We start from the raw sequence: 129,526 nt of genomic DNA, 5'->3' as shown, positions 1-129,526 counted from the left end.
ACCTAAATTTCCGGACCAAATTTTTTGCCCATGCACATCCCTAAATGAAAGTATTTAAGCACCTTGGGCAATGTTGATCCCATAAAACCGTATGCATTCGTGTTTCTTTTAACTGTAAATTGGCACAAGAACTCCTTTTGTTGATTGTCTTGTTCTTGGAGAAATATTCTACATTTAAAATGTTTATATCCCCAGCCAAGTGTAGCTGTATTTTACAGCAAGAACAAAGAACTAATAGTTCTTTTTAAACTGATAAGATGGGAGTTGCTATGATGCAATGCTCTGTTTTTGTGCATTAGTTTTATATGGTATTTATAGTTCCACAACTTAGTAGTTATGAGTAAAATGATATGAGCGGTTAGATTAAGAGAATCTTTCATAAGTAAACTAAATTTGTGTCCAGTAAGGGTGTGCACAATTTTTTTAAATGCTTTATTCAACAAAAGGGCATAAGGAACAATTGAGTCATACATGCATATTGTGTAGAATATATAAAGAATAACTGACACAATGTCAACAGTTTCCATCTCAATATATGAATATGAGAAAGTAAATAAAATACTTAATTAGTATGTGTCTCTGAGGGTGTATACCGTTTTTGTTTTGTTAGAAAAAGTCACTGGGTGCACCATACTAACCCACCCCCATAACCGTGCATCTCCCCTATTTTACACCATATAAGCCTACACTGCGAATGGTACTGCACAGTGAAAGCCGTGATACAGAAATCTGATGGATGTGCTGCGCATGCGCATATTACTGTCACAGCTGATCGGAGACGGAACCTCCATCAGAATTCTATATCTAGGGGCCTGCTAGTGCTCAGCTGATTTCGCATCACTTCTGGTGACGCAGGTATAGATGGATAGGATATAGAATTCTAACAGAACACCTGTCCTCTTCAGCTCCTGTGCTTCATCTGCCCATGTCAGTGTTGGTGTGTCTCACGCGCGATTGTACAATGTTGAGGTCTATGAAAGATCCTGGGAGACTGCGGGATCCTTCACAGACAATGCCTAGCGTAGGAAATATACTAAGATCAAGTAGTCCCTACTTTGTCTCAGTATATCATATGACTGTATTGGAATTTAAGTAATATTCCAACACAGTCAATGTATCTTTATTTTATTGTACATTACTGAATGTATATTGATAATATCCCCCAAACAGATTATTGTTAATTTCCTCCCCATCTCCATGCCCCTTATTGTAATTTATATATGACAACTGAAGTATCAGTCACCAATTTAAACCTAATTTGGGTGGTCCCTGACAAAAAACGATTATTAATCACTGAGCTAAGGGTACATTGTTATACAACCACAATTTCTCCATGTATAGGTCATGGCTAAAGGTGTCCCCAGGGCTGCCATCAGAAATTTTAGGGCCCCTGACACAGCTCAAGATCTGGGCCCCCGGGGCCAGCCCCGAGTCCGCCCACAAGGATGAAGTGTGTGTGTGTATGTATAGTGGATGCGGTATGTATGTCATGGATGCAGTATGTATAGTGGATGTAGAATGTGTATAGTGGAGGCGGTATGTGTGTCATGGATGCAGTGTATATAGTGGATGCAGTATGTGTGTCATGGATGCAGTGTGTATAGTGGATGCAGATTGTACGTTTTGTGTAATGTATGTAATGTTTGTATGCATGCATTAGATGCAGAGTGTGTGTGTAGTGAATGTAGGTGTGTGTATAGTGCATGCAGAGTGTGTGTTTTGTAGTGGATGTAGTGTGTATAGTGAATGTAGTGTGTTTGTAGTGAATGTAGTGTGTTTGTAGTGAGTGAAACGTGTGTATAGTGAATGTAGTGTGTGTGTGTAGTGCAAAGTGTGTTTAGTGAATGTAGTGTGTGTGTAGTACAAAGTGTGTTTAGTGAATGTAGTGCGTGTGTAGTGCAGAGTGTGTTTAGTGAATGTAGTGTTTGTAGTGAGTGCAGAGAGTGTATAGTGAATGTAGTGCAGAGTGTGTTTAGTGAATGTAGTGTATGTGTATAGTGAATGTAGTGTGTGTGTGTGTGTGTGTGTGTGTGTGTAGAGCACAATGTGTATAGTGAATGTAGTGTGTGTCTGTAGCGCAAAGTGTGTTTAGTGAATGTAATATGTGTGTGTGTAGTGCAGAGTGTGTTTAGTAAATGTAGTGTTTGTAGTGAGTGCAGAGTGTGTTTAGTGAATGTAGTGCAGAGTGTGTTAGTGAATGTAGTGTGTGTGTGTTAGTGAATGTAGTGTGTGTGTGTAGTGCAGAGTGTGTTTAGTGAATGTAGTGTGTGTGTAGTGTAGTGTGTGTGTAGTGCAGTGTGTTTAGTGAATGTAGTGCAGAGTGTGTTAGTGAATGTAGTGTGTGTGTAGTGCAGAGTGTGTTTAGTGAATGTAGTGTGTGTGTGTAGTGCAGAGTGTGCTTGTTAGGATTCAGTGTGTGTGTAAAATAGGGGGGGAAGGGGAGTATTATTTTTTTTATTTATTTGTGTATATTTCAATTTTATTCCCCCCTCCCTGGTTCTTACCGTGCCAGGGAGGAGGGAGATCGCATTTCCTGTTGATCCAGTGGCATGGTGGAGGGAGCCAGCCGCGGTACATTGAAGAGGGGGCCCAGCAGCACACACTGTCTTCCTTTCCAGCTCCTCTCTGACTAAATCTCACGAAACAGGCCTGTGTGCTGTGCGGAGCGTTGCCATAGTAACCCGTGGCAACGCTCTGGCGGCCGCAGGGTGCAAGAAAGTTAGACAGAGAGCAGCTGGAAAGGAGGACAGAGTGTGCTGCTGGGCCCCCTCTTCATCGTACAGGTAGCAGGGGGCCCTCTGTGCACATATATATAGCGAAAATCGCTCTCTCTATATATATATGTGCTTCTCTATGACAAGCGTTCAGCGTCGACATGCAGAGTATGGAGATGTTGAATGTCAGTGCTGCACATTTTGCAACACTGACACAGGAAGCGCCTAGGTGTTCCTAGGCAGCAATGTAAACACTGCATTTTCTCTGAACACCAGAACAACTACATTAAGCTGTATAATATAAATTAAGCTGTAGTTGTTCTGGTAACTATATAGTGTCCCTTTATGTTTGTGTGTGCATAGGGGAAGGGACTGCAGAGGGTGCCGAAAGGAAGGGGCTGTAAAGGGTGTGAGTGGAAGGGGCTGCAGAGGGTACAGGGGGGAATAGAGGCTGTAGTGGGTGCAAAGGGTAATAGGAGCTGCAGTGGGAGCAGTTGGGTAGGGGATTCAGTGGGAGCAGGGAGGTAGGGGCTGCAGGAGGTAGGGGCTGCAGTGGGAGCAGGGGTAGGTGCTGCAGATGGAGCAGGGAGGTAGGGGCTGAATTAGGTAGGGGTTGCAGAGGGAGCAGGGAGATAGAAGCTGTAGGGGGTATGGGCTAGGGGCTGCAGAGGGAGCAGGGGGTAGGGGCTGCAGAGGGAGCAGGGGCTGCAGAGGGAGCAGGGGCTGCAGAGGGAGCATGGGCTGCAGTGGTCGCAGGGGGTAGGGGCTGCAGAGGGAGCAGAGAGGTAGGGGCTGTAGGGGGTATGGGCTGCAGTGGGTAGGAGCTGCAAGGGGTATGGACTGCAGTGGGATCAGGGGCGTAGGGGATGCAGTGGGAGCAGGGGGGTGGGGATGCAGTGGGAGCAGGGGGTGGGGGCTGCAGAGGGAGCAGGGGGGTTTGGGCTGCAGAGGGAGGAGGGGATACAGTGGGAGCGTGGGGTAGGTGCTGCAGAGGGAGCAGAGGGGTAGGGGCTGCAGAGGGAGCAGGGGATGCAGTGGGAGCAGGGGGGTAGGGGATGCAGTGGGGGTAGGGGATGCAGTGGGGGTAGGGGCTGCAGAGGGGCTAGAGGCTGCAAAGGGAGCAGGGGGTAGGGACTGCAGAGGGAGCAGGGGATGCAGTGGGGTAGGGGCTGCAGTGGGAGCAGGGGGGTAGTGGCTGCAGAGGGAGCAGGGGCTGCAGAGAGAGCAGGGGCTGCAGTGGGAGCAGGGGGGGTAGGGGATGCAGGTGGGGTAGGGGATGCAGGGGGGCTAAGGATGCAGTGGGAGCAGGGGGGGTAGGGGATGCAGTGGGAGCAGGGGGGTAGGGGATGCAGTGGGAGCAGGGGGTAGGGGATGCAGTGGGAGCAGGGGGGTAGGGGATGCAGTGGGAGCAGGGGGGTAGGGGATGCAGTGGGAGCAGGGGGGTAGGGGATGCAGTGGGAGCAAGGGGGGTAGGGAAGCAGTGGGAGCAAGGGGGGGTAGGGGATGCAGTGGGAGCAAGGGGGGGTAGGGGATGCAGTGGGAGCAGGGGGGTAGGGGATGCAGTGGGAGCAGGGGGGTAGGGGATGCAGTGGGAGCAGGGGGGTAGGGGATGCAGTGGGAGCAAGGGGGGTAGGGAAGCAGTGGGAGCAAGGGGGGGTAGGGGATGCAGTGGGAGCAAGGGGGGTAGGGGTGCAGTGGGAGCAAGGGGGGTAGGGGATGCAGTGGAAGCAAGGGGGGAGTAGGGGATGCAGTGGGAGCAGGGGGGTAGGGGATGCAGTGGGAGCAAGGGGGGGTAGTGGCTCCCAAAACCCTCCCAAACCTTACCTCTCTGGTGGTCCTCTTGTAAGTCTGCTCAGGGCAGCTCCGCATAGCTCACTGTGACTGGTGATGTCACTTCCTGCAAAACAAGCCTCACGGAGCTGCCCTGAGCAGTGTTACAGGCAGCTCAGTGAGGCTGTGTTTGGAGACAGGCACACTGTGGGGCAGCCTAGTGGGGTCTTTGGGAGGCCCCTTAGCTGCCCCTCAGTATGCCCTGCACGGAGGGAGAACATTTTTAGCAGCAGGGGCCCGTGGACGGCTGTGCGGGCCCCTTGCTGAGTGCAGGCTGGCTGGGGAGATTGTTTAACTCCCCAGCTCAGCCATTACTTACTGTAGCAGTATGTGGGGCTCGGGGCCCCCCAGGACCGCCGGGCCCATGACAACTGTTATGGTTGTCATGCCCTGATGGCGGCCCTGGGTGTCCCTATCCATGGTCTATACTCTATAATAATCTCATTCATTATTGCTGCACTGAATTGTCAAAGTCTCTTAACCCCTTAACGCCGTTACGGCGTGCTATGCCGTCACGGGTTAAGTGGGCTTTAAAGCCGTTATGACGGCATAGCACGCCGTAACGGCTTGCAGCCCCAGGAGGTAAGATGTACTTACCTCCGCCGCGATCCGCTTCGGGAGGACTGCCTCACAGCCCAGGCAGCCCTCCCACGGCAAATCAGGCCCCCGGGGGCCATGTGATCGCTCTCAAAGAGCGATCACATGGCCCTCTATAGCTGGCTGTGGATCTGCCAGCAGGGGGACTGTTTGAAATATCAGACAGTCCCCCTGCTGGTGGGAAGTATAAAAAATAAATAAAAGACAAGTGTAAAAATAAATTAAATATATTTTTATATATATATAATATGTATAAATATTATATATATAATATATATACATATTATATATATGTAACGTCATACAAAGTGTATTTTAATATTAATATAAGTATATATATTAATATTAAAATACACTTAGAATGACGTTACATATATATAATATGTATATATATTATATATATAATAGATGTACATATATATATTATATATAAATACGTATAATTAAAATAATAAATAAATAAAATAATAAAATAAATAAATAAAATATTGAAACAAAATTTAATATAAATTATATATGCATATGTAATTTCATTCTAACTGTATTTTGTTATTAATATATATATATCGGTAACAAAATACACTTAGAATGACATTCTATATATATCTATATATATATAAAATACAAATAACCGCAAAAATATATATATAGATTAATACATATAATTACATAAAAGATTACATTAGTATACACGTAGAATTTAAATACCTATAAAAGCATATATATTAAAATTCTACATGTATATTTAAATAATCTTTTAACGTAATTATGTGATTTGATTAATTAAAATTTGATTGACATGCCTGACAACACAGGGAGAAAGTGCAGAGAATTTAATTCGCAAGCACTATATTTGACCCTGTAACTCTCTAAGACACCATAAAACCTGTACATAGGGGGTACTGTTTTACTCGGGAGACTTCGCTGAACTCAAATATTCATGTTTCAAACTGGTAAATTGTATTACAACAATGATATTTTAAGTAAAAGTGACGTTTTTTGCATTTTTTACAAGCAAACTGCACTTTTATGGTCTATATTATTGTTGTAATATGTTTTACTGTTTTAAAACACTAATATTTGTGTTTAGCGAAGTCTCCTGAGAATAACAGTACCCCCCATGTACAGGTTTTATGGTGTTTTGGAAAGTTAGAGAGTCACATATAAGGCTTGCATTTCATTTTTTTCACATTGAAATTTGCCAGATTGGTTATGTTGCCTTTGAGAGAGTATGGTAGCCCAGGAATGAGAATTACCCCCATGATGGCATACCATTTGCAAAAGTAGACAACCCGAGGTATTGCAAGTGGGGTATGTCCAGTCTTTCTTAGTAGCCACTTAGTCACAAACACTGGCCAAATATTCGTTTTTTGCTTTTTTCACACAAAAACAAATATTAACGCTAACTTTGGCCAGTGTTTGTGACTAAGTGGCTACTAAAAAAGACTAAACATACTCCACTTTCAATACCTTGGCTTGTCTACTTTTTCAAATGGTATGCCATTATGGGAGTAATTCTCATTCCTGGGCTACCACACCGTCTCAAAGGTAACATTACCAATCGGGCAAATTTCAATTTGAAAATGTAATGTTCTATATTTGACCCTGTAACTTTCCAAAACAACATAAAACCTGTTAATGGGGGGTACTGTTGTACTCGTGAGACATCGCTGATTACAAATATGTGCATTTTTTTTGCAGTAAAACCTAACAGTATTATGACATTCACAGTTAAAATGTCAGACGGAAATGCAAATTTAAAAAAAAATCTTATTTTCTCAATTTTTTTTTACTTTTATTCATAATAAATGATGTTCCATATATGAATAGTTAATGATAGATTAAAGCCCTGTTTCTCCTGAACAAAATGATATATAATAAGTGTGGGTGCACATAATTTGAAAGAGGGGAACTACGGGTGAACAGACATATAGCGCAAATTCCAGTTTTTGTTTACGTTTTGTTTTGATCAGAACGTGCACTATTGACTCCGTCCTGAAGGGGTTAAGTATATGAAAAATCAGTGACCATCTTGTCAGGGGTATGACCATCGTACAACTCCTACCTGACAGAGACTCCCTCCTAGCTTCTATGATTACAGAACCTGCAAGCATAGCTAACCGAGCGCAGCTTTAAGGATTCCCCTCTCCCTTTTAAAATACAAGAAATACAAAATACAAGAAAATACCCACGTTTGTATTTCCAGTGCTAGCTGTAAATCTCTAGTTTTTGCAGAGATACTAAAATAGATTGTTTCTACTTTTCGAAAAGTACAGACAACAAAACGAAGTATGCTATGTACTATAAAGAGGTCTGTTTCCTTCCGGTTTTCTGAGAGTAAGAAAGAGAGAGAGTGTGTGTGTGTGTGTGTGTGTGTGTGGTCACACAGCATGTTATGTAGAGTGTGCTCTCTCTGTCACTCTACAGAGGGGACAGTCTCTCTCCCTGTCACTTTGTAAGAGGGGACAGTCTATCTCTGTCACTGTGTAAGAGGTGGCAGTCTCTCTCTCTCTGTCACTGTGTAAGAGGGGACAGACAGTCTCTGTCACTGTGTAAAAGGTGGCAGTCTCTCTCTCCCTGTCACTTTGTAAGAGGGGACCGTCTCTGTCACTGTGTAAGAGGGGACAGACAGTCTCTGTCACTGTGTAAAAGGTGGCAGTCTCTCTCTCCCTGTCACTTTGTAAGAGGGGACCGTCTCTGTCACTGTGTAAGAGGGGACAGACAGTCTCTGTCACTGTGTAAAAGGTGGCAGTCTCTCTCTCCCTGTCACTTTGTAAGAGGGGACCGTCTCTGTCACTGTGTAAGAGGGGACAGACAGTCTCTGTCACTGTGTAAAAGGTGGCAGTCTCTCTCTCCCTGTCACTTTGTAAGAGGGGACCGTCTCTGTCACTGTGTAAGAGGGAACAGTCTCTGTCACCGTGTAAGAGGGGCAGTCTCTCTCTGTCACTGTGTACAGAGAGGACAGTCTCTCTTTGTCACCGTGCAAGAGGGGCAGTCTCTCTGTGTCACTGTGTACAGAGAGGACAGTCTCTCTCTTTGTCACTGTGTAAGAGGGGACAGTCTCTCTCTCTCTCTGTCACTGTGTACAGAGGGGACAGTGTCTTTGTCTGGTCCCCGGGCCGGCTGCCAGCTAGCAGGGAGTGTCACACTTTACCCGCCTCCAGAACAAAGGATTTGCCGCCATGAGCGGAGTGCGGGCTCCATGGCGGGAGTGAGTGACAGTGAGAGAGGCCGGGAGGGCATGGAGGACAATACAGGGCAATAGGGGAGCAGTCAAAGCAGGAAACTGGAAAAAAAAAAAAACGCTTCTACTGTAAACCCGTCACATGGAGAGAGCATTGTGTAACACGGGGCTGGGTGACTAAATCTCCTGTCACCCTCGGCCAGCCACAGGATGACATGGAGGAATAATGACAGAATGAGAGCAGATACAATCATATCAGAGCTACCACTGCCGCCATAGCCTGGATGATAGGGGTTGTAGTCCAAATAAAAGGCACACAAGCAGCTGCTGGCAAAGCATTGTGGGAGTTCAGCTGTCCTCCAACTTCTGGCTAGCCTGGGAATAATGGCTGGCAGTGATGGCTATATAGTAATGTCTGGGAGTGATCATCAGGTAGTGCTGAGCCCCAATGTCCCAGTGTAAGCTGAGATAGGGAAATTGGAGACACACACACACTGTGTTTAATGCAGACCACACAAAACCATAATTAACTGCATTAGTATATAAAGTATGGACTATCATCATTATAATGTAACAGTAACATGTCTGAAGTGAGCAGGTTATTATGGTTCTGGATGGGATTTAGTTGCAACTTGGACAGTGTGTCCAAAACAGGCAACAACATTTAAAAAAAAAAAAAAAATATATAAAATATACTTTATTTGTAGAAAAAGTTCTAAGGTAAAGAAAACACATCAAACAAGTATAAACGAAAAAGCAAAATAGTGTATAGCAAAAAATATGGTGCCGTAATCGTGTAGAGTTTTTGTTGTTGTTGTTTTTTTTGGGGGGTGGGGGGGGGATTTAAATCACTGTTTCCACTGAGAAATCATTGTGTCATTCAAAGTACTGTACCAGTTTTACAGGCCACAACCACAATTTAAATGTAGTATGTGGAGATGTAGAATAAACTCTCCTGCATGCTGTTTTCTGAACACAAAACCAAAATCTTCACAGCGCCCCCCCCCACCACCCTCCCTCATCCATGTATCAATGTGTGTGTTGATATAAGAGTGTAGTGATTGTATAGGGGATTTATTACATTAATTATTTAAAAACAAATATTCATTCCTCCTTTCCTGTTGTTACCTAGTTGGGAGATGGGCATGCTGATCTGAATCTGGTCTGCCCCTCCACTGGGTGCAGAACATGCGTAACTGTCTCGCAAGCTCAGGGACTTGCAGTGTCCTCTGGTAATCTGCGGCAGCTCTCTGATTATCCCGAGCTAGAAAAAAAGGCTACTTATGGTCTGCAGCTAACAGAAGTACAGTCAAGAAAGGGCCAGACTGCCTCCCCTACACTACAGAGGAGCAGACTATGTCACATAATACTGTGAGTGGTTTTGCTTTGGAGCTCTGGATTATACTTATTAACCTTGACCTCTTTGGAATAAACATTTGTAGTAATGTGCTACTTCTCCATTTATCACAACAATAAAACTCCCAGTAATGTGGAGCTCTGTGACAAGATCATACACTACACAACAATACAAATCTAAGTAATGTGTCTATTAGTGTATCACCGAGCTCCCTAACTATAAAATACAGAGTAATGTGCATTTTATGTACCAGAGCTCCTCTGTAAAACATCTCACTATAATATGATGTGATGTTTGTGTTGTCTGTGTATGTGATAGGTGTGATGACTGTGTGTTATATGTATGCTATGTGTTGGCTGTGTGTGATATTTGTAATAGGTGTATTAACTGTGTTTGATATGCGTGTATTGGTTTTATGTGATATTTGTGCTGGGTTTATTGGCTGTGTGTGATGGGTATTTAATTCAGATAAAAATATGCATTTAGGCCTATGTGTGAATGCAGGTGTATATTTTTGCAGAGTTATGTGCACACAGTCCCACAGTCAGATGCACACAGTTATACATATACACTGTCAAATCCATCACATGCAGGCAGATAGTCACATACAGTTATACATATACACAGGCAGAAACACACATGTACAGGCAGTAAAACACATACACAGTTACAGGCAGATAAAGACACTCACACACAATTACAGGCAGACAGCCACACACACACACACACACACACACACACACACACAGGCAGACAGCCCCACTGCCAGGTTCCTATGATGACAAGCAAGACGTTTCTGTTTATTACCGTCCCTTTAAATACAGTTCCTGGTTTTCACCTCTAGTGGTGTGGGAGACAAGGGGGCACTTGTGGATATAGACGTGGGGACAGTGACACATTTGGGGACACTGGGAGAAATGGGAAACACACTAGAGACACCGAGACATGGGGACACAGACACTGGGAAACATGGGGAGACTGAGACATTTGGGGACACTAGAGACACTGAGAGACATGGGAACACAGACACTGGGAGACATGGGGACACCGACACTAGGGGCACTGGCTGGGAGGCATGGGGGCACTGAGACATTTGGGGTCACTGGGAGCAGTGACCCCAAATGTCTCAGTGCCCCCTGTGTACATGGGAGTACTGGTGGACATAGACATAGGGACACTAGGAGACATGTGAACACAGACATTTGGGGACACTAGGGACACTGAGAGACATAGGGACACAGACACTGGTAGTCATGGGGACAGTGAGACAATAGGGACACTGGCTGGGAGATATGTGGACACTGAGAGACATGGGGACACAGACATTTGGGGACACTTTGATACATGGGCACACAGACACCAGGGGCCCAGAGACATGGGGACACTGGGAGCCATGGGGACACTGTGTCCGTAGTGTCTCCGTGTCCCAATGTGTATACCAATGTCCCTATGTCTTACAGCGTCCCCATGTGTCTCAGCGTCCCCATGTCTCACAGTGTCCCCTAGTGTCTGTGTCCCCATGTTTCCTAGTGTCCCCTAGTGTCTCAGTGTCCCCAGGTCTCCCAGTGTCCCCTAGTGTCTGTGTCCCCATGTGTCCCTTAGGGTCTCAGTGTCCCCATGTCTCTCTGCTGCCTTTCCCCTCATCCCTCACTTCCCTGAGCTGAAGTCTGTCTCTGAAGGCTGGGAGCTGCTGTCTGAACTCTCTGTGTTGTGTAGCTGCTCCCTCATGGATTAGTGAGTAGAGAGAGGCAGGGAGGGATATGCTGTAACTTTCTATCCCTGCCTCTCTCCACACACAGTGATTACTACTGGCTGGTGCTGGTATTGCAGAGTAATCTCTGTTTATACTGAGAAAAATATCTGCATTTGTATTGCCGGTAGTACTGCAATACTGCAATACCAGCACGGCCAGGTAGCCTCAAATACCAGTAAAATACCAGTCAGGTGGCAAACCTAAGAGTAGTGTGTATACAAAAAAAAACGCAAAAAACTTGCAGCTCCATTAGCCCCTATGTTAATCCGGCCCTGTGTCCACCAGACCACCAGGCAATAAATTAAAAGGTATTTCTATGTGTGGAGACTGGTTATTAAAACAGAGGCCTCCCACACACTGCCCCCCAACACTGTAACCCCCACACACACATACTCACCCTCCCCTCCTCTCTACACTGTCACCCTCCCACATAATGTCCCCTTATGCGCACACACACACTGCCCCCAACACTGTACCCACCCTACAAACATAGTCACCCTCTCCCACACTGTCACCCTTCCATACATTGACCCCCATACACACATACATTGCCCTCCCCCACACACTGCACTCCTCTCGCACACTGCACCCCTCTCACACACTGCAACCAACAGGCTGAGACAGCCATCTAGACCAAAAGGTAAGATACAGGAGTTTTTTTTTTAAATATATACCTTTTGACTGAATGTGTGTCTGTATGTGTATGTGTTTGTGTATTTGCATGTGTGTCATTATGTGACTTTGTATCTGTGCATCTATCTGTGTGTGTGTCTGTATGTGTGCATATGTGTATGTCTGTATGTATTTGTGCATGTGTGCATATGTGTGTCTGTGTGCACTAGCGTACATTTAGGGGTCGCATGGGTCACAGCTGCGACCGGGCTTGTCACTCTAGGGGGCCCTGCCACCCTGCGGACCCCTGTGACCCTGTACCAGCCGCCATGTTTTGCGTCAAACCGCCGTTCAAGGGGTCCATCGGGTGGCCCATGCGGTTAGGGCCACCCGATGGAGAGGGATTTTCAGGGTGCCCGGTCAGATTCAGACACTCACACATACATACAGATTCAGACACTCACACATATATACAGATATTTTATATTTGTTTTTTTCAAGGGCTTCTTTCTAAATATTTTTACACATAACACTCTAAACACAATTACAGAGACACATAATATAACTACAGTATGTGTGGGAATCTGATCTGGCTAAAAAGTCTATATAAAACATTTTACTTTGTTAATGGACAGTTGACTGCTAACGTTTACTTGATGTGTTAAGAACCAGTCTAGAATTTTTTGGAATACATCCACCAGTGTTTTTGCACAGTAATAATTAGCAATTATATGCAGTTTGCACATTGGTATTATTCCCTTTTTGCTATACGATTACTGTTTAGGGTAACTTGTACCTAAGATACATTAAATACGTTGAATATACAGTTTGCTCAAATGTTTGTATACCCTTGGAGATTTGGTAATAAATGTACCATTTCTAAAGAAAACATGAGTGAGCAGGCAAAACGCATTTGTTTTATTTCTTATGGGATTCATATTCAATTGTAGGTTATAACAGAATGGCACAATCATAAAACAAAACATGGCAATAAAGAAAAACATGAAATTACCCCTGATCCAAAGTCTGCATACCGTTAGTTCTTAATACTATATATTGCCCCCTTTAGCATCAATGACAGCATCATGAGGTCCCTAATTCTTGCAGGTGGTATAGCTGCCCATTCGTCTTGGCAACATGACTCCAGGTCATGCAAAGTCTTTGGTTGTCTTGCATGAACCGCACGTTTGAGATCTCCCCAGAGTGGCTCGATGATATTAAAGTCAGGTGACTGTGATAACCACTCCAGAACTTTCACCTTTTTCTGCTGTAACCACTAAAGGGTCAACTTGGTCTTGTGCTAAGGGTCATTGTCATGCTGGAAAGTCTAAGAGCGTCCCATGTGCAGCCTTCGTGCAGAAGAATGCAAATTGTCTGCCAGTATTTTTTGATAACATGCTGCATTCACCCCCAAAACATCAGTGTGCCACCACCAGGGGCGGACTGACAACTCATCGGGCCCCTGGGCAATAGGAGATCATGGGGCCCCCGTCTACCCACCAACTTGCAAGAGACACAAATATACATCACGCACACATGCATATGTTACAGAAAGAGTTGTAATGTGGGGGGGAGGGGGGGGGAGGGAGGCTTCAGTAGGGGACAGGAGTTGTAGTGTGTGGGACTGGGGCTGTAGTGGGAAGATAAGGGCTCTAATGGGCAACATGGGCTCTAATGGGTAAAAGGGTGCTGTAGAGGGGGTATAGGGGTTCTAATTTCAGATAGAGACTGTAGTGTTGGGTGTTTGTGGGGGACAGGGGCTGTAGTGGGTAGTTTTTAGGTCACCAGCCCCCCTTTCCTCCCATAAAAAAGTTATTTTATTCACGTTTTTGACCTAAATTAGAGTGGGTGCTGGTGCAAGATTTTTTTTCGGTCCACCTATCATAAGGATGGAAAAAAAGGTAGATCCCCATCTTTCGTACAACTACCATAATACTTTGCCAGATGGGTATCTACCATTTCCCCATCCTTGCAAGGTTGAACTTGCCTTGAGCAGTGTATGTATGTTTGACTGTAAGCATGTTTTGAATGGAGTATGTGTGTGTGAATGTAGGGGTGTATTTGTGTGTACTGTTTGCCTTAGAATATAGGGGTGTGTCTGTATGTATTGTTGATATTTAAATGCAGGGGTGTATTTGCTTGAACAGATACACAGGTGCAGACTCACAGATACATACATACACCAACACACATACAGATATACAGATACACAGACACACTAACATGCATAAAGATACACACACACAACCACACACATACAGATACACAAACACACTGATACGGATACACACACACTAACACACATACATACATACGGATACAGACACACACTAACACATACATACAGATACAGACACACACTAACACACATACAGATATACACACACTAACATACATGCAGATACACAGACACACTAACACATATAGATATACACACACTAACATACATGCAGATACACAGACACACACTAACACATACAGATATACACACACTAACATACATACATACAGATACAGATACAGACACACACTAACACATACAGATATACACACACTAACATACATACATACAGATACAGATACAGACACACACTAACACACATACAGATATACACACACTAACATACATACATACAGATACAGACACACACTAACACACATACAGATATACACACACTAACATACATACATACAGATACAGATACAAACACACACTAACACACATACAGATATACACACACTAACATACATACATACATACAGATACAGACACACACTAACACACATACAGATATACACACACTAACATACATACATACAGATACAGACACACACTAACATACATACATACAAATACAGATACAGACACACACTAACACACATACAGTTATACACACACTAACATACATACATACAGATACAGACACACACTAACACACATACAGATATACACACACTAACATACATACATACAGATACAGATACAGACACACACTAACACACATACAGTTATACACACACTAACATACATACATACAGATACAGACACACACTAACACACATACAGTTATACACACACTAACATATATACAGATAACATGCACACACAGATCACATTACATATTTAACCACCCCCCTGCTTACATACCTTTTTGGTTCAGGAGGGTGGTTGAGTGTGATGGGAGTCTGGCTCCCTCCTCTCTTGGCTTGTTGGTAAGCAGGGAGAGGGAAACTCCCTGCACCGCAGAATTACACAGGGCTCCTGATCATTACGGATGGCCCGTGCAGGCGGCGCATGTCGATGGGCGTGTGTGACGTCGACATTGTGCGCCCACGCACACAGGGATGACATACTCCTCTGCTCCCATGACCCTAGCTCCACCTCTGGTAAGTACTGCTGGGCCCGAGGGAGGTGTTTGACTTAAGTGGTTGGCACAAATTGTGTTGTGTGTCAAAGACACACACAAAGTGGCTGGGTGGCGGGCCCCCTACCTCGGCCGGGCCCTCGGACCATGTCTGAAGTGCCCGACCGGTCAGTCCACCCCTGGCCACCACCATGCTTCACAATGGGAATGGTATTCTTTTCACTATAGGCCTCATTGACTCCTCTCCAATCATAGAGCTTGTGGTTGTGAACACTAAGCTCTATTTTGGTCTCCTCACTCCAAATTACAGAAGCTGTAAGGCATGTCAAGGTGTTGTCGGCATATTGTAAACAGGCTTTTTTGTGGCATTGGTAAAGTCTTCTTTCTGGCAACTCGACCATGCAGCTAATTTTTATTCAAGTATCGTCGTATTGTGCTCCTTGAAACAACTACACCATCTTTTTTCAGAGCAGCCTGATTTCTCCTGAGGTTACCTGTGGGTTTTTCTTCGTATCCTGAATAATTCTTCTGGGAGTTGTGGCTGAAATCTATCTTGGTCTACCTGACTTTAGCTTGGTATCAAGAGATCCCTGAATTTTCCACTTCTTAATAAATTATTAAACAGTACTGACTGGCATTTCCAAGGCTTGGATATCTTTTTATATAATTTTCCATCTTTATGAAATTCCATTACCCTGTTACGCAGGTCTTTTGACAGTTCTTTTCTGCTCCCCCTGGCTCAGTATCTAGCTGTCAAGATCAATCTCCCTAACACGCAAACTTAGTAGCTCAATGGATACACAAAGCCAGACGTATTACCGGGCCTTAGAATGGCCGGACTTAACGTATGATAAGTACAGTGAAAAGTATAGAATAGTCAGACAAGCCAAGGTCAAGATTGGAGACGGAATAATAAACGTAGAACAAAGCCAAGGGTCAAGGATACCAGAAGAATGGATAAATGGGAAACAAGCCGAATTCAGATACCAGAAGAGACACACTAAAGAAATGCACTCTCGAGCTACAAAAGACCACAGCAGCAGGGCCTGTGCAAGGATTTCTGCCGCCCTAGGCAAAAGAAAAATTTGCCGCCTGCCCCCCATGTGACATCACAATGCCCCACCCATATGATCTGTCATATGAACCAACACAAGTGCTGCACACAGTGTGTGTTTACATTAAAAGGCCTGAAGGGACCGGCTATAGACACCAGAACCTCTTCATTAAGCTGCAGTGGTTCTGGGGACTATAGTGTCCCTTTAATGTGGGGTAAATTAGAGATTAGTGCCACAAATAATATACTAGATTGCCTACTTACAACTAGATGAGGATGATTATGGGAGGAATCCCAACTCCTAACACCTCCAGCCATGGAAGTCCCCCTCCTGCTCCAAAAAGGTAGGACCTGGAGAGTGGCTAAAATCTTAGCCTGTATGTGTATGTATGAGTGTCTGAATCTGTATGTATGTGTATGAATCTGTATGTATGTGTCTGTGTATGAATCTGTATGTATGTATGTATGTGTCTGTGTCTGAATCTGTATGTTTGTGTATGTGCCTGAATCTGTATGTCTGTGTGAGTGTCTGAATCTGTATGTATGTGTCTGAATCTGTATATCTGTGTGAGTGTCTGAATCTGTATGTATGTGTGTGTGTGAGTGTCTGAATCTGTGTGTATGTGTGTCGGAATCTGTGTGAGTGTCTGAATCTGTATGTATGTCTGTGTGAGTGTCTGAATCTGTGTGGGTGTCTGAACCTGTATGTATGTGTGAGTGTCTGAATCTGTGTGTATGTGTGTCGGAATCTGTGTGAGTGTCTGAATCTGTATGTATGTTTGTGTGAGTGTCTGAATCTGTGTGGGTGTCTGAATCTGTATGTATGTCTGTATGTATGCGTCTGAATCTGTGTGAGTGTCTGGATCTGTATGTATGTGTGAGTGTCTCGATCTGTGTGGGTGACTGAATATGTATGTAATAATGTCTGAATCTGTATGTTATTGTGAGTGTCTGAATCTGTAAGTCTGTGTATCTACATGTCTGTGTATCTGTATATGTGTGTCAGTGGGTGTATCTGTATCTGTGTATGTGTCAATGTGTGTATCTGTATCTCTGTGTATGTATGTGTCTGTGTGTGTCTGTGTGTATCTGTATGTCTATGCAGGTGTATGTGTGTCAGTGTGTGTATCTGTATGTCTGAGCATCTGTATTTGTGTCAGTGTGTGTGTATCTGTAAGTCTGTGTATCAGTGCGTATCTGTATTTGTGTGTGTATCTGTTTGTCTGTACATCTGTATGTGTGAGTATGTGTATCTGTGTGCCTGTATCTGCATGTTTTGTTTATGTATGGCAGTGTTTGATACACATACTGAACCACATGCAGATGCACAGACACACATACAGTTGCACAGAAACACTGATACACACACTGACACACATGCAGATGTACAAACATCAGGAGGGAGAGCCTGGGGCAGAGCAGGGACTGTCTATGGCAGAGGGGGAGAGCAGGGAGAGCCTGGGGCAGAGGGGGGGGGGAGCAGGGACAGCCTGGGGCAGAGTAGAGAGAGCCTGGGGCAGAGGGGGAGAGTGGGGAGAGCCTGGGGCAGAGCGGGGAGAGCCTGGGGCAGAGGGGGAAGAACATGGAGAGCCTGGGGCAGAGGGGGGAGCAGGGAGAGCTTGGGGCAGTGGGGAAGAGCTTGGGGAAAAGCAGGGAGAGCCTGGAGCAGAGGGGGAAGAGCATGGGGTAGTGGGGGAGAGCAGGGAGAGCCTGGGACAGTGGGAGAGAGCAGGGAGAGCTTGGGGCAGATGGGGAGGGCCTGATGCAGAGGGGGAGAGCAGGGAGAGCTTGGGGGAGAGCAGGGAGAGCTTGGGGCAGTGGGGGAGAGCCTGGGGCAGAGGATAAAGCAGGGGCAGAGAGAGCAAGGGGAGCCTATGGCAGAGAAAAACAAATATATTTGAAATAACAGCAACTATGTTCCCTACAAACATTTTGCTAATACGAGGGGTACAATTTATGGAAATGGGCTGCCAAGGGGTACTCGAGTGAAAAAAAGTTGGGAACCACTGTTGTAGAGGATCTTAAGTGTGTGCTTATTTAATTGTGTGTGTGTGTGTGTGTGTGTGTAGTGGATGCAGTGTGTTTTTGTGTAAGGGATAGAAAGCAGTGTGTTTGTGTGTAAGGGATGTATAGTGTTTTTCTGGTTGTGTGTGAGGGATGCATTGTGTGAATTTGTGTTTGTATGTGCAAGGGATGCAAGGTGTGTTTCTGTGTATTTAAGGAATGCAGTGTGTGTGTGTCTGTAAAGGGTGCATTGAGTGTGTGTAAGGGGTGCATTGAGTTGTAAGAGATGCATTCTGTTTCTGTGTGTGTAAGGTAAGCAGTGTGTGTGTGTGTGTGTGTGTGTGTGTGTGTGTGTGTGTGTAAGGGATGCATTGTGTGTTTCTGTGTATGTGTGCAAGAGATGCACTGTGTTTGTGTGTAAGGGTTGCATTGTGTGTGTGTGTGTGTAATGGATGCATTGTGTGTTTCTCTGTGTGTAAGGGAAGCATGGTGTTTTTCTGTGTGTACTGATGCATTGTGTGTTTCTGTTTATGTATAGGGAAGCATTGTGTGTGTAGTGTGAAAGAGAGAGTTTGTGGGGTAAGATTAGGACTCTGTTTCCCCTCTTCCTCAGCCTCTCTCCCCTCCTGTCCCTTAGTGCTCTCCCCTCCTGTCCCTTATAGCTCTCCCCTCCAGTCCTTTAGGGCTTTCCCCTGCCCCACTGTCCACTAGTGATCTCCCTGCCCCCTTTCCCGTAGTGCGCTCCCCTTCTGTCTCTTAGAGCTCTCCCCTCCTGTCCCTTAGAGCTCTCCCCTGTCCTTTAGAGCTCTCCCCTGCCCCTTAGTGGTCTCTCCTCTCCTCCTCTGTCCCTAAGTGGTCTCTCCTCTCCCCCCCCTCAGATTAGTGGTCTCTACTCCCCCGCCTCCCTTAGTGGTCTCTCCTCTCCCCCCTTTCCATTAGTGATCTCTCCCCTCCTCACCCCTTTCTATTAGTGGTCTCTCCTCTCTCCCCTTGTTGTCTCTCCTCTCCCCCCTCCCAGTTAGTGGTCTCTCCTCTGCCCCCCCTCCCATAATGGCCACTCCTCTCCCCGACCCTTAGTGGTCTCTTCTCAACTCCCCCCCCAGTGGTCTCTCCTCCTCTACCCCCTCTCTGCTCCATCCCTTAGTGGTCTCTCTTCCTCCACCCCCTCCCTCCCTTAGAGGTCTCTCCTCTCCCTCCACTCCCCCTCCCTCAGTGGTCTCTCCTCCCCCCCACCTCCCCCATTGGTCTCTCCTCCACCCCCTCCCTTAGTGGTCTCTCCTTAACCCTCACCCTTAGTGGTCTCTCTACACCCCCACCCTACGATATTGGTCTCTCCTACACACCCCCTCCCCCTTAGTGGACTCTCTCCCTCCCCTACCTCTATAGTAGCGTGGCCAAGCTCCGGTTCGGGGTACAGGAGCTTCTGTTTCCTGTAGCCGGCCGGACTGACAGAAAGTGCTCACTGAGTGAGCACTTCCTGTCAGTCCGGCCGGGTACAGGAAACGGATGCTCCTGTACCGCGGACCAGAGCAGAGCTCAGCTACGCTACACAGAGGGACTGGCAGGAGGGAGTGCTGTGCGCTTCCCCCCTGCTGATCCTTCATATCTTGCGCCCCCAGGCCAGTGCACTCTAATGGACGCGCCGGCCTGGGCAGTGCTGCAGCCACCAGATGCTCTCTATAGAGCGCACAGGCAGCTGCAGCATTTGATGAGCCAACGCTCCTGGCGGCGCACCTTTCTAAGGGGTGCTCTAGGTGACTGCCTAAGTCGCCTATAGGATGCGCCGGCCCTGTTGGCAACTTACCATGCCTTCTTCATATATTTCCCCAATGGGTGCGGAATGCCTGCTGAACGAGTGACTATGCCTCTTTGTGAGTTTTTTTTTAGGGGTGTAGATTATTGCGTTTTGCCCTCGTCATCCATTCATAGCTTGCCGACTTCATTCTATCCAGGCTACTGTCCTGCGTGCAGCTGCATTGTGTGCGTTCTATCTCCCCCCCTGTCCTCGCGGTACCTAGGGCCATGTGGTATGGCAGGCAGTGATTGGTGGAATGCGGCTGCTGAATGATCCTAATAAGAGCGTTGTCCCAGCCGGAGACTGCAGGTCAGAATACACATGTGTTTTATTGTTAAACCAATATACCCTGTACTGCCACTATGTACATACTGGGAAAGATCTCTAGGTATTTGATTCTAGGTGGTTTAAAAAAAAAAAAATGTGTCTGTCAGTGTGTATGTGTGTGTCAAATCAATGAGAGTGTGTCTGTCAGTCTTTGTCACATCAGTAAGAGTCAGTGCTTGTCAGTGAGTATATGTCAATGGGTGTCAAATTAATGAGAGTGTGTCTGTCAGTGAGTGTGTGTGAATCTGTCAGTATATGTCAAATCAATGAGAGTGTGTCTGTCAGTGAGTGTATTTGTCTGACAGTGCGTATGTGTGTGTGTGTTATCAGTAAGAACTTAAAGGGGGACCTTCGATGATACCTGCACCGGGGCCCTGTGATTTCTAGTTATGCCCCTGGTTGTATTATTTGTGTTTTATATCCATACACTTTGCCTCTGGGGATTGCATGTATACTGATATATATATATTTTTAAATCTTTATTTTTCATGTGCTCAGATTAACAACAGGCGTGCAGAGCCACGATAGCTTCTGCGCACATTTTCATAACATTTTACAGTGTAGAAAAGGCAGTTTTATATAGGAAGACAGCATGCAGTGTAAATGGTTAATACGCATATTATTGTATTATAAAGATAATTCCAAATTACAGTTTTAGACACAGAGTGCCAATTAATCCATATTTCTTACTCGTCTGGGTTTCATATATTTCTATAATGAGAACGGTGACCATAACAGTATCAGGCTACCACTACATGTCATTTCATCAGATTCTTCCTGTTAAAATACTTTCTGAATAACTCAAAGGGTACCCTAAGCATCATAAAATTGTTTGCTATTTGCAGAGGATATATAGCAATTATATCCCCTGTTCTGTTTCTATAACTACAGAAATGTTCATATCTTGCTACAGTTGTAAGGTTTGTGCGCCTTGGTGAGTACCTGTTCTTCAAGACCTATCTAGATTAAAATGGCTTTTTCTCTGCTTCATGGGAAGCAACCTGAGCCAGGACTGAATGCTAAACTGTCAATAAGCTGATAATAGCCACAGTGCCGGTGCTTTCAGCTTAGGCAGCAGTTCCATTTATCTTGTTTGATGAATGGAATTGCTGCCAAGTATTGAACTACATGTTCCATAATACCTGCCTTCTCCAACCAGAATGCTAACATTCCAGCTCAAATTCAGCATTCTTCAAGGGAATTGTTTTTAATATCTATTCAAACTGCACATCTTGACACTCTTTTAAATCACATATATGCTTGCATAAGCACATGAATACACAAATCTTGAATTGAAGCCATGCTGCCATCTGCTGTTTTTACCATTGCTGTGCTTCAATGTGTTATTCTAGCCTCTGCTGTCTCACACAGAGGATTACAAATGTACATTTTCAAGGCAAATAAGAACTAATTGGCCTGATGTAGTTGCTTATTCCCTATTTAGAAAGCAAAAGCCAGCCACCTGTCAGTCCCACACAGGATCTTTGATGTCCCCCACTATATTTGTCCTTGTGTCTCTCCTTGAAGCCCACTTAATGCATGAAAAACCATCTTGGATGGGAAGGAGGCTGTAAATCACTATCTATTTTTCACTTTTGAGGTTTTAGAAACTTCAGATGGGATTTCCCCAGTACGGGTTACATTAAGCAACATTACATAAATTCCCCACAAATGCACTCAAGAGATGGTCCAGGAAAAGATATTTTATTGAGACAGATTAATAGGAGAAATCACTGCAGAGACAAGTGAATGATGACATCTCATGAGTTAGGTTCAGTACATAGAGCCAGAGTCCGTATACAGCACACTGTCTTCCTGATGAGTATATATATTGCACTTCTAATAAAATAACAGCTCTGATACAGATAGACTACAATGTCCAGGCCCATCTCTGGTACACCTGTTGTGAAAAAGGCATACGTACTGCTTTATGATGTACACTTATACAAACTTATGCATCTAGCTGAATTGAAATCTCTGGGCTAACGTCCTCGGAGAAGCCCTTTCATAAATCTGTTGTATGCACTATTATGCAGTAAGCCCTGGACACAATGTGCTTGTAAAGTATATATAGAACTCTATTCATACAGCGCTATAAAAAATAATGTGTGTCCAACACTCACACATTGGCGATTTGCGTTAGCCCTGTATTTCAGCTCAGTTAAAACAGTGTGGATGTTGCGTCCCAGAGTGTGACAATATTACATAAAGAGTGACATATCAGTAGGGGAAGTGTTGATAAATGAAGAGAGAATTGTGTATATGCAGATCTCTCTGCAATGTATTGATGGTACTGGTACAACAGTACATATAATTACAGCTGTGCTGCGTAGATCTATACAGGATTTCCACAGACGTCATAAGAGTAATGCACATATCAGAACTCTGCACAGAAGTGATATACAGAAACCTCTTAAATCTGGTAATACACACTTGAACTCAGGGAATTAATTAGAACAGGAGTGTAGGAGAATTGTCCTCTTCTGATCCTTAACAGAGCCTACACAGCAGTGATGTCCGGCTTGGCACAAAACTGATACACTGTGAAGAATAGCAACATACATGTGACTATACAGAGCAGGGATGTATGTAGGACTCTGCAGAGTAATGTTACGCACATACTGTAGGGTTACCAGATATTTCCTTTTAAATAAAACAATTACAAAACTATAACTGAATGATTAACAATCTTCCCATGGTGTAAGCATCATTGGTGTTAATGTAATCTTGTCATTCCAGTTAAGTATTGATTTCCCATATAGTTTATTTTTTGGAAGATACATCTGATTATGATGTATATTGTGATTCTCTGCATAGTTGTGGTGTGCAGAGGTCTTTGCAGGACCATACTTAGAGTAGATCCCACAGAAAGGTGATATGAACAGTAGACTAGCTAAATTAGGAAGAATCTTTGCAGAGAGAATATATTTAGAGATTAGAGAATCGAACTTTGCATGGTACCACACACCAGATTCTGTGCAGTTATATGCGCAACATTATGCAGAGTACCAATATGTTCAGGAATCTGCAGAAAGAACACCTGCAGAATTCTCTGCACGGAAATGCTTTCCTGCACAGCAGTATTGTGCACAGGACCCCGCACATAAACGGCATACACAGAGCTCTGCAGAGCAGGTCAATTTCTTCCAGCAGAGCATATTCTAGAGATGCAGGGAGGCAGGAATGAGGTACCCACTCAGACAGACAGACACAGACCCCTCTTCAACACAGTGGCAGTGCAGGGGAAATCTCATACTGTGCCTCACTGAAGCAGAGCTCGGATCTGCTTGGATGTGGTATCATCGTGCAGGTGACGAGTTGTATATCTGATAGATAAAACAAAATGAAAAGTATTACTGAATAAAACAATACCTACAATGCAGACTGGTAGGTTATTTCCCTATGAATTACAACCTAAAAAATTCCCCACACGCACCTATCAGATTTTCAGGTACCCAAAAATAATGTTTCTTTTTTCAACACGCTTTTTTTTTTTTTTAATCATTGTTAGTACAGCACAGATAATAACAAAGTTTCTCCTCTTGAGTGATTTAAACAGATGATAATGATCACAATTGTTATTTATCTATTAACCCTCCAGGTCAATTTTCTGAGCTGTGTAAAAAATCATGTAGACAATAAAATGAGTAATGCATGGAAGTCAGAACAAACCCCACAACTTTGTGCTATTTAATTGCATGGCTCATTGCCGGACTTTGGAATGTAACTTAAAGGACCACTCCACACTTGCAAAATAACCCCCCAAACACCACTGTTTAGGTGAAATACCCCCAATGCAGTCTTTTTAAGCCCTCCCTTTTTTCCCAAAAGAGACTTTAAAGGACCACTATATAGCCAGGAAAACAAACTCGTTTTTCTGGCACTATGTAGTCCTTAGGTCCCCCCACCTTCATGGCCCCCCTCCAACTGGGCTGAAAGGGTTAAAACCCCTTCAGCCACCTACCTTTCTCCAGTGCCGGCTCCGTCGGCGCCGGGGAACTCTCCTCCTCCTGCCGCACGCGCATTCAAACCGCCCATAGGAAAGCATTACTCAATGTTTTCCTATTGACATCAGCGTCTTCTCACTGTTTAATTCTTTATTTTTTCAGTGCAACAAAAATCATAACAGCAGGCGTGTGGTGCCCCAATAGCATTCCTCACGCTGATTATCGACATTTTTACAATGGGGTTCTCACTGTGATTTTCACAGTGAGAATCGTGGTAGTGGTCTCTAGTGGCTGTCAGGGAGACAGCCACTAGAGGCTGGATTAAGCCTCAATGTGTAAACATAGCAGTTTCTCTGTAACTGCTATGTTTACAGCTGCAGGGTTAAAACTAGAGGGACCTGGCACCCAGACCACTTCATTGAGCTGAAGTGGTCTGGGTGCCTATAGTGGTCCTTTAAGTCCACTATAGCTGGTCTTAAGTCTGCAACTGAATGGGCGGCAGGCACACTTAAGTAGAGAATGTTTGCCACTTCTCTTAGCTCAAGGGAGCTAACAAAAGTAGAAAGGAATCCTCCCTGGCTGTTTGACTGACAGCCAGGGGGTAGTTCTCATAGAAATCAGCACTTTTATAAACTGGAGTTAGACTAGGATACACCCTCACCTATAAAGCACTTCAGCCAGCTGAAGTACTTTTGGGGTGTGAAATGGTCCTTTAACAACTGCAGTGTTGCTTCACCTGGTGTATGGTCTGGGTTAGCTTGAAGCCAGAGAAGAACACATGATTGAAGTGGTAAATTAAAGCCACATACTGTGAAATATTGTAATTGTTTCCTATTTTGGCGTTAACTACTTATGTTTTATATTCCTCTGCCTTTTTTTTATTTATTTATTTATTTAAATGTATTACGGTTGCATATTTTTGTTATGTTTGCTTTCATTTCTTTATTATAACCAGTTAATTGTTGCTAAAGAGAAGAAAGGTTTATCAAGACTTTGGCAGGTAAGCAGTAACTGGGTATTCCCATGTCCTATATTCACTAAGGGTGGGGGATCATTATTCTAGATATCATTGGGCTGGGGGATCTTGTATCCTAGTCATTAAGTTATAATGAACAGGGGTCTTTATATATGTTCTCAATGGCCTAGGGGTGAAAGAAGAATGGCCCCTGCAATGTTTATAATGTCTGTCCACCACACTGCATACAGGGATAGAGGGCTTTTTACAGATCCCTACCCAGTTTATTATTCCATGCACCATCTGGAATTTGAGCTTGAAGAAAGGAGTAATCCCTCATCAACAGTTAAGTTAGGGTCAAGATGATTTTTCTTTTACACAATGTTCTACCTTTACCATACTTTTTCATTTATTGATTCAAAAAACATTATTTTTTTTTCATACAGCAAAACGTTTAGAAAAATACTTTTTATCACTATAGTAATACTTTTTTTCTATATAAAAAGTATTTATTATGCAAGAACAGTGAGAGAGAGCGGAAATATATTCATATGAATCCTCACACACTAACTAGCACGCAATAAATTACTGTATTGTATGTACCTTAGAGCATTGAGAAGTCCTTCTGTGCTAGTGGATGGCTGGTCCTTCAGCACTTTTATACAACCTTTCATCTGGGAAGAAAAGGTTCAACTGTCATACACAAAGTGAATGTCTGTTTATACATACAGACAAAAAGGGCACTTTAAATGAGTGTACATTGTATTTCCATGATGATTAGCAATCTGTATAAATTATTGTACTTTCCATGAATCTGCAAAGCCAAGGAAAACCATCACATGTATATTTAGGTCATTTTTCTGCTACAGGTTCAGTGGGGAATTTTATACCATTTCCAGTACTCACATCAATTTTAGAGGTTTTGGCAAACGCTCCAACTGGATGAACGTGATCATACAGAATAATAACTCCAACCATTACCCGCATGCAGAACAGCAGTGTCTCAGTGCTGGTGAAACGGCTGCGGTATCCACTGATGATAAAAAAAAAATTATTACTTTTAGACAATTTCTTGTGGGGTATTTTAGCCCAATGCCTGCACGTGTGTGGTTACGGTACCTACGATTGAAACATACCTGCTGTAATGATTGATAATTGACCGCACAGGAGTTTATACCTCTATTTGATAAACTTTTGATTACTCATATTTAGGGCTTGTTTCCAATGTTGTCGGCAATATTATACAACCAGCCAGTACTCGCTAAAGTAGCTGTCTCCAAATACCGTTAGCTAGTTAGCGACTGGATTCCAACCTTAGATTAGATTTAACCAGCTGCCATACCTCAAATTGGATCTGTCACCAAAAATAAAATCTGCTTCTATATATCCTTCCCTGTGTCTGAATCGCTTTTTATTTTTTTTCTGAGAGCTTAATAAAATTCATAATGAAAAGTAGGGATTGCTTTACCTTGTGTATAGCAGCCAAGGTGAAAGAAGTTGCCAATGGGTAGAGCTTAAATCAGGTTTTAATTTCAGCTGTCAATAAAATTTACTCATAAACAATCAGAGAATTTAATTCCACAGAAGGACAGGCAGCAGACATAAGCAGAAGAGAACAAAATGGATGCTCCGAGATATTGAGGATGGCTATGGGTTTGGGGAGAGTAATGGCACATTTATGGGTCCAGAAACGTGGACATCTTCTGGACCCCAACATTGGAGCCATATGACGTCTCAGGAGACTGGATATCACTTAGCCCAATGACCATTACCGTTCACCCTGCTGCTCATGGGATGAAGGATAGGGTAGTTGAGTCTTTACTGAATAATGTTTTTTAATTTTAAGTTTTTGATGTTCATTTCAGTGCTGCACTACTCTCTAATGCGGTTGGAAAGGCTTAATTATATCTTTTTCCTTAATTATAATTTGTAGTTGTTATTCTATTTGGTTGATACATACACTTTTTTCAATTTTCACAATATTGTTGATCAGATGTTAAACACAGAGTGTAATGTTGGAAACTGGTAGGTAGTTTGAAGCCGCTAATATCTACCAGCAGATATTTACCAACAAAACTGTCCACGTGCCCCCAAACACATTTGAAAATCTAAAAAAAATCTCAATGCTTTTAACATTTTAGAAATTAACAAATAAACACTCCTATTTATGTCTGTGATACTCACGGTGTCTCTAACATGACTCTACATACGCATGCCATGGTGCTCAGGCAGTCTGTGGTGTCTTCAATAGGCAAAGATTTGTTCTACAAAGAAACATAAAAGAACGTGCCACCAAATTATTTCAGATTCATGTTTACATTCAAAGAAAACAACTGAAAACGTAGGTAGTGAATCTTTTTTAATAATGTTGTTTCCTTGGAATTAATTCATGAGGTAGGATGTTAACGTTATTAAAGGGACATTCTTAAGCAATATAACCACTACTGCTGATTGTAGTAGTTAAGGTGTAAAGCTTGTCATACTGCATTTTCCCCCCAAAAGTATTTGAGTGGTTTGAAAAACAAACAGGTGGGCTTACAGTGCATTGCAAAAGTATTCACCCCTTGACCTTTTGCCTATTTTGTTACATTACAGCCTTAAATTTTATTAATCTTGTGTGATGGTTCAGAACACAATAGTCTAAGTTGGTGAAGTGAAATGAGAAAAATATATACATAAGACTATTTTTTAGAAATAGAAAACAGAAAATTGGCATGTGCGTATGTATTCACCCTCTTTGTTATGAAGCCCATAAAAAGCTCTGGTGCAACTAATTACCTTCAGAAGTCACATAATTAGTGAAATGATGTCCACCTGTGTGCAATCTAAGTGTCACATGATCTGTCATTACATATACACACCTTTTCTGAAAGGCCCCAGAGGCTGCAACACCTAAGCAAGAGGCACCACTAACCAAACACTGCCATGAAGAACAAGGAACTCTCCAAACAAGTAAGGGACAATGTTGTTGAGAAGTACAAGTCAGGGTTAGGTTATAAAAAAATATCCAAATCTTTGATGATCCCCAGGAGCACCATCAAATCTATCATAACCAAATGGAAAGAACATGGCACAACCGCAAACCTGCCAAGAGACGGCCGCCCACCAAAACTCACAGACTGGGCAATGAGGGTATTAATCAGAGAGGGAGTACAGAGACCTAAGGTAACCCTGGAGGAGCTGCAGAGTTCCACAGCAGAGACTGGAGTATCTGTACATAGGACAACAATAAGCCGTACGCTCCATAGAGTAGGGCTTTATGGCAGAGTGGCCAGAAGAAAGCCATTACTTTCAGCAAAAATCAAAATGGCACGTTTTGAGTTTGCAAAAAGGCATGTGGGAGACTCCCAAAATGTATGGAGGAAGGTGCTCTGTTCTGATAAGACTAAAATTTAACTTTTTCGGCCATCAAAGAAAACACTATGTCTGGTGCAAACCCAACACATAACATCACCCAAAGAACACCATCCCCACAGTGGAAAATGGTGGTGGCAGCATCATGCTGTGGGGATGTTTTTCAGCAGCCGGGACTGGGAAACTGGTCAGAGTTGAGGGAAAGATGGATGGTGCTAAATAAAAGGATATTCCTGAGCAAAACCTGTACCACTCTGTGCGTGATTTGAGGCTAGGACGGAGGTTCACCTTCCAGCAGGACAATGACCCCAAACACACTGCTAAAGCAACACTTGAGTGGTTTAAGGGGAAACATTTAAATGTGTTGGAATGGCCCAGTCACAGCCCAGACCTCAATCCAATAGAAAATCTGTGGTCAGACTTAAAGATTGCTGTTCACAAGCGCAAACCATCCAACTAGAAGGAGCTGGAGCAGTTTTGCAAGGAGGAATGGGCAAAAATCCCAGGGGTAAGATGTGGCAAGCTCATAGAGACTTATCCAAAGCGACTTGGAGCTGTGATTGCCGCAAAAGGTGGGTTTACAAAGTATTGACTTTAGGGGGGTGAATGCACATTGACGTTTTCTGTTATTTTGTCCTATTTGATGTTTGCTTCACAATAAATAAATAAATAAATAAATCTACAAAGTTGTGGGCATATTCTGTAAAAATACTTTTGCAAGGCACTGTATATATAACAACATTTACACTACCGGGTTATTAGTATGAATTCTCCAATTTGAATGACAATCAAAGCCTGAGTGTGCTGGGAGGCAGGCTATACCAGCACTCTTATTCTGTCACTAACATCCACTTTGGATAGATTTCATGCTTGTAATACAGAAGTGTAAATTCTGCATTATCAATGTGGCCGCCAAGAAGGTGGGTATGTGTTCCAGAGGTAGACCTGGCTTTGTTATGCACAAGTATCTGTCAAGAAAACAAAACTGTGGATGGTGCCTATAAGTTATTTGCACCATAATCACTACAATGAGTTACAGTGGTTATGGTGCCTAGCGTGCATCTTTTAAAGTATTTGACGCAAGTCAAAAATTAAACTCTGATTCTGAGTAGACATATTAAATATGTCTAAAAATCTTCACATAGGGATGCATTTACTCTTGTGTAAGTTACAAGTGGTTATTTAGATTTCGAAAACTCGTCAAAAAAGATCAATTCCAAGCACTTATTGTTGTCACCTACTTAGCATTGTGTATACATTTATTAGAATTTTAAAAAATATATATTTTTTAGGGATTCTATCCATTGTAAAGTCTTATTCATCTCACCTCGGACACAAACTTGGTTGTTGCACTGCTGAGGGTTTTCAGCATGGGAGTTGCATCAGCATAGAACAAAGACATGCGATTGGCCATCTCATTATTTACATCACATTCTGGGTCCACCTGTTAGGCAGAGACACGATCTTAAAGTCTGATGTTCCAGAGTGACAACATGCCCACAAAGTCCTGCTGTTTTTTTGTTTTTTTTACCTGAAAGTTGTTAAGTCGGTTACGACTGACAGTCCGCCTATAATAACTGAAATCATTTTGTATCGCAGGGTTTGTCATCTGAGGAAACACAGAGCGTGACAGATAAGAAAATCAGTATACTTTATGTGCTTTAGATCAAGTCTGATAAAAGTGACTTGAACTTTATAATACCCTCCCCCTCCATCATTAAAGCGGCACTGTCATGGCCGAATCCCATTTTTTTTAACCCCCTCCCGACTCCACTACATCTAATTGACCCCCTAGTCACCCTCAAATGCCCCTAAGCCCCCCATATTACCTATTTCTTTATCTTTATTTTCTGCCTGGACCAAAGTCCTGGGCGCCACCATCTTTGTGTGGGTAGGTGAAGTCCCTGTGGGACACGTCATCTGCCCACACTAGATAGCGCTGTGAAATTCCTGCCCATGCCCAGTTAAACACTTGGGCATGCATACGGGAATTTAATCTATTCATTCATTCGTCAGAAAGACAAATGAATTAATAGAAATGTCAGACGAACAAACAAACACTGAATATCAGTGTTCGTTTGTTTGTTCAGTTTAATACAAGGAGGGAGATACCGGCGCGCAGCTCCCTCCTTGTAACATTTAAAAATAGAAGCGTCAGGGAGCAGTGCTCCCCGCCACTTCCTAAGCCCCCCATGTCCTCCCTCACTCTATGGGGGTCAATTTGACCACCATAATAGCATAAGGGAGATTGAAATCTCCTGAATGTCCCTACTTGCTATGCCGCGAGTAGGGGCAAGTGTACTAAACAGTGAGCGTGGCTGCTCACTGTTAAAAACAAAAAAACCCTAGTACCCCCCCCCCCCCTGAGCAGGCGGGGGCCCTAAATAACAATAAGTGGGAGGGACCTATTGTCCTCTCCCTGGCCCCCACCCCTGAGCGGTGGGTGGGGGCCCTAAAGGATAATGAGGGGGTGGGACCTATTGTCATCCCCCCCAGCCCCCACCCCTGAGCGGTGGGTGGGGGCCATAAATAACAATGGGGGGGAGGACATATTGTCCTCCCCCCCCCCGAGCGGCGGGTGGGGGCCCTAAATAACAATAAGGGGGGCCCTAAATGAAAATGCCTCCCCCTAAGGTGACTAGGGGTCCCCAATGCCCCTAGTCACCACCCCCCCACACCCAAATAAAAAATGAATAATCCCCTACCTACCCCCCTCACCCTAAAAATAGTGAGGGCGTAATAAAAGAACTACCTGTAAAAAAATTATAAAAAAAAATAAAAAATAAAACACAACTTACCATTTGATGTCTTAATTTTTCAGTTACAAAAAAGGCCAAATAAAAAACATAATACCCGTCGAACTTGTAAAAAATAAAATAAAAAAAACAGAGCACAAAAAAAAGAAAAAACAGACGAAAAAGAAAAAACCCTGAAAAAACAGTGAGCAGTTAATAGACATGCCCCTACTCGCAGCATAGCGCGTAGGGGCAGAATTTACTAATACTAAGTAATCTTTACTTAGTATTAGTAAATTTGTCTTAAAGACCAATTTAGGTCTTTCAGCCTTTTGGTAGATAGCTCCCTAATACTGTGGGAATTAGGGAGTTATCTACCAAGCGGCTGCAAGATGCAGCCGCAGCACGAATGGGATTGGAATTTCATTCATTCTAATGAAATTCCGATACGAACCAAGTCCCGAAAGGCATCCTAACATGAATGAACAAACTGTTCTCATTCTGTTAGGACGCAATTAGTCTGTTTCGCCGGCGTTCTGTCTAAGTGACAGGACGTTCGGGAAAAGTGATAGTAAGCATCGCGGGAACAAGGAGGAAAGCTTAGAATTGTGGGAAAATTTCTCTGCCCACCGGAAATGAAGCACACTTTGCTCCTCCGCTGGTCAGAGATGGTCAGGCGTAGGAAACCTCCATAAGACAAATAGTCCCTACTTTGTCTTATGTTTTAAAGAAAACTAGAGCAGACAGGAAGAAACGAAGAACAGATCCTGACAGAGGGAGAGAAGAGGAATCGATTGGAGAAAGGTAAGTTCGGCATGACAGTGCCGCTTTAAGTTGAATGAACACATGAAAAACCCAAGGTATCTCTTTGGTAAATTATTCTGTGCAACCCCTTTTTTTTTTTTTTTTTTTTTAATTCTTTCTTTTTTGCAGTGCGCATATAAACATACAAGTACGTCACGCCACAACAGCGATTGACCATTAGTTGGTTACTCGAGTGGTAGAACATTGTGGGCAAGAATAAACAGGCACTATTTTATTCTATAATGATAACATCATGGTAAACTGGCATATCCAGAGAGACATTTCTTAATGGTTTCTCACGCTAAGTATACTGTTTAAGCACTTAAGTTGAGTGAAGGAAAACAAAGGATCAGGTTAAACATGCACATTAAAGCTATCGGTCCGAGTATACGTTTGAGGACCATGAGAACCCTCCAGATAATCATGATAATGATTAATACTAGTTAAAGAAACAAGTGATGAAAGGTTCACCGATCCGATATTGGCACAACATCTGGGCTATAGATACTCAGAGACCCACAAGGAAACTCGTGTATATATCAGGCTTAGCAGCGACTCTGCCGGGCCCAGTGAGTAATATGTCAGAAAAGTCGCTGGAAAGGGTGCTGAGACTAAGTATGCAGAATTAAAAGCATACCCTTGGTGACTAATCTAGGTCTCTTATTTTCTATTTCAATTTGTCCATTTCCTGCTAGATTCTAAGCTTGAAAGACCAGGACCCTCTATACTTCTGTACGAGTATGTTTCTGTGTGTATGTTAAATGTTATATCTGTTAAATTTCAACTTGTCTGTAAGAGTTATATTTTATAGTTTTGCAGAACCTGCTTTCACTGTTTTAGTTCCTATGAAGTATTTACCGTTAACAGGAAATGTCTGCAAAAGACCACTTAAAGGGACACTCCAGGCACCCAGACCACTTCTGCCCATTGGAGTAGTCTGGGTGCCAACTCCCACCACCCTTAACCCTGCAGCTGTAAATATTGCAGTTTTCATAAACTGCAATAATTACATTGCAGGGTTAACTCCTCCTCTAGTGGCTGTCTGCTAGACAGCCACTAGAGGGCACTTCCTGGTTTCTAGCACAGGACCTCACGCTGTGTGAGGACCTCCAGCATCGCTCAATTCCCCATAGGAAAGCATTTTCAATGCTTTCCTACGGGGAGGTCTAGTACGTGCACGCGGCATTGCCGCACATGCACATTAAGTCTCCACCGCCGGCAGCCGCGCATGCGCGATGGTTCTCCCCCGCTGGATGACATTGGCGGGGGAGGAGCGTGGTTGGACCCGAAACCACCGCTGAGGGACGTCGGCAGGGGGTCTCAGGTAAGTGACTGAAGGGGTTTTCACCCCCTCAGCAACATGGGATGGGTGGTTGGAGGGAGAGGGGATTTGCAGTGCCAGGAAAACGGTTTGTTTTCCTGGCACTGGAGTGTCCCTTTAAGTCACCCTCAATGAAGTGGCCCAGTCCAGTCAATTTAACCATTCAAGGTAAAACAGACCCGTTTTGCAGAAATGGAAACATTTATATTGAAGGGTTAAAAACACCTCCAGTTGCTGTTAGGCTGACAATCACTGGAGGAGCGTTAATTCAAAGCTTTGAAAGCTATGAGGAGCATTGGATTGGACTATGCCAGAGGAGTTCACAATGTTGCGGGAGGAGGAGAGGTAAGAAGTGGTGAGGGAGCCTTGGTGCTGAAAAAAGATGACTCAAATATTTTATTATTTTTATGGGACACAAAGCGGTACAGAGAAACGAAAGCATTAGGAATACAGGTTTGTATTCCTAACGCATTAGTGTTCCTTTAAGTGTTGAATTGTCTTAGTAGAATACCTTGTTTTGTCTACTTTTAAAAATATATTCTTTAGTGGGAGTATTTTAAATTAGTGGTTCTAAACAGGGCCGGACTGGGAATGAAAAGCAGCCCTGGAAAAAAATTCCATACCAGCCCTGTAATGCATCGCGCCAGCATAGTGCGTGGAGAGAGTGCCGTTTGTGCGTGGAGAGAGTGCCGTTTGTGCGTGGAGGGGTGCTGTGTGCGTGGGGGGGTTCTGTGTGCGTGAAGGGGTTCTGTGTGCGTGAAGGGGTTCTGTGTGCGTGGAGGGGATCTGTGTGCGTGAAGTGGTTCTGTGAGCGTGGGGGGGTTCTGTGAGCGTGGGGGGGTTCTGTGAGCGTGGGGGGGTTCTGTGTGCGTGGAGGGGTGCTGTTTGCGTGGAGGGGTGCTGTTTGCGTGGAGGGGTTCTGTTTATGTGTGGAGGGGTTCTGTTTATGTGTGGAGGGGTTCTGTTTATGTGTGGAGGGGTTCTGTGTGCGTGGGGGGGTTCTCTGTGTGTGAAGGGGTTCTGTGTGTGTGGGGGGGTTCTGTGTGCGTGAAGGGGTTGTGTGCGTGGAGGAATTCTGTGTGCGTGGAGGAATTCTGTGTGCGTGGGGGGGTTCTGTGTGTGTGGGGGTTCTGTGTGTGGAGGGATTCTGTGTGTGGGGGGGTTCTGTGTGTGTGTGGGGGGGTTCTGTGTGTGTGGGGGGGGGTAGGGGGGTTCTCTGTGTGTGTGGGGTTCTGTGTGTGTGTGGGGGGGGGGGTTCTGTGTATGTGGGGGTGGTTCTCTGTGTGTGGAGGGGGTTCTGTGTGTGTGGAGGGGGTTCTGTGTGTGGGGGGGTTCTGTGTGTGGGGGGGTTCTGTGTGTGGGGGGGTTCTTTGTGTGTGGAGGGGGTTCTGTGTGTGTGTGGGGGGTTCTGTGTGTGGGGGGGTTCTGTGTGTGTGGAGGGGTGCTGTTGGTGAGGAGGAGGAGTGTAGTGTGTGTATGGGGTGGGGGGGGGGTGGGGGTTAAAGCATTGATATATTTATATTAAAAAAAAACAAAAACTTTTTATTACTCCCCTCCCCCCTTACCTTTGGTCAAGGCTCAGGGGAGAGGGGGAACAGCTTCAATCCTTGGTGGTCCAGTGGTGGCACGTGCTGTTCAGCCTGCAGCTCCTGTGGCTGCAGGCTGACTTCGCTCTCCTCCCGCGAGAACAGCAGGCAGGTCGGAGCGTTGCCATGGTAACGCACAGCAACGCTCCAACCTGCCTGCTCGCGGGAGGAGCATTCTCGGCTCGCTTACTGCTTCCTGTTACACCGGATAGGGGAACAGAAGCTCCCCTACCCGGTCTTCCTGCTCGGCCACGCTACATTCTGTGACCGGCAGGAGGGGAGCGCATCCCCTCCTGCTGGTCACCCTGTAATTGCGGCCGGGGCTGGTGCACACTAGTGTGCCGGCCCACCGGGAAATTTCCGGGTGTCCCGGTGGGCCAGTCCGGCCCTTCTAAACTGTCTCAAAAGAAACATAGGCCCAAGTCTGATAAATGTGTAAATTGGTATGACTTCACCAAAATGCTAGAAACCTTTGATTACAGTGCATTCCAATACTAAAAGGCTGAATGCAAACTATAGTTCTTTAGCCTTATATGCCTTATATGTGAACATATCACCACAGAAGGAACTTGCTATTTTATATTTCTGCCATGTGATCTGGAATATAAACAATAATGGTATAAAACAATCTTATCTGTGTTAAAAAAAAAAAAAAAAAACAACCAATATCAAGTAGGCAGTCATTTGTGTGGATGTGTTCAATAATGAGTAAGCACAATTTTATGAGTAAAGAAAAAAAAAAAAGAAAAAGAAAAAAGATGGTGAAATGCCAAATGTGGTCTACCATGTACAGAAGGTCCTATCCTGAAGCAGTTTATACAACAAAATCCTCCAGCTTTTGCTTCACTACAATCCCAGAGTTTTGTAGAGGATGGATAACCCTATGGTAAAGTTGTTTTTGCAGTATAATGAATCATAAACATGCAACTGTAACCTCAATTCTGAAAAAGCCCAGCCTTTACCCCAACTCCCCATCCAACAACCGCCCTATCTCGCTATTGCCATTTGCCTCCAAGATTCTCAAGAGAGTTTTGTACACCAGACTGACTGACTTTCTCGAATCCAACTCTCTGCTTGACCCCCTTCAGTCTGGATTCCGCGTTGGTCATTCTGTCAAAATGGCTGTGACCAAAGTATCCAACAATTTAATTGCTGCTAAATCTCGCAGCCATTACTCTATCCTAATTCTCCTTGATCTTTCTGCTGCCTTCGACACTGTTGATCATCAACAGCTTCTTCGCATTCTCCCCAATTTTGGTCTATGGGATACTGCTCTGTCCTGGTGCTCCTCCTACCTCACCCAGCGCTCTTTTAGTGTTTCTTTCTCTGACTCTGCCTCTTCCCCCCAACCACTCTGTCGGCGTCCCCCAAGGTTCTGTCGTTGGTCCCCTACTGTTCTCTATCTACACTGCCTCCCTTGGTAAGCTCATCAGCTCCTTTGGCTTCCGTTATCATTTCTATGCTGATGACATGCAAATCTACCTGTCCTCTCCTGATCTCTCTCCGCCCATCTTGACTCGTGTCTCTGACTGACTCTCTGCAATTTCCAACTGGATGGCTGCTCACTTCCTTAAACTCAATCTGTCCAAAACAGAACTTTTGGTCTTTCCACCCTCAAGTGTTACTACTCCTGTGTCTGCCTCCCTCCAAGTCAACGGCGCTACCATCACCTCGCAGGCTCACTGCCTTGGTGTTCTTTTCGACTCCAACCTCTCCTTCACCCCTCATGTCCAATCAATCGCCAAATCCTGTCACTTCCATCTGAAAAACATAGTACGCATCCGCCCCTATTTAACCCCGGATGCGGCTAAGGTGCTGGTCCATGCTGTTGTTCTCTCTCGCCTTGACTACTGCAATACCCTTCTCAATGGTCTTACTTGTTCCCAGATTGCACCGCTGCAATCTATAATGAATGTGGCGATGAGGCTCATTTTCCTGTCCGCTCACACCTCCCACGTCTCTCCGCTCTGTCAGTCCCTGCATTGGCTTCCAGTTAGATTATAGGGCTCAATTTTAAATTCTGGTGCTTGCTTACAAGTCCCTACATAATGCTGCTCCAACCTACCTATCCTCCCTAATACACAAGTATGTCCCGTCAAGGCCCCTACGCTCTGCCAAATAACTACATATATCCTCTGTCCATACTCCCACCTCTAATGCTCGCCTCCAAGATTTCTCCAGGGCTGCACCTCTTCTGTGGAACTCCCTTCCCTTCTCCGTAAGACTTTCACCCAGTTTCCAATCATTCAAAAAATCATTGAAAACTCACTTAAAAAGCATATCAATTAAACTGTTAGCAGGTTTTTATCCTCCACCCCCCATGACTCCTCTCCTGCAACTGTCAAAAATTACCTTAAGCCCTCAGTGAAAACTTTTCTAACAACCTACTTTGTACCCCTACTTTAAGCCTTTGTGTCACTATACCCCACTCCCTCTAGAATGTCATTAAGCAGGGCCCTCCACCTCTCTGTTCCTGTACGTCCAGTTTTCTGGTTACAATTACATGTCTGTTAGTCCACCCATTGTACAGCGCTACGGAATCTGATGGCGCTATATAAATAATCATAATATAATAATATCATAGTAACTGCACAGATTAAATTAAAGGGGCAAAGGAAACAAAAAACGACTTAAACCTTACCCTAACCTCTTAAAACCTAACCCTGGTTTAGAATTGGTCAAATGATCATTCAGCAAATAAATGAATTTGTAAAATTAATTTGTGGTCTACATTTCATAAACACTTGCATAGATCTTACAGTAGTTATAGAGAATAAATCTTTTTTTTTTTTTTTTTATTCTTTTGATCAATGTATTTTTTTTTTTTAAGCTTTTATAACTGTGCAATTCTTTCTGCATCGAGTATATACACATTTCATTCTGTTTATTCCTACAGTAAACACATTTTATAAGTCCCTTAAAGGAACACCCCGATCATGCTGCAGTAGTTATGGTGCCAGGAGATCCCTGGCTCTTTCCCAGGGTAGGTAGTCACACGTTCTGTTCCAATGATTGCATCATACCTTGAGTTCATCAAAGCTAAGAGTGAAGTGCAGAATCTCTGCAAATTGTTTTGCCAAAGCCTGCTCTCGTTCCAGGTGTTGAGTTGGTGCATATGGAGGAGATGTGAGAGCTTCCAGGAGGCTGTGCAGGGCATTCTCTGTGGATAACATTACACTGGGAGTTAGTAGGAACATTGGTACAGAAAGTGATGGTGCAGATATTCCGTTAATATTAGAGAAACCACATGGCGAAGCAAAGTAGGAGATTGCATTAAAGTAGGGATGGTCCACCTAATTGAGACAGATTACACACCAATATTCTCTGTTGTTTTATGCACCAATAGAAAGCCTTATGGACCATTACTTATGTGTTTTAAAATGGAACATTCTATTTAAATATTTACATCCTTATCAAGTATCATAGAGATGATAAACCTCTTGTTGTGAAAGAAATATCACTGAGTCTGAGTGCATCACCTCTAGGAGCCTTTTGCTCTTTTTGACTTAATAATTGCTCCAAGATAGATGCAAATACACCTTGCACATAAAAGTTGTCTACATGTGACATGCAAGATCAATTTGCTAGGCAGATTTGGATGATGACACATGTACAAAAGACGTAAATGTAGCAAGTGGAAATGTGGATGAGGATTCCAGCTGTGACTGTGTGTTGGGGAAGTGTAAAGAATGGCAGGTGTCAGTGAACATGTGACTACTAAAAATGTAATAGGTAAAACTAATCACCGAGTCGAAGGGAGAACTCATAGAAGCGCTTGAGTTTGGCTACCAGAGGACACACAGAGCGCCAAGCCTCCTCCTGCAGATGCAAGTCCAAAGGATTTTGTATTGCCTAAGAATAAGAAAACATGGAAGACAGAGACATTTATATAAAGTATCTGGCCATCATCTGCATTAGTAAGCATACAGCCAACATGTAACGGAGTTTAAATATTACAAATAATGGCTCTATAAATAAATATATAAATATATAGAGAGCAGAGCAGTATCTGAGTTAGGATGTTAAAATATACTTAGCACCATACTGAATATGTGTGTCTATAAGTGAAATTATACCATCCATAGCTTACGGTATAGAAGAGGGGAAGGGGGGGAGAGTAAGAAGAGGGGAGGGGGGGAGAGTAAGAAGAGGGGAGGGGGGAGAGTAAGAAGAGGGGAGGGGGGAGAGTAAGAAGAGGGGAGGGGGGAGAGTAAAAAGAGGGGAGGGGGGAGAGTAAGAAGAGGGGAGGGGGGAGAGTAAGAAGAGGGGAGAGTAAAAAGAGGGGTGGGGGAGAGTAAGAAGAGGGGAGAGTAAAAAGAGGGGAGGGGGAGAGTAAGAAGAGGGGAGAGGGGGAGTAAGAGGGGAGGGGGAGTAAGAAGAGGGAAGAGAGGGAGTAAGAAGAGGGAAGAGAGGGAGTAAGAAGAGGGGAGGGGGGATAATAAGAGGGGGGAGTAAGAAGAAGGGGTAAGTAAGAAGAAGAGGGGGGAGTAAGAAGAAGAGGGGGGAGTAAGAAGAAGAAGGGGGTAAGAAGAAGGGGGGTAAGAAGAAGAATGGGGTAAGAAGAAGAAGGAAGGGGTAAGAAGAAGAAGGAGGGGGTAAGAAGAAGAAGAGGGGGTAAGAAGAAGTAGGAGGGTTAAGAAGAAGAAGGGGGTAAGAAGAAGGGGGGAGTGATATGAAGAAGGGGGTAAGAAGAACAAGGGGGGGAGTAAGAAGAACACAGGGGGGGGGTGAGAACACACAGTTGGAGGAGTGAGAAGAACACAGGGAGGGTGGGGGGGGGGGGTGAGAAGAGCACAGGGAGGGTGGGTGAGTGTGAGAAGAGACCGCTAGGGGAGGGTGGGGGAGAGGAGAGACCACTAAGGGGCAGGGGAGAGCTCTATAGGACAGGGGGCAAGACAGGGAGCTATTTAACACTACGCGCGCACACACACACACACACACACACACACAATGCATCCCTATACATACACAGAAACACACAATGCACCCCTATACATACACAGAAACACACAATGCATCCCTATACATACACAGAAACAGAACATGCTTCCCTTACACACAGAGAAACACACAATGCATCCATTACACACACACAATGCAACCCTTACACACAAAGACAATGCATCATTTGCACACATACACAGAAACATACAATGCAAACCCTTACACACACATGCAAACACACACACTGTTTTTCTTACATACACACAGAAACACAATGCATCTCTTACACTCAATGCACACACATACAGACACACACCTTGCATCCCCTATGCATACAAACACAGATTCACACAATGCATCCCCCACACACAACCAGAAACACATAATACATCCCTTATACACAAATACACACTGCTTCCACTACACACAAACACACTGCATCACCTGCACAAACTGGTATCCCTATACACTACATACCATAAGCACACATATTAGATAACACATAACACATCCCCTACACACTCCACTCCCTGTGAGCGAGCTCATGGGTGGGTGGAACAAATAAGTGGACTTATGAGTGGGCCTTATGGGCATACTCACCGTCAGGCACTGGGGCCCAGACCTTGAGCTGTGTAAGAGGCCCCCCAAAAATGGAACTGCTTCCAATTCTCCCAGAACGTTGAATTTTGTGACCACAGTTGCAAACAGCCTCCAGAGGTCCTGTTCTACACCAGACCAGTGGAGCCAAACTGCAGCCCATCATCATCCTCATCTAATTGTAAGTAGGCAATCTAGTATATTATTAGTGACACTAATCTATAATTTACCTCATATTAAAGGGACACTATAGCTTAATTAAGTGGTTCTGGTGTCTATAGCTGGTCCCTGCAGGCTTTTTAATGTAAACACACACTGTGTGCAGCACTGGCGTTAGTTCATATGGCAGATCATATGGGTGGGGCATTGTGATGTCACATGGGGGGGGCGGCAAATTTATATTTTGTCTAGGGTGGCAAAAATCCTTGCACCGGCTCTTATCCTGGGCAGGTGCACCAGTCTACTGGTGACCCACAGGAAGGGAGTGCACTGATTGCACTGCACTCTCCTCCTGCCCAGACCCGTCTTGACTGCAGTGCAAGTGCCCTCTGCCCCTGATTTACAGTGGCTCACACTCACAACAAGCAGTGCCTGGAGCCCTTTGCAGAGACGGAAACAAAGAGGTTCTGCGGCAGCTGGCCGTCCTGCAAGCATTACATTAAACAGCTGTTCCCCATGCAGCCACAGGTGGCGTTGTGCTGGGAGACTGTGATTACTCTTCACTTCCTCCCAGCCTACAGAGCAGCGCATGGGGGAGAGAGGAGGAGGCATGATTTAATCTTGAATAAATCCTCTAAGCAAACCTTTATAAATTTGGGGGGGCCAGCTCTGTTTCCACATTTTATTGGTGTTTACTCTCATCTCTGTATTAATATTGAGGGATGTCTAAGTAGTAACATCAGTGTGTGTCAGCAGGGCCAGCCGTTGGGGTGGGCAAGCTGTGCGGTCACGCAGGGTGCCATGACAACAGAGGCGCCCGGCGGCCAACACAGCTCACAAGTTGGGTACACAAGCATATTTAATTTAAACGATTTGCTGGTGGTCCACTGGTGCGCACCAGCAGTAGGTGCAGTCAGATCATATCCTCTCCCTCGTGTTTCCGGCGCTCAGTTAGTGAGTCAGAGCACAGGCTCAGAGATTCTCAGCCTGTGCTCTGACAACATTGAAAGTCAGAGCCGTGAAGGAGCGGGTATGGCAAAGAGCTACTGATTAGCATAACATCAATATCCGTTATAAAACCAGGAAAAGGTGGGCATGGATGGTGAACTGATTTGGTGGCGCAATGGGCCACTTGACAGGTTTTGCCCCCCAGGCCTAAGGCTGCCAGCCCTCCCCTGGAATGTTCCTTACCCTGTCTGCAATCATTATGTTAAGAGAGCACTCACCTGTCTTATCTCCTGTCCAGCTCCCCTGTATGACTGTAGTTCAGCCAGGACACCCTGTGCCTCTTCCAGAACAGAGTTCACTTGATTCCACACTGCTGTTTCTGCCTCTGTGGGCTGAGCATCTGCAAGCCCCAAGCATAGTAACACAGTAAGAATAAATATGACTAGAAATCTCAAATAGAAAGTGTGTTAGTGCCATTGTTCACAGTAAAAGCCAAAGCTGTTAGCAAGAGCCTAGCTGGTCATTTTGTCAAAATTAGTCAAACTGTCAGTATGTATTACATGTGACAGGAAGTCCATGGTAAAATAGGTCACATGGGTAATGTTTGAGTGTGTGACGGACTAACAGTTTCACTACAAGTATGCAATGAGTGTGCAGTAAAATTAAGGTTAATTGCATGGTAGTTGTTTGAATTTAGTTTCGTTTTTAAGTAGAGATAGATAGCAGTTATAAAGAGGGTGGACCAGTGCGTGCTCTGATTTGTCATACTTTTGCATGTCTTACAGAGATGCAAGCAATCCTGATAAACACAAGATGGTTAAATTCCAATAAATGGAAATCAGATGGGGTACAGTGTCGAGTGTGTTGTATGTAACGACACACTGTAGAACAGCATAACTGAGATTTAGGTGTACAAGAAAAGTAGACTGAAATATAGGCCGCCAGTTTTATTTGAACCACAATACCCATAATGCATTATCAGTCACTTGAAACCATATGTATGTGAAAATAGTAGATCTGTAATATTTAAAATTCCAAATGAAAATACCCCTAATAAAAGGAGTTAGCATATCTAATGTGCCAGTGGTAAGTAATTCATAAATGGGTCAATTAAAATGGATATTAAGAACAAATTGTAGAATAGACCTTAAAATAGCCTATTCGGTGTTATCGATACTCCATCAAAAAGGGCCTAACTTTCCTGCATATGAAGCAAGAATTTGTCATGTCACAATATTTGTTTAGGAAAACATGATAAGCCAACCTGGTTCACTAGGTTCCCTCATTACAATGAACCCGTGTGATGTCAACTGTAAAAATAATTTCCCAGAATCCCCAAGTTGTTCATGCCGTTATTTAATAAAAGTGAGAATTGTCAGGAATTCAAAGTGAATTCTACACGAATTTCAAATTTAAGGCTGAATCAGCCAAGCTGGAATCATAGTTGACTGAGAACATTTTTCCAAATTGGCTAGTATGAATTTAAATTTGAAATCCTTTGAATTCCTGAAAAAAATCTCACATTAGCGAAAAACCTTGAGAGGTACCCTATATTTTAATAAGGCTAAACACTGTTCTATTAGAGTAACCCCTTAAGTGTGTAGTATGTCTGTGTAAGTATGCAATTAGACAATACATTTAGGCAGTGTGTTGATCAACATGTAAGTATTAAGTAAAAAAATGTACATGTGTCCAACGGCTTGATTGAAAAGTCTTCTACGGAAAAAGCAAGCAGGCAGACCAGACAGAATCCATTTATATGTACAAAAAAATTGCTTGCCTGTTGAGGTGTAACCTGTTGAACACCCTGTTCTATCATCTCAAAAATAGTTACAATGTATCAAATGATTTAATGAATATTGTCTTTATTATTGGGTAGAATAGGGAACTGCTTAATTCTAATTTGTGCTCTGTCAAGCCCAGTTGTGTGGTGCCCATGTTGGACCATAACATATAGCAATGGGCCCTGTAACTCATTGGTCTGCAGAGGAATTCAACACAATCAAGCAAGTCATGTTTTATGAAGAAATTAAACAAAATGAAATAAAAGCAAAATGAAAAAACAAAACCATGGAAAAATTAAAATGATCTCACGTTCAAAGTCAAGGAAAAAAGTGGGACACTGTTCTAGGTCGTTATAAGACAAGACTTTTAGAAGATTCCCCATCTGATACCTAGAAAACAAAAAACAGAAAGGAGGGAGTGATGGGAACCAAAGTGGCAAGGATGGGAGAGTGATACCCAATTCCAACCCATAACAGACACACACCCTGTCATACCAATTATAGTTAATCCACACGAAGACCTAAGGAGGTAGAACCATTTCATATTCCATAATACAATGAATGAAAAGGAGGTTTGGATATTAATGTCACAGGCTGCCCTGAATGTTACCTGGTGAGGTGGATTGGATCTTCAAAAAGAAAGCATAGAATTACTTATTTTTTGAGTTATGACATAAATATACATATAATAATGTGCTTTCTGGCTGCAACAGATCTCTTATTTATCAGCTCCATTTCCTACTGAACTTCTTCTGTATCCTTTGCACTGCATTATGTCATCTTTTTCAGTATGAAGGTTGCGATACAGGAAATCTATCTTTTAAAAAAAAGTAATTTTATAATCACCTATATTTCTTTAACGTGTATAAATTTGCAGTCCAAATCTGCTTCTAGGTAGCTGCCATACTGTTCCCTATGAATTAAGAGTATGATGAATTGCATTGTGGTGCAACAGTGAGGACTTATTGATGACAGCTCAATATTATTATTAAGACATTAGTAATTTCACTAAGTGATTTTCAACTCAGCCTATGTTAGTCATCAGACACAGCTCTATATTGGAACAGACTAAATATTTTCACATAAACCATGAACTTTCTTAAAGGGACACTACAGTCACCAAAACAACTTTAGAATAATGAAGCAGTTTTGGTGTCTAGATCATGCCCCGGCATCTCACTGCTCAATTCTCTGCCATTTAACCCCTTAAAGACCAAGTCTTTTTTGAGATGTGATGCGTTAGTGACCAAGGTTTTTTTTGCACTTTTGATAAGCGTTCATTCTGCCACAATTTCCCATTTTCATTATAAATGCACCCACACACATGATATATCATCTTTTAAAGGAGAAATAGGGCTTTCTTTAATATCCTACATCAAGCACGTCAAACTTAAAGGCTAGCACAGACCAAATAAACAAGTTTTCAGTTTATGTGGGATGCAAAAAAAATTTTTTCATAGAAACGTAGCTTTGTTTTGGAAAGTACAGTAAAAAAAAAAAAAAAAAAAATAAAGAGCATCCCCCTCTAATAAACCCCAGCCCCCCTCTAATAAATCCCAGTCCTCCCCATCTGTACTAAATCCCAGTTAACCCCCTGTACTTAATCCCAGTCCCCCCCCCCCTGTACTAAATCCCAGTCCCCCCGTACTAAATCCCAGCCCCCCCCCTGTACTAAATCCCAGTCTCCCCACCACTAAGACTCCACTCACACTGCCTCTGCCAGTATGCGACTCTGGAGTCCAGCCTCTGGTATATCCCCAATGTGCCAAAGCGGACCCTCCCGCTGCTCCTTGAAAACCTGTGAAGGTGGAGAGCACGTTGACGTCATGGCGGAATGTGACGTGGCGTTGCGTGCCTCTGTGCACCTCCAGGTCCTCCACTGTCCAGCTGCAGCCATCTCAACACTGACCAACACACACACACACACACACTCACTAACAGACACACTCACTGACAGACACACACTCGCTCTCTGACACACACACTTCCACATTCTTGCACAAACTCACATAATTTTCTTTATTGCTCCCTACCTTTGGGAGCTGGTGTGGAGCCTCTCCCTGGGGTCCAGTTGGGATCTTCTCTCGAAAGCTCAGTCTTCATGCTTCTCACTGCTCCCTCACGCACGCAGTTTAGTGATGCCATGTGCCGGAATTATGTCATATTCCGGCACCCAGCATCTCTATAGAGGGCGCGCGCAAGGGAGCAGTGAGGAGCAGGAAGACTGAGCTCCCTCGCTCCTGCCAGGGACCTCTCCTCCCCGGCCAAGTACATTTTAGCAGGGTAGGCACCTGCAGTGTGCATACTCTGCCTTAGTAAGGCAAACTCGCAGCTCGCAGGGCCGCAAAGATATTCATTGTATATGACACGAGTTTGACATGCTTGCCCTACATGTATACATAGTGCAATACTAAATACAATACAATATTTGTAAAATAAATTACAAAATAAATAAAACAAAACAATTTTGTTTGTTTCACATTTAATATTTTTTGCACACCAAGTGCAACAAAAGAAAACTAACTCAATATAGATTCACTAATTACCGTATATACTCGAATATAAGTCGAGTTTTTCAGCACATTTTTTGTGCTGAAAAACCCCAACTCGACTTATACTCGAGTCAATGTCCAGTATAATACAGACAATGGGGCTGTGTAGGAGGGGGGCTGGCAGGAAGCGTTTACCTACCTCTCCTGCTGCTCCTGTCAGCTCCCTTCTCCTCTGCGCCGGTCCGGTCAGCTTCCCTGTCAGCTCAGAGTGTAAGTCTCGCGAGAGCCGCGGGGTCATAGCGCGGCCGCAAGACTTACACTGGGACTTGCAGAGGGAGCTGATCGGACCGGACCGGAGGAGGAGGGAGCTGACAGGAGCTGCAGGAGAGGTAGGTTCTTCCTCCCAGCCCCCCTTCACTGAACTGCCAATGCCACTGGACCACCAGGGAGTGAGAGCACCCCACCCTGCCATGTATCAAGCAGGGAGGGGGGACTAAAAAAATAATAATAATAAAATAAAATAAAATAATAGTAAAAATAATAAAAAAAAAAACTGCACTCATATACACACACTGCACTCATACACACACACACTGCATTCATACACACACACTGCATTCATACACACTGTAAATAAATATTCAATTAATATAATTTTTTAAGGATCTAATTTTATTTAGAAATTTACCAGTAGCTGCTGCATTTCCCACCCTAGTCTTATACTCGAGTCAATACGTTTTCCCAGTTTTGGGGGGTAAAATTAGGGGCCTCGGCTTATATTCGGGTCGGCTTATACTCGAGTATATACGGTAGTCCTGAATGTTATAATGCAAAATATATCTAGGATTAAAATATATATTTTTAGAAGTTATAAAACAAATGCTGCAAGGAGTGAATTATAGTTTTAAATTTGGCATGCTAAAACTACAACTCCTACAAGGTATAGATTTGAAGAAAGTACGTACATCCCCAAGCTATGTAACTAAGAGCATTTTGACACTTTTCATTTAACCATTTTATCACAAACTCAGGTCAAATTAGTTAATTTGTTCTGTTTTTTTTGTCCAACTAATGCACGCACCCCATATTTGTATTCTGCTATTGATACTTTCGCGTAATCCTGCCCCTAAAGTATATCTTACCTTTAATCCTGCCCCTAATCCAACCTATAATGCTACCCATTATCTAACACCTAATCCTACCCATGATTTAACCCATAATCAAAGCCCTAATCCTACCTATAATCCCAGTACTAATTCCACCCTCTAATTCCACACCTAATACCTTTCCAGGGATTCCCTGTGCTGATGCCAGTACTGACATCAAATGGAAAAATATAGCAGTTCGCCCCTTAGTCTATATATAGACAATGGTGGTTAGTCAGCTAGAATAGTACCAGTGCTATCCTGGGCATGTACACTGATTAACTATATACAAACAAATAAAGCAAAGTATCCACAAAAAGATTTCCAATCTGGTAATGGATAGGACCATAGAATAAAGTTAAAAAGTTAAAGTGTTTGTAATTCCAAAAGAAACAAAATGAGACCTATAAATTGTGGATACAATGTAAAAAGCAGCTGTACTGTCATTAGCAGGGGAATTTCCTAGCTCACACAGGAGGTCTCTGTGAGCATTCTGTACTGGGTGATGCAGCCTGAGAGGGAGAACTCACTCTCATGCTGCATCTCCAGCACACAGAGATCAGTGCTGGGCAGCTTGTGCACAGCTCATCTGTCAGTCTGGCACCACTAACTTTTGCCCCAGCTTACAGAAGGGACCCTCAGGTATCTAAAGATACCTGGGGTTCCTATGTACTAGCAGGGATTTAACCCCTGCTGGTACTCTTATGTCATGTGGTCCTCAAAGGGTTAAGCATTAAATCCCTTTGTTTCTGTTTATGCAGCCCTAGCCACACCTGCCCTTGCTGCAACTCACACAGCCAGCATGCTAAAATATGATTTAATTTTAAATCAGATGTCAACTTACTTTAGAAGTTTTATTTCCAGTTCTGTGAATTTAACTTTACTCACACACAGGAGGCTCAGGCTCAAGAAATTCTAGATAAAGAATTGTGCAATAAAGAAAGTGTAAACATTAGATCTCACTCTACATGAAGTGGTTATGAAGGCTGTGCACGTTACATGCAAGGAGGTGTGACTAGGGCTGTATAAACAACATGATTGAAGTCCTAAATAACAGAGAATTGAGCAGTGATACTGCAGGAGCGTAATCTATATACCAAAACTCATTTATTAAGCTAAAAATGTTTTGGTGAATATAGTGTCAATTTAAGAGTACAGTGAGCTTGAAAAGTAAATGTAAAAATACACAAATAGTGCACGTGGTTCCAAAATGTCAGTTAAAATGACATATAAATATATATATGCACAATCTCAAAACCAGGTATGCATGCAATCTCGAGTTCCACATAAAATATCCTTAGCACAAGTGTTTCACTTCCTCATGTATTTTAGTTTACTATTTTTGGTATTATTCAAACCTACTGGAAATCGTTTAGCTCAAAACCACAGTTGCAAAACATTTTTTTGCAGGCAAGGGATTCATTCTTGTATCCTGTAACCTTTATATCTCTTTAAATATAAATTTGGATTTAATATACAAATTGACATTTCAAAACTCAACAATTTTCAGAAATCTACACAGCAGATGATTTGTAATTTATAAAGGACATCAATAAGACCTTCACAAGGTAACCATAAACAGGTAAGTAAGAATAACAGTATCAAACTATCACAGACAACTAAATAGGTACAATAACGGTGTTCTTTCTTTATGTTATCTTTCATTTACTATGTTTAGTAGATGAGGTTATACACAATGAAAGGTTGCAACTATGCTATTAAGATATTCTGATTTACATGATTAATAGTGATTAAGCAAATTATATTTTAGGAAAAAGCTGGAGTTGATCTATTCTTATCAATACATGTTAGAAGTAAAACATTGAAATTTGCTAAACTAAATACAAATGTAAAAAAATAAGTGCCTTTGAAATTTCTGCATATGTGCGAATTCCAGCAACACACCAACTAGGAGATTGCTGAAAACATTTCAGTCAATCCAGCATCATAAGTATGCTAATTTGAAGAGCAGGAAATATATTTACTATGGGAGAAAGAGCTCAATACTGTGTGACAGGACAAATAGTCTGTCACGAGGGACAAGTAAATTAGGCAACCACTTCAGTCCATTGGGCAAGTAGGTTTTGTTAAAGATTTCCCCACCTGCAAAGTGAAATTTTATTTAAAGGGGCACGACAGTCACCATAACCACTACAGTTTAATGTATTGGTTCTGGTGTCTAAAGCATGTCCCTGCAGGCTGAGCAATGTAAATGCTGCCTTTTCATAGAAAAGGCAGTAATTTTCTACGGCTGCCTAGTAACACCTTCACCGGCAGTCACTCAGCCGGCCACTAGAGGTGCTTCCTACCTCAGTGCTGCATAGTGTGAAGCACCTACAATCATCGTCTCCACTGACTCAATGCATCTCTATAATGAGATACTGACTGACACATAACAGCATTTTGCAGCGCATACGCAATAGCCTCCCAATGCTTTCCTATTTGAAGGATTGGATTCACTGTGCACAGAATTCAACTGGCAGATAGTGGTTATTTGCGCACAGAGGTCCCTAAGTCTTCTATTAGAAAAACTGGATTGTTCCAAGATTATGCACCACAATGATTATAGAAGAGGCAGAATCTGTCATGGCACTGAAATGCACAACATTTTGCCTTTTTACATTTTATTTAGGGGGGAGGGATAAATCTAAATAACCAAAAGAACACACTTTGGTTATATCAATATATTCAAATAACATTGACAAACTAAGCTGTACACCAGGGGTGCCCAAAAGGTAGATCCCCAGATGTTTTAAAACTACAACTTCCATGATCCTTTGCAATTCCAAGACATGCAAAGCATCATGAGAGTTGCAGTTCTACAACATCTGTGGATTTATTTTTTTGGGGCACCTCTGCTGTACACAGTCCATAGAGATAGATGGATATTAAATAACAAACTAGTGCTCCAAATAAGAACCTTTTAAGGACTGCTTCTCTCCTCTGTAATATATTTTTTTAAAATAATTTTCACTACTGAAAGGTATCCATTGTGTGAAAAACAACCTGACACTATCATTTGAACTGAAGATAAACCTACACTGCTGCAGTGTATAATCCTTAAAGGGTTACTGCAAGCACCATAACCACTTCCGAAGTGGTCATGGTGTCTGGGTCTGTGTGCGCAGCGTTTCAGTATGAAAATGCACACATGGCGTTTAACTCCTTTGCTGCCAGAGGTGTAGCATCATTGGGGCGTGATTAGCCAGCCTGGAACAACAGTTCAGGGCTGTCTAATGTGAATTCTGTGCATATTGTCATGTACAGTGTTCCATTCAGTGACTACTATTCAGTGACTACAAGCGCTCAGCTGACTCTATCAGGCAATCAATGGTAGCTGGATCGGCTTCCAGCTTCTTCAGTGCTGCATCACCAGCACTGAAAGATGCCCTGGAGACCCCCTGTCTCGCCTTTCCTCCAAGCTATACATTTTAAGTTCCTTTAACCTTTCCTTGTAAGTTTTATCCTGTAATCCATGAACCAGTTTAGTAGCCCTTCTCTGAACTCTCTCTAAAGTATCAATATCCTGCTGGAGATACGGTCTCCAGTACTGCGTACAATACTCCAAGTGAGGTCTCACCAGTGTTCTGTACAATGGCATGAGCGCTTCCCTCTTTCTACTGCTAATACCTCTCCCTATACAACCAAGCATTCTGCCAGCATTTCCTGCTGCTCTATTACATTGGCTGCCTACCTTTAAGTCATCAGAAATAATCACCCCAAATCCCTTTCTTCAGATGTTGAGGTTAGGACTCTATCAAATATCCTGTACTCTGCCCTTGGGTTTTTACATCCAAGATGCATTATCTTGCACTTATCCACATTAAATGCCAGCTGCCACAATTTCTAGTTTACCTAAATCATTTGCCATTTGGCTTATCCCTCCTGGAACATCAACCCTGTTACATATCTTAGTATCATCAGCAAAAAGACATACCTTACCATCAAGACCTTCTGCAATATCACTAATAAAAATTTGAAAGAGAATGGGTCCAAATACAGATCCCTGAGGTACTTCACTGGTGACAAGACCAAGCTTCGAATATACTCCATTGACTACAACCCTCTGTTGCCTGTCACTCAGCCACTGCCTTACCCATTCAACAATATTGGAATCCAAACTTAAATATTGTAGTTTATTGATAAGCCTTCTATGTGCAACAGTGTCAAAAGCCTTACTGAAATCTAGGTAAGCAATGTCTACTGCACCACCCTGATCTATTATTTTAGTTACCCAATCAAAAAAATCAAGAAGATTAGTTTGGCATGATCTCCCTAAAGTAAACCCATGTTGTCTCTGATCTTGAAATCCATGTAATTTTAAATGTTCAACAATCCTATCCTTTAACATGGTTTGCATTACTTTTCCCCCTATTGAAGTAAGGCTTACTGGCCTATAGTTGCCTGACTCCTCCCTACTACCTTTCTTGTGAATGGGCACAACATCTGGTAACTTCCAATCTTCTGGGACTACTCCTGTTAATAATGATTGGTTAAACAAATATGTTAATGGTTTTGCTAGTACACCACTAAGCTCTTTTAATAACTTTGGGTGTATTCCATCAGGTCCCATTGACTTATTTGTCTTTACTTTTGACAGTTGAAATAGAGCCTCTTCCTCTGTAAACTCACATGTGACAAATTACTCATTTGTCCTTTTTCCTGAGGCCCCTTTCCTTCATTTTCATCTGTAAATACTGAACAAAAATATTCATTGAGGCAGTCAGCTAGACATTTATCCTCTTCTACATACCTTCCTTCTTTTGTTTTTAATCTAACTAATCCTTGTTTTACTTTCCTTTACTCATTTATGTATCTAAAAAATGTTTGTCCCCTTTTTTACTGGCTATTTTCTCTTCTGTGTGTGATTTGGAAGCTCTTATAACTTGCTTAGCCTATTTCTGCCTAATATTATAGATCATTCTATCTTCCTAACTTTTTATTATAATTCCAAAATGCTAACTTTTTGTTTTTTACTCTTTTGGCCACATCTGCGGAGTACCACAGTGGTTTCTTAATTTTTTTGCTTTTACTGACAAGCCTCATGCAATTTTCTGTTGTCTCCAGCAGTGCAACTTTTAATTAATCCCATTTCTCTTGGACTCCATTTAAATTTCTCCAGTCTGATAATGACTCCTTTATACATATTCTAGTTTTAGAAAAGTCTGTTTTTCTAAAGTCTAAGACTTTTGTTTTTGTGTGGTGTGACTAAATTTCCACCTACTGTAATATCTGATACCAAATCTCCATTTGTTAACACTAAATCTAGTATGGCCTCTTTACGAGTTGGTTCCTCAATGACTTGTTTTAGAGACAATTCCAGTAGGGAGTTTAGAATATGTGTGCTCCTGGCACAAGCAGCTATTTCGGTTTTCCAGTTCACATCAGGAAGATTTAAGTCACCCATGATGATAACTACCCCCTTCATTGTCATTTTAGCTATTTCCTCAACTTGTATATTATGTAACTCTTCTATTTGTTCTGGGGGCCTTTAAGTCACACTTACACGAGTTACTGTGTGATTACCAAATTCTAACGTAACCCAAACAGACTCTTTGTTCGCCTCATTAACTTTTATTAGGCTAGATTTTATGCTATCCTTCACATACAGGACCACCCCTCCCCCTTTCTCGCCTTTCCTGTCTTTTTGATATAAAAAGTACCCTGGCATTGCCATGTCCCAGTCATTTTTCTCATTATACCATGTCTCAGTACCAGCGACTAAATCTACAAGTGCCACAAGTTCTTGGATCTTATTCCCTAAACTGTGAGCATTTGTAGACATGATTCTAAGCTCATCATTTTTTAACACACTTGCTACAGGCACCTTCTTGTCCTTGCTTTTTTTTTTTGGGGGGGGGGGGGGGGGGCAATTGGATTGATGTTTTATCACCCTTTTGCCCCCCCCTCCTAGTTTAAATACATCCTAGCAAACCCTCTGAACTGCTCACTGAGAATATTTGTTTCCTTTTGATAAAGATGCAAACCATCTTTTTTGTACAGTTGATCCATTCCAAACAGAGCTACCATGAGAAATAAAGCCAAATCCTTGCTCCCGACACCATTCACCAAGCCACAAGTCCCTAATACCCATCAGCCTGTCGTTCTGAGTGTTATGACATGCAGAACTTCAGAGAATGACAGTGTGGAAGCAACCTGCCATATATCATTGGAAAAAAACACTAAAAACTTATTTTACCTTTGAAACCTCATTGCAAGTCAAGTCAGTTGTCCCTAGATGGACAAGTACATCCAATTCCCCTTCCTGATTTGCTCGCTTAGCAATATTACAAATACGTCTCCTTTCTCTGTGAGCAGTAGCTCCGGGAAGACATCTCACAAGACCACCATTGTCCAGCTCCACACTTCTTACGATAGAATCCCCCAACAACTGCTTTCTATTAGGCCTCACCATAGTCTCCAAGCCTGTCTCCATAATACCACTACACTTGAGAATGTCTCCACAACACCGCTACACTCAGTGCCTAAGCCTGTCCCCACAACACCACTACCCTCAGTACCTGAGCTTGTCTAAACAACACCACTACACTTGGTACCTGAGCCTGTCTACACAACACCACTACACTTGGTACCTGAGCCTGTCTACACAACACCACTACACTCGGTGCCTGAGCCTGTCTACACAACACCACAACACTCAGTGCCTGAGCCTGTCTCAGCAACACCACTACACTCGGTGCCTGAGCTTGTCTTCATAACACCACTATACTCCGTGCCTGAGGCCTGTCTCCATAACATCATTACACTCTGAAAGTGCTAAAAATGAATTATGTAGAACAACAGACTGTGCAATATGCCTTTTATCCACAACTCTAAGTCTACCAGATCCTACAGTAATCCATCTGCCATTCCTAGTATGTCTCTGTGGCAGTGGCTTTGCAGCAGTTCCAGCCTGAGTGTGTTTACCAGATAATTTACAAATCTCCAACTTTAAAAATACAATCTCCTGCCGCAATATAGAGAACTGTCTACAGATTAGACAGCATCCAAATCTCCAAAAAGTGGAACATGAAACAAATGCATAACAAATATCACACTGAACTAAGTCTGCCATTTAATGAGGTGAATTATTTAAATCAAACAAATCTTTCCTTTTATTTTTTTAGTCCTCCTGTATACCTCAGATTACCTCCAGTTTATCACCAATCACTCACTTTGGAGCAGCAGTTAGATATAGCAGCCAAGCTATGGGCGGTGCATTTATATAACTCCTAAAAGCACCGTCCACTAGGAATATTTAACACCTGGGTAGGCCTATGCTTATTTGCAAACAATAGCTAATTAACCAACAATCAATAGCAAACACCTAGCTAATCAAATAAAAAGCCTTACCAAATATCAAAAGGAAATCAAACCTTGTGCAATCAGTAACCGTTTCCTATAGATGGATCTTACCTGTAACAGTAAAAAAGAAAACTCTTAACAAAATTTTAGACAGTTGAAGAACCTGTAAAACTCTCCAGAATATCTCCAATCACACACTTTGAAGCAGCACATAGAAGTAGCAGTAACCAAGCAATATTAGCCAAGCTAATTTGTAATGCTACTTTGTGTTTTAGTGTGCTAAAGAGAACCTCAGTGATATACCTTTACATTGTCTCAACATAATATCAAAAGTATTTAACCAAGAAAGGCACATTTAGCACTTCAGTAGCTTGTAAATAAATCCTGGGATTTAGGTGTTATTATTACCCAACTTCATGCTACTCTTTTGATTGACCTTAACATGATGAAAGCATGAACTGTTTATGACAGGAATTCAACCAGCAAATGTGAGATACTGTAAATGGGGTGCTATGTTCTAAGCTATCTCATCAGCTTATTTGTGTATGTTCAGTATAGTATGCATAGAAATGGATATATGTTAAAAAGTGCAATAGAATTTATTCTAACTATTCACTTATTACTATTGAAACAAAATAAATAAATACATACAGGACAAGAAAAACTATATTTTATGGAGTAAACCTCAGAGGAATTCTATTTCGTCATGCTACTGCCATTAAAATTAATTTCAGAAACACACATGCACAGCTGTCTCTGTTTTCACAAATCCTTGACCGGTGTATAGTCGCCATATGGGCTGTCGGAACCTTGAACAAAAAAACCCCACATACCTAACCCAATAACACACTGACACTATAGTATATGGGAAAATTTGTCCACAGCTTTATTAAACAAATATATAATATATAACGATAATATTGCTTTAATAATAATGATAGCAATAAATTAACATATAAATGAACATATAAACCTGGGTCATTGCCCCCACCTTCCGCCCCTCGCATCCGTATCCTTCTTTTTTGATAAAGGGCAATGACCCCCAACATAACCAATACAAATATATTTTGACAGTTTCCAACCTCTCCAACTTGAACCGAACAAGTGCCAACCATAAGTAACCACGGCAGGGGTATGCCCGGATACCCCTGCCCCACCAGGTTCTGAGCCACCTCCAGGACTCGAAACCACCATTGACCATAATTCTCCATGTTCCTCACGTTCCTCATAGGGAGCCTATGTCCTCTCTCTCAGCTCCCTATCCCGCCGCTGTGAAAAAACGGGATAACCCCTTATCTAAGCATAAATATAGGGAGGGTGGGCGGGACAAACTAAACCGGATAGGAAATTAAAAGTGAACATTACAAAATGGCTCCTCATTTAAATAGTCAAATCCCCATATCCCACAACCCACCTGTCCTGTCTGTTCCTCCTAGGCCCGCCTCCTAACCCCTGTCAAGGCCCTGTTCCGCTTAAGCTGCGCTTTTGGCTACATGGGGCTACATGACCGGTGTATAGTCGCCATATGGGCTGTCGGAACCTTGGACAAAAAAACCCCACATACCTAACCCAATAACACACTGACACTATAGTATATGGGAAAATTTGTCCACAGCTTTATTAAACAAATATATAATATATAACGATAATATTGCTTTAATAATAATGATAGCAATAAATTAACATATAAATTAACATATAAATGAACATATAAACCTGGGTCATTGCCCCCACCTTCCGCCCCTCGCATCCGTATCCTTCTTTTTTGATAAAGGGCAATGACCCCCAACATAACCAATACAAATATATTTTGACAGTTTCCAACCTCTCCAACTTGAACCGAACAAGTGCCAACCATAAGTAACCACGGCAGGGGTATACCCGGATACCCCTGCCCCACCAGGTTCTAAGCCATCTCCAGGACTCGAAACCACCATTGACCATAATTCTCCATGTTCCTCACGTTCCTCATTGGGAGCCTATGTCCTCTCTCTCAGCTCCCTATCCCGCCACAAGCTCAGACCTTGACCCCTTAAGCTGTCTGAGCTCCGCCACGCCGGAGAAAGAACGCCCTCTGCATCCCCTCCTGCAGACCCAAGTTCAGCAGGTCGAATCCCACCGCCGAAAGGTGTACACCGTCCGAGCGGTAATACCCAGCCAACCCCTCTTCCAATTCCTTATGTCTTACTACCACTCCCCCCAGTTTCCTGACAAAACTTGCCATTAGGCTGTTCACCTTACCCCTGCATCTGTCAATGGCTACCGGGTCCCGTGCGTGCCGCCACCGCCGCCTCGGAACGAACTCTGACCATACCAGCATCACCCCGGGAAGCAGATCAACCAACCTATTAAGATCCTGCTTTATCCATTTTACCAACCTCCGCTGCGGGGTGAGGCCCAGGTCATTACCGCCCGCATGTAAGACTAGCATGTCCGGCCGTGCCCCGCCTGCGACCATTCGGAATATCGCCCCGCAGACGTCCCCCCAGCAGAAACCCCGATACCCCCACCAGCGCACCACAAGCTGGTCCTCCGGAAAGCCCAGCTCTTGGCCTTGAGCTCGAGCTGCAGCCCTCCTTCCAGCCCAGAAAACGAAGGAATGACCCACGATCCATGCGACCCGGCCTGGGGAAGAAAGAAAAAACAGGATAAAACACACCCGCACCCCCAAGGCTGCCCCAAGGCCCCTTAGTGATCCAACAGATTCCCATCTCCCAATCCGCTTGACTACCTCGTCCCCCAAACCCAGGTGCGTGGCCTCGGTGGCCGCCCCAATACGAAAGGAATGGGTACCGTAGGTGCCGGCATCCAGTCCCATCCGACCCAGACCCAAACTGAAAACCTTCTGAAATTGGAAGCGAGAAAGCGACGAGCCATCCGCGTGCACCAACAAAGACCCGCCAACCGCGGGTCTCCGATCCAAATATTCCGATACCGCAGCTACTGGGCACAGTGCCGAACCCGGCAAGGCACCCAGCGCAACGTCCCGGCCCTTACCTTCCACGTCCGTCTTGGACCTGGCCAAGTGTACCACCAGCTTCCCTCCCAGTATACGCACCCCTGACACCTGCAGGCCCCCCGCGGCCGCTCGGGTGTTGCTCACGCGGAACGCCCCAAAGAAAGCCAAGAGAAACGCCACTCTGAATAGGGATACCTCGAAATCATTGAAACAAATGTCCGGAAGCACCTGGATAAGCCCTTCCAGCACCCTCACCGACACCGGGCGCCTTGCATCGGGAACCTTCCGAGCCCTCCGATACCCCTTGAGCGCTTGCCTGACAATGAACGCCTTGGTAAGGTCCTCCCCCCCATGGAGTTTGAACCAAAACGCCATTGCTGCCATGTTCCTGTCAATTACCGCCGGGGAGGCGCCCCTTGCCAATAATTGAAAGGTGAACCACAAAAAGGCATCCAGAGGCGGTTCCCCTTGCACCCCTCGGCCCAGCCCGCCCCAGGAACGTTCCCATGAACTCCAGACCTTACTGTAGGCGGCCCATGTGGCCGGCGCCAGCGAAGCCTTCACGTGTCCGCCAAGCAGGACGCTCCTAGTTGCCACATCTCGTCCGGGCACAGTTGACCCACGTCCTGAGCCTCCGGAGCCATCATCCGAAACCGGGACCACTGAAAACGAGACAGAGCGTCTCGCACATGGCGCGCGCGAAAGACCACATTCAGGGACATGCACAACAAAACAAAGCAACGCAGCAGTGTCACCACCGGCTTAGACGCTGCTGATTGGTTATTGACCGCATACACCACGGACATGTTGTCCGAGAAGAAAACTACCTTCCGGTCCCTCAACCGGTCCCCCCACAGAGCCAATGCCACCACCAGCGGGAACAACTCTAGAAAAGCCAGGTTACGCATGAGGGGGCTCTGCCCCCATGCCTCCAGCCACTTCTCAGCACACCAGTTCCCGCTGAAGTAGGCCCCGAAGCCCACACTACCCGACGCGTCGGTGTACAGCTCCAGCTCAGCCGTCGACATGCCCCCTTGCCGAAAGAACACTGTCCCATTAAAGTCCCGTAAGAAGGTATCCCACACCCCCAAGCCCGCCCGCATGGACGAAGATACCCGTACGAAATGGTGAGGGGAACGAATCCCCGCGGTAGCCGCCGACAGGCTGCGGCTAAACACCCTACCCATGGGTATCACCCTACAAGCGAAATTGAGCATGCCAATCAGCAACTGCAGGCGGCGCAGGGTTACTTTCCGCGCCTGCCGCACCTCGGCCACCACGCAGCGCAACCCTTCCAGTTTTGCCAGTGGCAGCCGACATTCCCCCCGCACTGAATCGATCTCCAGACCCAAGAAACTGAGGCACTCGGTCGGGCCCTCCGTTTTGTCCGCCGCCAGCGGCACCCCAAATTGGCCCGCCACCCATTGAATGGTCCTCAACAGGTGCTGGCATGCGGGAGAGCCGGCAGGCCCCACACACAGAAAATCATCCAGGTAGTGCACCACCGCTCTATTTCCCGCCTCAACCCGTACCACCCATTCGAGAAATGAACTAAACTTCTCAAAGTAAGAGCACGAAATGGAACACCCCATGGGGAGGCACAAATCCACGAAGTAGCCCCCTTCAAAGAAGCATCCCAACAGGTGGTGACATGCCGGGTGTACCAGGAGCAACCGAAAAGCGGCTTCGACATCTACCTTGGCCATCAAGGCATCACGCCCGGCCCTCTTCACCAGCTCGACCGCCTGGTCAAATGATGCATAAGAGACCGAGCACAAGTCCCTATCGATGTCGTCGTTCACCGACTCCCCTTTGGGATAGGAAAGATGGTGAATGAGCCGAAACTTCCCTGCCTCCTTCTTGGGGACCACCCCGAGAGGGGAAACCCTGAGGCCCTCCAGCGGCGGGGCCGAGAACGGTCCCGCCATCCTACCTAACCGCACCTCCTTGCCCAGCTTCTCCCGAACCACCCCCGGAAACTCTGCCACGGACTTGAGATTACGAAAGCACGCCGTACCGCCCCTCTCCCGAAAAGGAATAATGAACCCTTGCCCAAACCCCGCCCGAAGCAGCTCCGCGTCCGCCCTGTTACCGTAACGGCTTAGCCAGGGCTCCATCGCGTCTAGCTTCACCGGAGTTAGCCCCCGGGGTAGCGGGGGACCCCCGCCGCCAACCGCGGCAGAGGCTCCTGCCCCCCCAGATTTTCCCTTCTTGAAACACTGTTGGAGCCCGTGTGCCCCTCCACAGCCCGAGCACTCATGCTTAAAGCGGCAGGCTGTGCCCCACTTGCACTGACCCTCATTAAAGAGCCAGCATAAGCCCTTCTGCGAGGCGGCCGACGAGGAGGACTGACCCTTAGCGCCAGCCGCGTGCTGAAAGGGCTGCGCCTTCTGCGCCATCATGAGCTTCATCCAGAGAGGCAGGTCCATTTGGTCCCACCTCATACCCGGATTAGCCGCCAATCGCTGCCGGAACTGCTCATCATACCGCCACCATGCCAATCCGCCATAGGTGCGGTATGCCTCCCATATGCCGTCCAAGTAGCAAAACAGGGACGAGCAGGAGCCCGGCGATTTCTCCCCGATCACGCTGGCCAGGATACAGAATGCCCTCAGCCAGTTACCAAAAGACTTCGGTATCTTGCGATACCGCCGCCGTTTTTCCTCCTCCTCCTTTTTTTCGTCCTTCTTGTCCTCGTCCTTGAGGTCAAGAAAGTCCTCCAAGGGAAGAAGGGAGAAAATCTCGCAAAATTCCCCTTTCCAGATTTTGTCTTTCACCTCCTGCTTGAGGTGCACCCCCAGCGGGCCCACGAATGACACATACGCATGCTGCCTCGCCGCGTCCGGCACCCCACCCATCAACTCCGCCCGTTCGCTCCCCGCCTCCCCCACGCTGGACGCCACCATGGCATCTCCGCCCGCAACCGCGGCTGGGGTCCCTAGACTGGACCCCGCTTCCACCGGCCCTTGTGCCCACACCTGCCCTACGCTACCTTGTGTACCACCCCCCGCTCCCAGTGAGTGGAGTAGTGATTGCAGTGTTTGCACCAATGCACTGGACTGTAGCGATTCAGTAGACTCACCGGCCAAGCCCCTTGAGCCGGGGATACCCGGGGCTGCGCTGTCCATCACTGCCCGTCCAGGATGAGCGACATCCGCCGACGTCCCGCCAACCAGGGAGCCCACCTGGTGCCTGGAAAACACTGACGAAGAACGGCTCCGGGACCTGGAAAGAGGAGAAGAAGTCCTGGGCAAGGCGTACTGTTCCCCCATCACCTTCCCGTCCCGAACCGGGGAGCGCCTGCCAACCGCCAAAGCCTCCCGCCGGGTGTCACCCCGCTGTCGCGCCCCAAAGGCCCGGAGAGCCCTGCCCTGCGGACTATGGCTCCTACCGTCACCCCTAGATGCCATCCCCCGTCGATGCAGCCTAGGGGACCCTGACCCCGCTGAACTGCCTGAAGTTGAGCGCCTGCGCCGGGACCTTCTATGGATTCTGCGTGCCCTCTGGACCCTAACTGGCGAGGGGCTAACACTACCAGACTCCGAACTGGGCCCACCCCCCCTCCCGTGCGCCCCGCGCCCCTCCCCTACATAAACCCGACCTACCCCCGCCCCCACGCCACCCAGACTAGGGACGCGGCCCCCGGGACCCCCTACAGACCCGGACTGTGGGACACCGCTCCCAGAGGCAGCTACCCCCGACCGACCGGACCTCGGGGCCTTCCCCTTACCACCCAACGCCCCCCCGGCACCTACCAGACCAGAGGGCCCCCCCCCAGCACCCTTTGGGAATTACCAGGCAACCCCAGACCCTCTCCCCCTGAAGCCTGACCCCTCTGCACCCCAAGAGACCCTTGCGCAGCATCCTGTACCCCTCCAGGGACCCCTACACCCGACCCCTGCTCCCCATGGGCAGCTCGCCTACCCTCCCCCTTCTCCACCCGCTCCCTCGACCTGGACCGCGCTCCCCCTCTGACCCCCACGCCAAGGGGACCCCCAGAAGGGCCCCCTGCACTTGCCTGCTGTGTCCTGGGCCTGTCCTGGACCGTCCTGGTCCGTGCGCCGCCGTCCACCGCCATGACCGATGGGGGCGCCCTCCTGGGCCGTGACCCCGCCCCGCCGGGCTCCGCACCGGGCCGTCCCGCCGCCATCTTGGGTCCAGCTCCGCGCACGGCCCCATCCAATGGCAGGAGGGGAGCAGCACAGCGCTTCCCCTCCTGCCGGTAACCCAGAAAGTCCTAGTCGGTGCTGCAGTGCACCGGCCGTCAAGGTATGCCGGCCTACGATCGCGTGGGTCGCAGCGGTTGCCGTGCCCGTCACTGTGACCCCTGCAATAGTAGTAGTTACACCACTGCAGGCAGCAAAGTCGACTCATAAACCAGTTTTATGTTGGTTTTAATTCACTCTTCTGTATCAAATCACAGACATCAAGAATGAACAAGCACCTTGCTTGTGTATATCCGGACAAAGAATAAAATCAAGGTTATTCAATAAAGTGAGAATCCAAAGTAAATTGCAAATTCAAGTCCAAAGTAGCCGAACCGGAAGCATAGCTGACAAAGAATATTTCCAGGTTGCCAATTTTTACCTTGAATTTAAAATTCACTTTGAATTCTCACTTTAGTGAATAACCGTAAATGAGTGCCAGAATACTGCTACCTCCATGATGCACTTATGCCACATCAAGTGGTTGCAAGTTAAAGAAATTGTGAGAAATAGTGAGCATTTTAAACCTAACAAAAGGAAACTCCGGCAGAGCAGACTTTTATGTAGAAACACAGTTTATTCACGCAGGCACCGAGTCCCTTAACCTGTTAGCAGCTGTGATGATCGTGTGGTATGTGCTTTACTTCTTTGTTTTGTGGGTTTGGGAACTTTCAAAGACACGTAAGTAGCCAAACCAATGAAATGCTATTTAAGGAGGAAGTGATACATTTACAAAAAGGATGTGACATTTTTCACTTAACCAATTGCATGAAGTTCCTGTCAAACATAATTTTCATGTTCAGATCACATTTGTGCCTGCTGATGGCATGTGTGCAGTAAATGGGCAGAAGCTTGAAGTTGGTGTGTATATTGGTAGTTGTGCTTTTAAATTACCTGGTTTAATCCAGAAGGTCAGTATTCACTTTAAAAAGTAATCTAAAAGAAAATATGTGCCTTTTTTTTTTATAATTCTTTATTTTATTTGTGCATAAAGATAACAGACATGTTTGCACTGCCACGACAGCTGGTGCAAGCAGATACGTAGACATTTTATATCACAGGTATGGCATGAGAAAACTTTGCACTTTTTGTTATGAAAATCAAGATATGAACAAGTTGAGCATTAAACGATGTGTGTAACCAAGCTGATCTAAGTTCCGCTTATAGGCGTTAAACCTAACATGTAAAGGGTTAAGGGTAAGTCGAGTGTAGTGTACTACGCTTGCATGTTAGACTCACATTTATTGTACATTTATCTTGTCTATAGGTCTTCTCTTGGAGTTAATCAAGGCATGGATATTGGCATATTATTACAGTTGCTTATGCATGTTATAGTTGTTTACGGTATCTCACTGCTAATAGTGTTAAGGTAAGTGTTAAGGTAGCCTATGTGCACTTGTCGGGATAGAGTATGCAGAGGCGTGACTGAGGGTACAGACAAGACACATGCAATCCCATTTCTAGCAAAGCTATGCAATTAGGTTCTTGCTGAGAGGAAACATGCCTATGTAACAGGCGTCCAAAACAGATTTCTAAAACAGGCTTATATAAAGAAATATCTAATGATATACGAAACGCTATGTTTGACGTTGGTGCCTTATCATAAAACATGCTGGGTTATAAAGGTATAAAACATTGCTTTGTGAAGAAGGAGATCGTTCACTGTTAGCCCGGCCCGGCTGGCAGACTATACTGTGTAAGTAAGCGTAGTTCAGGCAACAATATTATTGTAAAATAGGCATTATGAAATCCAAAGAGAAAACAAATGTGTGCCTTTTTCTTCTAAGTGGATGCACAAAAATTACAGCATGCATGCAGGTAATACAACAAAAATAGCAGTAATCCCCCGATATCTGTTTAAAACCTATAACTGAAGAACAAGTGATCTCACAACAAGGCACAAATCACACAAACTGCCTCCTGCAGCAGCCTCAGAGATTTAGGGATATTGGGACTTTCCTTCAATGGCGACCACATTCACAGATGGGGGCCACGGAACATCTTGAGGCCTGTGACACGACACCATCTCTTGCTCCACCGTAGCCACAAATCGCACCGGAGTCCCGCAGTCCCTTCTGTGGGTCCTGAGGACTCAGCCCCAGCTACTGCACACACAATGCACCCCTTTCACACACACACACTGCGCCCCTCAGACGCACACACTGCACACACACACATACACACACAATGCACCCCCCCACCCAGATACACTGCACCCTTCCCAACGCACACTCTGGAGCATCTATGCACACACGCTGCATACTCTATACACACAATATGCCCCCCTATACAGACACTCTCTACAGCCCCTAGCCACACAAAAAAAAAAAAAATGAAAAACTGAAACACAAAAACACCACACCACAATGAGCTGACTCTACAAACACGCAATCCCACAAGCAGCCTCCAACCACATGTACAGTACTCTTTCCTGATATTTATTTCCGCTGGAATCTCACTTATGGAGACACCAGAGACAAGTCACAAGCAAACAATGCAAGCGTGTCATTAAATTTGCTTGCACTGTGCAGGACAAATGCAGGGCCTTTATCTCATCTAAGAGGTCTTCAGCAGGGCTCTGCACATGGCCTGCCCTGAGAGAGCATTGAACCTGTTTACCCCCCTCTGGTCCTGCCCTCTTGCCACTGTGCCACTGTGATTAAAAAATGCCAGTGCCAAATTTTTCCCCAAGTTCGCCTTTGTTTCACCTCTTAAGTAAGAAAGACACCCAGGGATTCCAGGTCCCATAACAATCTAATTGAGTTGAAGTTGTTATGGGGTCGAGTGCCACTATAACCTTAACTAGATCTTTCTGTTAAAACGCTAATAGCATTTCTTTAATAAATCACACAAACTTGATGTAAAACAACAATTTTGGCTTTTGGGCATAGGTTGTCATTCACTGATTATTGAAATATTGTGAGGATAAAAAGCATCTTGAAATATGTCATATAGAGTCTGAAATATATGCACGGCCGGATTTAGATGAAAAGAGGCTATTCTACTTATGAGGCCCTTTCACCCCCCATTTTTAAGTTTGTAAATTACATGAGAGACAATAAAATACATAATTACTGTGATATATATCAATATGTTAAATGAAACATGTTGTGATTGGTACTAACCTTTATAAAAAATGTGGCACGGATAATAAATTTAAAAAAAGTTGAGATGAGGAGAGGGGGGTGATTGTGAGAGGGAGGGGGGTGATGAGGAGAGGGGGGGTGATTGTGAGAGGGAGGGGGGTGATGAGGAGGGGGGGGGGTGACTAAAAAAATTACCCTAAATCCCTGGTAGTCCATTGGGGGCTGCCTGGTGGTCCGGTGGCCCTCATTTCCGGTCTGCAGCTCCGCAGATCTGCAGACCATGGATCTCGCGAGACCCAATCAGAGCGCTGCCGTGGTAACCCGCAGCAACGCTCTGATTGGGCAGTGCACGCGAGATCCATGGTCTGCAGCTCTGCACATTGCGGAGCTGCAGACCGCCGGTCTCGGCGATCGCGGCAGGAGGGGCATTGCAGTCTGCCCCGGGCACCTCCCTAGTAAGTGGCACCCAGGGCGGACCGCCCCCGCCCGCCCCCCTTTAGTACGCCACTGGTCATATCATATGCGTAGAATTTCTCCTTATTTTAGGTTCAGTGTTTTAGTGTTCACTGTTTTTAGAATAGTGTAATTTTAATTTTGCTAACAATTTGAATGTAGGCCCCTCTTGATCTTGAGGCCCTAGGCTAAAGCCTAGTTAGCCTATAGGAAAATCCGGCCCTGAATATATGCATAGAAGCAAAATAGATGGTCAAATTCTCTTATTATGGAACCTGGTGGCATTTCTAAAAATGGCACCATAATATATAGATATCTGTAAATTTAATAACTCGAGCATTTTTAGAATGCAATGCATTGTAGGCTGCTTTTGGAACCCAAGAAGAATCTCTGCAGTGTGCTCAGAATGCTTAAGGCCTTTACTTCATACTACCCTTTCCTAGCTGCAAATATTGAGATTTCAATATAGAGTTACAGAATTTGCTGTAAAGTGTGGTATAAGGGAAGGGCTGAGATTTACAGAATGGAGCCGTAGCAGAGAAGTGTGTTTCTTAGCAGTGTGAAATACAGCACTGGAACAAAGAAAAAGGTAATTTGGGCTTTGTTGGTTAAATTTGCAAAACAAAAGTGACTGTGCAAAACAAAAGTGAATGCAAGTATACACGCTGCTGATGCGGTTAAAACCCTATTACCTTCTTATATACCATCACAAATACTACAAGTTCTTCTCAAGACATAATGAGTAAGATATTTCTTTTTTGAATAAGCTTTAAAAGGATACTACAGGCACCAAAACAACTTTTGCTTAATGAAATTGTTTTGGTCTCAATCACAGCTCAATTCGCTGCAATTCAGAAGTTAAATTCCTTTCTTTATACAGCCCTAGTCACACACCCCTGCATGTGATCTACACAGTCTTGTTATACATTTATTGTAATCAGAGATCTAAATGTTTAACCTTCCTTTATTGCACAGTCTGTTTAATTTAGAATTTCCTCTCTCCTGCTCTATTAATGGCCCTCTAGAGCCATTTACACAGCAGGTGATAATACATTCTAGATTAAACACACTTTGCAATAAAGGTTAAAAAATAGATCACTTTACAGAAAGTGTACTGGGAGACTGTGTAAGTCACATGCAGGGGAGGTGTGGATAGAGATGTATAAACAAAGTGATTTAACTTTTTTCTCCTACTGAAGTCAAAATGTTACAAAGGACACTTTTACATATTTTTCCAGCACAGGAGAGACGCATATCTAATTTATCTCTGGAATTTCCAGTTGTAGATGGACTTCCTCTTGCTGCAAAACCAGAAGGCAAAAAGCTGGCTATACAAGGCACTGATGTCACAACAGTCACCTTTAATATTAACATATTAAAAATACCCAGTATGTGAGAACATATTCATAGAACAAAGTAGATTTATAAATAGACAGTGAATATCTAAATATACTGCTACAGAATTTTAAAGTAGAATTTTGTCTGCTGACATGTTGAGGATTACATACATAGAAAAATAATGGGGTCATGATAATCCTATCTTCAATAATTACATATATAATATATATGGTTTAACATTTACAAGCACATTTTTAACGTAAATACTATTTTCACATTTATCAACTCTTATTTCTAAATAAACACAATTGCAACCTTTTATTGCATACCCCACAATACAGCAAGATACATTGATGTAGATATAGTAATTATATAAAAATATCTTAGACAAACAAGTACATTTCAACCATAATTCCCAGGTTAGTGAACAACTCTGCTACTCTCGGTCTCTCTTCTCTTGCTTACTCTCACTGTTCTTACTCTCCCTCTCTGTCAAAACATTTTCTATCTTTAACTCTTTGTGGAGCTATCTCCTATTAACCACCCTCTATTCTGTGGCTTATTGCACATTATGAAGGTACTTTAATGCATTTGTCCTTGTAAAGAGCTGCAGATACACACAAACACATAACTAACCTTCTACATATTCTCAGTTTTGTCCTTCTGTCATTAATCACAACTATTAGCTCATTCGGTATCCCTCTATTACCACCTGCCTCCCCCCCCCCTCTCTGCCCCCCAGGTAACCAACTCATTCATACACCCTGGAGTGGATATCCCTCTATACTCACTCTACCCAGCTCATACAATCTATCTCACATGGACAAACTATTTTTATTTTTTATTCTCACACCCTCTAGAAAATTAATGATGGCAAATCTTATTGATCAAACATCATGGAAAATGCACTTCACAAATATCTTGGGTGCCATCACTTCCCTATCTTCGTTTCAGCAATACATCATAGATCTTAGCCCTCTCTCACTAAAGCTTCATCTAATGTCTTACATACTGTCCATTCTTAAAGCTCTCTATATTATTTTAATAACACAGAGCTCCCTACACTGAACACCCACTCATTCTAGCATCTTCTATTTTTCCCCTCTTATTCATGTACATCGCTCTCATCCTATGTCTTACACATTCATTTCCTCCAACTCACTCTCTTATTCATGCACCATACTGCTCACTCACGCTCATTTTCACGAACGCATGAATGCAATTTAAGAGTAAAAACAATTTCAACTTACTTTCAAAATCCAGGAAAAAATGAGGACAATTTTCTAAATCTTTGCCCAAAACCTTAATAAGGTTTCCCATGACCCGCAGACCTAAGAGAGACCAAATAAAGGCATGTTACAATGAGCCTGATTATATTATAACATCCCTTGCTGTTCATGAAAGCTGTGCATCCCTACACCTGTCCTTAAATCAACAAGTAAATCCCATAACATTAACAGCAAATCTGCCCTTATATCTTACATTGTGCTTTATATGTAGTTTTCGCTGTTTCTCTCACTGCGGAAATGCAGCTTTTTGTGATACCACTTCTGTTTTTGCTTATTTTTGAGAAGCAGGAGGAAACGGAGAGTCTCTGTATTCTTTGTACTTCCTGTGTGACAGCCACACTCTGATCGACACACAATACCCTTTGCTGATACAAAGCCACCTTATCAGGAGGACGGTCATGGAAAAGATTTTGGTCTAAATTTATGATGCTGTTCAAAATACAAATAAGCCTTACAGACAGACTGCTCTGCATGTGTGTGTATATATATAATTCCACTGAGATGAGTTATTTTAGGGTCTAAAAAAGTCTCTACTTATAACTAGCTCCCAGGTGAATTCTGTTTTAAATAAAGTTATAATTTTTACATTGTAGCATTTTTAAGTTACTTGTTTACCTCCACTAGCTTGGACTTGTTTGGACAGTCATGCTGACAGGGGATATACAAAATCTGGTTGTGAAGATGTTAAATATCTAATGTGGCAGAGGACAGATGTTTAGTCTGGGACGATTATTCAGAGTGTTTCACATTGCTGGCATTTCCACAATTTACATATAAATATAAATATTTATGAACAAACACACACATATACACCTACATTTATATAAAGGTTGTTGAAAATTGCACAATAGAAGTTGCGGTCTACGCATCATAACTACTATAACCTATTGTAGGATGTAAGCTCATTTGAGCAGGGCACACAAAACCCTCTGTTGTGTCCAACTTGTCTTGTTACAAATACTGATTGTACAGCGCTGCAGAATTTGTTGGTGCTTTTTAAATAATAATAAATAGTGGTTATGGTGATGTAAGTCTGTAGCTGCTGTACTACTTTTTGTTTTGTCAAAACGACTTTGGGGAGGTATGACAAAAACATGGCTTACACCAGTACCCATACTCATCTGCATTTTCAAGAGGGACTCTTCCAACCTGGGTGACAAGTATAGGCTTGCATAATGTTGAGATCTACATGATTATAATGAAACAAGTAGGCTATGTTTAAGAATAGGCTAACAGGATAATAGCAAGTTGTACAGGACTACAAGGAAACATGTAGGCTATGATTAATATAAAGAAATAAAACTATGTCAAAACAAAAAACTAAAACATAACATAACTGAAAAATGAAATCAAGTATACACAAAGTACATAGTAGAAATAAAAATCTTTTCCATAACTATGTTCCCCGGACAGGTTGAATCATACAAAGGAGCCTACAGGGTCCTGTGGTCTTAGTTGTATCTTCTGCAGCAAAGTCAGCTGGTGTTTTTTCTCTCAAATGAAGGGAAATAAAGGAGTCCTCAGCAGCTGCACTAAAGATATTCTATCAAATCTCATAATCGTGGAGGTTTCTGTAGAGCCCACTTGTCTTCCAACTAGATGCATTGGCTGATGTGTGTTTACCTCTCTATAATGTGGATTTGTAAAGAGAGGGTAGTATAATATTTACCCTACAGTCCCTCAATCTCTAGTTTTGCCAACTGTCACATAAAGAGTAACCCCAAATACAGATATTAATGAGTGAAGGTACATTTTAATGGTGAACTCAAAAACACAAGGTGACCTGTCTCAGCCTGTGCAATTACAGATATAAATGTGACAGAACGTGTGTGCTTTTTCAGCAGAACAGGCCTGTGCATATCCCACGGCCATATGCAGGTCCTGCTGGACCACACTGATCTATGTCATCTAATCAGCAGACATTATCCAAGTACTGTATACCGTTTCCAAGTTTTCAAATACTCTGGGTTTGCTATGCCAGGACATATGACAGACACAGAATTAAAGTCACGCAGTAGTTTCAGCTTGTGGCATTTTAATCACATAGGTGCAGTCTGACAGGAGAAGGAAGGATTTAATTAAAATTTTACATTGACAAAACACATTATTCTTGTTAGTAGGTATCTATTAATGAATAACTATGAAATAGCTGAAATTAAAATTGGTTTCATGAGAAGTGTTCGGTTAGGCAGGAAGACAGTTTTCTCCAATGTAGTAAATAATTTGAGAATCATACCGGCTTTCCAGGGTGGTGGGACTCATCTGAGTCCCACCACCCTGGAAAGCCGGTATGATTCTCAAATTATTTACTACATTGGAGAAAACTGCTTAAAATGCAGAACATGCTTCTAAGTCTGTGCAGCATATGAAAGTTCATGCTTAAACGCTGCAGACTGTAAAACCTCCAGTTAATTTGAAATATGCCTTTTCATAATAAACACAGATATAAATACTTCTAGTAATAGCTAGTGTGTACAGTTATTACAATGCTTTGGTTTGTCTTGCTCACCCACACTTTAGTGTGGGTTTAGTTACACATTCAAACACTGACACATATATAGATACAGACACGTATACAAAGGGACGTACAGTGACATGAGGATACACCGACACATACGCACAGATACACACAGACAAACACTGACACACATGTAGATACACAGACACGTACAATGACACACTTGCAGATACAAACACAGATACACATACAGATGCAGACACACAGATACACATACACATGCAGATACTCAGACACACAGATATACATACAGACACACACGCAGGCCCTCAGCACAGGACAGGAGCCTCCAAAGAGTAGACCAGGATCACCCCCACAGGTCTAAAGGGACCTGCCTACACAAGCTGCCCAGCTATTCCCAGCCAGCACCAGGCATTTGCACTGTCCAGTACAGCAGCTGAGTTGCCAGGGTTTTAATGATTAAGGTGACTTAGCCACGATTAAGGTGATGTGTCTGCTTGAGATGGCGGTCAAGCCACGTCCTTCACGTTTTCATTTAGATCAGGTGAATACCCGGGTGCGTGTGCATTATCGACCCGGGGAAGAGATGGCAGCAGAATGCTTTATGGGTAGAAGACATGCCAGCGGAGGCAGTGTGACACTCTGGGTAATGTTCTGCTGGGTCATTGCATTCATGTGGACATCCATTCATGGCATTGGTGTTCCCTGATGGCAGTGGCTTCTTTTAGCAGGATAATGTACCCTGCCACACTGCAAAATATATTCAGGAATGGCTTGAGTAACATGACAAACAGTTCAAGGTGCTGCTTTGGCCTCCACATTTCCCAGAGCTAAATCCGTGTGTTGTTACAAGAAAATCTGATCCATGGAGGCTCCACTTTGCAACTTGGAGAACTTAAAGGACCTGCTGATAATGTCTTGGTGCCAGACAATACGGGATACATTCAGAGGTCTTGTGGAGTTGTTTTGTTTTTTTCAGAGCTGTTTTTGCAGCACGAGAGGACATACAGGACATTGGGCAATTGGTTTTAATGTTGCAGGGGGGTTCTCACTTGGATAAAATAATGCTAATGTCTGTTACAAATGTTTTTTTTAATTAAAAACAATCCATAATATTACGTCAAAATGCTCAAGGGGAAAGGGTCGCTCATGATGCCACGAGGAACAGGTATCGTGACAGATATCCAGTGTGAAAGCCTGATCTGTTTGCATGTTCAATTTTTTTTAATGTATAATCTTTATTTAAGAATTTAAAAAAATGTTTTCATCAAAAACAAACAGAGCAGTGGGGTACAAAGATTGCAGATAGTAACATTGACTTGCTAACAAACGGGCATCTTACTAACACATAAGTAGCAGAAACAATTGTGACTCATTTGTGAATTCTGTGAGATAAATCTACCCTGTAGTAAAAAAGGGTAGGGCTTGGAGGGGGGAGGAGGCCTCCTGGCCTTTGAGGCCTAACGAGTGTAGTGTGCATCTTGGTTGCATCTCACTTTCTTGAATTTCGTTAACAGGTAAAGGTTTCTATGTGCCTTTTCTTCATAATACCATGTTGCTTGTAGAGATTGAATCGCCATATGGATGTGTGGTGAGACACTCGATTTCCATTGTTGAGCAATAGCAGTTTTGGCCGCTGTAAGGATATAGAGGATCAAGGATTGATGTGGTCTCAGGATCGTTTGGGGAAGCATATCCAAAAAGGAAACATTGGGGTTCTTGAGGAAGAAGAACATTTGTAATCATGTGCATCAGACTTCAAATCTCTGTCCAGAAAGGCTTCAGGGACACACATTCCCAGAAGATTTGAATAAATGCGACCTTACCAGCTTTGCACTTCCAGCAGGAGTATAGAGCTTCAGGGTAGATGTGGGCAAGCTTAGCGGGTGTCAGGTACCATATGAGCCACACTTTGCGCATCAACTCCCAGTGGGATTTCGATACATCTTTCATGGCTTTGAACGCCTTCTCCTAAACCTCCATGGGGAAGGAACGGTGTAGGTCAGATTCCCATGTTTTTGATATAGGAGAGCATGAAAGAGGAAAAGGTTTGGAGGAGAGTGCGGTAGCAGATGATTAGTGGCTTGTCCATAAATGGACTTTGGAAAGCCATAATTAATATACCAACTTTGTTGTAGGCAAGGTTTCAGTCAATGGTGGGCTCAAGTGTGCAGGATTCCAGATCAGCTGAAGAAGTCTATGTGGATAGACCTGGGCCTGCTCTAGTGCCAGCCAAGGTGAGGATTCATATCACAAGGTCATCTGTGTGAGTCTGCTGTGCTCAGTTGTCTCTTGTGTTACCTTCCACCCCTTCGAGATGCCTGTAAGATTCTGGAGTCTTCAGAGCATGGTTATTTCAGCAGTAAACATAAAAAACAGATTTCCTACATAGGCTACCACAAGTCTTCTTCAGCAAAGTTTGCAGTGCTGTCTTTGGTAATGCTTATATCATGGAAAGCACCTGCTGGGGTTTGTCACACCCAGAGAGCACCCCTCTCCTGTGGTACAGTTTGTTTCCCTTGTAGCTGCCATAATAGCATTGAATAAAGAGGTGCTGGTTGTAATCGCCTGCAGCGTTTGCTCGCCACTCCTCCCGAGAAGTGATTTTATAATATTAAAGAAAATATAATACAAATTATATATTATTCAAAAATTGGCCTTGTTTAAGATGATTTCTCTTTGAAAATATGGCATGATGTGATACTAAGACACTAAATGAATTTCACATTCCAGTAAAAAAAAAAAAAGCCAGGATATTGCAAAAGACAACTAAAAATATATAGCAATGACATCTTGTTATATTCAATATAGTGAAATGTATATCTGCATGGCCTGTATAGCCAGATGAATACTCGGTGGCATGGTGCTTAGAAATAAAGTATATGCCTGTTCCTTACCTCGCAGATTATGATAAAGCACAGTAAAAATTTTAAGTTAACAAAAAAATAGAGAAAATGTTCCCAACAACAGCTTTGATGTATCTTTACAAGCTCTTGAAATGCAATGATTAATATAAGATGATATTTCTTTCTTTTTTTTTTTTAATTCTTTTTTTTTTCATTCAATAGCACGTACAGGTGCACATCAGTTTATGGGCTTAAGCAGAAGCCAACTTTATCGACATTGTGGCAAAATACAGCGTGACAATCTCAGTATTATGAGCCTCAGCTTTCCTGTCAAAACCGATGGCGCCTGCCGGCCATTGAGGTATTTCGTAAATTTTAACTTCACAGTACCCCTTGCTAGTATTTACATAATTTTACATTTGGCTCTACAATTAAACAATCTCTGTTAGGCTAAGGAAGAGGCCAAGTAAATTACAACCCCTCACTCTGAGACCTTAGTCCTCTGTAACAGTGTAAACGTGGGTCAGAACCCAGACTTGGCGCTCGCCGTTTGTTGGGGAATTTTATGTTAGGGAATACACAGGCTAGTGGGCTAAAAGTAAGTAGCTATCATATGCAGGGCCGGATTAAGAGCACACTGGGCCTGGTGCTGACAATTATGATAGGCCTAATTACGGAATCTTATTGACCAAAAACACTAAAACAGTCATACCTCCCAAGCGTCATGTATCTGATGGAGATGGTGCTGAAGGGAAACTCATAGGATGCATCTATAAGAAAATACATACTCTATGCTAATCTCTCTCCAATTTATGCTTTCATCTTTCAAGTAAATCCATAACCCCTAAAAGCAGTGTCCAGTGAAGCAGGAAGTCAATGGGTGGGGTAAAAGGGTGGGCCATTGGTGCAAATCACGTGACCAGACCTGCTAAAAGGGGAGAACATGCCCAAAAAGGGGGCATGTCTGTCCAAAGAATTTGAAGGACAGCCTGGCATGAATGCATGTCAGGCTGCCCGCCAATCCTGCAGGCTGTCCAACTAAGGGCATACTATGCAGGCAGCACCCTGAGCTTGGCATAAATGTGTCTAATGATGCGTTCACTCCATGCTTTCTAAGGACTGTCCCCTAGCACTCACATGTCCACTTGTCTCCTTACTTTCTTACTAGCAGGCAGAAGTTCCTGGTATATAGTCTGGGACAGAGAAAAGGTGTATGTAGTGAGTGTAGAAGAAAGGGGACATGCCACAGTGTTAAAAGAGACAAGCGTCTGCATTACCTAAACTAATTTTATTGTCAGCCAGTCCACACAAGTTTTGTTCCCATACATCCCTCTTAAGCTTCCAAACTTAAAGGGACACTATAGTCACCATAACAACTACAGCTTATTGTATTTGTTCTGGTAAGTAGAACCATTCCATTCAGGCCTTTTGCAGTAAACACTGTCTTTTCAGAGAAAATAACTCCACTGGCCACTCCTTAGATGGCTGCTAGAGGTGCTTCCTGGGGCAGTACTGCCTAGTGAGCAGCACTGCCATTCAGTGTCTCCACCCTCTGCATGCAGACACTGAACTTTCCTCATAGAGATGCATTGATTCAATTTATCTTTATGAGGAGATGCTGATTGGCCAGGGCTATGTTGGACTTGTGCTGGCTCTGCCCCTGATCTGCCTAGTTGACAGTCTCAGCCAATCCTATGGGGAAGTATTGTAATTTGCTCAGACCACCACTTCTGATGATGTCAGCAGACAGTCAGTTCAGCGGCAGAGCCAGCAGCTGCAGACTTGAATACAAGTTATATTTTACTATACTTAGGGAGGCAAGAAGGGGCCAGGGTGGTGGTTTTAACATAATAGGGTCAGAAATACATGATTGTGTTCCTGACCCTATAGTGCTCCTTTAAGCAAGAGTATGTGAAGAGTAGTTAGGGTTGCCACCTTTCTTGGAAAAAAAATACTAGCCTTAATCATTTGTATAATCACAAGGAGTGACATCAGAGAAAATTCTGTAAAATCACCAACAAACTACTCACTGATTCTGCTGTATAGATGGATTGCTCCCAGTGTCTCAGTCTCGCAAGTCACCCAGTGTCTCAGTGTCCCTATGTATCACAGTGTCAGTGTCCCCATGTCGCCCAGTCCCCTAGTCTCCCAGTGTCTCAGTGTCCCCATTTCTCCCAGTGTCCCAATGTCTCAGTGTGTCCCCATGTCACTAGGATACTGGGGACACAGTGAGACATGGGGACACTGAGAGACATGGGGACACTGAGAGACCCAGGGACACTGAGAAACCGGGGGACACTGAGAAACCGGGGGACACTGAGAAACCGGGGGACACTGAGAAACCGGGGGACACTGGGAGACATGGTGACACTGAAATATTTGGGGAAACTGGGAGAAATGGGGACACTGAGACACTAGGGACACAGACACTGGGAGATATGGGGACACTGAAACATTTGGGGACACTAAGACACTAGGGACACAGAGACATGGGAACACAGACGACACTGGTAGACTAGGGGACACTGGGAGACTAGGGGACACTGGGGGCACTGGCTGGGAGACAGACACTTGGGGACACTGGGAGACATGGGGACAGTTGTGGACATAGACATGGGGACACTGGGACATATAGGGACACTGGGAGACATGGGGACACTAGGCACACTGAGACACTAGGAACACAGACACTGGGAGACATGGGGACACTGAACCATTTGGGGACACTAAGACACTAGGGGCACAGAGACATGGGGACACTGGGAGACTAGGGGACACTGGGAGACTAGGGGACACTGGCTGGGAGACAGACACTTGGGGACACTGGGAGACATGGGGGCAGTTGTGGACATAGACATGGGGACACTGGGACATATAAGGACACTGGGACACATGGGGACACTAGGCACACTGAGAGACATGGGACACAGACACTGGGAGACTTGGGGACACTGAGACACTAGCAACACTGGATGGTGGACATGGGGACACTGGGAGAAATGGGGACATAGTGTCTCTGTGTCCCAATGTCTCATTGTCTCCCAATGTCCCTATGTCTCACAGCATCCCCATGTGTCTCAGCATCCCCATGTGTCTCAGCATCCCCATGTGTCCCAGTGTCCCCTAGTGTCTCAGTGTCCCCATGTTTTCCAGTGTCCCCAAGTGTCTCGGTGTTTCTAGGTCTCCCAGTGTCTGTGTCCCCATGTGTCCTAGTGTCTCAGTGTCCCCTAGTGTCTGTGTCCCCATTTGTCCCCTAGTGTCTGTGTCCCCTAGTGTCTCAGTGTCCCCATATGTCACCTAGTGTCTGTGTCCCCTAGTGTCTCAGTGTCTACATGTGTCCCCTAGTGTCTCAGTGTCCCCATGTGTCCCTGCTGCCTTTCCCCCATCCCTCTCTTACCTGAGCTGTAGAGCTGCTGTCTGGACTCTGTGCTGTGTTGCTGCTCCCCACGGATCAGTAAGTAGTAGAGAGAGGCAGGGATATGCTGTAACTTCCTATCCCTGCCTCTCTCCACACACAGTGACCCCTACTGGCCGGTGCTGGTATTGCAGAGTAATCTCCATTTATTCTGAGAAAAATACCTGCATTTGTATTGCCGGTATTACTGCAATACTGGCACGGCCAGGCAGCCTCAAATACCAGTCAGGTGGAAAACCAGTATAATACCAGTCAGGTGGCAAACCTAAGAGTAGTGTGTAAAAAAAAAAAAAAAAAAATTTTTTTTTTTTTTTTTTTTTTTTAAATGGGCCTATTCCATGGGCCTGGGCCTGGAGCTGCAGCTCCATCAGCCCCTATGTTAATCCGGCCCTGATCATATGTGCCAGTTAATCCCCTAACTGTGCTACCTAGTTCCTCCGTTAGATCTAGCCTGAGGAAACAGTGCGAAGCGTAGAGAAGAAAGAGAATGAAAAGAGAGATGAATAAAGAAAGAACGTAAGAAGTATGTAGTCAGGTCAGGAAGAGAGGAAAAAGGGGACAAAAAGTGGGGGGAGGGGGAGGGGAAGGGCGGCAGGTCCTCAATCTCCCAATATGCAGCGGTGCCTAGTCCAGCGAGACATCGCGTCGGTCCAGAACCATCGAGGTACGACTTCAAGTGCCGCTCGAGCCTATTGCGCTATCGTCCCAAGGCTCCCAGAGTTTCCGAAATGTCACGGTCGTCCCTCTCACCCTTGCCGTAAGATCATCCATAATTCTACATATAACTCCAGTGAACTCTGGACCCTCCGGAGAGAGCCACGCCGTCGCTATCGCTCGGCGTGCACACAGAGTAACCTTGTGTACCAATTTCTGTTCCCGTGTTGTCCATCCTTCCACCGATCTGATTAATAAGTATATCCACGGATCCAATCTCAAAGGTCTACCAAATAACTGCAGCATTAGGTCCTCCACTGCCTTCCAAAATCCGTGTATCTTAGCGCATTCCCACCACATGTGAATATACATACCTTGGGTCCCGCATCCCCTCCAGCAATCGTCGTTCTCTAGTTTGTGCATCCTATGCAATTGGATCGGGGTAGTATACCAACGGAACATAGTTTTCCAGGCCTGCTCTTGTAAAGTGACGCACATTGAGACCTTAGAATTAGCCTCCCATATCTCCCGCCACTCTATCCCCTCCAGTGTCTCCCCGAGGTCTCTCTCCCATTGAGTAGTATACGTCAATCCCCCCCATTCTCTGTTTTCTTCACTGATATGGGCGTACAATAGCGTGATCAACCCCCTGGGGGCAACTCCGTCAGAACATATTCTCTCGTAGAAGGTAAGCGTCTCCAGAGCAGCTTTTTTAATGTGTGGCTTTTGAGCGAAGTCCCTCAATTGGATATACCGGAAGAAATCCGCTGGTGTTAGGTGGGTACCCGACTGTAGATCCGCAAATTGGACAACCACTCCATTACGAAACAGCTGATGTAACCGTTGCAATCCAGTTCTTTCGATGTTGCGGAAGTCCCAGGGAGTCATACCTGGCGGGAATTCCTTGTTGCCATATAGAGGGGACAAGGGGGATGGGGACGATGCCAGCTTATATTTGGTGTTACACAAGTCCCATATCCTAATTGAATTGAGAATCGCTGGGCTTGCGCTCCGTATCATTGGTCTGTGTTCCCTAGGGACCCACATTGTAAACTGGGGGAGGACGCCGTCCACCATCAGGGATTCGATGTCCACCCAACGCCTCTCCTCGGGGGTAGAGTGCCACATGGCCACCTGTGACAGTTGCGCCGCTAAGTAATAGAAGAAGAGGTTTGGTAGGCCCAGGCCCCCCCTATCTTTACATCTGTATAAAATCTGTCTAGAAGTTCTGTGCCTCTTGTTCTGCCAGACAAAATTCCCTATCGACCTTTGCAAGGGGATCAATTGCGTCTTCGTGACTCTGATGGGTAACGTCTGGAAAAGAAACAATAGGCGCGGGAGGATATTCATTTTTACCGAGTGTATCCTCCCGATCCAGGATATGGGAATATCAGTCCATCTATCCAGATCCCTCATCAGTACTCTAAGCATAGGGGCGTAGTTAGCGTCCTATAATCGCTCCGGGTCAGCCGTTATATTAATCCCTAGGTATTTCAGGGAGTCTTGATTCCATTCGAATGTGGTATTCCGCGCGCAACCTGTCCGTGTCATCTTGTGACATGCAGATCGGGAGCGCACTGGACTTTTGAATGTTTGTTTTATATCCCGCTAACCCGCCGTATTGTAAAATAACTTCTTGAAGCGCCGACATCGATGCGAGCGGATTTGTGATGGTTAAAAGTACGTCATCTGCGTAAGCCGACACCTTAAAACTTTTGTCTCCCACTCTGACTCCCGCAATATTCGGATGTTGGCGTATCACGTGTAGCAGAGGTTCCAATGCCAAGACGAACAAAAGGGGCGAGAGCGGGCAGCCTTGCCTCGTTCCATTATACAGCTGGAAAGGGTGCAATGGGGCACCCGATATCCGTATCTGCGCACGCACGTTTTGATACATTGCTTTCGTTGTAGTTATGTATTCCTCAGGGAAGCCCATGCACTTGAGCACTGGAAACAGAAATTGCCACCGGACTCGATCGAAAGCTTTTTCCGCGTCTAAGGATACCACTAATGTTGGGATCTTTGATGTCACCTGTTTCCATATTAAATCCACATTCCTCCTGGTATTTTCGAACAATTGTCTAGTAGGGATAAACCCAACTTGATCTGCATGGATGAGAGAAATCAGCAGTGGGTTGAGTCTGTCGGCCTGTATTTTCGCCAAGATCTTCAGGTCATGGTTGATCAGCGAGATAGGCCTGTAGTTTTCAGGGTAAAGAGGGTCTTTTCCGGGCTTCGGTAAGAGTACTATAGTCGCCAGTGACATGTCGGGTTCCAACTGTCCGCCCTGCCGTAAGCTGTCGAAAAGTCGGACCAGTTGTGGTGTGAGTTCCTCCCTGAAAGCTTTGTAATAAGAGCCGTCAAAACCATCCGGTCCCGGCGCTTTGTTGCCGTGTAGATTTGTAATTGCCCTGTCCACCTCCTCTTCCGAGATGTTGGCCGCCAGGGTGCGTTCTGCCTCTCCACTCAGTTTAGCCAACCCGAGTCCGTCCAGGTATCGTAGAATATAGTCCTCTTCGTGCACTCCGTGCGGACTTCCTTCCGGAGAGTGATTGTATAGCCGCTCGTAGAACTCCTCAAAAATCTTTGCAATCTCTGCTGGTGCCGTCCTCGTCGTGCTGTCAGTATGTTTCAATGCTGTTATGTGGGTCCTTCCTTGCCGTGGCCTAAGAGTCCTCGCTAAGAGGGTGTCCATTTTGTTCGCCTTTTCGAAGAAGGTCCGTTTTGACCAGGTCATGGCTGTAGCCGCATCATCCAACATTAAAGTGCGGATGTCCCTTCTTACTGCCTCCAGTTTTGCAAATACGCTAGCCGATGGCGCCATTTGATGTTTGTGCTCGAGGGTTCTAAGTTGACCCATCAGAGATTCAAGCACCTGGTGTTTCACTTTGTTTTTTCTGGTGGCTAATTTAATTAAGGTCCCTCTAATGACCACTTTATGTGCCGCCCAAACTGTACTTGCGCTTACATTTGGAGTGGTGTTCAATGCAAAGTATTCAACGATTCCTTGTCTGGTCTGTTCCAAGTTCTCCGGGTCCTGAAGCAGGGACGTGTTTAGTTTCCACGTCCACGGTGAAGCAACGCATAGGTTTCCCAACGTGATGGAAACGTCCGCGTGGTCCGACCAGGAGATGTTGCCCACCTGCGATCCGGTTGTTCGGGACATGCCTGCCGCATTAGTCAGGAAAAGGTCTATCCTAGAGTACGTCCCATGGGGGGCCGAGTAAAAGGTGTAGTCCTTGACCCCTGGGTGCTGAGTTCTCCATATGTCCACTAGACCTGTGTCCGCCATGAAACCCTGAAGCAGACGGTCCTGACCGCCCCTACCCTGTGACCTAGGGACACCCGTCCGCGAGCTCCTATCTACAGCCGGGCATGGTGCTGCGTTGAAGTCACCTCCCATAAAAAACATTCCGTGTGGTAGCGCCGATATTTTCTCCTTGATCCCTGTCCAGAACTCTTTATCTGGCTGGTTAGGTGCGTAGATGTTTATCAAGTGTATGTTATGGGAATGCAGGACGCCAGAGACAATAACGAACCGTCCGTCCGTGTCTGCCTCGTAATGCGTTTCGCGGAAGGGGCAACTACTTCTACTAAGTATCGCCACCCCATTGCGTTTGCGAAGGGTCCTAGCTTCATAGGAACCAGCAAATGCGTGGTCTTTCAACCTGAACTTGGCCTGTTTGGGCAAATGAGTTTCCTGTATGAATGCAATGTCCGATTCGGTCCGTCTCAGTTCCTTAAATAGGAGTCTGCACTTCCTTGGGGCATTCAGGCCCTTAACGTTCAAAGAGAGTATCTTAATCCCCATCATGTCGTCTGGTTAGGGCCATATGGAAGCCCCCGATGCCTCCCGTCGTTGCACGTCCCCTGTCGGGGCTCCGTGAGATACCTTGTGGTAGACCCCCGCCCTCGCCGCCCCCCCGGGGAAGAAGACAACTAAAAGGAATGGAAAGAGGGGTAGGAAGAAAGTAAAGTGTAAGAAGAAGAAGAAGAAGACTGCATCTGGACACAGTCCGACGCGAAGAGGTTCTGGTCTTATCAAATGCCAGAACAATATGGGGAACGTCATCCCATTTCCCTGCCACGATCAACGATGGGAGGAACAATGGATTCCCGAGCCCCACCACCTATGCACCACGTACGTGATATTTGGACCTCTATGTCAGCGGTTAATGCAATCGTATTGATCAGACTGTAAGTAATCCCCACTCCCCCTCCACCATCTTTAGCTCTAGTCTGATGCCTCAGCGCCATTCCGTCACCTACTCGGAGCCCAAAAATGGTTCAATAGGTGACTACCCCCGCTGCCCTTCGGTATTAAATTACCGCCCCCCTAGACATACCCCTCTCCCCCCACAGCCTCACGTGGAAAACGTTGGACTAGTCATAACATGTCTCAAACAGGTAATTGCTATATGGCGGTAGGACATTGCCCCCAAAACATTCAGAACGGAACTCTCAGTAAAAGGTAAACGACAGTTTGTCGAAGATTGTTGCATCTGTATGCATTAAACAGTACATTTACAAACGTATGCGTTCTACAATATTATTCGTGTTATTTTAAGCGTATAACCATTAGAAAACTTAGGTGTGGCATGTGAATTCCCGTTCAGCAGCCCTATCCCCGTAGTTGAGCTTTATTGGGATCGGTCTCAGCTTCTTTTTTGTCTGTTTTAGTTTTTCTGGGGGGTGTTTAGTGGTTTGAGGTTTGTTTTTGCGTTTCTTAATCATAATTTTTGGTAATTCCACACACGATGGATTATGGTTACTTATTGTTATTGATATTAACATTAAGAGATTTTTGTTTTGTTTTTCCTTTTTTTTTTTTTACATTTTCACACCGTTAAACATCGAAATACGTTTGTTGCAAATTTCTAAACCTCGAAACATGCAATAATACAGTACAGGTTTGCAATCTACAGCAATCTTCCACGCCGTCTAAGGATATACGGCCCCACCCACGTCCCCAATCCCCCCCACAGTGAAATCCTATCTGAATCTCAGGACGGCCCAACATCCCCAGCAGGGGCAGTCTAACCACACGGGGTACATGGCCTTCTCCGTCCACTACCCGCCATCTTAGGTTCTGCGGGGGGGGGGGGGGGGGGGGGGAGGGGGGAAGGCTGACATGTTTGCGGAAAGAAATTCGCCAAACCCACCCACGCCTTCTGTCGTGGCACCCAGGAGACATAGAAGACTCCATGTAAACCACAAATGTATAAGACTAATCGCGCCACTAACTCACGGCTGTGCCCCCCAAGTGCACCCCATCCCTCCCTCCTCCGTAGAGGCCGCCCACCCGGGCGGGCAGTCACCCCCACCGCCCGGCCCCCGGCAGGGAATACCCCAGACCGGCCGGCGGGGGCAAGTATCCGCACAGGAAGCGACCCCGCGGAAATCGAGCCACCCGGGGCAGGCCCCACCCGCGGCACTCCACTTGGACACGTGGGGAAGTGCACAGGGCTAACAGTGTTCCATGCTAGGTGCTCTCTCTCAGTGGGTTACATTGGCTTAAAATCTGCAAACGGCATGCTTCCCTTCATAAACTAACCACATTGGCGTGGGTTACATAACAGGAGTAGTTTAGCGGCAGTATCTAACGTGGGTTGTACATGACATCCCCACCCAAGGCCCCCGCGTCCCGAGCCCACCAACCCCCCCTATGAAAGCATGAACAAGCTGTCCCGCCACCCACTCATTACCACTGCACCCTACAAGTCTCTCAGTGAAAGTTGTTAATTCAACATTTTACAGTATACGTTGTTTCCATATTTAGTTCTTGTTTGGTTAAACTTTATGTCACACTTTAGATTATATTTAAATACCTATTATGGCGTCACGGGTTTGTCAAAACATGTGCTACAGTACCTTGTATTCCAAAATTGCTAAATAGTTGTTAACATGATTAAATCACGATTTGGGGAGTGTTTTTATTTATATTTGGGGGTGTGTTTTGCTATTTTTATAGTGATTCTATTTTCCTTTTTTCATTTTTCATTTTTATGTTTTTTTTGTTTTTTTTTTGTTTTATTTAAACTATTTTTGTTTATTTTTTTGTCTATTTTTTAATTTGGTGTTTTTTTGTTTTTTTCTTGTTTTGCAACAAAGATTAACCCTTATGGGAGGGGCAAACGGGTGACTTACCCTGGTACCCCCATGAAATAACAAAAAACACTTGGTACATATACTATAACGAAAAGTCAAAAGTCAATGTCCGTGATCATCGGAGGACGTTCCGGGCCACCCACGTTCTGCAGGCCGACCCCCCAAACATACCCCACCTGAGGTAAGCCCCGAATGCTAGAGGCCTAGTTCCGGGTGTAGGAGCCCCGGCTCCTGTAGGTGGAAGCTGCCAACCATCAGGGCAGTTCGGCTGAGGGAGACGAGGGCCTCCAGGGGGCCCTTTCGTGGGCCACCATCTCGTGGCGAAAGCCAGGAAACAGGGGCAAAGGGAACAATCGAATGCGGGGGCACAATTCACAGTGGGGAAGCCCACAAAATGGCTGTTTAGGGAAGGAAGGCCCTGTGATAAACCCAGTGATCCCGGACTACCGCCCAACCAAAACCACTGCTCCTGGAACCCCAAACAAAAAAGGGTCCCATTTCAAACGCTCGGGGGCAGGAGGCCTTCAAAGTGGGTGACAAAAAAAAAAAATGTAGATAAAGATACATTAAAGAAAAATCCCTGGTGTAGCATAACCTTTTGAAAAACCCCTAGACCCGAACCCCCCGCCCAACAAACCGCAGGACCTTCCACCAGCCGTGGAGAGAAGGAAAAAGGCGGAGAGACATGAAGGCATACGATACCACAGGGAATCATCGCTGGCTCCTGGATCCCGCACCACGCCATTCCGCCTGAAGGTGTGGAAGCTCCTCCGGTCCCATTGCCAGGTCTGGGAGGTCTGAGGGTGGTGATATTCCCAGTCCCTGGAACAGGCGCTTCGTGTCACCTCCAGGTGTCAAAATGTGGGTTCTGCCGTTGCGGAAGACCATGAGTTTAAATGGGAAGCCCCAGGCATACTTCAGGCCTGCACCTCGCAGAGCCCCTGTGATGGGCCGCCAGTCCCTCCTCCTCTGGAGCGTCGAGGGCGCCAGGTCCTGATATAGGGAAATCATGGCTCCGTCTTGCCGGATAGGCCCGTCTCTGCCCTTCTTCATCAATGCTTCTTTCGTCCTGAAATATAGGAAGTTTATTATAACATCCCTCGGGGTGTTTGCGTCGGTCCTTTGGGTTTTCATCGCCCTATGAGCCCTCTCGATGTGCCACTGTTCTTCCGGGATATCAGGAAGGAGAGGCTTAAGTATCGAAAGCACGAGCTCTAGCAGGTTTTCGTCCGGGCCTTCAGGTAAGCCCCTCAAACGGAGGTTGTTCCTCCTAGAGCGGTTGGTGATGTCCTCCAGGGCCAGGTCCATGTCGACCACGTGTGTAGTTAGGCGGTTAACTCTGTCAGTGACCCCGTTGTGGGCCTGAGTGGTCGCCTCCATGCGATCTTCTAATTTGGCCGTGCGCTCCCCCAGGGCGCTTATGTCGGCCTGGAGTATGGCTGTGGATCTGGTGATTTCCCCTGCGAGGAAAGTTTTCACCTCCGCCAGCTTGGCCAGGACAGTCTGCTAGTCTGCAGATGAGGGTACCCTGTCAGCACCGGGTGAGGAGTGCGTGGATCCCCCGTCGCCATCTTGGCTGCCAGCTCTGCCATGCCGGGGCGCGGTAAGGAGGTCCAGAACGGAGCCCCCAGATTCCGTAACCCTCTTGGTTTGTTTCTTGGGAGGTCTCCTCTCCATAATTCCGTGTTAGGGGAGAGGTATTCGGCTGAATAAAGGTCGCTTTTGTAGTTTAAGGTGCCGGTGGAGCGGAGCTCTAGCAAAGCACGACCGGTCTCATCGGCTGTCAGGCCACGCCCCCCATAAGATGATATTTCAATGGGACTAAAAGGATTGGTAAGGAAAATCTTGTCAACTAATTGACTTAAAGGAACACTAACGGGTCAGGAATACAAACGTGTACTCCTCACCGTATAGTGTTAGAAACATAGCATAGTTTAGGTGGCTAGCCCCCCTTTAAATAGGTAACAATTTTACCTTTTTTTCCATCGCTGGCTCCGCCGTGATCCACCTCCTTGGTTAAGATCCTCAGAATTTCCCATAGGAAAGCATTGAGAGGCTATCGCACATGCAACGGTTCAATCAGCATCTCTTCATAGAGATGCACTGATTCAATGCATATCTATGGGGAAAGTTCAGTACCGCCATGCACAGCATGGAGATGCTGAACATCAGTGGTTACTGGAGGTGTACCTAAGGAGCAATGTAAACACGTTTTTTTCTGTGAAAAGGGAGATTTTTCTGAATAGGAAATGTTTACATTAAAATGCCTGCAGTGACTGACCTTACACACCAGAACAACTACATTAAGCTGTAGTTGTTAACGTGACTCATGTCCCTTTAACTGGTCTCTAAATAACTCAAAAATAGCTTATAGCTTGCAAACATTCTTGGAGATGTGAAGACATACACACATGGAGGATATGTGAATATTATTTGGGGAAATAATTTGATGAAATATCTACAGTGACAATTCAAATTCAATGAAAACATTGCTGAATATGTTCTCTATGTCAGATACTTTGGCCTTAAATTTGAATACTCTCTTAAATGAGTAACCCTACTAGTGTTTTTAACAATTCAGGATTAAATTCATAAAATCCAAAAAAGAAAAATGTTTTGAGACTCTCTGCAGCTTAACTCCACCCCCTTAGCCATGTATACCTTTTTCATGAAATGTCTTCCTGATTGGCAGTTAAACAGTATAGAAGAGGACAATGATTGGCTATAGAGTGGAGTCATGTTAGCAACTCGGCTTACACTGATCTCTCGCTGGCTGAACTGAGTATGTACTCAGAATATATCTAATAAGGAAATCGTTGTGTGAAATTAGAGGACGTGGCACTGCAGAAAGATGCAAACCATTTTTTTTGCAAAACTCAAGAGATTTGAATGTGGAGAATACAGCATGAGACCAAATGCATTTAAAGGGGTACTCCAAACACCATGCCCCCTTCAATGTTTGAAGTGATCATGGTGAAAGGAGCTCATATTTGCAGCATTTCAGTATGAAACATTAAGCCAAATCTTGTACATTTGGACATTTTACGCAAACATGTACATTTTGCACACCACACATTGGTACTTTTATATATTTCTAGTTTCCAATTGGCAATTAAAGAAAATAACTTATTACATTACTCTTTACTGGCTCCTATTCCTTATGCCCTTTTAACTCCCAACACACCACTGAATTTCCATGTGATTGCTGCGGTAGAAACATACATCTAAGCGGTGTTATATATTAGACATACATCACGCTATCATGTATGATGCAAGTTTGTTATGGACAAATCCAAATATTACAAGTTTTAGAATGAAATGTTGTATTTCTTAAACTGTGTACTCTGTCTTTAAAGCGGCACTGTCATGCCGAATCCCGTTTTTTTTTTTAACCCCCCTCCCGCCTCCACTACATCCAATTGACCCCCTAGTCACCCCCAAATGCCCCTAAGCCCCCCACATTACCTATTTTTTATTCTTTATTTTCTGCCCCGATCTATATTCAGGGCGCCGCCATCTTTGTGTGGGTAGGTGAAGTCCCTGTGGGACACGTCATCTACCCACACTACACAGACTGTGAGATTCCCGCACATGCCCAGTGAAACACCTGGACATGCGAACGGGAATTTCACCTATTCATTCATTCATCAGACAGACAAATGAATGAATAGAAAAAATTAGATGAACAAACTAACACTGAGTATCAGTGTTTGTTTGTTCGTTCAGTTTATTACAAGGAGGGAGCTACCGGCGTGCAGCTCCCTCCTTGTAATATGTAAAGATAGAAGCGGCAGGGAGCAGAGCTCCCCACCACTTCATAAGCCCCCCTGGTCCCCCCCTCACTCTACGGGGGTCAATTAAAATCTCCCCAATGCTCCTACTCGCTATACCGCGAGTAGGGGCATGTCCACTAAACAGTGAGCAGCCTGTGGATGCTGACTGTAAAAAAAAAATGGTAATAAGGGGGGGGGGGAACCTACTGTCCCCCCCCCTGGCCCCCACCCCAGAGCGGTGGGTGGGGGCCCTAATAAAACAATAAGGGGTGGACCTACTGTCCTCCCCCCCTGGCCCCCACCCCTGCACGGTGGGTGGGGGCCCTAATAAAACAATAAGGGGGGGGGAACCTACTGTCCTCCCCCCCTGGCCCCCTCCCCTGCACGGTGGGTGGGGGCCCTAATAAAACAATAAGGGGGGGGGCCTACTGGCCCCCACCCTGGCCCCCACCCCTGTGCGGTGGGTGGGGGCCCTAATAAAATAATAAGGGGGGGACCTACTGTCCTCCCCCCTGGCCCCCACCCCTGAGCGGTTGGTGGGGGCTCTAAATAAAGATGGGGGGGGACCTACTGTCCTCCCCCCTGGCCCCCACCCCTGCGCGGTGGGTGGGGGCCCTAATAAAACAATAAGGGGGGGGAACCTACTGTCCTCCCCCCCTGGCCCCCACCCCTGCACGGTGGGTGGGGGCCCTAATAAAACAATAAGGGGGGGGACCTACTGTCCTCCCCCCTGAGCGGTGGGTGGGGGCCCTAATAAAACAATAATGGGGGGGGACCTACTGTCCTCCCCCCCTGGCCCCCACCCCTGCGCGGTGGGTGGGGGCCCTAATAAAATAATAAGGGGGGCACCTACTGTCCTCCCCCCTGGCCCCCACCCCTGAGCGGTTGGTGGGGGCTCTAAATAAAGATGGGGGGGGACCTACTGTCCTCCCCCTGGCCCCCACCCCTGCGCGGTGGGTGGGGGCCCTAATAAAACAATAAGGGGGGGGACCTACTGTCCTCCCCCCCTGGCCCCTGCGTGGTGGGTGGGGGCCCTAAATTAAGCCCCCCCCATCAAGGTGACTAGGGGTCCCAAGCCCCTAGTCAGCCCCACCCCCACCCAAAACATTCTATCCCCTACCTACCCCCCTCACCCTAAAAATAGTGAGGGGGGAATAAAATAACTAACCTGTAAAAAAAAAAATTTAACTTACGATTTGACGTCTTCTTTTTTTCTAAATTCTTCTTTCTTCAGCCCCCAAAAAGGCCAAATAAAAATCCATCATACCGTCGCACTTTAAAAAAAAAAAAAAAAAAAACGAGCGCAAAAAAAATTTAATCCATGTTCACCCATGGAGGGCACGCCGCGTACTGAGCTCCGCAGGGCGGGTCAAGGCTTATAAAGCCTTGCCCTGCCCTGCAATTAGGCTTAGAACACACTGATTGGTTGGTTTAAGCCAATCAGAGTGCTCTGTGTCATTTTACACAGCGTGGGAAAATTCAAAAGAACTTTCCCACGCTGTGTAAAATGACAGATCACTGTGATTGGATGGTTTTAAAGCAATCCAATCACAGTGCTCTGTGTCATTTTACAAGCGTGGGAAAATTCCAAAGAACTTTCCCACGCTTGTAAAATGACACAGATCACTGTGATTGAATGGATTTCAAGCGGTATAGCGAGTAGGGGCATATTATTTACTAATACTAAGTAATCTTTACTTAGTATTAGTACATTTGGCTGAAAGACCAATTTAGGTCTTTCAGCCTTTTAGTAGATAGCTCCCTAATACCGTGGGAATTAGGGAGTTATCTACTAAGCGGCTGCAAGATGCAGCCGCGGCAATGAATAGGATCGGAGTTTCATTCATTAGAAAGAAATTCCGATACGATCAAAGTACCGAATTGCATCCTAACACCAATGGAGAAACAGTGCTCATTCTGTTAGGATGCAATTCGGCAGTTTTGCCGGCGTTCTGTCTAAGTGACAGGACGTTCGGCAATACTGACAGGAAGCATTGTGGGAACAGGGAGTAAAGCTAGGGATCATGGGAAAATTGCTCTGACCAGCGGAAATGAAGCACACTTTGCTCCTCCGCTGGTCTGAGCTGGTCAAGCGGAGAAATCCTCCATAAGACAAAGAGTCCCTACTTTGTCTTATGATTTTAAAGAAAACTAAAGAAGACAAGAAGAAAAGAATAACAGATCCTGAGAGAGGGGGAGAAGAGGAAGAGATTGAGGAAAGGTAAGTTCGGCATGACAGTGCCGCTTTAAGAGATATTGCAAACTGACAATGTGTTAGAAATGGAACATATTGTTTTTCATAGATGTTTCTTTAAGCAATAACCTCTTACCTACCTACAGTGCATATTATGTTTACGCCATTTTGTCCCAGACGAATTACAATAACAATAATGCATAAACAAGCTTCAAGGCTATGCTACGACTCTTTCAGTACACAATATACTGTGGTATCCTTAAGTAGATAAGGATGTTCAGACTTTAAGATGCCATCTTGAACTAAGTCAGGAAAATTTCCATGACGTATACACCCTTTAGTTATGGCCAAGTTAAGGGAGGTCCTAAAATGAATAAAGTAAAAGAAGTGTTACTTTTTCTTATATGAACTACAGTGACCCTAAAATGAAGGCACCTAAGGTATAAATAGGTGTACTTTTAAAATGTTAAGAAACAGAGGAGAGACTTGGAGACAGACGCTGCTCCATCTTAAAATGACAGAGAGGCTGACATGATGACATGTTCAGAAGGGTATGTTAACCTATTAATGATATTTGCAAGCATTTAGTTTAATCTTATAAACTCTGCTATAATGGATTTTTTATGTCTATATTTATATTTTTATATAATAAATATCTAAAAGACAAATCTTTATTGCTTCCAAGACAATCCTTATTTTATATTGTATTCTCAATTATTTATATATGTCAAATAGAGGATCTCTTACACTAACTATATAAAATTATAGCTATGATATCTGTATGGTTAGCCCTGCTAAGTTCTATGCTTTAAGACATTATAGTGGTAAATAAGGGAACCAGCCGCGGTTACAATTGGCGCCCAACGTGGGGCTTGGAAGCTTTAAATATAAAATAATAAATACCTAGGTAACCTCGTATACGTAAGAGAAGACACAATACTTTGTCATAAGTCTTGAAATACCAAGAATCTAATGAGCTATTTTTAGCCCAGACTTCGTGAGAGATCTTCATCATGAAGAGATGATTTTAATGTGAACTTGTACAAGGCACTTGGAGTTCAGGTGCCAAGTACATTGTAATTAGCATACAATTCTGAAATTGTGGATCTTAGTTAATATCATAAGAGAACAAATATACATATTTTGTAAACTCCCTAATATGCCTAATACACCAGCATAGCATGGTCCATTAGTTCCAGGCATGTTCTCTTTGTAGCTACTTAGTATGCATGCGCAGGAAAAAGATTAATGCAAGATGTTGTCAAAAGAAAAAAGCCATGTCTTTCTCTTTATGGCTGTATGTAATAATGTTGTTCATAATTTGGAATATAAAACAACAACTTCTCAATTCCTTGGAATGTTTACATGTCTCTATCTCTGCAATCTTGGCTGGAAACTCCAGACTCCAAAAATAGTTATGCTGTTATAATTCCTGATTTTCAATCAACAGCTACCGTAACTAACAATATGGAAATTATCACTGTTATATAAAACTTTTCTTAGAAAATTGTTAGAAAATTGTGAAAATATACCAGTAATATGAGGGGCATGTATACTGCATCACCAATCACCAGCGTTAAAGTATGCAATGTATAATATACACTGTTTTAGTATCTTGTTCTGCTTTTTGCAATAATATGGAACAGACACCCACATTACTAACAAAAGTTAAACAGGTACCAAATAAATGTACTCCTGGGTGGGGGTTAACCCCTAGTGAAAGAACTTCCAGTGGGACTGGTAGTTATATAGCCTATGTGGTATTAAGTCACAGTGCAGCGTTGATACTGTAGTGGGATAATACTGACGGTTATCTGAGACCACACAGTCCCACGGACTAGGATACGAGTCTGAGTTTGTTAGAGCCCCAAATCTAAGTCATGTTTGCTCTAGGATTGAGCAGGGTAAGAATACATATTTATAAAAAGTTCCACACTTTTAAATCAGTTATATTCCCCTTAGCTAAATGTGTACTGCTATCAGGTATTTAACTCGTGCTGTACAAATCGCACGGGGACAAAGCTAATAGACATCTCTAATGAGACAGAAAGGGGTATTTTTTTATATACACCCCTTTACTTATTAACCCTTAATAGGGAACACATGGGATGGGTAGCAGCATTGTAACCAGGCTGTGTGATACAAAGTAAATACAAATACAAAAAGAGAAGTCCTGCGCTTAAGCAGCAAGGACTACAACACACATCAACCCCAATATATAGTAAAAACCAAAGAAAAGAAAATGTTACTTGCGCTTTTTCCTTAATCCCTATGTATATTTAGACAAATGGAGGTCATTTAGTTGCTCCAATGGCCATTGGAGGGATGCCCGCCTGCCAACGTCAAGGCAGACCCCCCCTAAGCGGGTCCTAACACTGACCCTTCAGCCTGCTTCCTTGAGCTTCTGGCAAAGATATCTCTAATGAGACAGAAAGGGGTATTTTTTTATATACACCCCTCAAGGAAGCAGGCTGAAGGGTCAGTGTTAGGACCCGCTTAGGGGGGGTCTGCCTTGACGTTGGCAGGCGGGCATCCCTCCAATGGCCATTGGAGCAACTAAATGACCTCCATTTGTCTAAATATACATAGGGATTAAGGAAAAAGCGCAAGTAACATTTTCTTTTCTTTGGTTTTTACTATATATTGGGGCTGATGTGTGTTGTAGTCCTTGCTGCTTAAGCGCAGGACTTCTCTTTTTGTATTTGTAATAGACATCTCCCCTGAGATTTAAAAGAATATCCATAGATAGACAGAATGTCACCTTGAAGTGACATAGACAGCGTTCCGCACGAAATTCATTACTTTAAAGTAATAATCAGCTACAACCATCAATCATACTATTACAGGTTACTTTGTTGCAAATATCTTAATGGCAAAGTATCTCTGTAGTAATATGTATCCTTACCCTGCTCAATCCTAGAGCAAACATGACTTGGGGGCTCTAATGAACGCAGATTTATATTGATCCTAGTCCGTGGGACTGTGTGGTCTCAGATAACCGTCAGTATTATCCCACTACGGTATCAACGCTACAATACGACTTAATACCACATAGGCTATATAACTACCATCCCCACAGGCGTTTAAGTGCTGTTTTAACTACACTTTAACGTAGATTGTTGGGTGCCTACTACCTTTTTAAATGCATTACCATTAAAAGTTACATTTAATTAAGTCAGAGGCTTGCACCTGCCATCAAGCTACACTACCCTTACTCCCATTTCCTTTGATTATCGGGAAATCCACTCCTTAGGATACTTTACCTTATCCTATTCTCCTGTCTTCTCTTCGTTTTTTGTATATAGACACCTACATTACATGCCAGGCTGCCCTTTAACCCCTTAAGGACCAAACTTCTGGAATAAAATGGAATCATGACATGTCACACATGTCATGTGTCGTTAAGGGGTTAAACCTCTCTGAAACTTACCAGTTACAGCTCTATCACCAGCAGCTGCAGCACCCGGAGTCACTTCATCAGCACAAAGAGATCTGTAAAGAACAGGTAACATCAGAGAAAGGAAAGATGGATAGGAAAGATTACATAAGAATCAATTTTACTGCATGGAAAGAAACTCTTACTTAGTGGGGACCATTTGGAACAAGAATAGCTTTCATACATATAGCATACTTCCCAAACAGAGCTGTCATCGGAAATTTCTGGGCCCCTTAAAATGTTTTTTTTTTACTGATCTAGAAACACACTCCTTGCCACACAGATACTCAAATAAAAACCACACACGTTTCCAGAATATACACATACACAGAGGCAGACACAAATACACACATACACATGTACAATATGTTAGACACACACAATCTGTTAGGCACACATACACACAAGTTCCTGCTGTCACACCTGCTGCCACACACACAGAAGCGCGCGCACACACAGCATCAGACACACAGTGGGACATGTACACACAATCAAGCACTCTCTCATACACCATACAGATATACACTATCCGAAACACATACACTGTAAGAGACACTTGCTAATAAAGGATTTGGCCATACCAAAAGCAGGCCTGTGGGAAGGAGAAGTCTGGTTTCGCAGACTTCCATTTAATAAAGGGCACAGTTTCAAATTATAAAACTAATATGCAAAAGACACAAGTTATCCATAGTAATCAATCTCTTATTCAGGAAGAAATATTAAGTCATGCTTATAAGTTCAATTGGTCTAACAAATCAATCCATTATCTTGGAATCAAAATTAATTTTGATATTAAAATATGCATAGACGAAATTTGTATCGAACTTCTATAAGAATTTAGAAATATGATAGCAAAGTGGAGTGCAACCAGCATGGTTAGGGAGAATAAATATTCTTAGACCTTACTTATTACAAAGCTGGAAAACCTTTTTCAAACAATGCCTTTCAGAGTATCTAAAAATGATTAAATGTATTTCAAAATCTTTTTATCATTTGTTTGTGGAGGTAAGAAAGATAGAATTCCATTTAAAATTATGACAACCACTGTGATGTTTCCTCACTTTCTATAATGGGGAACTATAAACTTGGTAATAAAACACTGGTACATTTATGAGAACAAAGTATTTGGCAATCTTGATCCTGGTCTTTTCTTTTGGATTGATAATTAAAAAATAAATAAATCTTAATCTTAATAATTTAATCATACTTCAGGTGTTCCAATCTATAGAACCAAGAAAATAAGCTTTTTTACTCTCTGAACCAAATTTCAATACATGCTTCTCTGACGGTTCTGACATTTTTTTTAAAGATCTTGTCTGTGTCAGGATACTAGTTGATCCAGTACGCAGAACTGTATTACAACTAGGACTAAAGGTAACATTTTACCGGGCCTTAGAATGGCCGGACTTAATGTACCAGAGAATAGTCAGAATACTTACCGAGGTCGGGGACACAGAATGAGACACAACGATGAGGGAGAGCCAAAAGTCAAGGGTACCAGAATACAGGGAAGTCAAACAAAGCCAAAGTCAATAACCAGAAATAAACTCTCAGGAACACACTCTTGGACAACCACTAAGGGAAACCACGACATGGCAATGAGGAAACGTAACAAAGGAGTTTAAATAAGTTTCCTTTAAATCCAATTGGCCTTACCCGGCCTCTGACCCCAGAACATGTGTGCGCATCCTCTGCGTGACGTCTTCAATACCGTGGGTGGACGTGGGGGTTATAATTTGGTATGGGTCTGCAGCGGCCGGCGTCTTTCAATATGCCGCAGGAGTCAGACACACCGGCACAGGGCTGCCGACCAATATCTCCACCAATGCAGGAAGGTAGTTATTCCCAGATACACCACAAGGTGAGGATGAACATGTGACAGTCTGATTGGGTAAATGAGGGGATAATGAAAATAGAGGATGTGTACTTTAATTCTAAGATAAGTTCCTTTGTGCAGATACAGATGAGGATTGGTTTGTCCAATAGAGATTTTTTTTTACATATTTGAGAATAATTGATTTTTTTACATACAATCTCAATAATAAAAGATTCCTCTCTTGATAAGGACTTATATGGAAGACATCTAAAGAAGTCTTCAAAGATTAGAAATATTATTAATGCAGCCAACCAGGATGTGAAATTAAAAACCATCATCAAATGGGAAAATTATATAGAGAGGTCTTTCTCTTTTCAGTCCTAGCCCAAACCCTCGGAATTGATAAGGAAATCTATACATTGCATACATATTCAAGAGATTTTCCTTAAACTTCTTCACTGATGGTACATGATTCCCTTAAAATTGAGTAAATTTCAAGCACACTCCTCCAAATTATGCTGGAGATTTAATGAGGAACCAGGTAAATTAAAGCACATATGGTGGGACCAAACTAGATGTCCTTAAAGTGGGGATCACCTTATTATTTAGTATATTAAAATTAAATATTAATTTAACTCCTGAAATATTTTTATTTTATCTAGATCTTCCCAGATTGCCTAAATAAACCATTGCTTTTTTTTTTTTTTTTTTTTTTTTACAATTCATGTAAACTTCTGTATATCTAGATATGGAAGTGGGTAGATTAGTCCCTGTGACAGATCGCCTGCCACCCCGACTGGGCACCTCCATCAATGGATGCTTCATAGCTGACACCGAGGACTATAAGCACCACACCGGACACCACAACCACCTCAGACTCAACAACCGCCGCAGCTCAAATGGAATCTCGGCGCCTTCCTTCAACCCTGGACAGCCTCTGACATCCAGGACCGTGTCGGAAAGACCTCTCCTCCAGGAGAGCGTAACAAGAAGAGCTAAGTGATTAGAACCCAGGGGAGTATACAGAGTACAGAAATCCCCAATGTGATTATTGCAGTTCCCCTCCAATCACAAGACAAGACTACGTGTTGAGGGTCAAGCAGGAACTCTAGGTTTAATGGGGCACATTGGCCTTTTATACAAGTTTTACAACAAAGGTGACGCCCAGGTGAACCTAGTTGGGCACCGGGACACAAGATTAACAAGCCAATAGAAACAGTAACAATGAATGACACTCCCACATATATTACACAATTCCTCCCCACTGCCTGTGATACAATCAAAGTAGATAATACAATAACCCAGTTATCCACAGGCAGAAAAACACACAATTTTATCACAGCAACCATGCAAAAGTTGAGCGATGAGAACCGAGCAGCACGGAAATGCGTGCTTAGGTTGTGCAAATTGGGACTGTGGATTTTCGATCTTCCTCACCAGTGGCAGAGTGAGTTTTAGGGAGAGGCGACAATCGGTCTCTCTCCCCAGTGGCAGTGTAAATTGCAGGGAGAGGAGGCAGCCGGCTTCTCTCCCCATCGGCAGAGTGAGTTTCAGGGTGAAACTATTTTGACCGACCGCACGCATAATTTAATGCCCAAAACAGTTCCAGAGATTCAGGGCTTGCGGCCGGTCTAGTTCAGTAGTTTGCAAACGAACAAACAAACTACCGAACGGAGTCAATAGTCTTACCCTGGAGCTTATTCCCTTCATCCAGACGAATAATCTCACCGAACAGTGCCCTTCTAATCTGAATAGAAACGAACGCAGGCGATGATGGAAGTTCAGCGGTGTTCCAGAGTTTCTGTATCCAATTTCAGTTCCATGAGATTCATGCCCAAACAGCGCTGTCTGCATTCATGCGAACAAGATGTCCGCCACCTCGTATTTGTTCATAGGAATCGTGGCCACCCAGACGAACAATTAGAACCCTGCAGTGAGAAACGTTCCAAGTTGTTAATAGGTGTTAACAAGCTCCAGGCTGGTGTCTGTTCGTGCGGTTGTTCGGTAAACAAACTATATAGTCCCAATTGCACGAACAGAGCCTGTTTAAAGTATATTAACCAGTTCTGTTGCAGGGGCCATAGTCACAGGGTAAAAGGCTGGCAAGTAGCCCCCTCCAAAAAACAGTGGCGAAGTTGCTTTCATCACAGTCCCATTGAAGGTTTATCTTGAGGGTAAGTACTACTGGGTAAGTCCATTCTTCCAGGTCTCTCTTGATGTCTTCACACATATTATGATGGAGTATCATCCAATATCTATGTATTAATATATTTTTGCTTTATTTGTGTCTTTTAATTATGTATGTATGCAATGTATTGTTTTCTAATGTTTTGTATACATTTTTTTGAATGTTATATCTCCATGGACTGTAATAGCATATTTTATTGAGGACTATACTTAAACATAAGTCACTTTAATACATTTTACTTAATCTGTATATTTATACGTTAAAAAAATTACATTAAAAAAATGGGATCATTCTGAGGCTGCTGGCCAATGCGGTCCAGTTCAGGGAGCTTTAGTTATCTCCCTTGCTGGACCCAAATGCGCTCCAGGCCCTTATGCAGGCTTAACTATACCAGTCCCCTTACCAAGGTACTGCCTGTACCCTGCTGATGGCGACACTGCTCAACATTTCAAACGGACAAAGGGACTCTTTCATTTTAGTGGTGATAAATTTCATGTGGCTTACTAATAATTCATGCAACAAAAATTTAGAACAAGAACTACAGATCTTATTTACACAGACACTATGTGCACCAAAACCATTACATTTTAATGTAGTGGCTTTGGTACACAGATGCTGCTTCTTTTCCCTCACAAATGTAAACATTGCCTTTTCTTAGAAATGGCAGTTTATATTTGTAAGAAAACAACTCTCAGACTGACAGCCACTGAAGTAATTTATTCATTAAAGGGACACTAATCCCTATAACCATTGTTTTCTTTGAATTGGTTATAGTGCCTGGAGTCCCCTGGTTTCGTCCCTCCATTCAGTGTTAAACCATGTTCGAGCAGTTTAACACCAAATAAGGGTCCTTGGCGGCCCACAGTCTGGCCCCTTCTTGAAGTGTGGCTAAGGCGGAGATTACACACTTCCTTGTTGTCATACCCATTCATATCGGTAGTAGGGATCGACCGATTATCGGTTTTACCGATATTATCGGCCGATATTCGGTATCTTCAGCAATATCGGTATCGGCCAATATAGATACCGATATTGCTGATAATACCTCCTAGGACCGCCGGGCTCATTACATAGCTGATTTACCTTGCCAGCAGCTCCTGCAGCTCCATGTCTAAATCTCGCGAGACCCGCGGCCGCAGAGGGGGGACTAAAAAAAACATTTAATTATAAAAAAAAAAATTAACATAAAAAAATGCCCCACCACCCCCATTTTACACACACTGCATTACATATACACACACACTGCATTACATACACACACTCACTGCATTACATATACACACAGCGCATTATACAAACACACACACACAGCATTACACACACACAGCATTACACACACACACTACACAAACACACACACACTGCATTACATACACACACACACCCTGCATTATACACACACACTGCATCACACACACACACTACATTACATACACACACACTACATTACATAAACACACACTGCACAAACTGCATTACATACACACACACTGCATTATATACACATTACACAAACACACACACTGCATTATATACACACTCTGCATTCACTATACACACACTACACTGTTACAAATCGTTATTTGTAACTGGCCTTTTAAATAGAACATTGCCCTGCTTCCCTGGATTGTGGAGAAGCCTAATGGCCAGCCTCCTTCCTCGTGACTATGGCCCTGGAATATATTACCTTTTGAGACTTACCTTCGGGCACAAAGGATTCTGGTAAGCTGTTCTGGGCCCTTTAACTGTTTGGTACTTCAATACTGAACTTCGGATACAATCGAAGTACCGAAGCCGCCGAAGTACCGAAGTCGCCGAAGTAGTCGAAGTGGCCGCCATTACATTCGAACACGTGGCAGCGGCCATTTTAGAACAGTCGAACACGGTCCGCGGTGACCTGTACCTACCCGTATCCTTCGACATCACAGCCAGAGACTAAGTCCTGTTCGAACGTCCGAACACCCGTTCGAATGGGACTTCATCATCTTTTTATGGGAAACCGATCGTCCTCAACTAGCGACCCCCGAGGAGGTTTTAACCGCGGTTTACTTCGGCACTTCGACAGATGTCGAAGTGCGTTCGACGATTCGAACACCGTTTTCGGATGGGACTTTACTGGTTTTCAGGGCAGAGATAGACCGACCACACAGCCTGAATCTGTGGAACTGTTTGTGGGCATGCAAACAGGCGTGCGGTCGGTCCAAAGAGACTTTTTAATATCTCTGGAACCACTGGACAGATTCTCACGAATTTTGAGTATGTTATTCCCCAATTTATGTTGTTCATAAAAATATAAGTTTTATTAATGTATCATGTAAAATGGTAAAGTTATAGAAATGTATAAAAATGTGTAAGTTTTAGCTTGGAGATAATTGAGTAGATACAGTAGGAAACTCAATTATCTCCCAAGCTGAGGGGAGGGAACCTGTGGGCTGTACTTTGCTGTTATTGGTGATTTTATGCCTCCCCCTGGGAGTGTCCTGTTTGCCTGTACCTCAATAAAAGCCAGGCTGGGTGTTCCAGCACCTCAGACTTATTCTGACCCTCTAACTTGCAGCCTTGACTCATGTTTGTAGGGGACAGCTATAATCACTACAGGGATTGCTATGCTCTTCATACTCCCTTAGCTACTGAGCTCTTGTAAGAGCTCTTGTTCCTGATCCTGCTTCGCTCTACAGAAGGAAGAGGTTCGCCTATTGGAACCTGGAGCCTGTTCGTAGGTCCAGGGCGCAGAGCAGACGGCGAGATACCAGCCCAGCAGCGGTGGTTCGTGGAGTCTGCAGTGCTTATGGTGGCTGCGGTGCTGATGGTCACTTGGTGAGCGCTAGGAGCATCCTTTTCTACGGTCCAACTTCCAGCCAGCCTGGAGGCAACCGTAACATTTGGTGGCAGCGGTGGAATGGCGTCCTAGCGCAAGGAGCAGCACCCCAACAGCAGTGGTATCGTATGAGAGTTATTGAGGGCAACGCTAGCCTCTGCGCAGCGTCCCTACCTAGAGCAGCATGGAGCCAGCCAGTCCGTGCACAGCAGTCGAAACGGAGGAGCGGTTCCTCGAAAGATTGCATGACTTCCTATCCTGGAGAGATGAGGCAGTCTCAGACGAAGAGATGTATGGGTACAGACATGAAGCCAGACTTCAGCTGTGGGAAGAAGCCCTACAGGAAGTTCAACGTTGGCGAGGAGATCATAGTATCAGCCGAGAGCAGCAAATCCAGGCTCGAATGGCAGAGCGGATGCCCTTCCTGGGCAAACAACCCCTTCCAGTGTGGGTAGCTAAACTAGAGAATCTAGTATATAACGAACTGTGGCTCGACACCGCATACCAGGCGCTACAGTGGTACGCAACTCAGCTCGCTCCAGAGATGGCTGAGTATGAATTCCCAGAGTGTGGGGATTACGATGGCCCTGATCTATTCTGGGAGAATATGGACGATGATGACTTTGGTAGGGCTACAGATTCACGCTTCTGGGACCTGTATGATGACCGGGAAGACAAGCTGGGCCTCCCTAGAACTATTAACCTAGAGGCAGATCTGCGGTACCTAGTCACCAACGAATGTGACCTTGAGTGGAAGTACCAGCACCTCATCAATGGGTCCCGGGAAGAGACACCCGGTCCCCTTTCTCCACAGCATCCAGAGGTACCCCAGGAGAGCACAGCAGCAGAGCCAGGTCGAGAGCCCTTCAGCTGGCAGGATATCGTAGGGGTATACTGGGAGGAACCTCCGATGGCAGGTGGAGATGGGACCGCAGTCTCTCTACCGGCCCTACAGGGATGCTGGGCAGGCGGCCCAGATCCCCAACCCCAGGGTGAGTTACAGGGAGCGGAGAGCAACGACCTCCCTCCCCAGCGGCAGCCTGAGTTACAGGGAGAGGAGAGCAGCGACCTCCCTCCCCAGCGGCAGTGCACCGTGCAGAGGGAAGAGACAACCGGTCTCCTTCCCCAACCCCAACCAGAGATACCCGAGGCAGCAGGCCTCATAGAATGGTCCTGGGAGGACCCCCAGCAGGCAGGTGGAGATGGGACCGCAGTCTCTCTACCGGCCCTACAGGGATGCTGGGCAGGCGGCCCAGATCCCCAGCGGCAGACCCAGCTACAGGGAGGGGAGAGCATCGACCACCCTCCCCAGCCGGAGTATGCCTTCCAGGGAGAGGAGACAACCGGTCCCTCTCCCCAGCCGCAGCATGTTCCACAAGAAGCGGAGAGCATCGACCTCCCTTCTCAACGGCCGCAGGAGTATCAGGAGGAGGAGGTAAGCCAATTCCCCCCTCCTCAGCTAACTCCTAACCTGGGCCCAGGGTTAACAGTGGAGATGTTAACCCCCACTGACCCCCACGTTCCCTTTGCCCCCGGGCAGGACTATGCCCTAATTCCCCCAGCAGAAGAGCTGGCAGCTGGGCAGAGTGCAGTTGGCCTCTGCCCTCCCTTTGATCCTTGCACCGAGATTGACATTCTGCCAGCTATCCCAGCGGAAGAGCTGGCATCAGGACAGAGCGCCGCTGGCCTCTGCCCTACAGACCCCCTTGTTACAGGACTGGCCTGCAAAACCCCCACCCCAGCAGCAGCGCTGGCACCAGGGCAGAGTGCCGCTGGCCCCTGCCCCCCCAAGTACCACCAGCTATTTGCCCAGCTGCGCCAGGAAGACAGCGGGTGCTGCATTGTTACCCTACAACCTGGGACCTACAGGCGAGTACCATTTATTGTGGGGGGGTTACTTTGCTATTAATGTTTATTTGTGGGTGGGCTGCGAGACTAACGTAGACACTGACCGACAGAAGGTCAGGTGCCTGGTTAGTCTCCCTCCGAAAGGGGAGATATGTTACAAATCGTTATTTGTAACTGGCCTTTTAAATAGAACATTGCCCTGCTTCCCTGGATTGTGGAGAAGCCTAATGGCCAGCCTCCTTCCTCGTGACTATGGCCCTGGAATATATTACCTTTTGAGACTTACCTTCGGGCACAAAGGATTCTGGTATGCTGTTCTGGGCCCTTTAACTGTTTGGTACTTCAATACTGAACTTTGGATACAATCGAAGTACCGAAGCCGCCGAAGTAGTCGAAGTGGCCGCCATTACATTCAAACACGTGGCAGCGGCCATTTTAAAACAGTCGAACACGGTCCGCGGTGACCTGTACCTACCCGTATCCTTCGACATCACAGCCAGAGACTAAGTCGCGTTCGAACCTCCGAACACCCGTTCGAATGGGACTTCATCATCTTTTTATGGGAAACCGATCGTCCTCAACTAGCGACCCCCGAGGAGGTTTTAACCGCGGTTTACTTCGGCACTTCGACAGATGTCGAAGTGCGTTCGACGATTCGAACACCGTCTTCGGATGGGACTTTACTGGTTTTCAGGGCAGAGATAGACCGACCACACAGCCTGAATCTGTGGAACTGTTTGTGGGCATGCAAACAGGCGTGCGGTCGGTCCAAAGAGACTTTTTAATATCTCTGGAACCACTGGAAAAAATTCTCACGAATTTTGAGTATGTTGTTCCCCAATTTATGTTGTTCATAAAAATATAAGTTTTATTAATGTATCATGTAAAATGGGAAAGTTATAGAAATGTATAAAAATGTGTAAGTTTTAGCTTGGAGATAATTGAGTAGATACAGTAGGAAACTCAACTATCTCCCAAGCTGAGGGGAGGGAACCTGTGGGCTGTACTTTGCTGTTATTGGTGATTTTATGCCTCCCCCTGGGAGTGTCCTGTTTGCCTGTACCTCAATAAAAGCCAGGCTGGGTGTTCCAGCACCTCAGACCTATTCTGACCCTCTAACTTGCAGCCTTGACTCATGTTTGTAGGGGACAGCTATAATCACTACAGGGATTGCTATGCTCTTCATACTCCCTTAGCTACTGAGCTCTTGTAAGAGCTCTTGTTCCTGATCCTGCTTCGCTCTACAGAAGGAAGAGGTTCGCCTATTGGAACCTGAAGCCTGTTCGTAGGTCCAGGGCGCAGAGCAGACGGCGAGATACCAGCCCAGCAGCGGTGGTTCGTGGAGTCTGCAGTGCTTATGGTGGCTGCGGTGCTGATGGTCACTTGGTGAGCGCTAGGAGCATCCTTTTCTACGGTCCAACTTCCAGCCAGCCTGGAGGCAACCGTAACATACACAAACACACACACACTGCATTCACTATATATATAAAAAGATTTTTTTTTTTTTTTTTACATGCTATATTTGAAATTTGAGTCCTATCCAGCAAAGTCTAAGTATACATTCATTTTGTTTGGTGATAGGGGCTTATTCACTATATATCGCTCCACTTCTTGTACATTATACCACATACATATGACAGCCTGAAAATGGGAATACATTTTTAATAAACCTATGATAGCCTCAGTTAGCCTATCCAGACGGAAGTCCTTCTATAAACGCATAACGAGGTGGTACAGGACCCCAGATCTGCTCCACCAGTTCTGGCCCACAATTAGCGATGGGTGTTCGAGATGCAGACGAGACATGGGAAGCATGGAACACATATGGTGGTTCTGCCCACGCATATGAGAGTACTGAAATAACATAATTGCCAAGCTCACCAACTTACTAGAACTCCCGCACTCACTGAACCCATCCCAGATTCTGTTTGGATGGCCCCATACCTTCCAAGACTCGAAAAAGACAGCTCCTACTGTGGTTATTGATGGGGAAGGCGAATAATCTCATACTGGGAAAAAAACTGAGACACCCACAATGGCCCAATGGGTAGACAGGGTAGAAATGATGAGGGAGATGGAAAACCTACATTGGTCCACACTAGGTAAACATGACAGATACGTGAATACATGACTAGAGTACTGGGCACAGGAGAAAGGTCGACCACAACCAGCTGAGAGTTAGACCACAAGGTACCCAAGATACCCTATCCCCCACCCCTTAAATACCCAAATAGACCACAAGGTACCCAAGATACCCTATCCCCCACCCCTTAAATACCCAAATAGACATCAGTCCCAAATTCCCCTCCAAGTTTTCAGATCCTTCATCTAAGGATTAGTTGATACTGGAATACAGGAGACACGCAATTCAGTTCTGACGTAGACACAGGACAGTGGAGCCCACAGTTGGTTTGAACAAGATAGAGAGACGAGCTACCCTAAGACCATACACTCTAATAAGAACGGGGCAAACATAGAGGGGTACCCAGTACGAACACATAAATCTGAACACAAATATGCCTTTTCCCCATGACTGATCCCTTTTCCTTTCTGTTCCCCTCTGTTCCTGCTATAAACCAATAAAATTTGACCTAAATAAAAAATAAAAAGACTGCTATTGCACTGGAGAAGGAGTTGCTGCAAGGTTTTATGGGGGGGAGGGGGGTGAATCTAAACAATCCTTGCAACAATACATTTATATATTTAATGTTAGAGTGTTCCTTTAACTCAAGAAAATTGGTTGGCAGGTAACACCGGGAGATTTTCACCAAACTTTCTGAGCCCAGTGCCTATTTAAAAACTTCACCTACCGTTCTAATCAAAATTATTCAACCCCAATTGAATATCAGGTTGATTGTCAAAAAGTACAGACTTTCAGCTGTTTGCAATGAACAAATCAAACTAAAGGAATTTAAATAGCACAACACAATGAATGCTTCCAGTGGTTTCTCCAAATTTAACTGAAAATGCAACTTATGATTGTGAAGAAATCACTAAGTCATTTCGTCTATTTTTTTTTTATTTCATTCGGTAGTTGTAACTACCGAACGGAGACCACCCCTCTGGCTCATTAACTTTAAAGCGAACACTTGTTTAAGCCCTGTGCGAACAAAGGCAGCGGGACTTTGTCGTTGAGTGTCTGGAACTAAAATCGAACACTCTAGTTTCCCAAACACCGGTCCCAACATACGAACGCTGGATCTTCGTTTCCCGAACCGCTATGAGAGCGCTGTTCGGTACTTTTGTTCATCCGAATGAGGGGAACAATCGCTGCTATGAGCCAGGGGGAAACATTAATGGATTTATTCGGTTTTTGAGACTTTTCTAACTAGACCGGCAAAACCACCCAAACGTGTGGAACTGTTTTGGGCAGGAGCCTCGTGGTTAGCCGGTCACCTAAGACCTCCATGAAATTTGAAAACCCCTGAACTGATCTGGGTGATTATTGGAGATGTTGGTCAACCAGATCGGGGCTATCAGAGGATATGACTGTTGTGGGGATACCTTATGTTTTAAGGGGTGTTTTAAAAGTTGGGTAAAATTAAGTTATTACTTTATCAGACTTAATTATCTTCAGGTCGAGAGGAGGGAATTATATGTTTGTACTGGGAGTGATTAAGTATTTCTCTGTTTATGATTGGCTGCATGATTTATTTTCCTATGGGAGGTCCCCTTGCACGGGGACTTGCATAAAAGCCAGTGTGGCATCATTAAAGTTCAGTTCTGTTATACCCTTCATCTAGACTTTGGCTGATGTTTGGGTACCTGTCTGCTTTACTAAGAGAATCTACTTGGGAAGCTGTAATTTCGTAGGAGAATCACCTACTTTATTTCGCCGAACTAAGAGCTATAATCACTGCTACTCTGGCCGTTCGGGAGGAAACTACCGAATGGGTATTGGATATACCAGGTTTCCTTACAATGATGACTTTTCAAGTCTCCAAACCCCTAGCACAAATATGCAAAACAGGTGTTCAAGCTGGTACACTTGAAATACCTGAACTGTTTGTGGGTTTTTTTGAGTGTCATGTTTGACTGCATGTTAGAAATATGGCAAAGTCAAAACAATGGCCCACAAAGTTAAGAGAAGAGATCATTGCCCATCACAAACAAGGAACAGGATAAAAAAAAAATGATAGCGAAGGCACTAAATGTTCTAAGAGACAACGTATAAAGCATAATTTGCAAATTCAAAGTTAAAGGAACAGTGGTTACACTATCTGGACAGGGCAGAAAAAGGAAGCTATTGATGGCTGCAACCAGATGTCTGAGAAGGCAGGTTGTGAAAAACCCTTCAGTAACTGCAAAAGACCTGCAGCAAGACTTGGTGGCAAAAGGCACAGAGGTTTCAGTGAGCACTGTAAGGGACGTACTAAACGCAGAAGGTTTCAATGCCAGAACTCCAAGACATACACCACTACTGACCCAAAATCACAAGAAAAGTCGGCTCCAATATGCTTAAAATCAGATAAATAAGACACAGAAGTTTTGGGATTCTGTTCTGTCAGGCGATGAAAAAAAACTGGAACTTTCGGCCTAATGGATCAGTGGTATCTCTGGAGGTGGAAGAATGAAGCATATGCTAAAAAGAACACTCTGCCTACGGTTAAGCACGGTGATTGCTCGGTGATGCTCTGGGGCTGCTTTGCACCTGCAGCGTGAGGAAGGCAAGATGAATTCATTGAAGTATCAGGAAATCCTAGGAGAAAATGTCATGCCATCTGTGAGGAAGCTGAAGCTTGGGCGTCATTGTACCTTCCAACAAGACAATGATCCCAAGCATACCTCAAATTCCACCAAGGCTTGGTTGCAGAAGAAGTCCTCATAAATTCTACAGAGGCTATCACAGCCTCCTGACTTGAACCCCACATAAAATCTCAGGTGGGAGTTGAAGAAGGCGGTTGCAGGACACAAACCTAGAATATTACTGAACTGGAGGCCATTGTTCAGGAGCAATGGGTTAAGATTCCTCAGGAATGCTCCTGGAAGCTGGTGTCTGGCTATGCACCTTTCGCAGAAAGTCATGACTTTAAAAAGGTGCTCTATTAAATACTAAAGATGCTTGCCAAGAAGGGGGTTGAATAATTTTGAGAATGGAGAAGTGATAAGTTGTATTTTCAGTTGAATTTGGGGAAACCACTTGAAACATTCGTTGTGCTGAGCTATTTCAGTTGCTTTTGCTTGATTTGTTCATGGCAAACAGCTTGAAATCTGTAAATCTTCACAATAAACCTGATTTTCAATGGGGGTTGAATAATTTTGATTACAATTGTAGTGGTAAATGTAATATTAAACAACCATCAGGGAAAAAAGCTTATTCACTACATACAGACATGTACTTCAGCTTTCTGATGTCAGGTGAAAACTCGCTTTGACAGTTCCCACCCCTCCTACCCATAAGCCCAGCCAAATTATCCCACTAGCTACCACAGCCAGTTACACTAACCATTTTTTTTAATCAAAATGTTTATTGAAGATTTTTCAATACAGCAATGTTTAACAGTGAAGAAAAAAGTAAAAGCATAGCCATGTTTACATGCATTAAAGATTACTTCATGAGACTGGGTCAACAACTGTGCTAGTCCACAAAAGGGCAGACAGAAAGGTCTCTTCCAAAGCACAAAGAGAGAGACTGGCCATAGGAAGGGGCAAGTGAAAGAAGAGAAAATTAGGAATGAGAAGGCGGAAGCAAAGGGAGAGAAGTAATGATGTCAGTCAGCACAGAAGTTATCCCCCCCACCCCCCCCCCCAAAAAAAAACCGTATCCAGTTTCCAAGTTTCCGAGGCAAGATAGCCAGAAAGTATAAACCATATAATAACCCTTTTAATGCACCTCATAGCATTGCATAATGTTTATTTTACAAGTGACTGCTAAACCCCTCTACAGAAAACACAATCCTTGGCTAACCAGATTCTCCAATCTCATATATGGTTTAAAGTCATAATGGCTACAAGGCAATATGGTACAGTTTACATATCATAACAGTGTTCAATGAGATTGCACAAAAGAAAATATAAATCTAACAATGAAAATAGATTAGAACAACAAATTGTAATGGGTTTTCATGTTTTTAAAAATCAAATCACAGTAGTGCCCCATTTCATCCACCAATGTCAGGAAGTAACAGAAATAGATACCTTGGGCTATGAAACCATTGAATTGTGATATCTAGTCAACCATTAGAGTTGATAAAAATGCTAGACAGTTGCCAACTTGTATAAATTTTTTGTCCTTGGGAAACAAATTCTAGGCACATACGCTTATACGTATAGTTGAGCTTTATCCGCTCTATCAAATTTGCCAGAGGAGGAGACATGGGTTGTGTCCAGTGTAGCTCTTTTAGGTGGTGTGCTGCCAAGAGAATATGCAAGATCAATAACCTAAAGTGCTGAAAAGGACTGGGGAACTGCAAAATAAATAGCGGATGGGATCAAAAGGTAGGCAAAGAGGGAAACTAGTAAGTCCACCACCTCCCTCCAAAATGGTTGAATCTTGAAGCATGACCACTATATATGTAAGATGGTCCCCTCCTGTTCTCCACATCTCCAACAGTAGAGGGATGCAGAAGGATAGATTTTGTGTAGGCAAGTTGGGGTTAACTAGCCTTGATAAACCAACTTCCGGTGGCCTCAAAGTAATGCAGTCACATGTCAACACCACCATAAAAGCGTTTAAAGGGACACTATAGTCACCCAGACCACTTCAGCTCAATGAAGTGGTCTGGATGCCAGGTCCCTCAGGTTTTAACACATCAGATGCAAACATAGCGGTTTCAGAGAAACAGCTATGTTTACATTGCAGGGTTAATCCAGCCTCTAGTGGCTGTCTTCCTCCATTGAGCAGAGCGTCCATAGGAAAGCATTGAAAAATGCTTTCCTATGGACACTTTGAATGCGCGCGCGGCACTTGCCGCGCATGTGCATTTGGCTGGAGCCCGGCGCTGGAATAAGGTAAGTGGCTGAAGAAGTTTTAACCCCTTCAGCGCCACGGGAGGGGGACCCTGACCGCTTTGTTTTCCTGACACTATAGTGATCCTTTAAGGACTGCTCACAATCCTCATCTTAAAAAGTATAGTTACACTCCACTTTTTTTTATAAGAGCATATGGCAAGCTGATAGAGTGTTAGGCTTTTGATTTGAAATTACTTTTGACTCAGGTCTTACTTTAGTCCCCACATCCAGTCTGTCTCCAAAATGTAAAAACTAAGGCAATTGTTCATGCACTCATTTCCCAACTTGACTATTGTAACTCACTACCTATCAGTAGTCACATTTCTCCTCGTTAGTTTGCAATGAATGTGGCCGCCAGGCTCATCTTCCTTTATTAATCATTACATTACCTTCCTGTAACTTTCAATTCAAACTGAGAAACACTAACCGACAAAGCGCTCACTAAGACCACTCCTCCTATATTTTCTCTTTACTGAACAAATGCATCCCTTCTTCCAATCTCTCTGTGATTGACCTTCTCCTGACATCTGCTTGTTCCTGCACTACCAACTTTCACCTGCAGGCTATTTCAAGGACTGCCCCATTATTATGGAATCCCCTACGCAATGCTATAGCATTGCTCTCCCCTAGCTCTAGTCCAAGCATGTCAAACTCGCGGGCCGTGGGCCGCATGCGGCCCACAAGGACCATCTTTTGGGGCCCGGCGAGCTGCGAGTACATGCCTAATGTTCCAAGCAGAGTAGGCACCTGCTTTCCCCATATTGCTGGTGCCTACACTGCTATCATTTACCCGGCCGAGGAGGAGAGGTCTCTGGTGTCAGCGAGGGAGCTCAGTGTTCCTGCTCCTCACTGCTCCATCGCGTGTGCCGACTAAAGTGTCATATTCCAGCACCCGGCATCACTAAACTGTGTTCGGGAGCAGTGAGCAGGAAGGACCCCAGGGAGATGCTCCAAAAGGTAAGGAGCACTAAAGAAAAGTATGTGTGTGTAAGTGTGTGAGTGTGTGTCTGTCTGTGAGTATGTGTGTGTGTCAGTGTGTGTGTCTGTCAGCCAGTATGTGTGTGTCTGTCAGTGTGTGTGTGTCTGTCAGTGTATCTGTATGTCTGTGTCTGTCTGTGAGTATGTGTGTGTGTGTCAGTGTCTGTATGTGTGTGTGTGTCTGTCAGCAAGTATGTGTGTGTGTGTGTGTGTGTGTGTTAGTGAGTATGTGTGTGTGTGTGTCAGTGTGTCTGTCTGTGTGTGAGTGTGTGTCTGTCAGCAAGTATGTGTGTGTCTGTCAGTCAGTCAGTGAGTGTGTGTGTGTGTGTCTGTCAGTCAGTCAGTAAGTGTGTGTCATACAGTTTTCCTGGGGATGCTTCTCTCATAACAATTGCCCTCCTCAGTTCCCTATCCTCCATAGCACAATCATTCTCTGTTTTTAGTATTCGCTGGTTCCACACACTACTTTCCCTCCTATCCTCTGACATACTGTTATTTCTCTTGTGTGTCTTTACCCCTTCTTCATAGATTGTAAAGTCGCTTGAGCAGGGCCAACACTTGTCCCTGTTGACATTTTATTTATCATTTGTTGTCAAATATTCCCATTCTAGAATTGTAAAGCATTGCAGAATATGCTAGTGCTATATAAATGGTAATGATAATAATAATGATAAATGGAGATATTTTCACTTACAATATACTGTCTTGTTGAGATATAAATTTTCCAGTCAGTCAGTAACTACACTAATAGTAGGTAATATAATACAGCCTCCTAACCGTAGCTTATGATGTTTAAAGAGTGATACTCTCAAGACGCCGCAATAATTTGAAAATCCGGGGAATCCCGGAGAGTATGCTCACATCTGAGCTCCCACACTTCCTCCGGAGGCTCATGGCTCACCTATTGGAGCCCAAACAGGCGAGGAATATCACCCTAGACGGGCACTTCAGAATACCGAAACCCAACAGGGCACCAGAAAAGGCCTCTAGGGATCTGATCGTACGTTTTCGGAGTGGAACGGATAAGGCGCTGGTGCATGCAGCCCTAAAGGGGGCTACCCCACTCAACTTTGAAAACATGGCCCTCTCGTTCTTCGCAGACCTCACCGGAGAGACACTTCACTGGCGCAAAACGCTGCAACCCCTCACGGTACTGCTCCGAACCCATAACGTGGAATATAACTGGAGATCCCCAAGAACACTGCGAGTGAAACAAGGAGAAGCATCATACTTCATCACAGACATCACTGAAGCACCTGCGCTCCTCACCAAGCTCTCCATACCAGGGGAATCACTACAATCACCTGGCACCCACACCACCAACCCAACGCTGGAACCCGAAGGCCATAACACCACTCTACCCGAAAGGGAAAGAACCCACGGCAACCGCCGCAGCGAAGACCTGAGGAACAACCCTGATGTGGAGGATCCTCCTCGCCAAGTTGTGATGGACTGCAGTTAGCTAGACATGGCCCATCTAACCCCATGACCCCCTTCACTGGAGCTGTGACTTATCCGTTTTAAGCCCCCATGCTACGACCCATACCGTGGCGAATACCCCCCCCCCCACCTCGCCTGACACCGACACACAAGTTTAGCAACATTAGAAGGCTGGAGGTGTAACTTTGGCCCCAGTACATACCTGCCATTTGAGGCACACTCTTGTGGCCCTAGTATAAACAACCCCCCATCTAACAAGCAGGATAGCCACCAAGTTAGGTACTCAAACCTAATAACCTTTTAAAGCATTTTCGTTAGTCCAGCGAAACTTAAACCTATAATAGAGAGACACCTGAGTACGACCCTAAGACCCACAAAAACAAAACTGTGCATGAGTACAATAAGCCAGAAAGTTACCCCACGAAATACGCATTTACTGTTTGACCTGTATACTGTGGCTCTGCGAGCTGTGTGAACCTTGTTGCACGCAAAAATAAAGAATTAAAAAAAAAAAATAAAGAGTGATACTATCCTAATAGTAAGTGGCCTTTTTAAATATTTTTTTATTATTTAAACATACTTACAGTTCTAAACTCATTATAACCTTTGGAAACCATTTAAAGAGTGATCTCTTTGAGGTTTTCACCATTATCTGAAGCACTTTCTAGGACTGATTCCATACCAAGTTGGTATGACTAAAGGAATTTTGAGAGGGCAACTGTCATGCTGAAATATTTTTTGATAATTTTACAGGGAATATAGTTTCATAAATAAATTGTGCTTCCCACGTTGCTACAAAATATGTGGTTAGAAAGCTAATCCTATTTTTTTTTTTTTAAATATGTTCCACTTTACTGCCATGCCATTCAGCCTCCTTCACCATGGCTGCTGAGAATGAATGGAGCAACTAAACACAATGTAAAGGCTAAATCTATTACCTAAACAACTAGTTGTGCTGACTTGAAAACTAATTAGCAACATTTAGGCTAAATTAGATCATTTGTACACAATCTCTAGACCTCTATTGTCATCCTAGATTATTAATCCTTCACGATGACACACAAGGTATATTACAGAAGAAATATAGACTTCCACCGCAAGTCTTCTGGAAAGGTTTCCGCAAGATTTTGGTTTATAGATCCTGCCCCTGCGCTCTTAAAATTCTGCCTCTGCAATTCTCTGCCAAATCACTTTTGCTTCTCTTTATGCAGCCTTAGTCACACCTCATCTCCGTGTGACATACACAGTCTCACTACACATTTCCTGTAAAGACAAATCTAATGTTTAAACTTCCTTTATTGCACATTCTGTAAAATTAAGAGTTTCTTATCTCCTGTCTGTTAATAGCCTTCATGAGTCTCCTGCGATTAAAGTTCAATTAAAGGGACACTATAGTCACCTGAACAACTTTAGCTTAATTAAGCAGTTTTGGTGCTCAATCCTCTGCCATTTAGGAGTTAAATCCCTTTGTTTATGAACCCTAGTCACACCTCCCTGCATGTGACTTGCACAGCCTTCCATAAACACTTCCTGTAAAGAGAGCCCTGTTTAGGCTTTTATTGCAAGTTCTGTTTAATTAAGATTTTCTTATCCCCTGCTATGTTAATAGCTTGCTAGACCCTGCAAGAGCCTCCTGTATGTGATTAAAGTTCAATTTAGAGATTTAGATACAATTATTTAAGGTAAATTACATCTGTTTGAAAGTGAAACCAGTTTTTTGTTTTTTTGTTCATGCAGGCTCTGTCAATCATAGCCAGGGGAGGTGTGGCTAGGGCTGCATTAACAGAAACAAAGTGATTTAACTCCTAAATGACAGTGAATTGAGCAGTGAAATTGCAGGGGAATTATATATACACTAAAACTGCTTTATTTAGCTAAAGTAATTTAGGTGACTAGAGTGTTCCTTTAACAGAGCAGAAGATAGAACCTTCTATAGTAAACACACTGTACTGATGGAAAATGAAACCATTTGTCCATGTTGGCTGTTTGAGTCACAGGTGTGGAGGTGTGGAGGTGTGGCTAGGGCTGCATAAACAAAGTGATTTAGTTCCTGAATGGCAGATAATTGACCAATGAGACTGCAGGGACATGATCTATACACTAAAACTGCTTTGTTAACCCTTTCAGGACCGCTGACGGTTCAGGACCGTCAGCGGTAAAACATGCGTTTGGACCGCTGACGGTCCTGAACCGTCATAACGGTCTGGGGCTACTTACCTGATCGCCGTCGGTCCCACGGCGGCGATCAGTGCTCCACCCGGTCCAGGGGGGTTGCCTGTCTGCCCGGGCAGTCCCCCCTCGGCAGATCAGGACCCTGCGGCCATGTGATCACTCGATCACATGACCGCAATAGGTGTCTGTGTATCTGCCTGCAGGGGGACTGTCTGTGCTGACAGGCAGTCTCCCTGCAAGTGAAAAATCAAAAAAATAAAGTAAAAAAAAAACAGTGTAAAATCAGTGTAAAAAAAATAATAATAATATGTGTATATATATATGATATATATACATGTATTATATCTATATATAATATATGTATATGTATCATATATATAATGTCATATTAAGTGTATTTTTATATTTATATATACGTATATTAATATAAAAATACACTTATATTTAAATTACACACGAATATATACAATATATATAATTGCTATATATATGGTATATATATATTATTATAAAATACAAATAATATGTTAATAAAAATAAATAACAAAAAATAAAAATAATTTTTAATAATTATAAAAAAATATTTATATATGCAATTTTAATCTAACAGTATTTTGATATATATATATATATATATTTATATCAAAATATACTTAGAATGTAATGATATATATATCTATGTATAAATAAATAAATAAAAACAATACGAAATATACATATGTCCATATACATAATTACATAAATAATTTCATAAATATACACGTAGACGTCAAATATATAAATATGTATATATATTAAAATTCTACATGTGTATTTATGTAATATTTTTACCTAATTAAGTAATTTTAATGATTGCAATTTGAGGGACCTGCCTGCCAACCCAGGCCGAAAGTCCAGATAATTTAATTTGCTAGCACTGTGTTTAACCCTGTAACTTTCTATGACACCCTAAAACCTGTACATGGGGGTACTGTTTTACTCGGGAGACTTCGCTGAACACAAATATTAGTGTTTCAAAACAGTAAAACATATCACAGCGATGATATTGTCAGTGAAAGTGAAGTTTTTTGCATTTTTCACACACAAACAGCACTTTCACTGAGGATATTATTGCTGTGATACATTTTACTGTTCTGATACACTAATATTTGTGTTCAGCGAAGTCTCCTGAGTATAACAGTACCCCACATGTAGAGGTTTTATAGTGTTTGTGAAAGTTACAGGGTCAAATATAAGGCTTGATTTTACTTTTTTTTTAATTGAAATTTGTCGGATTGGTTAGGTTGCCTTTGAGAGCGTATGGTAGCCAAGGAATGAGAATTAGCCCCATGATGGCATACCATTTGCAAAAGAAGACAACCCAAGGTATTGCAAATGGGGTATGTTCAGCCTTTTTTAGTAGCCACTTAGTCACAAACACCGGCCAAAGTTAGCGTTTCTTGCATTTTTAACACACAAACAAATATAAATGCTAACTTTGGCCAGTGTTTGTGACTAAGTGGCTACTAAAAAAAACTGGACATACCCAATTTTGAATACCCTGGGTTGTCTACTTTAAAAAAATATGTACATGTTAGGTGTGTTTCAGGGATTTATGACAGATAACGGTGTTACAAGGTCACTATTGATACATTTAAAATATATATATATTGAAACAGCAATTTCCTACTTGTATTTATAGGCCTATAACTTGCAAAAAAAAGCAATAAAGCATGTAAACACTGGGTGTTTTTAAACTCGGGACAAAATTTTGAATCTATTTAGCAGTTTTTTTCATTAGCTTTTGTAGATAAGTAAAAGATTTTTCAAGTAAAAGTCCAAAAACATGTTTTTTTTTTTAATTTTTCACCATATTTTATTATTTTTTTTAAATACAATATTGGACATAATACAAATAATGGTATGTAAAGAAAGCCCCTTTTGTCCTGAAAAAAACAATATATAACTTGTATGGGAACCGTAAATGAGAGAGCGGAAAATTACAGCTAAACACAAACACCACAAAAGTGTTAAAACTGCTCTGGTCCTTAACGTACAAACATCGCAAAAACAGGCCGGTCCTGAAGGGGTTAAGCTACATTTGTTTAGATGCTTAACGTATCCCTTCAATAGCATTTACAGTTCACTGCAGCAGATTTAGAAAGGCAGAAATATCAAAAACTGAATTGTGGCCTAGGTGAAATCCTACAAGAGTGTCATGTTTAATGACACTAAACTCTTCAGCAGGACTCTTTGTACTGCCAAAGATTTCTATGGAGACGACATAGTTATGTGCTGGATGATACACACGTTAGCAACGAGTGAGATGAAACACTCAATAATTGGTAGGTCTGTTCACATACCTTTGGCTACATAGTGTATATGTGGTATGAGACATACTTGCCCAACTCTCTGTAGTTTAGTATTTTGTGTCCATCACTGCATTATACCTCACTGTAAAACATAGTGCATCACTATGAAACCTCTTTCATAGTACTATATGCTTTATTCAAAAAAATATTTTTTTTAAGGAAGGGGTGGGGTTGATATCAGTCTGTCTGCATTTCTATTTTTACAGTGTGAAAATTGTGTAAACCTCACAGTTTCAATATGACATCCCTGCAGGACCCAGCTACATAGCAACAAAACGGCAAAAAAAGCTTGCTTGCTAAAATCCTTCCTTTTTTTGTTTGATCTTTAGACAATACAAATTCGGAGTACAAATGAGGATCTGCTGCTGGTCTAATAGACGGGCACGTTACTCTTTGTATGTACAGTATGACTGTTGTTACTAAGCTATAGGTACCTCCCACCTTCCCTGTTCATTGCCTCTCCCACCGAATCAGCTGTGTATCACAGTGCAAATCCATTATCCAGCATCACTGGGGGGAGCAGAGAGTATGAGGGGAGGGGGGCATAGTGCGGCAGGAGAAGTGAAGGAGAGAAAAATGGAGGGAAAAGGAAGACGAGGAGGAAGAGACTGAAATAAAAAAAGAAGATAAGGCATTATGCCAGTAGAGGACTCTATGTATTAAAGAATGCTCCCATACAGAATGCATCTACGATGTGACAAGCCTATAGTGCATTATCCTGTCTTATGAACACACCTTGGATTTTTTGCTACATAATATACCTTCCACCTTGAAAATCCTACTAACCTATTGGTTATATCAATATCATCAACATACATCTCAACAACATATCAATATCACTCCTTCTGCATTCTATCAACCATTTATTTACACACCCTGGGAATTCTATCACACCTTTAGCATTCTGTCAACCTGCTATATGCAAACCCTGAACATTTTATCACACCTACAGAAATCTGTCAGTCTATTATACACCCCTTGGACATTTTATCCAACTTCCAGCATTCTATAACCCTGTTTTGTTTTTTTTCTTAGACACCTTGGGTATTTACCATCCTTTCAGCATCCTATCAAATACATTCCTTGAACATTCTCCCACCATCAAACCTAAAAGCTTAGCTTTATTCCATCCTTTTATATACAAACCTTAAATAGTCCGAACAAACCTGTTAAATGTATATTTTTCTATCAGCTTTTTACGTCTTGAAATTGTATATGCCATATTTCATGCTTTATATACATATTAGAGCATTTACTACCACATTGCATTAATACCCTGTAACATTATGTCACCTTGTTACAGTGGGAAATTAAATACCTATCATGATCACTCTCTTACTTACTGAGGCAAAATACTACCCAGTTAAAGCCACACAATGAACATTAATACACCTATTTTTTAAAATTTTATTTTAAACACATTTTGACCACTGTGCCTTTCTGTTGCTTACACACTTCAAATTTCCCATCACAATTTTAACATTGCATCACTGTTAAGCAGGCTTTAAACATTCCATCAGTTATATAAAACCTTTAAACATTTGTTAACCTATTAAATACATACGTTTAACAATTCATCAAACTGCTATATACTCTAATATAAACACTACGTTATGTAAATGCTTTACATAACATACTTTGTTCACATGTAGTTTACACCTTTCATACACAATACACACCTGCTTTTGCACATCATTTCTGTTATGCATACAGTTTGTATGACACTAACCTTTCTGTTATATGTGCATACTTTTACAGCCACCCAGTGTTCAATGCACACATTATATTAGACATGTGCTATATTACACATACCATGCATATAATATCTTTTGTCACACACAGCTACTGCTACACACATTGCATTTCAGACTTCTTGTCATATACAGTTCAAATATAGCATGGATATTTATTTTTATATGCAAATCTAATACTGTTTATAAATCACATATGTGAAAAAAATACTAAAAAAATAAAATAAAATAATATATATATTATATCTTCAGTGTTCCTTGTCCCCCCCTCCTTTCTGCCACACACATTCACAGCACTCACCACTAAGCCGGCTGCAGGAGCGTATGAGGATAGGATAAGCAGCAGCAGAGTGCGGCTGTGTGTATGTGTGTGTCTGTACCAAGGAGTCTTGCAGCTGCTAACTGTGCAAAATACATCACAAAAGCAGACTCCCTCCCCCCAGACCAACTGTGACGTCTGTATGGGCAGATTAACCCCCCATATGCTGTGCATTGGCAGATCTACCCCATGCCTGTAATCTATTAGGGCAGATTATTTATTTCCTCGACTAGGATGAGAACAAATCTACCTTGAATGCTGATTACTGGGGAAGATTAACTGCCTGTCTATCAGACTATTTAATCTTGTTTATGATTAAGATCAGAGTTCATAATGTCCCATATTAACAAACTGTCTCAATCTTATCCAGTCTCTGGGTAGAACCTTGTTTCCTTCTGTTACTAATCACACTGGTGAGAGAGATTTCTTATTTAGGTGCTCTGCTCATGTTGTTTTTAATAACAGACCTTATGGAGCATCGGAGCACGTGATCCATGGGAAGTCTGCAGAAAGGTAATGTAACCCTTGCAGTGCATCTTCTAGTCTAAAAAAACATGAATGAAAAGACCAATGGAGCAAAGCCAGAAAGCAAGCACATGATTGGCTGATGTAAATGTAAGTTACTAGTAGAGACAAGCCTTTCCTCAGCACCACCGAAGGTTTCCATAGAGACAACCAATGAACTTTCATCCTCTCTACTGCTTGCACCCACAAAAATAAGAAATAATGAAGTTGTCTGATAGAGTTTGTGTATCAGGTTACAATTAGTAGTCTTGGGAAGTAGTCCTGATCTTATTAACCATGATTAGGGATAAGCAAACCCTCTTAGAAATTAATTGTGGAAATAATGCTGTAAAATATGTTGATATGCTGTAAATAAGTTACAAAGAGGCAAACATACTCATGTGCTACATATTGCCAGCTTCTTTAAGACCCAGGCAGAGGTTGAGTAGTCTTACCCATATATTGGTCAGGAGCATTTCTTTCTTTCAAATAAATTGGTGATTGGGGGCGGGGCCGGGCGGCCATGCCAGCAGGCTGCAAGGCATTGCAGCTCCAGGGGAAATCAACTAAAAATGGGTACTTACCCACCACAATCAGCCTGGAACCCCCTGGAAGCGTGCGATACAGGGCCCTGGAGTGTCCCGGTGCAGCTGGGGCACCTGATATCGGGTGCACTGGGTCCTGGTGAGATGCTCCGGGGCTTGGGGGACTGAGGCCTACCCGGGAGGCGAGTGGGGCGGACGGCCGCTGCCTCGCTCTCTGCCCGGCGAACACTGAGAACCACAGCAACACGGGGGGCCCCCGGCCCCGTTCACCCCCCCCTCTGGGCCGGCGGGGGTTATCCCGGTCCCCACCAGGCAACCAACACATTGGCAGCGCTCCTGGGGGACTTACAGCCTAAAGTCACCGACTGCCATGCGGCTCCAACAAGATGGCTGACAGCGAAGCACCTTCCATACATGGAAACAGCGGCTCTGCTGCTCACTTACACTGCAGGGCGAACCCCAGAAGCTGATCCAGCGCCTGCCTCAGCTGAGAATGTCTCTCTGGGGTCCCCTACCTCTCAGCCCACAGACCAACACTGAAGAAGTGCCCGGGAAGGTCACCTCCAAACGATGACTTCATCGCCACGTTCCCCCACCTGGTCACTGTGGCCGGTAAAGCACCATACCCCCATACTCACATGCCGGACGGGTACTGGGATCGCAGAGATCCGCAGACACTTGGGCCAGCAGTGGGTCCTCGGGACTTTATAGACTCTGGTATGCCCCAAGAGTAATTTCTCTGCTGGAGAATGGGATGCCGCTCACCAACAACTCCTGATACCAAAAGCGACAGGTACCCCAACTCCACACGACAGACGGCATATAAGGCATACCGACCGCCTTCACAGCAGACACCTTGGCTGTGGTTGACAATTAATGGACATGTCTGCAGCCGAAGCCACAGTTGAAGATACAGCGCAAGACAGACCTACCACCCAGATTAGCGCAGAAGATAACCCAGCATGCCACAACCCGCCTGGTGGCACATCACTCATTTAAGCAACTCTATTAACCAAGCTGTAGTTTTATATAAACATATGTACACACTTTAGTTTAACACTGAAGCATAACTTCACGTGCACACCACAAGCCTACTACAATGTTGGAAGCCTGTTTTTTATTCTTGTTCTTTTATCGTTTAAAGTGCATATCCTGACTAGGCATACCTCATGCATCTTATCACTACGACCCAACCAATGTACGACTTCACGTAAACTGACATACTCAACATCAGCTAATGTACCATTTAAAAATGATAAATGCTTAGTTTAACTTGTCTATCTTAACTATAAAATGTGCAGTCTTGTTTCAAATAGCCATGGAAATCTATAATATGTATTCTTGTTCGTGCTATCGTGGCACACCATGCTCGATTGTAATTCCCTGCACGCTATAAATAAAGAATTAAAAAAAAAAAAAAATAAATTGGTGATTGATTCCAAAGCAAAACATCTTCAGAGAGGGCGGGGCCTGACTGTCATGGAGGAGAGACGTGCTTTGCTCGAGTTCCTCTCCTCCGCGAGCCTGAACTGCGGTTCTAACCCTTATTCAGCCTCAGTGGGAACGGAATAAGCCGTTGACCCACTGCAGGGTGATCAAGTGTGTAGGAAGCGAACCTCCGGCACAGCTCTATTCAGGTGGCCAGTCGCGCACCGGACGGGTGAGGCGGCCGATCTCCCGGGCCAGGGCTTCTCGATGGCAACCAACACTGAACTGGAGCTCCGTTGCACCCCCCCCCCCTCGGACCGGTGGGGGTGATTCCGGTCCACCCCTTGTAGGGTGTCCTGAGATAGTGGGAGTTGGAGGCAACGCCATATCAACTACTGCAAACTACGGCGACATACCCAAAATGGCGGACGCTGAGTGGATCCCCGGCAACCCTAAGGATAAATATGACATCCTGTCCAGATTGGACAGAATTTTCAATGATTTTTGGTGCAAGCTGGAGAACAGGATGCGCCAACCAGTTCCGAGAGAACATATCTGAAACATATCAAACTGGTCCCACCCGTACAGACAGTCCAGATCTGAAATACCAGCAAGTTGTCTCTTGTAATGGCACAAGAAGGGCTAAAACCAGCTTGAGATCTGAGAGGGGACCCACCGAAAGGCAGGCTAATTGAGCTGTTGTCCGTTCTCACCTCTCTTGCTACCTGTTTTTCTCTCCTTAAGTTTAAAGGGCAATCCAGACGTGGATCCCTTGCTCACGGTGCCTAAAGGGATATTGGCTATACCTCACTGATGATACCTTACAATGTTGAAACGATCGTCTGGGGTTGCTGTGTCTGTCGTGCAGAGGGAACTTGCTGGCATTTTGGATCTGGACTGCCCGTACGGGTGGGACCAGTCTGATATGCTTCAGATATGTTCTTTCTGTAATGGCACTAGATGAGCTAAACCCAGCTTGAAATCTGAGCAGGGACCCACTGAAGGGCAGGCTAATTGAGCTGTTGTCTGTTCTCACCTCTCTTGCTACTTGTTTTTCTCTCCCTTCAATATCAAACAGTTTCCAGACCCTGATGTCTGTGTTTTTTTTTCCAGATCCTGTTCCTTGAATACAGAAACTGTAATCACCCATGCAGACAAATACATTTCAAACATACATACTCATTTACAGGCAGATGTACAAACAGATGACTAGGAACACAACTCCAGCAAATATTAATCAAAAATAGTGATCCTTTAGTGGCGATCCTATGTACAGATTACCTGTTTGTGGGCACCAATAAAGAAATTACAATATTGAAAGGTTTGTGCCATACTCTTGTTGCATCCATCCAGAAACATTAAAAATGCAGACACATATAAACAAACAGTCTTAAATAGACAGATGCAAACAAACACTCATAAGTACATACATAAGACATACATACACGTACATGAACATACAGGGACAGAGGCACACACATGCACAGAGATATACATGCAGTATATAATATAGAAATTCACACTCACCTACAGACACTTTCATAGACACACATTCAAACACACTGACATATTTATGTATAGGCATTTACACATTTTCATTTTCCTCCCCATCTCTTTCTCCTTTTTAATTTTTTTAAATGTATTATATTTTTATTGAGCATCAATAACATGCCTTACAACAGAGAGATGATAAAATCTGATAATTGATAGTGTAGCATATAGGTACAAAAGGATATCTTAAGAGTATTCATTATAACAACAATATTTCACTACTACGCATACAAATACAGTAGTGCTCATGGCTTTGCATACCCTTGGAGAATTGGTAATATATGTACCATTTTTAAAGAAAATGTGTGAGCAGGCAAAATACATTTTTTTTTATTTCTTATGTAATTCATATTCATCTGTAGGTTATAACAGAATGGCACAATCATAAAACAAAACATGGCAAAAAAAAAAAAAAATTAAATGATCCCTTTTCAAAAGTCTGCATACCCTTAATTTTTTAATACTGTGTACCTCCCCCTTTAGCATCAATGATATTGTGCAGTCTTTTGTAATAGTTGTCTATGAGGAGCCTAATTCTTGCAGGTGGTATAACTGCCCATTCGTCTCGGCAAAAAACATCCAGGTCATACAAAGTCTTTTGTTCTCTTGTATGAACCACAAGTTTGAGATCTCCCCAGAGTGGCTCGATGATATTAAGGTCAGGAGATGGTGATGGCCACTCCAGAACCTTTACCTTTTTCTGCTGTAACCACTGGAGTGTTTAACTTGGTCTTGTGCTAAGGGTCATTGTTATGCTGGAAAGTCCAAGAGCATCCCATGCGCAGCCTTCGTGCAGAAGAATGCAAATTGTCTGCCAGTATTTTCTGATAACATGCTGCATTCATCTTGTCATCAATTTTCACAAGATTCCCCGTGCCTTTAGAGCTCACCCTACCCAAAACATCAGTGAGCCGCCACCATGCTTCACAGTGGTGATGGTATTCTTTTCACTATAGGCCTTGTTGACCCTTATCCAAACATAGCGCTTATGGTAGTGACAATAAAGCTCTATTTGGTCTCATTACTCTAATTACAGTGTGCCAAGCTGTGAGGCGTGTCAAAATGTTGTTGGACATATTGTAACCAGGCCTTTTTGTAGCATTGGCGCAGAAAAGCTTCTTTCTGGCAACACGACAATACAGCTTGTTTTTGTTCAAGTATTGTCGTATTGTGCTCCTGGAAACAACCGCACCGTCTTTTTCCAGAGCAGCCTGTATTTCTCTTGAAGTTACCTGTGGGTTTCGCTTTGTATCCCGAACAATTTTTCTGGCAGTTGTGGCTGAAATAGTTCTTGGTCTAGCTGGCCTTGGTTTGGTATCAAGAAATCCCAGAATTTTTCACTTTTTAATAAGTGATTGAACAGTACAGCATTTTCAAGGCTTTGCATATCTTTTTATATCCTTTTCCATCTTTATAAAGTTCCATTACCTTGTTATGCAAGTCTTTTGACTATCCTTTTACGTTCTCCATGGCCCAGTATCAGGCCTCCTCAGTGCATCCACATGAGAGCTAACAAACTCATTGTCCATTTATACACGGACACTAATTGCAATTTAAAAAGCCACAGGTGTGGGAAATTAACCTTGAATTGCTATTTTAACCTGTGTGTGTAACAGTGTGTGTCTGTAACAAGGCCAAACATTCAAGGGTATGTAAACTTTTGATCAGTACCATTTGGGTGATATCTGTTATCATTAAGATTTAAAAAGGAGCCAAATAACTATGTGATAATAAATGGATTCATATGATCATTATCCTTCAATAAAATACATTTGCAAACTTTTGAGCACAACAGTGCAAAGATATAAATATACATATAAATGCTTGTATCAATATTTTTGTATCAATATGTGTCCTTTACAGGGAATCTATACTGTTAGGAATATAAATCTGTATTCCTTATACTATAGTGCCCTCTGGTCCCCCCTCCCTCACGGTCCCTTGGCCAATAAATGGTTTGAAACCCTTTAATCATGTACCCAATTCCAGCGCCAATGTCCCTCTGTGCTCTGCCTCCTTCTACGTCATTTGATGTGAGGATCTAATGGGCGTGCACGCGAGCGCATTAGGTGCTCCCTATAGGAAAGCATTGAATCAACGCTTTCCTATAGGGTTTTTAACTGAAGCTGAATATCCAAATCGAGAGCATGAGGACATCCAGAGTTGTTAGGCAACCTAAAGTCTAGTAAAATTGATGTCTTGATGGAAGAGTTACATTAATAATTACATTTTTTCCCAAAATCTCTATGCTCTATTCAGTACTTTATGTAAAACACTACCATACTACATACCTCATGCTTACCTTGTGACACCACATGTTTTATCTTTGAACCCATGCGAGCAGGAAACCTACAAGTGTGTGTACACCCCAAATTCTATGCTTCTTATAGCAATCTGCTCTATAGGAACTGCTATGCATAGTCCTAAAAGTAAAGAAGAAAAACAAACAAATTCTTTGTTTCATTATCTTTAGATCCTACTTTGATATTGTCTCCTTTTGATCCTTTTTAACTACATTATGACTTTGACTTTCAAGGTTTTGGGATTAAATTCAAATGTACAACAGATATATCAACATTTGACAATCCTCAATTGGTGGCATACAGTCGTATTATTATTTGTTTAATTCTTTATTTAAAGAGAGCCATATCCATACACATCATTCAGAATATGAGCCAGTACATAATGCACCCAAATTTAACACATTTTACATCAAAAGTATGAACACAAAGTAAGACACAGGAGTGATAATATTCACCAAACATGATTGAATAAAAACATAAAATATTAAACAATAGAACAACGCCCTCAATATTACACAGTCTACAAATAATTACGAATAATTAAACAAAAATAAAAAGTTAAAACTCACCGCAAGAACAAAGGAAAAAATGGAATATAACATATCCATCTCAAATCCCCAACTCCTCCAAAGACGCCCAGGACTGCAAAGAATTGTTAACTATGACAGTTAATGTATCCACTAAGTAATTATCAGCTATTTTAATTCAAACTTCTACCATTGTAGGTACTACAGAGTTCAGCCACCGTTCCACTAGAACCCTCCCTGTAGCCAACGGAATTGTATTAAACAATGGCTGGTTATATAAAGGCATTAAGGCTCCAAGACCTTCCCCTCTTGTACTTCTCCCACATCCTGCTCCCACTGCTGAACATAAGAAAACTCTCTTCAAACTGCAGAACTAGAATAGCATTTTAAATTAGAGATATTTATTTAACAGTTCCTATATTGTGCTCTTATACCGAGGTCTTTACAATTTGTGAAACAATTCAATTTGTGATTATACACTGCTGAACATAAGAAAACTCTCTTCAAACTGCAGAACTAGAATAGCATTTTAAATTAGAGATATTTATTTAACAGTTCCTATATTGTGCTCTTATACCGAGGTCTTTACAATTTGTGAAACAATTCAATTTGTGATTATACAAACAGGAGATAAATAATAAGGGTTGCATGGAAAAAATAAAATAGTAAAGTAGCAGAAAAGTAACAGAAATGTGTCCATGACTGTTCCAAAATAACTAGTTCTGCTTAACAATCAGTATGCAGTACACAGCAAGAATGATGAAGGAAGAATCTAGAAGCAACGCTTTACCATCACTATGCATCGAATGTTAAGAAAATAGAAGACAATGAGTATTCAGTAAGTAAAGTATAGAATATAGACAGAGGTTGATAAGATGTAAGGAGGGCTCCTTGGTCAGAGACCTACAGAGAAGTGATGGTGGTGTTGAAGAGTGCTTTTTGTAGAAAATAATTGACCCAGTTGGCTCATATGCTTTAGAATCACTTCAAGTTTGGATGGAAGAGTTGCATATAGAGAACCAGAAGAAGCCTGCGTGGTGGCCAAGGTACAACTAATGAATTGGGTTAGTGTCAGGATTGACACAGGGATCCAATGCGCACAATGCAAAAATAGCAGAACGTATACCGGCCTTAGAATGGCTGGACTAACGTCGGAAAGAACAGAGAATAGTCAAGAATAGCCAGAAAACAGGTAAGCAAATAAACAAGCGAGTAAAAGGGAAGGAGAACACAGAATAGTCAGCGGGCCGTGACGTCATCGACGTCATGACGTCATCGACGTCATGACGTCAGCGCACATGCACGTGTCATAAAAAGGGGTCAGAGCTACCGCGGCCGGCGTCTGAACTGCCAGGACAGTAACTAAAGGTACCCTGACAGTTAGGAGGTGACGGGGAAAGCTTCAGTAAAGAGGTGAACCTTTAGAATTCAGAAGAAAAGAGGTGTATGGATATGAAGAGGGAGCTTTTCTCAGTGGTAGGGGGTTAAGAGGGAATTCTTAAGGAGCGTATAGGTGTTGGGTAATTGAGGTGGAGTTGAGGGAGCAAAGAGGAGAGAAAGATTTAGAGTATAGCAGGAGATGAGTGAATTAGATGTAGGGAGGAACAAGCTTATGGAATGATTTGAACATGAGGGCAAGCCATTTGAAGAGAGATAGTTGACATAGTGGAAACAAGTGACAGTTCCTCTTCAGTACTATCTTGCTATAGTTATTGTACATACTAATTTTCTTTACGTTCTACTTTCACATTTTGTGACTAGGATACTGAAGGGACACTCCATACTGGGGGTAACCTTTCATTTTTACTGCATTATTATACCTGATTTTACAGTAAAATCTGGTTCTCCAAATGTTTTCATTATCTTGTCAAAGGGGAAATACAGTTTAACACTTTCAAGTAGTTTCATTCATGAAGTTGCATGACTGGAACTACTCTGTAAACTAATAGAAGCTATATAATGTTTTTGTAATGAGTCAGGCTTTCTCATTAAAAGCTATGATATAAATGTTGTACATGTTAATTAGAACTTGTATGAAGTGTGGCCTCACCAAGGACTTATGAGTTCAGATATTTATCAAATCACTGCTGGCACATGCAGTACTATTAAATGAAACAGAGTACAAGGAGCCATTTGCTTTATATTTAAGGGTCATAATCAGTGATGTATTTAGGTTTTGTGCTGCCCTAGGCAGGATGGTGCTCGGGCAACCCCCCCCCCTCAACCCCCCTCACCCCCCCCCCCCAAGTTTAATTTTCCCCACCCCTTCCAGTCATGGCCGCACTTTGACTGACAGTCGCACACACTCACTGATAGATGCATACACTCATTGACAGACACACACTCTCATATACACTGACAAACAATGACATACACACACTCACTGATTTGACACGCTGATAGACAGACATACACTTACTCGGACACAGACTCACTGACAGACTCACTGACACATACACACTGACTGACAGACACACGCACTGACTGACAGACGGACGCACTGACTGACCCACACACACACACACACTGACCGACACACACATTCTCTGACAGACACACACACACTCACTCACATTCACTGACACACACATTCACTGAAACAGAAACACACATTCACTGAAACACACACACACATTCACTGAAACACACACACACTCATTTCCCCACACTCACAATTATTATTAATAATTTTTTTTTTAATTTAAATCCACCCTGCCTCCCTACGTTTGGGATAGCTGGGTGGATTTCTCCCCTGGGGTCCAGTGGGGCTGCTGGGCAGGAAGGCGGTCGGACGTGCAGGCGATCGGGCGGCAAGGGAGCACTTTCTCTTGAGCTCTCTGCTCAGCTCCCCGTCATATTCCGGCTCCAGGCATTATTGCGGGTCGCGCGAGAGAGCTGAGCACAGAGCTCAGGGGAAAGTGCTCCCTCGCCGCCCGCGGGAGCCCAATGGTGGCCAGCCGGGTGGCCAACAGGGTATTTGCCTGGGTATTTTTTGCCGCCCCCTGGAAATTGCCGCCCAAGGCAAATGCCTTGTTTGCCTCACGGTACACATATTCCTGGTCATAATTAGTTATTGTGTATGGAAGGTCCCTTGTTACACTACACAGGTAAGCAGCCTTTGGCACTCCAGGTGTTGTGGACTACATCTCCCTTGATGTATTACCTGCATTACGGGTGTAAGTAAGTGACCAGAGTTGCTTTAGCACTCACTGCTATTCGTACATTAATTCACTTTAAAAAGCAGAGTGTTTTTGCTGTGGGTATTAGTGCTAATTACACTGACGTTTTACATGCCCTCACCTAGACATTAAAATGTCTTTGTTCTGTGATAGTCTCTGCTCTGAATATCAAATCCCATATCTCACAGTGATTATTACTGCTCAGGTTATTGCACTGCACTGTGATGCTGTCTGAATTTTATAATAATGCACATTGGATGATCATACTATCCTTGCCTGATATTTCCACTTTGCTTTGGTGAAAATAACGTGTTTTGCAGTATCACAATGGGGTGTTTTGTCAAGGATGACACTACAGTATTACACAGAATGTGAGAATATCTTGGAGTTAAAAGCATCTACATCTATTTATTCTGAATTACAGAATTGTGATGTTCCTTGTGAGTGGGCTGCACCGAGATAGTACTAGTACTGCATTTTAATTCTACAAAATGTGACCAATCACATCCTGAAAAATACTCTAGTGGAAAGACCATCTAGCAGGTTACCCTTCCTATTCAAAACAGCTACCAAGCTCCACAAAGTGTGTTTGTGAGAGTTATTTGCGTATAATTAGATTTTTGCTTTTTACTGTTCGTTTTTTTTTTTTTGTGCATTATCACACACATATAATAGTGAGGGTGCAGTTAAAGGAATAGCGCACACACAAAAACAAAAATACAGTTTTAAATGTTATAAGGCTACTCAAAGTCACCCATCTCCGCAAACAAATATGGGGATTCAGTTACACCATATGGTCATATTATGTAAAGCCCACCACTAAGTCACAGTACCCCAATATCGGTGGGTCCTACACTAAATTCAACATGGGAGATTTAGATCTAACTTGCAATACTTACAGCTTAAACTGCTTTCAGACACTCTTCAGTTTATGCTTTCCAGTGGTCGCTTCCAAATGGCCATCCATAGTGGATGTGTATGGTGCTCAGTCTAATAGGAATCTGGTCTGGATTACAAATCTACACAGAAAAAAATGGGAATTGGGGGCACACCCAGAGCATTTCTAAGCAGTGGGGATGTTGTAAAGATCAAAATCTTTACAAAATACAGTTTAAGGAACAGTGCATACACAAGTTAAAAAATACAGTTTTAAATTTTACATGGCTACTTAAAATCACCTATCTTAGCAAACAAATATGGGGATACAGTTACACTAGATGGCCATATTGTGTTAAGCCCACCACTACTACATGGTCAGACACCACAGGCATCTACAAAGTCAGACACCACAGACTTCTACTTCTGCACAGGATATTGCATTTTGGTGGTTTGGTAGAAGGTATAGAGCTGGGGTACCCAACCAGTCGATTGTGATCGACCGGTCGATCGTGGGCTGATTCTCAGCCAATCGCGAGGTCAGGAGGTGGGCGTACAGCACTCCCTCATGCCGGGCACTCTGTGTAGCGTGGCCGAGCAGAGCAGTGCGCACCGTGGTACAGGAACTTCTGTTTCCTGTACCCGGGCAGACTGAAAGGAAATGCTCATTGAGAGAGCACTTCCTGTCAGTCCGAATGGGTACAGGAAACTGAAGCTACATTACCGCGGTCCGCTCCGCTTGACCACGCTACCAGAAAGGTAGAAAACACACCGGGGACGGAGGGAAGGAACACTTTTGGACAGGGGAGGGGAAGGAACACTTTGGGACAGGGAATGTGGGGGGAGGAAAGAACGCTATGGGATGGGGGGTGGGAACTGTAGTGAATATAAGGGAACACAATGAAATATAAGGCTGGAATATTTTTTTTTCCCATGGCTGCTTTCTGTTCCCAGTATGGCTCTGCTGCCACTGCTCGTTTGCATGCACACACACCTGTACACAGCGCTGCTGGACCGCACGGTAGTTAGTGCACTGCACGCACATGCTGTACGTACCACACGCGCATGCTGATGTCAG

At 43.9% G+C, this 129,526-nt stretch overlaps 1 protein-coding gene across 5 annotated transcripts; it reads right to left on the bottom strand.

The window, feature by feature from the left end:
* Nucleotides 1-22,885: 22,885 nt before the first annotated feature.
* Nucleotides 22,886-118,038, bottom strand: LOC134611507 (CYFIP-related Rac1 interactor A-like). Of its 5 annotated transcripts, none has more exons than XM_063455445.1 (12): nt 118,003-118,038; nt 92,898-92,959; nt 67,960-68,040; nt 42,221-42,342; nt 39,041-39,146; nt 38,318-38,454; nt 30,380-30,457; nt 30,176-30,292; nt 27,679-27,758; nt 26,401-26,527; nt 26,098-26,168; nt 22,886-23,918 (listed from the first exon to the last, which is right to left on the bottom strand). In XM_063455445.1, the coding sequence occupies exons 1-12, from the start codon at nt 118,029-118,031 to the stop codon at nt 23,855-23,857; spliced, it is 1,074 nt and encodes a 357-aa protein (XP_063311515.1). In that variant the 5' UTR covers nt 118,032-118,038; the 3' UTR covers nt 22,886-23,854. The 5 variants fall into 5 exon arrangements, with proteins under 5 accessions (XP_063311515.1, XP_063311540.1, XP_063311532.1 ...); XM_063455470.1 differs by lacking the exon at nt 118,003-118,038 and adding an exon at nt 117,518-117,603; XM_063455462.1 differs by lacking the exons at nt 92,898-92,959; nt 118,003-118,038 and adding exons at nt 44,037-44,116; nt 48,208-48,278.
* Between the last annotated feature and the right edge of the window lie 11,488 nt (nt 118,039-129,526).

This window comes from Pelobates fuscus, chromosome 1 (genome assembly GCF_036172605.1).
Source record: "Pelobates fuscus isolate aPelFus1 chromosome 1, aPelFus1.pri, whole genome shotgun sequence".
In the NCBI taxonomy this organism is placed as follows: Eukaryota; Metazoa; Chordata; class Amphibia; order Anura; family Pelobatidae; genus Pelobates; species Pelobates fuscus.
The sequence above is the reverse complement of the archived record's forward strand: the minus strand, read 5'-3'. Positions and strand labels throughout refer to the sequence as shown.

Coding starts and splice junctions, on each gene's coding strand:
- LOC134611507 (XM_063455445.1), bottom strand. CDS start 118,031: ATGGATCACGTGCTCCGATGCTCCATAAG. Junction 68,041..92,897: donor TGGTGATAGAGCTGTAACTG/GTAAGTTTCAGA, acceptor GGTCTCTCTTAG/GTCTGCGGGTCATGGGAAAC. Junction 39,147..42,220: donor CTGGACAGGAGATAAGACAG/GTGAGTGCTCTC, acceptor TCTTATTCTTAG/GCAATACAAAATCCTTTGGA.